The following is a 143,522-nucleotide window of genomic DNA, read 5'->3' as shown; positions in this document are numbered from 1 at the left end:
CTCCAGATGGTCAACATCCTGAGACTCCCCTTTCTCAGCCCATTTGCCCTATAAAACTGCTTCAAAATTGTGTAGTTTTAAGATGGTTCTTTAGGACACGAGTCCACCATCTTCCCCCTTGCTGGCGAGCTGTAATAAAAAGACCCTTTCTCTCTTACCACCTTGCCTTCTGACTGTTGGCTTGTCTTTCGGCCAGTAGAAGACCCCCTTTTGGCAGTTACAGGGGGACACCTGCTTTTGATTTAGTCACAGAGCACCCCGCAGTGGTCGCCATCCTGAGCTGAAATGGCCTCTTTTCCAACATGGCCAAGTGCAACCAGGTGACTGTGTACAAACCAGGAAAGGCTTTCGTGCCTCAGGCAGAGACTCTTCAGAGCAACTTCGAGAAGGAAGTCAGGGGCAAAGGGTGGGGGGCAGTTTAGAACAGCTGAGTCAGTCATCCGGCTTTTCAACACGCAGCTTTTGTGTCGGGACTCAGATCATAAAGGACCTGAGTTACTTGAGTTGGGGTGGAGGTAGGGATTCACTGTGTCTTCTTTCACTTTTCAGGGTTGTTATTGTTGTTGGTGTTTTTGTTTTTTGGTCCTCCCCTAGTTTGCTTGGCTAAGGCCACAATTTGAAAACTTAGAGATGTCTTCTCCTGACCCAATAGTGTTACCGAAACTGGAGTGGGTTCCCTCCTGGCGAGTTAAATCAGACTACACCAGAAGTAGTTGTCTCACAAAGTAAAGTATATTTGCACCAAATAGGAGACCACGGGGAATCATTTCCAAAGTCATGGTGTCCCCAAACAAAGGGAGGCAGGACATTTATTTTGGATGGGGAATAAATATTCGGAAGGGAGAAGTGGATACTCACTTCGGCAGGCACAGTTGGAAAACAAACTTCCTCATACACTGCAGGTTACGGGTAATAAGGCCTAAGTTCCTCCTGGAGAGATCTTAGCATAAAAAATGAGGCACAGGTCACAGGCATAGCTCTCTGGTGAGGCTTGGTCTCATTCTGGGTGGTTGGTGATTGCATCTCCTTAACATAACAACAGGACTAGGAACAATTTGGAGAAACAGTTGAAATATCCAAACCCACCCTTGCGTTCCACAGGGTAACTAGTCAGTGACAACAGCACAGTCCATGTTTATTTCACCTATATACACTCCTAGGACTTAAGTAAGTTCCCAAGTCCTTCCTTCCAATTTACTTCTGAAGTATCTTTCAACCCATCTCGACTTCATTTCCAAGGATTCTCTAATTTCCTGTTTCTCCTCTCCACCTCAATTCTCTATGTCATTGATCCTTCTATCAGAATCATCTAAGATCCAGATCTAATCTTGTCACATTCCAACTGAAAAAACTTCAATGTCACTCCATTTCTTAACTGATAAACCCTCAGCATAGAGGTACCATCCAGCCCTGAGAGCTCCTTCTGCCTCACCGTCCATGACTCCTCCCCTCTGACCACCCCTCATCACCTGTATCCCTCTCTTTCCATCTTCTAGGTGCAAGCGAGTTGCCGTTTCTCAATCCTGCCAAGCATTTCCTTTCTCTCTGCCCTTACTTTCATAGTTCCCTCTGCCTCTAATGCCTTCACCCCCACACCTGTACCTCCGACCGGCGCTCTACATATCCTTCAACACCAACCTTCCTCCATGAAACCATCTCGACTTTTCCAGACAAAATGAATCCTTCCCTCCAGTCTGCTCCCAAAGCTTATCTCCCCATCGCAATCCTCATTGCTTCAGTCTTTATTTAACACTGTAAACACATCATTTGTTTAAATAGTCTTTTATGAGATTATAAAATCCTGCAGGGTAGAAATGGAGTTACACACAGCATGTGACCCGTAATGAGATATTGCCTCAAACTGTCGACCATCTTCTTGCATCTTAATCCTCTCTTCCCATCTAGATCGTAAACCTCTTGAGGGATTAAATACTTTTATTCCTCCCCTCCTTCACTTTCCCAGTCCTTACTATTGTGATGAATCTAAATTATCCTCTTATCTGTAGAAGGATGGATTACATCACCTAATGGTCCCGATTCCAGGTCTAACGTTTGGTAATTCTAAGGACAAACAATAGCAACCCAAGAAATACGTCATGCTGACTTCACAAGGGCTGCCTAGGTAGTATTCATCCTTAGGAATTGAACAGCAATCACTTTTTTTAAGTAGAAAAGAGGAATAGAAGCAATGAAGATCCTCCTCCTGTACGCTTCTGTTTATTGACAACCTACCATGTACCCGACAGTGCTCTAGGCACAGGGTACACAGCAGAGAACAAAGCACACCAATGCCCTGCTCTCTGAGGAGCTTGTGATTCAGGTGGGGAGAGAGACAACACACAAAGACATACACGGCACGGTCAGGTGGCCACAATGCCAGGAACCAAAAATCCTACATTACCACTATTTACAACAATAACCACAATAACATAAAGCCAGGTAAGGAGCTAGGGAGCAGTGAGAGGTGATGATATTTAGACGTGAGTCAGGGACGCCTCTCCAAGGGGCTGCCCACATGTGCAGGAAACGCTGCCAGGTGGTCCCCAAAGCCACCCTCCCTGGTATCTCAAGAGCAAGACTCTGCAGCATGGTTAGAGCCCAGAGCTTGGCCAAAAACAGGCACACATGATTGTTTAACTCATACAGGAAAAGAGCATAAGAAGGTCAGTGAAGAAACAGATAAATGGGCAAACAAATTACAGTATAGTCACAAAATAGAATATTATATAGTCATCAAAAATGGTGGTTTAGAGAGGTTTTTTTTTAACCTGGAAAAACATTGACTCAATAAAATTCAGAGCAACTAACTATATACGCGTATGATCTCATCCAAATTAAAAATTACAATCATGTGTATGTGCACAGAAAGTATACCAGAAGGAACATGAAATCTTAACAGCAAGTGTCTCTAGTTAGTAGACTCACAGGTGAATTTTATTCTCCTTATGCTTTTTTATATTTTTAACAGTTTCTACCTCAAGCATGTATCACTTAGCTTTTTCATTTTACTTTTTTAAATTTTTATTTTATTGCAGTAAGAACAAATGAGATCTACCCTCTTAAACTAAGTGGGCAGTGCAGTATTGTTAATTATAGGTACAATGTTTCATTTTACTGGTAATTTTCATTAAAAAAATATGTGTGCATTAAAAATGACTCAAATAGTGGACAGCTAATCTCCTACAAATGTGCCAAGAACATACGATGGAGAAAAGATAGTCTCTTCAATAAATGGTGCTGGGAAAACTGGACAGCCACATGCAAAAGAATGAAGGTAGATCATTATCTCACACCATATACACAAATAAACTCAAAATGGATCAAAGACTTGAAGATAAGTCCTGAAACCATACAACTCCTGGAAGATAATATAGGCAGTACACTCTTTGACATCAAACTTAAAAGGATCTTTTCGAATACCATGGTTTCTCAGACAAGGGAAACAAAGAAATAAACAAGTGGGACTTCATCAGATTAAAGAATGTCTGCAAGGCAAAACAAACTAGGATCAAAACAAAGAGATAACCCACCAAGTGGGAGAAAATATTTGCAAATCATATATCCAACAAGGGGTTAATCTCCATAATATATAAGGAACTCACACAACTGAATAACAAAAAAAAACAAACAGCTTGATCAAAAAATGGGCAGAGGATGTGAACAGACATTTTTCTAAAGAAGATACACAGATGGCCAATAAGCACATGAAAAGATGTTCAACATCACTAAGCATCAGGGAAATGCAAATCAAAACTACACTGATACCACTTTATGCCTGTTAAAATGGCTGTAATCACTAAAACTAAAAATAACAAACATTGGAGAGGGTGTGGAGAGAAGGGAACCCTCATACACTGCTGGTGGGAATGAAAACTGGTGCAGCCACTATGGAAAACAGTATGGAGATTCCTCAAAAAACTAAAAATAGAACTACCATATGACCCAGGTATTCCGTTACTGGGTATCTACCCAAACAATTTGAAATCAACAATCCAAAGTAACATATGTACCCCTATGCTCATTGCAGCACTATTCACAATAGGTAAGACATGGAAGCAATTCAAGTACCCATCAACCAATGATTGGATAAAGAAAATGTGGTGTGTACACACACACACACACACACACACACACACACACACATATACACACACTGGAATACTACTCAGCCAGAAAAAAGATAAAATCATCCCATTTGCAACAACATGGATGGACCTGTAGGGTATTAAGCTAAGCGAAATAAGCCAGACTGGGAAAGACAAACACCATAGGATTTCACTCATTTGTGGAATATAAATAAACACACTGACAAAGAAAACAGTTCAGTAGTTACCAGGGGAAGGGGTATGGGGATGGGCACAGGAGGTGAAGGGGAGCACTTATAAGGGGACAGGCAAGAAATAATGTACCACTGAAATTTCACAATAATGTAAACTATTATGAACTCAATAAGAAACAGTCATTCAAATAGCATAGATGTGCATAAGGTGGAAAGTAAAGGCCTTCCCTGCCCTCACTCCCAGTTTCTCTCCTCCAAGTTTTCGCACTAACAGCATCTTTCAGTGGGCTTTTCTGCACTCTTAGAGAATTTTTTAATGCAGGTGCAAGCAGATATATTATTATCTCCCCGCTCCCCACCAATGGAATCAGAACATATATAACATTACATAATTTATTCTTTATTTATTTAAAAAGATTTAAATACAGTCCTGTATCAGAACACAAAGAGATACCTCATCCTTTTTTCAACCCCTGGGTAGAACTCTCATTTGATGTTCTATAATTTATCTAAACAGATTGTTTACAACTTTTTTCTATTACAAACAGGGCTGCAAAAGTAATAGCCTGCAGTTCAAAAGCACTGCAGCCAGAATAGTCATTTGATGCTCAGGGCTCTGAGAAGAAAGCAGTTCAGTAGCCGCATGTGGATCCGACTTCGCTGAGGCTGGATACTCCTAGACTGAAAGAGTCTTCACAGATCTGGCTTCTCCACTGGTTTCTAGGTTAAGAGATTATTTCTCAGAGCCCTTCGGCTGAAGAGTCATTTCTGAGATTGACCAGTGTCTGCTGTTGAAAGGAGCAACACACACATGTCCCAGGCTGTGCTCTGTGAGCTTGCACTGGGCACAGGCCCTGTATGTCTCCTCTGAGTCTCTTGATTGCCTCCTTTTTTCCTTTCTCTAAGCTGAAACCACCCACCAGGTTGGCCTCCCCTTTCAGCCTCAAAGTACCACCCTATCAAGTATGGGATCTAGCTTTTTGCATAGCCATTAAAGAGCCAGATGACCCACCCAGAAGGGGAGTCCTGATGGAGTAAACCTTAACCAGTAAGAAATGAGAGATGAGTAGCACTGGGAAGACGATCCCCTTAACATTATCTCTTCTGTGGACTACTCAGAGACCCTGTTCCTCCTTGCAACTCCTCCAGAGAAATCCTGCCTGCTGACTGAAACCACCCAGCCACCTGCTGAGTCTCCTTGCACTGCTTCACAATTTTCCTTGTTTTATTTCTCTTATTACTCTCCCTCAAGTCCTCTGACTTGCACATTCCAAATAAAGTGTCAGCACTTTATCCTTGCCTCAGGCTCTGCATTCTAGAGGGCCTAGGCTAACATATACATTAAAAGGAAAACAAGCTTTTATTTTCTTTTTCTGGGCAGTACCCAAGAATGAGTATTTTTTTTTCCTTCTTTTTAATTGAGGAAACATTTAAATCAAAGAACTGCCCTGTAAGGTGTTTTTAAGGACAAATTCTAGAAATAGAGAAGGTCTTGTGTGTGTGTGTTTTATGTGCGGGTATACATATGAGTGTGAGGCAAACTGTCATACCTCTTTTTCATCACAACAATGTAATAAATGATAATACATCATTGTTTAAGCAATAAAAGGATCAATGCTGCAAAAAAAATCCTTGTACAAACATACACGTACCTTTTCTTATGCATACATATGTGTAGTTGTGTACGTATTTAATTTTGTGTACTTTGTGAATTACCTGGAGGATAAATTTCTAAAAGTGAAAGTATTGGGTCAAGGGATATATGTTTGTGTTTGTGTGTGTGTGTGTGTGTGTGTGTGTGTGTCTGTGTGAGGAAGATTGGCCCTGAGCTAACATCTGTGCCAATCTTCCTCTATTTTATGTGGAATGCTGCCACAGCATGGCTTGATGAGCAGTGCTAGGTCCTTGCCCAGGATCTGAACCTGTGAACTCAACATCCCCAAAGTGGAGCGCAGGAATTTAACCACTACGCCACCAGGCCAGTCCCAAAATATATGTATTTTTAATAGATATTGCCAAATTGCTCTTCAAATTTTCACATAGTTAACCTTTCACCACAGTGGATACTGTTTCCTCAAATCCCTTGCCAATATAGAGTACTATCAAACTTTTTAATCAGTTGGGTGTTTTTGAAAATTCCTACTGGCATTTTCATTAGGATTTTATTACTGTGTAGATTAATTTAGAATTGGTGCTTTGACAGTTGCTATCTAAGAACAGAGTATGTACATTTTTAACATCTTCAGCAGAATTGTGAGGTTTTCTTCATACAGGACAGGTACATTTTTTGTTGTTGTTGTGAGTTCTGTTGGACTGTAAGGGATCATTCCTCCCATTACACTTTCTAAGTGGTTTGTATTTCTATATATTAATTTTGAAACCAGCTGCAATTCTGAATGTTCTATTGCTTCCAGTAAGTTTTCAGTTGATTCTTTTGGAACAAAACTATATTACCTGCAAATAATGATAATTTTGCCTCCTCTATTCCAAAATAGAGCCTCTCATTTCATCTGTCACTAATTAATTCATTCAACAAATAATTGAGTTTCTACTGTGTGCCAGGCACTAGACTAGGCTATGAATTTAAGATATTTGAGGATTGTTTTCAGAACTGGGTTCATCCTTGTTTTTTTCATTTAATTTTCATGTGAAAATTTATGCTCTTGGGTTTCATTATTAAATGTGATATGGTATTTGCTTTGAAATATACACATTTTTATCAAGTTAAGGATACATTAACCTATACCTATTTTACTACGAGAACTTTTACCAAAAATGATCTTGAATTTTGTCAAATGCCTTTTCAGCATTTATTAGGATGATCACAATATGCTTCTTAATCTATTACTATGGCTGATTATATAATATTAATCCCATTTTATAACTATTTTGGAAATTCTGCAAAGAACCTTTTTCTGTTGAAGTGTGCTGCTATTCACTGATATTTCAAATCCCAGTGAAATGTTAATGTAGTCCTTTATTCTATGTGCTAACATTTTATTCAGGATTTTAGCATATGTGAGACTTGTTTGTAGGGTTTTAAAATGATTTAGATGATAAGAAAAACATGTACTCCCTGAGACTAAAAGGCACATTAATTTTGTATTTTCGTGCCTGCAGAATCCAGAATTGAGAAGGAAACAAGAACAACGGCAGGAGATGCTCCCTTCCTCTGCTTGAAGTCTCGGCTTAACATCGCTCTGTGAGATTATCAGTGGACCTGAAAATGGGAAGAGTCCGTCCTTTGATTTGCCAAAATGTATCACCAAGAACTAACACACAAAGCTTAAAGCTTAACAGCATACGTTTGTAGTCACGTAGACTTGAGTTCAAATTGTGGCTCTGCCATCACTGGCTCCTTGACCTTAGAAAAGCCAATAACCTCTCTGTGGTCTACAAAATGGGGATTACCACTCCACCCACCTTATAGGGCTGTAATGAAGACGAAACACAATAACACGTCACAGTGGTTAACGCAGTACCCGGTATGTTAGACATGTTCAATTAATCCAGCTATTATTATTGAGTAATAGTTCCTTATTGCTACTCTACTGTAGAATCTTCTAAAGTTAAGCTTAAAGAGCTCTCAAATCCATACGCTGTAGGTGCTTCTAAACTGAAAAGTTTATGCCTCCTCCTCAGACCCGCCTTGGTTACCACATCTCAAGCAGCAGGTCACCACTTCAGTAAGGCATTCTGACTCAGAAAGTTTACACATTTAGAGATTATTGTTATCTGCTATGCTCTATTACAGCATTCTTCTCTGTCAGAAATTGAAGCACTTTTGGGCCAACGCTACTCAGAAAGAAGAAAAGTTATTAAAACGAGAAATTTAAAAAACATACACAAGCATTAGTGCCTAAATTAACTGAAAGTACATAATGCCGACAGTGGGCAAGTGATCTGGCAACGGTGGTGGCTGACATCACAGTCATTTTCAGCTAACCAAGCTGTTCTTTAAGGGACTAAGACAAAAATGGAGGCTTTCTGAATTTTCAGACACCTGTCTTTAATTATTGACCTATCTTGTTAGTGAATCCCAAAGATGGCAGTAAAGCTCAGAAACAGTATTTCTTTCTTTCCAGCTGACGCTGATAAGGACCTATCAGAGTGGCCACTTACTTATGGTTTCTAGAAACGCAATTGAAGTTCAAGGTCTGGGCTCCACTGAAGTGACCATTAGCAAAGTTCCAAAAAAGAAAGAATGTGGGGGAGATGGTGGCTGATGAGAGAGATGGTTCTCTCTTTTAATTTCCACTCCCTGAAAGCTCTAGTCTCCACCCATAGCTGCAGCCAACTGTGAAACTGAGACCACCGGGTCATCTGCTTGTATAAATATGGCCATGCAGCTAGTGATTCTGAGCATCCGACCAAATGATGATAAATTCTCTGCAAATCATTTTTAAGTCCTGCTTAGACAGCTGTTTATGTATAGGTATGCTCAAAGGAGTGGCCTCAGGTCAGGTCCAAGTCTTTTATGAAACTCATGGCTCCTGGCACGAGCCCAGATTGCTCATTTCTATCCTGCCTTGCATCAGAATAATCAAATTAGACCTTAAGCTATTAAAATGAAGACAGATGCACTAGAATACTCTAACCAGAATGGGAAAAGTGGTGTAATTTCTCCTCCTGGGCATTTGCTGTATTAATGAAACGTGGCCAAAAGTCCTGTGCTGACCAGACACAGGGCCCCTGTGTCAAGTAAATATATAACAGAGGGAAACAAGGACAACTCCACAGGTGACAAGGGTGCAAAGGGTTTGTTGTTCCAACATAAAAAACACAAAATTTGCTAAGCAAAATTGAAGTGAGAAACTAGGAACATAGACATATATATATATATATTTTTTCATTCCCAAGGTATAAATGCATAAATTGAGTCTTTATAAACTAAAGAAAAAAGACATGAAGGCAGTAAAATAAAACATTAACAGTGAGTTGTGATATGATGGGTAGTTTGGGTTATTTTCTTCAAAACTAAGTATTTTCTACACTTCAACTTTTCTACAATGAATCTATATTACTTTAACAAATAGGAGCATTTACCCAAAAAAGTGGAATTTTTTTTTTTTAACTAAACAGACTCAACGCAAACAGCTGGAACCAGAGCAGACTTAAAAGCAGAGTTAAACTCAACACTCCTTGCTAAGGAAACCCGATCATGATTCTCAGCCGAGGCCATCTCCAGCATCCTGTCTGGGACCGGGCAGAGGGTTAGCTGAGAGATGCTGGGAAGTCCGCTTTGGCTGGTGGTTCCAACAACACTTCTAGTCCTGAGACAAAAACCAGGAGAGTACAGTTGTTCCTGATTGGTGGTAAGATAACACTCAAATTGAAAACGATGATTCGTCAGCTTTATGGAGAGAACACAGGCTCACACCTCCCAATATGTCTCAGTCTGCAATTAATTGTCAATGTGCCATTAGAAGCCAGCCTCACAGTTATTAAACAAAGCAAAGATGGTGAAAACAAAACAAGTTTATGATCTACAACAAAGAAAAAGAGCCAATAGAATCGGGGACAATACTCCATGTGAAAAAATATTGTCCAACTGGAAGAGAGGAAGCAACTGATTATTATGCAAAAAAAAGAGGCAACTACAAAAAAGAATGGGGAGAGGAGGAAAAGGCACACGGATTGAAACAATCGTGGTCAGAAAGAGCAGGAGCTGATGTCATACTTGGCACTCGCTGAAGTAATACTCATTCCTCTGAGGGATGGTTGAATACGTTAAGGAAAAATAAAAAATATACTATTTGCAACCATACCAGACTTGATCAGGAATGAACTCCAGAGACATCTATGCATGTGGAAGAAGATAGACACCAACCAGTTTGCGTCACAACCTGGCTGTCACGTCCCACTTACCGAAGAACTTACCACTGACGGTTTGAAAGAAAATGCATATTTGTTTTTATCAAATAAACTCAGGAAAATAGTACTAAAAAATCTATGAGTTTCAAAAGAGGTTTGGCTAAGTGCTTACAACGTCCACTGCAGTGTTTGAAGCAGCTGCCCTCCTTAGCAAAGTTGCCTGGGAACTGACCAGCCCAAAGAAGGCCTGGACCACCGTATTTCAGTCAAAGTGTTCAGGAGCAGAAGCAAGAGATAGCCAAACTACGCACATCTCCAGTCTATAAATGCGGACTGCTATAAGTTGAAATATCCTAAATCGTCTTTGCGAGTCTCCTTTTCTTAGCTGTTCATAATCGTGGATTTCCACTCATGCATCTCACGTTATCCCCTTGGAAGGAATTCACTAAAATGTTCATGGTATATTCACTACACTTGGGTGCACACCAAGTCAACATTTATTAGATGTTTCTGAATATGATTATTTCAATAGATATTTTTGGCATTGTTTTTTAATTAAAGAAATTGTTTTTGTATCCTATCCTATTCTAACTGTCCCAGCTTGCCCCTCAAGGAGTGTAATCTCTTCCTTCTTCAGGTCTTGATGGCTTCTGTACCTCTCTTAGGAAATACTCTATTTTACCTTTATTATTGTTTGTGTTTGTATTTATTTCATGCATTAGGCCGAGAACAATTTAAGGCAGGATTTGTCTGTCTCAGCTTTGTATGATCTCTAACACTTTGCAAGTGGTAGGAACTCCGGAAATATGTTTTGAGATTAATTGGATACAATTATTTGGCATAGACGATATGAGTTATGCTGTCCTAGATAACTAGTAAAAAATATCCAAAATTGCATTCATGATATCATTCACATCCATCAATCAAAAGCCTGCTCATTGCCCTGCATTTTTAATGATTAATGCCACCAACAATCTCCCAGATACCTCCCTATCACCTTCATATATTCTTTCCTTCGTTACCCACCTAGTTCTGTTGTTGCCACTTCTACAGCAACTCTTCCCTCTTCTAATTTCTTCTGTCTTGCTATAAGTGCTTTATTTCATAATAGACTCCATGTAAGACCTTCCTAATTTGGCTTACTCCCTTCTGGTGCATCCTTCCCACCACTGCCAAGGTAACCTTCCTAACACATAAGATCTTACTTGTTTTCTTCCTCAAAAACCTCAAAACACTCTCAGTTACCCAAAACCTACATGGCTTTTCCCAAGGCCACTAATCTCATCTCAAGCCAACTCTCGGCCTCATTTCCAGCTAATTAGAGCCACAAGTCCCACACTCTGGCCACATGGGTCATTCACCAGTTCCCAACATCTTATACACTTTCATCGCTTGTCTTTAGGGAACTGCCTAGACAGTTCCCTAAAATTTTAAAAATTCTATATGAAGGTCAGATTTATATAGAATCAAGTTTAACAGAACGAGGTAAATGGGAGGTACCGGAAACTTCTTCAGCTATCAGCAGTCATGCATTTCTTTAGCAATAAGAGTACAAAAGAAGTAAAGCTAGAAGCAGAACCACTCAACATCATCCCAATGATGTATACCTCGTAGGTATCAAACTCCTGGACAGCAAAAAAGTGACTGCACATTTTGATCCTGGAAGGGGAGCAATTTTTGTCTCTTTTGTTTCCTCATCTCCCAGGTGCCTAGAACAATGCCTGCCACATAGTAGAAACTAAATAAAGACCTGTTGAAGGAGGGAAAATATCACGAGGCCTATTCTATATGGAAGAAATTGAAGTGGATGCATTCAATGGGTGCCCACTCTGCACCTGGCAGTGCATGAACACTGGGGACAGCAATAGGCATAAGGAAGCCATGCCCTGCTCCTGAGGAGCTTACAGTCCAGAGAATAAGTGGAGTGGGAAATACTTGATGCTAGGCCTTGGTTCCCTCAACCGTCAAGGGAGAAATTAGACAAAACCCTCTACAGTCTCTGGTCCCTTCTTGTCTTAAACATGCTGTTTACTTTCCCAGATGAAAGTTCCTAGAGGCCCCAGGCTGTGCTCTCCCATCTTTGGATTCCCTATGGTACCTGGTGCGGTACCTTGCAACTAATTGTTGCTTATTACCTTATTTTTTTTAACTGAACTGATTGGGATACAATTGTCTAATTTTTAAAACAGAAATAAAATTAGAGGGCGATAAAGAAGAAAACTTCTCTGGCCATTATCGTAAGAAAAGAGTGTCCTCAATAAATAGATCCTAGACTATGATGGGAGGCAGCACAGAGGAGAAGACACAGAAAACCTTCCACTTTCAGACAAGGACTCCCCACTTTGGGCAAATTGCTTAGCCACCTTAAGCCTCGACTTCCTCAAATACAATAAGAATAATCATACCTACCTCACAGGGTTGAGAGAACCTCATCAGATAACGAATGTGAAATTGCTTTCTAAGTACGAAGAAGATTCACTAACATTAGTTAATATCGTTACCACTGATTCCCATGCGTGGCTGCAGATCCACCCCGCACCTCCACTGCCTTCTTCCCTGACCCTAGTCAACTGGGTAGAGGATGGAAGGATATTTAACTCTTAACTTCCCTACATTTAAACTATTGACTGTCTCACATCTAGAATTTAAAATGTAGCTAAAATCAGGTTTCCCATTTTTGGAAATATTTGTTGATTAACTAATTTGGGAAAAGAATATAAGAAAGTCAAGAAAGTAGGTAAAAATTATGCATACATTTGGTTCATTCCATTTAGAAAGAAATAGGACATACCAAAAAACATAAGGAAATTATTCAAAGAAGGAAAATAAAAGTTCACGAAGATATTCACTGCAATCTTATTTACATCAGTGGAAAACAATGACTTTCTTATCCAGCACTGGAGGAGCATCAAAGGCCCCTACTGTCCTCGAACCTCAGGGTGACTGCCTTTGGGGAAGAAGAAATTATGGAATGGAGGTTCTTGAGCTCACCTTCAGTATTCTGGATTCAGTAGGTTTGGTTCAACAACTAGACATTTGTATTCAGCACCAATGGCCTAAGCAATGGCTGTGGTACAATCATTTAATGGACATTTTAAAAAAGATAATGTCGTGACATGGAAAAACACAATTATAATTGCTTCGGTGATTTGAAAATCTTTAAAAATAGTATAATTATAATTTCCTAGATGACTTTAATGTCTGTATTCATTCAGACCAAGCAATATGTGGATTTGGGATTTTATGAACACTTCAGAAAAAAACCCAGCCAACAGTAGTGGTTTCTGCCCTTCCCATCAAGGCTTCTAATTAGTGTAACTGAGTAAATACTTCCTGGATCTTAGGGGAATAGCTTAGATTTGTCAATAGACAATAGGACAAGACACAGTACAGCAGCATAACCATTAACCTCTGTCACAAAAAAAAACAAAACAACAACTATAGCAACTACTACCACAAATTTAGAACCCAGAAATGTTCACACTGTGACAATTCAGTGTGCAGACATTATAATCACACATATATAACACCATTGTGGCTTTTCCAGAACCATCCGAAAGCTTAAAGAACTTTGACCTTTATCCACCGCTGGTGTTGCTAAATTAAAAGGTTTAGGTATCTTTTAATCCCTTAGCACCTTCAGCTGAAATGCATTCTCTGGTACTATGGATAAGAAGAAATGAACCAAGAAGCTGGCTCATTTATAAAATAGTGATTTTTAATAGTCTTCTGTTTGGAGCCCAATCTTAACAGTTAATCTTGGGTAATAAAGCATTTAATAGATAAGTACTTCTTCCCCGTGCCTCTTCATTTCCCGGGGAGGGCAATCTATGTAAAGCTCACATTTCCCATTGAAATGGGACGTGTTGGATGCTAGAATTGTTCCTAGGTTAAGTCAAACCAATTGTTACTTAAGAGAATCAGGCCAAAGTGGATCTTCCTCTCTATTCTCTAATACCTACCTCTAAGTCCTCCTTTGTCAAGAGCAAACATAGCCACGGAATGCCTTAGATATAGTGGAGCACAGAAATTGCTTTCTTCTCAGAACTGACAAAAAGGAAGAATTTACTCACTAACTCAATTACTTGTGATAACTAGAAACATAATGCAAAGTCCCAGCCATGGTCTGGTCCTCACAATAGGAGCTAAGGATAAAGTCCCACCAAAGATACTATTTACAACAAGGTAGGATGTAGGAATTTGGATGGCGTTAAAAATATATTCCTTCATCCCATACCAGCAACAAAGCTGTAGACAACTGGTCCAGGAACTGATTTTTGATCATTGTTGCAATGGTCAGACCAGGACCTTTAATCTTAGGCCTTACAAGGATCTTTAAAAAGAAGTAAGCTACACTAAAGTATTCCAAAAACAGCAATAAATACAGATAGATAGATTAAAAAAACCTTATTTGATACAAACTTTTTAGCATCTACTATGCTTCTGATTTCATTTGGGCAGAGAATACCCCTGTATTGTTTTGCAGAGTATTAAACTCCTATTCTGGGTATATAGATCTTTCTCTAGTAAACTTGGGTTTCCCTCCTATATTTCCAGGGTCAAAGCCAGTTTCAGCCCAACTCAGGTGAAACTTTAATTCTGGAGAGAGGCATATATCATTCTGACCAGGGTGGACCTGGTGTTCTGTCCCCAGCGATGGCCATTCTTAATCTGAGGCAAGCCCAAAGAGCTGGACTGTCCTAAACTATGTGGAGGGCTGTGGGGGGCCAGGGCCCGGTGTCCAGTGTGGCTCAGACCCCTGAGAACCCACCAGCTCAGCCCTGCAACAGTTCTGGATCTTGTGTCTCCGACTGGCTTCCCTGAGCGTCAGACTAAGTTGAACAATCGGACTTGTCACCCACCATTGTCCCACCAGTTTCTCCCATACCTTTTGTCCTTGGGTCAGCGCACAGTTCCGAGCTTGGGTCAGTATTTGCCTGGCTTCCAGGTGGTTGAAAACCTCATAAATAACAGGACAATGTTGAACACGTGAAGACAATTGTTCTCTAAACGCAACATTCTCAAAGTGGTGAGGGCGCAATTTTGGAGGGTGGGTTTCTATCACTGAGGCATTAGGGAGTCCTAAGGGCTGATCCCTCTGACCATTTTATACAGAAGGGAAAGTATGTGGCACTGGTAGAAAATGTCCCTAAGCTAGAGCTGCTCTGCAGAAGCCAGGGCAGATGGGAGCATCCCATGAGCACACTGAAGAACCCCCATCCTTGTGATTAATCTTACCTGCGCCTCTCACCTCACCTGTGCCTCTCACCTCAGATTAGACAGCTCTTTCGCACATGGTATTCATTTGATCCCACAACAATTAAGGAACATCACGCTGGGCTTACTGCCAAGTTATCTCGTTACAGTAGAGAAAGCACTATCTCTAGAAGGTTCCTACTTCAGCCCCAGAGAAAACTCTTTCTAGATTAAATCCTACTGTGCATTCCCCACTCCCATCCAGACTTTTCCTCATGTGCCTTTTTATATATAATATATTCCAGCAAATCCTAAATGTGTGGGTTCATCGCCGTCTCCTACCCTCATGCCCTCCTTACAAGCAGCCTTCCTGGTGCCACAGACATTAGTGAAAGCTTCATCACAGAAACTTACTCATCCTCCCCCAGGGCTCCCAGTTGTCTAGCCCAGGGCTGTCCAATAGAAATATAACAAGAAAGCCACATACGTAATTTAAGATTTTCTAGTAGCCACATTTTTAAAAAGTAAAAGAGGATAAACAAAGTTAATTTAAAAAAATTTCTTGTGGTGAAGTGTACATAAAATTCACATTTTAACCATTTTAAGGATGCAATTCAGTGGTGTTAAGCATATTCTCAATGCTGTGCAAACACCACAACCATCCATTTCCAGAACCTTTTCATCATCCCAAATAGAAATTCTGTATCCACTAGACAATAACTTCCCATTCCCTTCTCCCCTCAACCGCTGGTTACATCTAGTCTACTTTCTGTCTCAGTGAATTTGCCTCTTCTGGTTTCCTCATATAAGTGGAATCACACAACATTTGTCCTTTTATGATTGGTTTATTTCACTTAGCAGGATGTCTTCAAAGTTCATCTAGAGCCAGCTCTGATGGCCCAGTGGTTAAAGTTTGGTGCACTGCACTTCAGTGGCCCAGGCCGGTTCCTGGGTGCAGAACCACACCACTCGACTGTCAGTAGCCATGCTGTGGCAGTGACTCACATAGAAGAACTAGATGGACTTACAACGAGAACCTACAACTATGCCCTGGGGCTTTGGGGAGAGGAAAAAAAGAGAGCAAGATGGGCAACAGACGTTAGCTAAGAGCAAATCTTAAAAAAAAAAAAAAACAAAGTTCATATATGTTGTATCATGTATCAGAATTTCATTCCTTTTAAAGGCTGAATGATGTTCCATTTTATATATACATATCACATTTTGTTTATCAATTCATCTTTCGATGGACATTTGGCTGTTGCGAACAATGTTGCTATGAACATTGGTGTACAAGTGTCTGCTTGAGTCTCTGCTCTCAATCCTTTGGGTGTACACCCAGAATTAGTGAAACTAAGTCTAAAAGTATATTTTACTTAACCTAATATATCCAAAATCTTACCATTTCAACATGTAATCATTAGGGGAAAAATGAGATGTTTGATATTCTTTTTTTTGTATGAGGTGTTCAAAATTCAGTGTATTTACAGTTCTTCCCAATTCAGATGATAAATTTTCACTGAAATTCTTGATCAGTATTTAGATTTCATAAAATTTATAGTTGAAAAAGTAGATTTACATACTCATGCTGTTCCAAACATACTTTAGAACATGTAAAAAATTAAAAATAAATACAGTTTAAAATTCAGCTCCACAGTTACATTCTAAGTGCTCAACAGCCACAGGCAGCTAGCGGCTTCCATACTGAACAGTGTAGGCCTAACCAATCAGATAGAAATGCCTCTCTCTGGCCCTCCACAGTCTGGCTCCATCTACCTTACTCAGCCTGCCTCCCACATATATTTCTCCCATATTCCTCAACATGTATTCTAGACCAAGTGATTCCAAACATTCATTCAAAAAATATTTATTGAGCACTGACAATGGGCGAAGCATTGTGCTAACCACTGCATATAATGGGAAACAAAACCATGTCTGCATGGAACCCAAAAGCAGATAGGACCACCAGACACAAAAACAAACAAGTGCACAAATATATATTATAAATTGTTATAAGCACTATAGAAACAAGAGTGAGACGATAGGACAGGCAGATATTAAGAGATAATCACACAAATAACAGTATCTTACAAATTTTGATAAGTGCCTGGAAAAAAAGAAAAGCAGGTGATGAGAGTTACAATAGTTGGCATTATTTAGAAGGGAAGTTTTTCAGAAAAAGAAGCAACTTGAAGCTGAGATGGAAGGACAGAGAGCTGGAGAAAACAGTACAGAAGGGGGACAGGTTAGTGAAGTGACCAGACAAAAGGGACAGCATGTTTAAAAGGCCTGGGGTGAGAAAGAGTTTCATCTCTGAGAATCGAAGAGATGAGTTTTACGTGCAAGTACAGACAGTGGTGCCCCGGAGGATGGGCCCGGAAGCAAGCAGAGCTTATGCAGATCTTTACATCACAGTAAGGATTAGGGAGTTGATACCAAGCACACTGGGAAAGCTGCTAAAGGGTGTTTATGGATGTTGGGTTGGCATTTCTTTTTAAAGGCCACTCTGGCTGCTTGGTGAAGAAAAATTCTGACTGCTCAGCTTGGAGCCTAAAGGAGCCTCCTCTCCTCCTTCTGCATCTTGACCTACGCTCCTCTGTCAAAGCTCACTGCACCCGCCATAACTCTTGCCTTGTACTGATCTACAGTTGCTTTATGTGCTGCCTCCCTTTGCTAGTTTTTCATACACTCGACTCACTAATGCACCTCGCTCCAACCGTAATCTTCTCCAGCAGGCAGGAAAAGCTGCTCGCCCATCTTTGTGTGCCCACAGCATGGAGCATGGAGCAGACAGACTCTGCCAATCTGTTAAATCGGATTGAGACAAAAGTCCAATCATAGTTCGCTGCTTTCTCTCCCCTAAAAGAAGCTGTGACCTAATTAACTCTGTCTTTGATCCAACTTTTCTGCACTCTCTTGCCACAAAGACTGAAATCCGCGAACAAGACCTGGGCAGCCTTCCAGCATCCAGGTTGGCAACACTTAGTTACGAAAAGGGCTTTTGTTTCAGGTCAGACTAGGGTTACGAAAGACTTCAGCCCATGTGTGACCTGGCATTTCAGAGCTTCAAGGAGCTCTTCTTCTACCCTTCAAAGTCCTGGCATGAAAGCTATGCACCCAACAGAGTTCTCAAGAAATGCAAACCCACCTCCAAGAGGTGCTTGCAGGTGCTTGATGCCCCGTCCTTAGCCAAGGACTCCGAAAGCATTGGGTTCCTTTCCACCTTCCATTTACCGTGGACTGAAATTTCATGATCTGGGGGAAAGAAGTGTGGAGAGAGCTCAAACTTTGTCACTTACAAACTGCAACCTTGGCCGGCTTAATCTCTAAGCCTGTTGTGACATCTAAAATGAGTGATGATACCTATTCCTACAGACTGGTTAGGAGGATTACAGACGAAGCGAAAAATCTAGCAACAGTTTGTGGTCAAACTGCTGTCTGTGCCTTTAAGGTTTTTTAGGGGGGTGAGCAGGTGGGAGGAAGGAAGAGGTGACCTTTGCCAAAAGAAAAGCTGCTAGGTTTCCTCTCAGCCTTCCTGGTGAATAAGACACTATGAGAGATATGCAGAAGAAAAAAAAAACGCCCACTTATGAAATATACCAAGAGAAATGTTCTCACTATCACACAGTTTATGGGGATACAAAAGTAAATATAATTCTAAGCTCAACAGGAGCAGCCTTTTGTTTCATCCTCACTCTCAGCAGCCTGGACAAGCATTAACAAAGTCTACAACGCAGGGCTAATTCGCCAATTATAAAAGAAGTCTTAAAGATGAGTAACGAGTCAAGGCTTCTCTCCACAGGCCTGCCCTAGAGTCAGAGGCGGGCTGAGCTGTCCGCAGACACACAGTTTCTTGCTGCCTCATCTCCTCTCTTCTCCCGCCCCGCGCAGTTCCACCCAGTCGCTTGTCGCGGGACAGGGAACGTCCAAAGCGCCAATCTGGATGCTCTGGGCTCCGGATCCGAGGGGCGTGGGACCACCAGAGTCAAGGCCACTCTGCATTTCTTCCCCCAAGGCCTCGGCCACCCTCGGATCCCAGGACTCCTCAATCCGGACCGCACAACTCTCCTCTCCTTGGCTCGGAGCCTCCCCCACCCCCACTCCCCGTCCCCGGCCGGGTCAGCGCGAGGACGAGGCCGGTCATTGCCCGGGAATGACCCGGCCCCGGCGCAAGCTCGGGGAGGGAAAGGGGCGAGCGCGCGCCTCGCGAGGCCCCGCCCCATCGCCAGATGCAGCGCAGACGGTGCACGGTGATTGGCGGGTGCAGCCGCGGGATGAATGGGGTGACCGCGGCGGGGGAGCGGGGCGGGGACCCGCAGGCGTCCGGCGGGGGAGGGCGACCGAGGGGCACTGGGCGGTGGCGGCCCCTCCCTGCGCCGCGGGCGAGTAACGGTCCCCACGCCTCGCGAGTGGAGGAGGGGGCCCAGTGAACGGTCTCTGGTCCCAGGGCTGGGTGTGGGGGCCCGGAAGTGATGGGGAGCCTGGGGGGGCTGCGGTCCAGACTTGGGGCGGGGCGGGGCGAGCCAAAGAAAGCTGCTCCCGCCTCTCGGGCGGGCGACAAAGGAGTCCCTTCCCCGAGGATCCCTCCTGGGTGCCCAGAGCACGATGTGCAAAGATGGCCCAGCTCTTCGGAGGAAGAGCTATGATTGGAATCCATGTCTGGACACGCAGCTTTCTTCCACCCCGACATCAGTACCCTTTTTTGACTTCATAGTTTACGTTCGGTCCTTTGACAAACATCAGTTGCGCGCGTATTTTATGCCTGGCACACCCCAGTGAACAAGGCAGACTTGTTTCTGGCATCCTGAAGTTTCAAGTCTAATTGGGAAGGCAGGGATAAAAATAAGTAAGCAAAACAATTATAGATTGTGAGAAGTGCTGCGAACTAAGTATAAAGTAGGGCCGAGGAAGGGAAAATGAAAAGAGGAGAGACTGGTTTTAGTCACGGTAATAGGAAAGACCTATCTGAAAAAGATGACTTTTAAGTTAAGACCAGGAAAAGGGGGAGGTGAGCAGTTTTAGGCAGGAGGTATGGCCTTTGGAAAGGCCTTGCTGTTTCAATTCTCTTTCCCCGTCCTCGCCAACGTCTAAATTCCCGTAGCACTTTTTTTGCATTTGTTAAGCGCAAAACATCACTTTTTACCGAGTATTGTAGTTTTATTATCTCAGTTCCTGGCACATAAGAGGTCCCCAAAGAATATTCAGTAAATATATACTTAGCATCCACTGACTTCCAGATACCCAACTAGGTGTCCAGGGTAATTTAAAAATGAATAGAGCATTCATGAATGTTTCTTGAATATTAATTGTGTCCTTTTATGCTTGTCCTATGGGTACTCACTGTGGCACCCTTTATCCCTAGTCTTTGGGAATTTTTCTTGATTATTTAGCCACAACCCAACTTTCCAGGCTTTCATAGCTTAGTTACTCCTTAATTAGCTGATGCAATAAACTAATTGGCTCTACTCATTAGTGGATGAAAGTACAATGTATTATTCTTTCCGTATAGTGTTTGTGTTTTAACAGTAACCTGTAATGCTTTAAGTCGAAATAATAAATGAAATGAAAATCTGAGCTGCTTGACTAGCCTCCTGAGTTGAGCAAATGTTTATTGATGTTGGGCTGGGAATGAGGTCCCTTCCCAGGAAGCCCTCATTCAATGAGGCAGCAGCTTAATTTATTTACGGAGTGGCCTGCCTTGTCTCTACCTCCTCCTTCTGAAATTTGGCAACCTATCCCCATATGTGTAAATGTTTTCCTGTGATATGAGAAGCCATATTGGAAAAGGCAAATTTTGTAACTGGCATGTTGACATAGTTATCAAAATACTAGGCATATCTTGATTGTTCTGACAGGTAAAGTAAATAAACTTTATTTCAATTCTTCTGTTTCTGATTCTGTTTTTAAAAGGAAAACTATTGATGTCTGTGTTAGTTATCTATTGCTTTATAACAAATTATCTCCAAACTTAGTAGCTTGAAACATTTTTTTATCCCAAAGTTTCTGTAGGTGAGAAATGGGGCATCGTTTACTTAGCTGGGTTCTCTGCTTCAGGGTTTCTCACAGACTACAATCAAGATATCTACTGGGGGGCGGGCTCCGTGGCCGAGTGGTTAAGTTCGCGAGCTCCACTGCAGCCGCCCAGGGTTCGATCCTGGGCGCGGACATGGCACTGCTCGTCATGCCACGTTGAGGCTGCGTCCCACATCCCACAACTAGAAGGACCTGAAACTAAGATATACAACTATGTACTGGGGGGTTTGGGGAGATAAAGCAGAAAAAAAATAAAAAGATATCAACTGGGCCTGTAAATCATTTCAAGGCTTTACTGGGGAGAGATCCCCTTCTGGGGTCACTCATGTGGTCATTGGCAGGATTCGGTTCTTTGTCGGCTGTGATACTGAGAACCTCAGTTCCTAACTGTCTATTGGTCAGAGGCCACCCTTAGTTTCTTATGTGAGCATCTCCACCGTGGCACTTTGCTTCATCAAATATGCAAGCCAAGAAGCTATACAGAGAGTGCCAGTAAGATAGACGTCACTTCTTTTCTAACCTGATCTTGCAAGTGTCATTTCATCATTTTTGCCATGTCCTTTCTATCTGTTAAGAGCAAATTACTAGGTCCAGCCCGTGGGCATGAATATCAGGTGCCAGAGATCACTGGGCACGCTTTCGGAAACTGCCTGCCATGTTATCAAAGCACGTTAAACTGATGGAATGAATTTGGGGCTCCAAAAGTCTTGCTTGCATATCCTGAAACATCCTACTGTGCCTTATTTGCTGTCTTTAGCATGAAGAAAGTAAATGGTCTTTTGAGAGTCCAGTTCAATAAACATTTATTGAATGACTACTATGTATCTGGCATAGCATGATGCTACAAGAACAAAGATGAATGACACATTTTCTGGCCTTGAGTTGGGGAAGAGAGGTATAGACACATAATTACAATGGTAACATTATAAGTGATAAAGGTCTTCACAGAGTGCTCTGGTTATGGGGAGAGTAGGAAAGAAACATTCTGTTCTAGGTCACATTCAGGGAAGCAGAAAGGGCAGAGGGAGGTGGAGAAAAAAATGAAAGGACTGGGTATAGATTAAGACTATGTAGACGTTATCTTATTGATCAGCAAAGTGCAAAAGTAGTAATCTATTATTGTACTTTTTATTTTCTAGATTTTGGACAGCCTACAATTGCCTCAATTTTATGCATCTAGGATATCTACCTGATAGCTTTTTAAGTTTTATACCGGAGTTCATTCTATTAAAATATATCTGATAGAGGGCAGTGTGTCATTTAATCATTCAGGATAGAAGAGAATACTGTAATGCTATTTAACCTGAAAGGGAATTGACTGAGTAAACCTGACCTTAGGGATTATGTGAATTTGAAAAAAGAAGTGTGCTTCACAATCAGGTGCCAAGCAATAGTCTGCAAAAATAATTGAACAGCAACACACACTTGTAGAATTTCATCTGAGTCTTAGGATGCCACATTCACCCCTGGCAAAAAGTGAACTTGAGGGGCCCGCCCACTGGCATAGGTTTGAGCACTCTGCTTCTGCAGCCCAGGGTTTGCAGGTTCGGATCCTGGGCATGGACCTATATACTTCTCAAGCCATGCTGTGGCAGCATCCCACATACAAAAGTAGAAGAAGACTGGCATAGATGTTAGCTCAGCAACAATCTTCCTTAAGCAAAAAGAGGAAGATTGGCAGTGGATGTTAGCTCAGGGCCAAACTTCCCCACAAAAAATACAAATGTGAACTTGAAATTGTAGAAAGAAATCGTACTACCAGTTTTTGACATATAAGAGCATGTCTAATCTTGCAGGTACACAAAAGCAAGGCCTTTTATGACACATTATGCATATAACTAAAACATCACATGACCTTGAATGACTAAATCGCTCACGGCTAATTTTGGGAGAACTTCTTTTGTAAATGATAGAATTAGGGCAGCAAAGCATAAAGTACTTGCAGAACACACAGCTTAAGCAGAACATACTCCTTAACAACAGAAACCACATCGCTAACTCTATAGTTTTTGGCTAGATGTTTGGTTATCGTCTGCTTTTGTCTACTTCCTAGAAATCTTTAACTCTTTAATATCTTATACAATGATATAAATCCGTTATGAAATTTATCTTTTGTTAACCAGCAAAGTAAAAGACGTATTGAGAATCTGTCCTGGTTTAAAATCTTATCTTTAACACAGCTAAGCATTTGAAGAAGTTGAGAACTGAGATCCGAAATCAACCTTGATTCTGTGCTAACTGGCTTTGCAGCCCTGAGTACGTCACATAACTCTTTTGTAGCTCAATTTTCTCATTTCTTTATGGTGCCAAAAGGGTAAAATGAGATGTATTGGGAAAGGCCTTAGAAACTTAGAAGTTCTAAAAAGAGAAAGAATTGGTACCAAATTTGATTCATCATTAAAATAAATATCATAACAGTTTCTATTTCAGGAAAAAGTGCTTGAAATTCAAGAGATCTGATGCATTTAGAGAAAAGTAAGATATCCCAAATTCACACTAATTTAGGACAATGGGATTTCTTTTTCAGCATGACCATAGTTATAGTCTTTCTTCCTTTATAGCCTTTTAAAAATGTTATTCTTTTGAAGCGTGTTAATTTTTCAGATTTTAAAATTTCAAAAACGTGGCAGGAAAAACCTATTATCTTTAATGGGGAACAGAAAAATAATACCCATAGATAATAATTTTTAAATTATGGTAGTTGGTATTTTCTTTTTCTTAGACTGCATTTTTGGCCAAGTGGTACCTAGTTAAAGCATCTCCCCTGTTTGCAATTCAGTTTTCCATTCATTTGTTCACTCATTTATCCATTGAGTAAATATTTAATGAGCCCCTACCAGGTACCAGGCAGTGGTCCAAGTGCTGGGGATACAGAGGTGAACAGAACAAAGTCTGTGCCCTCAATAAGCTTATGGCAGGGGGAAGAAACAAATATTAGAAGTAAACCCAGAGTGTGCCAGACAGGATAAGTGCTAAGGAGAAAAATTAAGCAGAGTAAAAGTCTTCTAGCCTATGAGAGGCAAAGAGGGAGATACTGCACATTTAGAGTGATCAAGGAGAACTCTAAGAAGAGGACATTTATCGATATCAGAATGAAACACGGGTGTAAGCCTTGGAGATGTCTGGATTAGATTATTCTAGGCATGGGGGAAGAGGAAGTGCAAAGACCCTGAGGCAGTCTAGTGCTTGGTGTGCTCAAGGAATAAGAAGGAGGCCAGTGTGGGTGGGAGACAGAGTAGCTTTGGAAGGTCAGAGAAATGGTAAGGTGCTAAGTCATGAAGCACCTTATAGGCCATTGTAAGGGTTTTGACTTTTACTGACATGAGAAATTGATAGGTGGTTTTAAGTAGACAAGCCACATGATCTGGCTTTGGTTTGAGGAGGATCCCTCAGGCTGCTGGATTGGGAATAGACTGTAGGAGGCAAAAGCTGATGTAGAGGTTGGGTTAGGAGGGTATTGCAAAATTCTGGGCAACAAGTGATAGCTGCTTAAACAAGTGGTTGTGGTAAAGGTGGTGTAAAGTTAACAGGTTCTGGAAATGTTTTCAAGATCAAGTAGGCAGGATTTTGCTGATGCATGGATGTAGGATGTGAGAGAAAGAGAAGAGCTTAACATAAGTCTAAGGTGTTTGACTTGAGAAACTAGATGAACGGAGCTGTCATTTACAAAGCTGGGGAAGACCACGGGAGAAGCAGGTTTGGGGAAAAATTAAGAGTTCATTTTTTTCTCTTTTTTGTGAGGAAGATTGGCCCTGAACGAACATCTGTGCCAATTTTCCTTTTTTTGCTTGAGGAAGATTGTCACTGAGCTAACATCTGTGCCAATCCTCCTTTATTTTGTGTGGGTCCCTGCCACAGCATGGCTTGACCAGCAATGCTAGGTCTGTGTCCAGGATCCGAACCTATGAACCCTGGGCCACCGAAGCAGAGTGCATGAACTTAGCCATTACGCCACCAGGCCAGCCCCAAGAGTTCATTTTTGATTATTCTGAGTTTGAAATGCCTTTTAGACAACTAAGGGAAGTCATTAATAGGCAGTTAAGTATATAAGTCTGGAATTCAGAGGAAAGGTCTGGGCAGAGAAATACATTCGGGAATCAGAAAAGTATAGATGGAATTCAAAGCTGTGAACGGGGTGATAATATCACCTAGGAAGTCACTGTCCATGGAGAGCACTGAGGGCACAGGCCCCTTTCATTGCCCGGTCCTCCCAGACAGAGTACTAAAGTGTAAAATGAAGTGGAAAAGAAAAGACCAGGGAATCCAGAAATAGTTTAAATCCTTTATTCATTCAGCAGGTATTTATGAGTATCGGCTCTTTGCTAGAGGTTCGGCTGGCCACTGGAAAAACAACATAGTAGGCCAAGCATGGGCAGTGCCTTCAAGTAGTTCACATCCTTCCAGACGAACACTCAAGGGCAGGAACAGATAAACCTCAGGACAGGGTGAACATCACTGAAGAGGAGTAGCCGCAAAGTCAACGATGTAAGTGTGGAACTGACTGCAAGGCCTGAGTAGGAAAGGAGCTGCTTTAATCTCTGTCTGCCTCCAACAAAGGCAAGCCAGGCCGCTGGGAACCCCTGGCAACAAGATAAGACACAAAGTAGAAGAGAAGAAAAAAGTAGGATGACAGGGAAGGGGGACAAAAAGGTAGAAACCAAAAGAGAAGGCATAGTGGCAATCTTACAGAAACTAGCTTATCCTTGGCCTATGTCTTAGTCAAATTTTAAATGTTCAGAGGCAAACATCCTATTTCAAAAGACAGGTTTCATTATGTCAAGCAGATTACAGTATTTCATCCTTAATGAAACAACAGTCTCATTAATCAGAGTGGCATGCAAATGAAACTGTCAATCACATTTCTTGATTCAACTACAGACGCTATATAACAATAGAGCAAATGTCCCAATGGGTTACATATTCTTTCTCAGGAGTGATATTGAAGTAACCTTCTAATACACTTGCAAGCGTGTGGTTGGAGGAGATTCAGGACCACTGAGGAAACTAGGAGCAGAGGGAAAAATGCTACTAGAATTTAAAAGTAAAGAAAAATAGGAGGAAGAAGAGAAGAAGAAATAAAATAGTTAACTATTTAATGAAGATAATTCAATAGTCACTCCTCGGGGGACGACCACATGAATGCTACAAAGAAACACGCAAGTTACAGTGTTTTGTTTCTGCACCACCCGGATTTACTTTTGATAGGTGGGTTATAAGGACTCGGATGGCTCCAGCGTGGTGTCTGGAACCTGGATGGCCAGGAATCTGATTTGGATGCTAACTAGAACACGTACCGTGAACCCTGGCATTGAATCCTAAGCATTCTTTTTTGTTTGTTTTTTTAGGAAGATTAGCCCTGAGCTAACATCTGCCACCAACCCTCCTCTTTTTGCTGAGGAAGACAGGCCCTGAGCTAACATCCATAGCCATCTTCCTCTGCTTTATATGTGGGATGCCTACCACAGCATGGCTTGCCAAGCGGTGCATAGGTTCACCTGGGATCCAAACCGGTGAATCCTGGGCCACCAAAGTGGAACGTGTGCACTTAACAGTCGAGCCATCAGGCCGGCCCCAATCCTAGGCATTCTTTTGATTTATTTGGAAAAAAGTACCACAGGTAAGTTGAGGAGTCATTTCAGTTCTGCTGCTTTTCTTGCCCTTTGACCATGAATGTGATGGTGCTGCAACATGGAGTAATTCATACTGAGGTCATGGTAATCAGTTTACACTGTAGGGTGTAAGATGAGTTGTGTGCGGGCAGGACATTCCCCCTTAATCATCTATGTATTGGGAACCCTAAGTCTCTGGCTGGAGGAAGAGTGGGAACATGACCTGACCAACTTTGATTTGTTAGGAGTCAAGAGTCCTGGGACGTGACTATCAGACAGATGGTTGGAATTCTGGAGCAGAAAATGGAAGCACCAGGATGAAGATGGTAGTGGTGAGTGGGAGAAGGAGTTCATTCATTCATTCAAAACGTATTTACTGAGCTCCTTTTACATACCAGGGACCTGCGGATAAATAATGAGCAAATTTCAACATGTTTCTCCCTTCAATGGAGTTTACAACCTAAAGTAGTGGACCGTAAGGTGGGGGGTTCAGGCACTCCATGGTTTGAGCAAGACAGTACAGTCAGGAAACAACCACAAGTGCAGAGTGGAAAACGCTACAATGGAAACCAAGATACACAGATTAACTAAGACCTGTCTGTCAAGGAGCATGTGGAAAGGCATCCTTTGGGGGATAGGAATAAAATATTATAACTTTATGTTTACTTTTACTTTAAAATAAGAACAAATTAATATTTAATGCACGACTTGAGAGTTATATAAATCCTTAATCAAAAATAAAAACAGATATTTTGGTAGTGTGGGCTTAAAACATTTTATTGACAGGTGAACACAAAGAAAACAATGGAGCGTGGTGTAAAACTTGAGATTTTTGGAGTATCAAGTTAAATTCGAAACTTTTAAAACCTGGAAAGACAGAACTTGGAGAGGGTGACAGAGAGCTGAACTAGCTCTGGTCTTGGGCTGCTGGCAGAAGAGTGAAGAATAAAGGAGATAACTTTGTCCCACTTACGCCTCTAGCGAATGCTTTTCACAGGCCCCTTGACAGAAAGTTCCCAGTTAATGTCTGTGTCTTGGTGTCCACTGTAGCATTTACCACTCTGCAATGGTAGTTGTTTCCTGACTGTATCATTTTACAGGCGGAGGTGGTCCTCGAAGGTTTTTATTCCTAACATCTAGCATAGTATGTGACAAACCGAAGGCATTCTGTTTGTGGAGTTGAATGGCAATTGACTTGTTACAAATCTCAATTATTTGTGTATGTTTAAATTACCTAATTTGCATATAATTTGTGCACCTGTATTCCTACTGCAGCGGCCCAATGCCTGGGACACAGCTGGCACATGATAAACATTACATTGTAAACATGTAAAACAATAAATTTGCGTACATTAAATGGTTGACTCGATGGAGTAGGAATACAGTAAGAAAGCATAAGGCCAAAGGACTTCCGGGCCTTGACAGGGAGAAAGAGTAGGATACTAGGGTGCTGAGGGCCTTAAATTATCCAAATATCAATGAAAAACAGCAAAGATCTTCTATTAGCGCCCTGAGCACACAGCACTTCGTGTTCAGTGCTTGAATCCGTCCAGCTGAAAATACCTCACTTACTCCATCACCCTTCCTCCTTTTACAAGCTTTTGGAATAATTTCTAGCGTAGAAATGGAGTTGGTAGTGACCTCTAAGGGAAAATCAGAACCCCTAAGAAAAATCACGGTAAATCTATCACAAGGGAGTTCAGCTGTCCCACGTTTCGAACGCTTTTTTGGGTTGTTGCCTGATCTTGTCCAACTGCAGGCCTTCGCTCCAGCGGTCCCCGTAGGCGTTTAACCCTTTCAGCTAAAACCAAGGGGAACTAGAACCCTTTCAGAACCGTAGAGGAGACCGTTACGAGAGTGCGCTTCTGCCGTCCCAGCGTGGCCACAGCGCCCTGCCACGCCTGGCACCGGGAGAGTCGGAGTTCAGGGCATCGGACCTTCATTGTCGCTATTGCGCAGGCTCTGCGTTCCACGCAGGCTTATTAGGAAGAAAGGGGATAAAATTGCCCAGACACACGTGAACCTGAGGGGACCAACCCCGGCCTCGGCTCCCCCACTGCATCGGATTCTGGAATTTACAATCACGAAAGTTCTATTGTCTCGCGATTGGCTCCGCGGCCGCATGACATCATAGCGCTTGATTCAGCCCTCGGGCCCCGATTGGCTGGCCGCGCCATTGTGACGTCACGGTCAGCCCACGTTCTGATTGTAGATACCCGGCGCCTTCCTCTTCCCATCGCCGCGGTGCCTCGCTGCCGGCGCCTCCCTCCAACATCCTTCCCCGCTCGGGCTGCCACGGGTGCTCCTGCTGCCGCCTCGCCGCTTCTCCGAGCTGCTGCTGCCGCCCGTGGGGCCAAGAGGTAAGCCGTTAGCTCTTGGAAACTTCTCCCGGGGCCGCTGCTCGGCCATGACACCCGGGCGAGTGCGCGGCCGGGACGTGAGGGCTGCGAACCGCCGTCAGCTCCCGAACCCGGGACCGCGGAATAGCTGCCGGCGCGGGCCGCGCTCCCCCCGAGTGGCGGAGGAGCCTGGCCGGCTCCGGGGGTCCCCAGTCCGGCCTCCTGGGCTCGGACCTCGGGCGCGAGGCTGGGCGCCTCGGGAGTTTCCAGCGTGATGCTGTCGCACCTGCTCGGCGCGTGGAAGTAGCGGGCTGGCCGTTTTGCACGCTGACAGCGCCGCGGGGACACACGCTGTGCCCAGACGAGGGGCAGGATGGATGGGCTTGTGCGCTCAAGTCCGCCCGCCCTGGCGGGATGAACTCGCGGATCGGAGGTCCAGGGCAGCTCCCGCTGAGAGGGAGAGCGCTCCTTCTTTGGGGAGAACAAAACCTGGGTGAGTTCGGAGAGCCTCTGCGGGGGCGCGGGTCGGGTGGGCACCGAGAGCCAGGGCGCGCCCGCCCTCGCCCCGCGGGGAGCTCCTGGAGCCAGCGATGCAGGGATCCTCCGACCTTTTCTTTTTTCTCTTCCTCCCTCCGTCTCTGCCTCCCGGCGGGAAGCTCTCTAGCCTGGGACCATTTCGGTTTTTATTAAAACCAGATAACCGCAGCCGCGGTCCTCGGGGATGGATGGGGCCGGTGGGAAAGCGCAGGGGCGGGGACTCGAGAGCGACCTGGGCGGCCCTTGGAGAGTCCGGGCGCCGGAGGGACGGGGGCGGCGCTGGAGCGGCTCAGGCCGGGGGAACCCCTGCGGTCGCGTCTGTAGCGAGTTGTAAGGAAAAGTGCCGTTGTACAGTTTCAACGTCAGCGACGCCCGTCCCCCCCCCCCCCCCGCCCCCCTCGCCCCCGCGTTGCTGCCGTCCCGCCCCGGGGTGGAGAGAGCCAGGACTGGAGCAAGAGTTGTTCTTTTAAACTGTCTCGCAACTGTTCCGTGCCCTTGTGTCTCAAGGGTGGTGGTTCCCCTCCTCCTGATTGCAGTTAAGCTCATCCCCCGGGTTGCTGATTGCAGATTTGCAGAATGCATTTGGCCAACTTTGGGCTTGGGGGTGGGTCCTGTATGGAAGAATCCAGTGCATGACTTATTAACTGGGCTGGGGAACCTAGGGGTGCTGGCGAGGGAATTGTGAGGATACGTCAGCCTTAATTCTTTAATAGCGGGACCCGTGGCAGGAAGTGCTTTATAGGATTGTCCTGAAGAGCTGATGTTGCTCGTTGGGTTTTGTAACTTGTGCCCCTAACCACTGGATAGATAACCTGTTGGTTTGCACTTGTTTTGCTTGCATATCTCAGCCAGCAGCATTGGTGCAGAATCTACAGAAACAGACAAGCCAGTTTTGCATTCGATGGCAGTCGACGACCACTTGAAATTTCCATCTGCGGTTAGGGGACAAGTGGATCCCTTTTTAGTCAGCTCAGACGCTGCCCGGGATTCCCCGAGAAAGCTCCGCGCTGGAAAGAGAAAAGTCACTCTTGGCCCTTTTAGAGTCATACTCCAGATTATAACTTATCATTGCCAGGAACTTTTTCTGTACTGTTTCTCTTTTTGCATTTTATTTTTTCTTCCGTTTCTAACTTAAGACAGAAGGGAAAATGTTATTGATGGTTACAGATGGCTGATTTAAAGAATATAGAACTTTGCTGAAAAGTGAAAGTAGAAAGCACGTTCAAATTTGATTCAGATTTTTCAAGAAAAGTAACTCATAACTTCAGACACTGTCCTCACCCCCTTGACTCAATTTCCCTGTCTGTAAATGGGGGTTTTGTGTTGCAGAATTGCTATAGGGATTTCAGGAGATAATAACAAATGAGAGAGCCCAGCATGGGGTATGCCAAATACTGGTTTGATCAGTGTTTCCTTCTTCCCTAATTTTTTTTCTTGGGGAAGGGGAAGTGAGGTTTAGTGGATGTGGCCAAGAACAAAGCTGTAGAATCTCAAATTACTGGGAAAGTATTCAAATAAAACTAGGTTTTCATAGCCTCGAATTCCAGTATCCCTATGAAGTCACTTTTGAAAATGAGGTAAGAGAAATGAGATTTTTTTTGTTTTGGTTAGAGACCTTAATTTTTGGATGTTTGATGTTTGCAAGGATCTTTTTTTTCAGTACCTCCTACCTTGTTCTATAATTATTGATTATCCTCCTGCTTCTAGAGGTGAGTATCAATCCTTGGGTGTCTTATTTCCAACATGAATTATACAAATCAAGGCAAAGCTGTTTACCTTCTGTTAGGGTAACTTGGATGCCTAAGTAGATGGTAGACTGTGAGTGATGGTTTTACTTCCTTGTTAGTTGGCCACATCCTTCCTCTCCCAAGAAATTTTGTCGTTATTTTGAATTCCTCCTCTGTGCCTACCAATTCTTCTGTGACTGATGGCATGATCTTTGCCTTATTACCCCATAAATAAGTCTTTCTTTGTCTGTGTTGTTTTAGGTATTATGGATGTGAGCACCTTCTTAGAACATCCCTGTAAGAGGTGTTATCCCTGACCCCTTTTTGTAAAGAATGGAGAACTAAGGCCTAAAGATGCCAAGTGACTTTTCCAAATTCACATAGCTCCGTCTCCTACGTCAAGCCTGTTCCTTGTCTGTCCTTGTACTGCTAGGATTTCTTCCGTGGGCCGTGTGCCATTTATGTAACTCTGTTACTCTGTAACTTAAAAATCTAACCTCGTGTCTAAAGGCCCATCTTCAAGCGATCTAAGATGACCGGCTTGTCATCTTTCAAATCTGCCTAAAATCTGTTCCCTTCTGTTAGCCCATACTTGATTCATTCTTTCTATTAATTCATTGCCTTGTCCGCTACTGAGTGTGTAGTGTGTGTGTGTGTTGGCGGGCAAGGTTGTCTATAAAGTGAAATGACACAGTTCCTGACTCCAAAGGGCATCTCAACTAGCTTACACTTTAATCCTTTTATACCCATGCTTAATCTACACTTTGGACCAAATGGGAGCCAGAAGCAGTTCTGGGGGCACTTGTCTCACTGTATCTAGAAAGCTGTGTGGCAGAGCTATCCGTGTGAGACATCTCAGTGCCAAGCACCGCCAAATTGGGTAGGATGCTTTCAGTGGGAGAGACAGAAAACCCAACTCAGATGGGTTTAAGTGATCACCTGACCCGAAGAGTCTTGAGGGCAGAGGGCAGAACTTTTGGTCTGCTTCTCTGAAGTCCTCTCAGATGTTGTGTCCATAGCCTCGTTTTGCAAGGTGACCGCCAGCGACAGTCCAGGTGCGCAACCTGTCCCCCCGCCCATTACCGTGTTCTCATGTGGGAACTTCCCTTCCCACCGCCTTACAAAGAGGGTCCCTGGCCTTGAGCTGATAGACTTAGGCCTTGGTTCTTGAGGTAGTAACTAAAACAGTGGAAATCTGATAACCTGGGGCCCATCCCAGAACTGATGAGGTATTGGAGGAGGCCAGGGCAGTGATGAGGCCCCACCTGGAGCCACAGCCATAAGCACAGACCGAAGAGAGCTAATTGTACGCGCTTGTTCCTGGGATAAGATCTGTGGGACGTGGAGACCAGTTGGATTTCGAGGCTGAGAAGAGGAACGGTGCTCTTAACACACTGCGAGGTAGAGGAAGCATGGTATTCTAAAGGAGAAAGAGGAAGGGTTGTAATCAGGTGGGGATATCCTAAGGGCCCAGGCACATCTCCAGACAAGCCATTTCTTCCCCACCAGTCCTAACTCCTCTGCACAGGCTCTGTCGGCCACTTTTTTTTATTGCCCTTCTGCGAGTTTGTGTTTCCACCACATTTCATCCACTTTCAGAGACAGTTTTTCATATTTTAACATAGCTCGGTAGAGTTGCAGCTTATAATCAGTGGCATCTGAGAATCACGGCAAGCACTTGTCCGCATTTTAAGATGTCTGAGGGGACTGGCCCCGTGGCTGAGCAGTTAAGTTCGAATGCTCTGCTTCGGCGGCCCAGGGTTTTGGCAGTTCGGATCCTGGGCGTGGACAAGGCACCATTCATCAGGCCATGCTGGGGCGACGTGCCACATGCCACAACTAGAAGGACCCACAACTAAAAATACACAACTGTGTACCAGGGGGCGTTGGGGAGAAAAAGGAAAAATAAAATCTTAAAAAAAGTCTGAAATCGGGATGCTTCCCACCTTTTAATGAAGTATCAGTGAGAAAAGGAAACTCCCAGTCTTGCTAAAGCTCCTGCGGCCAGTTGCTGGCAGAGCCAGGGGGTGAACACCATGGCTCCTGGGCTCCCTCAGTCAGCTGGGTTACCTCACCTCACATGCTAGGTATTAAAGTAAATGTTGCCTCCTGGTAAAGGATTATGGTAAAGCATGTGCATGTTTCTTTGTTTGTTACAAGTGAACTAATTTGAAATGGTTGGAAGGCAAAGTTGTTCAAGTCGGGTGCCTCATCCTTGGATAGAACCTGGCTGCCATGGTTTCTTGTTCTAACTTGCCACTGGCCATAGGAAAATCGACTCTGGGCGTTGGTCTCTTCTTTAAAAATGAAAGATGAAACTCTGGTGGTTTCCAGGCCCCTTTCAGAACCACTGTTTTTCATTTTCACTTTTGCTAAGAGCAAATCCTTGGTTTCTGTTTGGCCAGGCATAGCGAATGAAAGGTGAGAGCATTGAGGTCTTAGAAAGGTATGTGTCCGAGTCAGTGATGGAGGGGGCCGGCCCTGGAGAGAAGGTGCTAAGTTCGCGAGCTCCGCTTGGATGGCCCAGGGTTTCACTGGTTTGGATCCTGGGTGTGGACACGGCACCGCTCGTGAGGCCACGCTGAGGTGGCGTCCCACATGCCACAACTAGAAGGACCCACAACTAAAATATACAACTATGGGGCCGGCCGGTGGCGCAGGGGTTAAGTGCGCACGTTCCCTTCAGTGTCTCTGGGTTCGCGGGTTCGGATCCTGGGTTCGGACATGGCACCGCTTGGCACGCCATGCTGTGGCAGGCGTCGCACATATAAAGTAGAGGAAGATGGGCACGGATATTAGCTCAGAGACAGTCTTCCTCAGCAAAAAGAGGAGGATTGGCAGCAGATGTTAGCTCAGGGCTAATCTTCCTCAAATAAATAAATAAATAAAAATATTACAACTATGTACTGAGGGGGATGTGGGGCGAAAAAGCAAAAAAAAAAAAAGAAGATTGGCGACAGTTGTTAGCTCAAGTGCCAATCTTTAAAAAAAAAAAAGAATCAGTGATGGAAATACAGTTTTCTCTTCAAGAGGCTAAACAGAACTGCTGGACGTGTTCTGGTCTAGCAAAGTGAGTTGGTTAGGAAGGTAACCTGACCTAATTTTAAGCTTCTGTAATAGAACCCCCTACCCACCCACTCACACCCCTGACCCCTATTTCAACACGCAAGTGCTAGCATTACCAAACTGTTAGTTTCCCACTGGGCTCCCTCTGGTGCGTTTCCTCCACAGAAACATTTTTATTTGACTTGTATGCATTTGCTTTTAGAATTGTGTGGTCCCTGGGTTTAAAGTAGTCAGACTTGGTGAGTGTTGAGAAAGACTGAATTCCCCCCCAGCTTGCACCAGTCTTGTTTGAAGCACAGTGGTGTGGAATGTCTTAGATTCCTTATATCTTAAGTTAGACTTTTATACCTTTTGTTCGATGTCTTCTTGCTGAGCGGGATTTAGGAAGTAGTGTCTTATTTCGGATTTTTAGTGCTGGTACTGTCATGCTCTCTCTAGTTAGGAGAGTAACCATTTTCTTGAAACACACCTGCAGTTTCTAACTGTAATCCTTGTGCTAGGTTAGCCCCCTCCTGCTGGCACACGCTGGTTACAGGGTCCACCTCTGTTAAGTTCCGACTTTGCCCTTTTCTTTTCCCATTGTCAGCAATTTCTCCCTGTCAGAACTAATCTCTTAGAATCCCGTACTCAACAAAGCTAATTAAAACCGTCCTGGAGAGTTGGCCGCTCAGGTCTTTATTTTACCTGAGTTATTCTGAACCCCAGAGTTCTGTTCCCCTTCTGTCTTGGCACAGCAAATGCTACTGCGCAGTAATTATTAGGAATTTCTCCTTCCCCAAAGAATAGTTCTCATGGTACCAAATTCAATAATTGTTCATTGGCTTCCCTGGGAGTTTGGCCGTGTGGTGTCTGTCCCTCAGGGTCGTGTTCAGGGTACCTCTGCTTCCATCTTTGGCAGAAGAAATAAATTACTGTCATAGTTAGCGAAGTTGCTGACATCTCCATCTGCCCTCTTCGTGAGCTTGAGTTTGCATCTAACAGAGCTTCCAGGCAGTTCTCCCTCCTGTGGATCGGAGGTGCGTTTATAAGACCGTCTACCATGCTTTCTTTTTGAGTAAGAAAGCTCTAGGAAGCCTACTGAAGAAGGTGCCTTTCAGGTTAGCAGCCACACATCTGGACAGGGTTCCGGCCCTGCTGTTTGGGGCTGTGTTGGCTCTGGCGGGTGAGTCACTCCCTGTCTCTGAGGCTTCTGTGTAGAACTTGAGGGGGCTGATACTTGTGCCTACTTTGGAGGATGGTCAAACCACCAGTATTATACCTGAAAGTTACGTGGGGACCGACTTAATTTGATGAGCATTGTAAAAAGATCCTCTGTCGTGCAGGATGTTCATTGAAGCATTGTTTATTATTAGCAAGAGATTGACAGTCCGTACAGTAAATGTCCTTCAGAGGAATAAATTGCACCACAGCTAGGCAGTGTCATACTTTGCAGCTTATAAAAGAATGAGGCTGTTCTGAGGGTACTGAGTCTATAGCTGCTCTGTACCGTATACCAGGCACATTGCTAAAATGCTCTGCATATATTCGTTCATTTGGCCTCACCAAACCCCGTGAGTGGGTACCCCAGTTTCACAGATGAAGAAACTAAGGCACAGCAAAGTTAAGTGAGTTGTTCAAGGCTCCACACCTAGTAGGTGGCAGAGCCGGGATTCACACCTGGGCAGGCTGGTTCACTGTGCTCAAAGCTACCTGCTGTGCTGTGCATCTGTTAGTCCTAACTAGTAATCTTTGCATTTGCAGCTCTGGATACAGAGCTAGGGGAAACAAAGTAGGGTTTCTTATTCAGTACATTTTGGAAGGTTGACAGTATAACCAGTGTAGGACTGTTGACAGCAACAAAACAAAGGTTTGGACAAAGACAGCTAAAGGGGACTAATATTGAGGTTCACTCCTTGCAAGGGTGACCTTCTGTTTCTTCTCAAACTCCTTTTTTAGATATTCTGAACTTAAGCCTCTTCTTTTTGGTGTAGTCAGAAGTGCAGCACACAGCAAGAGCTGTGTAATTATCGGTCTGAGAACTCCGTGTTCGAAAGCTGGCTGGATTAGCCTGACTGGTCAAGGGTGTCTAGCGGTGGCCTCCTTACCTGGCCCTGGCTCCACCTGGGCTTCATTAACAAGGTGTATAATCAGACCTGAGAGGTGTGGCTGGCAGGGAAGGGCACCTGAATCCTCCAGGGAGCTTCTGTCTCCAGATTGTCTGGTCTCCCTTGGGTGGAGGTGGAGTCCTGTGTGTTTGAGAACATCTCCTAGGTCATTCTGACAGGCCTCGTGAAGGGCCACGTGTTCAGGCTGAGATAGATGTTCCGCACCAAGTTCTCTTGGGAGTCTTAGACTCTTAGAACTTCTTCATTTTCTTTCTGGGTGTGGGTCACTGGGGTGGACATTTTGATGGCTATAAGCACCCTAATTCCTAAAATAAGAGGATCACAAAATTCACAGAATGGCTTGTATATTAACATGGAATGTGACCAGGTGATGGAACAACTGTTGACTTTAGACACCCTTCTATAGAAGAGATGAATAAGTGATGACTAGATTGTGTTTGCTTTAAAAATACCACGTCGTAGCCGACTTACCTTTTAACTCTGCCTGTCTCTCTCCTCGTTCACCCCCACACCCAAACAACAGTTACAAAATGTGGATGTTTAGATTGAGTTTAGAAAAAGAAACGTGTTTTCCTGTCACATGCCTTATTTACGTTCCACCGGTTTGAATTTAAATCTTTTAAGACATTTTCTCTTGGGGGGGGGCATGACTCATCTTTGTTAATTACGTTTCTCCGCCCTCCTTTACTTTCACCTGAGGCTGTAACACTGCCTTTGTAGATTTTGTACAAATTAGCATATCACTTGAGAGACTGCAATCGGATAAGAATTATAAGTAGGTGCCTGTACCAGAAAAGGTTGCTTAAAAGCCTTTTAAAGGTTTGTCTCCCCATTCTTTGCAGTGCAGTCTCATTTAGATCTTAGGAATATGGTTAAAATAGAGCTCAGCCTCTTTCAGCTCAGTCTTTCAGGGAATGGTTAGAGGCCTGCGTGGGCTCTTGATGTCCATGATCTGCTTTGGCTGTTGGCTGTCTTCTCTACAGCTGTGCTTCAGCTGAGAAGGTGGTTGCCCTGTGGAACTGGTTAGAGCTTCTTCAAAGAGCCCCTTAAAGGTAGCATCCCAGGACTTCCGTGTCCCAGGAGACTGCTGTAGATACCGTGGTTGCTTCATTTGCACAGCAGCTCCTTTTTGTTTACTTTGCAAGAAGCAGTAGGTTTGGACTCGGCTCAGTGACCCCCAAAGGAAGGTGGCCATGACTGCAGTGCCTAGGGAGGTGGGTGCTTTTCATTGAGCCCCTGGTACAGTACTCCAAGCTTGACGTTGTTGTCTTTTTGAGAAATGGGACTGGCATATTTAATTGGGCTGCCCCAAACTCAAGATTTAGATGAATAGTTGCAAAGAACTGTTGGAAGACCAACTTCGATGGGTGATCTCCTTGCCCTTGGATTCAGTATCTGTCCACGCACCCATTGTGCATCTCAGATATTTATCTCTAATCTACTCCTTTGTTCTGAGCTCCAGATTCATAACTTCTCATCAGCTGCGTTCTCCTGCGTGCCCTACAAACCTCTCTCTTCTTGGCCACCATGGTCAGGAGCGCTACCATCCACCGGTTTGCCCAAGCCATCAAGCTTCTCTCTCATCTACCACGTCCCTCCCCTCCCTGCCTCCGTCCAGCTGTTAGTCAGCAAGTATTGTCCATTCAGGCTCTGCTCTGTCCCTCTCCGCTGCCCTCCCCGCCCCCATTCTCCAGCCTTCACAGCACATCAGTCCCTTCCTGGCTGACTACAGTTTCTCACTGGCTCTTTTCTGTCTCCCTGTGTTCTGGTCCCTACTGTATAGTCAGTTCTGTAATCTGTGCTAATGGCTGGGTGCAGGTGTGTATGCCTTGATAGCCTGACAATATACATACACCTCAGATGAGGAGCCCACCTGGGCTGGGGACTCTGGAGGGCCGGCTTCCTAGCTTAGCGTTGCTGTTCCCCCCTCCAGGCTGAGAGAGCAGAGCAACAACAGCCTTCAGGCCGTCCAAATTGCAAGACATCCCACCTGCCCAGGAGCAGAGGGGACAAATGCTATTATTTTAAAGGGTCTTGTTTATCTGCATATTAACCTTGTAGAGCTTTCAGGTGACTGTGCCAGTGATGGACCACACTGATGGCACAGTGTCCAAGGAAGGAATAGAGTGAACTCTGGTATCTAGGCTCCCAGCTGTCCCATGATCAAATAGTACTGGAAACTGACGCTCTTTTTTAGCCTTATTTTGCTTGGCCACAGTGTTGAGCCAAGGTTAAAGTAGACCATATGCATTGAACAGAGCCTCTCCATGTCACTAGCCACATGGTCTTTCATTCATTGATTGTTCACACTCGCTCACCATTGAGGATTTCTGTTTGCTACTCTCTGCTAAGAACACCGATTGGCAAAGAGATTATAATCCAGTAGAAGAGGTAAGCTATGTACCTGAATCAATAGGTAATTATTGGTACTGTGGGTATGGCCATGTATGTTGCAGTTAGGCTTGACTGCAAGTGACAGAGATCCAAAAATAATAATGGCTCCAATGATGGGATCTCAAATCAAGGGAGAAGTTTGTGTCTCCCATAAGGCTGGAGAGGGGGTCCAGGACTGAAATGACCAACCATAGGCTCCTACTAGCTCGCTATGCATCAGCCTTAGAGTGTGGCCCCATCTTCCAGGCAGCAGGATGGAGGAGGAGACCAAGAAAGTAAAGGGGACAGTGGAGTCATTTGTGCTTTCTCTTAGGAAGTTCCCAGAAACTGCCCCTAGACAATTTTTCTTATGTCTCCTTGGGCAGAACTTAAACATGTGGCCGCATAAATCTGCAAGAAAGGCTGGAAAATTTTGTCTTGATTCTGGGTAGCTGTGGGAGGTTAAAAGTCCTGCTACTCTACAGAATTGGGCAACAACCACCAGTCTGTACCACAGGTGGTGGATGAGATTGACAGTCACGCCCACATGGAAGTTAGAGTCTGGTGGAGGATACTGACAAATGAACAGCTATTCATACTACAGTGATGAAGAGTGAGAGAGTGTAGAGTAGGATGAACCACGGGCTTCAAGGAAGCAGAAGATAGTGCTGGAGGAGGATTTGGAAATCATGGAAGGCTTGAAAGTAAAATTAAGTGGTTTAGCCTTAATTCTTTAAACAGCAGGGAAGCAGTTAACATTTGGTATCAAAGGCCTCACATGATCTTCTTGACAGCAAAGCCTGCATCTTGTTTAACTTTTACCTGTCCTGCTGCCTCGTATCGAGCAGTTGTGGTCAGCAGAATAATGGCCCCCACAAAGATGTCTGTGTCCTACTCCATAGCACCTGTGAATATGCTCGGTTACAGGCAATGGGGCGTTAAGGTTGCAGGTGGCTTAAGGTTGCCAAACAGCTGACTGAAATAGGGAAGATAGTCTAGATTATCCAGGTGGGCCCAAGGGTGATCACAAGGGGTCTTACCTGTGCAAGAGGGAGGCAGAAGAGAACTAGAAAGATGGCGGCATGAGGAGACTTGGCTCAGTGCTGCTGGCTCTGAAGGTGGAGGAAGGGACCAGGAACCATGACATGCAGGCAGCCTCTGATGGCTGCAAAAGGCGAGGAAAAGGATGCTCCTCTTGAACCTCCAGAACGGACCGCAGCCCTGCCAACACCTTGATTTGAGTCCAGTGAGACCGTTCTGAACTTCTGATCTCCTGCACTGTAAGATAAATTTGGGTTGTTGTAAACCATTAAATTTGTGGTAAGTTGTTACAGCAGCCATACAGAACTAATACCGCGTCGGTGCTTGTTTGCTGAGTGAATGAGATCTCTGCTTTAAGAGATCAACGAGACAGATTCATGTATTAGATGCTTTGGGTAGAAGGAAGTTCTGGAGGCCAAGGAGTTTGCAGAAGGAAGTTCTGTAAAGAGGTGACGAGGATGAGACAGGAGAGGAGTAGGAGGGTGGGGGAGACGGGAGGGCTGAAATTGCAGAGTCGTGACGACGAAACCCTGGGTGGCCTGGTGTCCAGTGCAGGGCAGGGATCGAGCATGCCTGCTGGACTGGATTCCTGGGAAGGTTGCAGGGCTGTAACAGAAGTAAGGGAGTCAGAAGGAAGAGAAGGTTGTGAGGGAAGCGTGATGAGTTAAATTTGTGGCTTGTTGAGTGTGAGGTTCAGGGCACCACATGTCTGTAGGTGGAGAGAGCGAGGATGAAAACTGGTCCTGAGGCTGGGATTGGGGATACAGGATTGGGTGTCATTGGTCATGATTTATGTATACCCTTTCTTTCTTTTTTTTTTTTTTTCCGAGGAAGATTAGCCCTGAGCTAACTACTGCCAGTCCTCCTCTTTTTGCTGAGGAAGCCTGGCCCTGAGCTAACATCCATGCCCATCTTTCTCTACTTTATATGTTGGACGCCTACCACAGCATGGCGTGCCAAGCGGTGCCATGTCCGCACCCGGGATCTGAAGCGGTGAACCCTGGGCCGCCGAGAAGCAGAATGTGTGAACTTAACTGCTGCGCCACTGCGCCGGCCCCCACGTATACCCTTTCTTTACCTTTCTCCAGTGAAGAGACTCAGCAACCCTTTTGAAGAATCCAGTATGTCACATTCCTTAAAATTAAGAAATTTTTCCTGGTGTTTTGCCTAAATTATTTTTCCTGCCATTTGAATTCTGTGATCCCTTAGGTTTTTTTGGTAGATAAATTAATACTAAATAAATAAGTTTTTAAAAACTAAATAAAAATAACATAGTTCTGTAACTTTCCCTTGCATATTTTATCCTGTGCAGCATGTCATCTTCCCAGAAGTCTCTCTGGCTCTGGTTGGTCTCTTTGTCACCCAGCCAGTCACTTGGGGTCACATGCTCCTCCCCTCTGCATCCTGACACTGTCAGATCTCACCCACTGAGTCGGGGAGGATGGAGGTCTGAACAAAACTTGGCTTTGTGCTGGAAGAAGGGAAATGAGTGGTACTTGATATAACATTTCCACATCTGTTTTTAAAAATATACGCTTATTTTAGACATGGTCGCTTCCTGAAAGTTGTTGGTTTCTGAATTCCTTTGTTCTTCATCATGAACTTGGTTATAAGGATTGAAATTGCAGCCTATTTCCTGAGAAACGGGAGAGACCATTTCAGAGCAACTGTGTCGAAAGTACTGATGTGAAGGAGATTTTCTACGGCACGGCGTTGCCTTCCCACGGGTCTGCTGATGCTGTTCTGTCTCTGATCGCTGTCCTCCTCCTTGGTGGCATTTGCACCATGTAATTTAAGCTTGCAAGTGAAAAGGAAGATTTTTCAATGAAGACTGTACTGAATAGAATTTAAAAATTTTTAAAGCCTATAATGATAGGAGATATGACTAAGAAAGTAAGGACTTCCATAAGCCACACATGAAAACCACTTTAATTTCGAGTTACTTATATTTTATTCTCCAGAAAGGGAAGTAAGATTGAAACAAGAGATCCCATTACTTCTAAGTTGACCAACTAAACTTTGTTCTTTCTTTCCCTTGTCCTTTAATTTGATTAGAATCGGATTTATGTGTGCTGAGTTGTGGGCTGTCATTTACCTTAATCAGTGTCTCTTGAAGACACAGCCCCCAGAACATCCGAGTGCCACACGATGAAGCCACCTTGGGAAGGAGGAGGCGGGGAGAAGGTGTTGGTCCTGTGCTTCAGGCCCATTGTTAACATTTCAGCTGTACCATCCACTGTACACACGGTCGTGATTTTCTTTTTTCTTTCTTGAAATCTAGTTGTTCCCCCAAATGAGACAGTTTCCTTGGCTTACAGGCATTTCTCTATAATGGTTTCTAAACTAGGAGAGCAAACAGAGAAAACCTTTTGTAGAGAGAAGCGTGCAGACTTCTGCTCTGTGGCCACGACCTGAAGGTGAGTGCTCCGTGCTCTGCTTTGAAAGAGCTGAGTTTCTTTGCAGCAGATGGGGAGGGTGTGATGTCCCCTCGTAGCAAGTAAGAGTTAAGGTCCACACAGGATTGGTTCTGCCGTTGACACTGCTCTCTTTCAGAGGAATGCGCTTCTAAACGATGAAAGTCATGCTTGCTACTCTTAGGTGAAATGCTATGCCGCTCCTAGGTGCTTATTTTGGAAGAGAAGGGGGTGTCGTGTGATTTTTCCCCTCTTTTATGCATATATTTTCTGTCTGTCTCCTTTTCTTGCTTCAGCTGAGACTCTGCTTTCCTTCTGGTAATTATATTCCTGAACAACGTCAGGGCCATCCCTGCAACCGACGCTGCATTTAGAGGAGGAAGGCAGGTGGCCCCGCCAGCCCCTGGTGCTGACAGTGGCTTGTGGCCCTGCTGCAGCCTGCAGGGGAAGAGGGCTCTCCCTCTGAGGAGTGGAGTTGGAAAGTTTTAGGAAACCTCCTACTGATGCTACTGATTAGCAGAATGAGTCAAAGACACTAGGACTTGGCAAGCAGCCTGGGGTTTCACAGGTTCAGGTCTGAGGCACAGACCTAGTGCCACTCATCAGGCCATGCTGTGCCACTCATCAGGCCATGCTGAGGTGGCATCCCATATAGCAGAGCCAGAAGGACCTACAACTAGAGTATACAACTATGTACTGGGGGCTTTGGAGAGAAAAAGAAGAAGAAAAAGAAGATTGGCAACAGATGTTATCTCCTGTGCCAATCTTTTAAAAAGGAAAAAGAGAACTGGCTGTCAGATTGAAGCGTTTGGGCCTGGAGTCTTAAAAAAAAAAAAAAGAAAGAAAAGGAACTCGGACTTTGTGAAAATTGTACAACTGAGGTGATGGGCACGCAAATGAAAAGTGTCGTTTGTTTTTGGTGAGGAAGACTGGCCCTGAGCTAAGATCTATGCCCATCTTCCTCTATTTTGTATGTGGGATGCTGCCACAGCATGGCTTGATGAGTCGTGTGTATGTCCACACGCAGGATCCAAACCTGCGAACCCCAGGCCACTGAAGCGGAGCACGCAAACTTAACCACTGTGTCACCGGTCCAGCCCCAAAAGTGTGGTTCTTAAAAGGTGTTTTGTTGTGGCAAGTTGAAGTCAGGAAAATGAATTTCGACTTTAATTCTGAGCCAGCGGTCTCTCATTTGCGCTCGCGATATATACACACTCCAGCATTTCTATAGTGGTTGACGAGTGAATACGTTCTATTTGCAGAACTACCTGTTGTGATTAGCCACAGGAAATTTGCATCTCTCATTATTGATGACTTAAGCTTTTAGTTTTTGTTGATAAGAGTTTCCATGAGGAGTATCCTCGTTTGAAGGGGAGTTAGTATCATGCTTTCAGAAACTTCCGGAGTTTTTATACCCACATAGTAATGTGGAAATCAGCTTGACCTGCTTGATTGGTGTTGAGTGTCTCATAGTAGCATACCACATGTCATTTGATGACTTAGTGGGGGCTGGTGAGAATTTATTTGAGTACTTTAAATTATAATCTGTTTATTATCAGTTTATTCATTATTGTTAGCTTGCTTTCAAAATGACTATATTTTCACAAACCTCAAGTATTTAAGTGTACTCTGTTTAAACTCTGGGTCTTCCATTAAATTTAACTCCTAAAGTCAAGTATAAAGACACATTTCTTTTTGAGGTGTGTTTGGAATATTTGCCTTTAAGTTGGGAATCTAAATTTATAATGTCTTTTTGGAAATAAAACCTTATAGAGCGGAAAAAAATTCTGTACACAATTTTTCATACAGCAGCTCTCAAACTTTTTGGCGTTAGGACCTACACTTTAAAAAATTATTAAGAATCTCAGGGAGCTTTTGTCTATGTGGGTTATACCTGTTTGTATTTCCTGTCTTAGAAGTTTTTAATTATTTTTCAATAAAAATTTTAAATAATTAGTAATTCATCTAAAAATAATTAGCCCGTTACATGATAACATAATCTATATTTTCATGAAAAATATATTTCCCAAACCAAAAAAAATTAGTGAAAACAGGCCTTTTTGCCAACGTATTATATATGTGGCTTAATGAAAGACAGCTGGCTCTCTTTCCTGCTTCTGCATTCTGTCTGTTGAGATCACATATCCTGTAGCCTCAGGGACACTTTACAATGATGAGAGAGATGAGACTGAAAATGTAATCTCTTAGTAGTATTATGGATATGGTTGTGACTTCACAGAACCCCTGAAAAGGGCCCCTGGACCCTCGGAGGTGTCTGGTCTACACTTTGAGAACCTTGTTCTAAGCAGATCCTATTTACTGTATTTTTAAATAAGGACCGCCCTTCTTCTCTAAGAAAACGTCATTTTTTTTTCCTGTTTCAGCAGCTATTGCCTCTTCTGCCTCCTGCCTGAGTGAATTTCTTGCTTTGTGCCACAGGATCTCTGAGTGTCACTTTATATTTGAACTTCCTCAGGTGGCCTGGTTTTGGTCGTTTTGTCAGATGTATCTGTCGGGTACCCTATTTGGTAGGATGCTATTTAAAAGTAAATTCATGTCCTCTAACAACACTGGTTGCCTACGTGGATGCTCTTTGGGAGGACTATAGTGGTCAGTTTTTAAAATAAAAGTCCAGAGCAGAAAAAGGAGTAAATTAAGAGATTAAGGTCTCAGTGTAGTGTCAGTAGCTTTTTATTTATATTTTTTATTTTATATGTTTTTTTTTTACTCCCTAGATCCCCTCAGTATATAGTTGTATATTTTAGTTGTGGGTCCTTCTAGTTGTGGCATGTAGGATGCCACCTCACTGTGGCCTGACAAGCGGTGCCATGTCTGCGCCCAGGATCCAAACTGGCGAAACCCTGGGCTGCCGCAGCGGAGCACACGAATTTAACCACTCGGCCACGGGGCTGGCCCCCATCAGTAGCTTTTTCGATGTTCATTTAATTTTTTTCTTTACCCCATTCTCTTTGCTATCTGTGCAGTATAATATTTGGGCCTTTAGACTGGCTGTCTTTGGGAGTAGTTTTAAAAATAACTAGTTCATCTCTGTCTGATAGATACGTGACTTTTTCCTGGTGATTTTGGACAATGCTGTTGCTTTGGTAAAATTTTGCTGCATCATGTCCCACATCTCTACCTTGTGCTATTTACCATTTAGCCTTTGTGATTTGATGTGTCACCAAAAGGTTGCTCTGGCCATTTTTGTATAATGTCTCATCATGTCGAGCTCTCCGTTGGGGACTAGTAAACGCTGCATCTGCCTTCCCTTTATTTTACTCCGGGGAATTCTTTCAAGATGTTTATAACCTCAGGTTCTGTGATAATCTGAATCAGGTGCTGGTGCATATTGAGACATTCTGTTTCTAGATACTGAGATTTTTCTATGGGATATATTTTGCACTGTCCAATATGATAGTCACTGGCTACAGGTAGTTACTGAGCACTGGAAATGTGGCTAGTGCAACTAGGAAACTGAGCTTTTAGTTTAATCTAATTTTAATTTACATTGAAATAGCCACATGTGGCTTTCATTGAACAGTGTAACTCCAAGGGTTTCTGGCAGCTTCTTTTTAATGACTCGTGCCTCTCTCATTCTTGGCCTCAGAGGTTCTTGAGGCTCATCTATTCATTTCTACAAGAGTTTTGTACATTTTTTCGATTTGAGAGTGTTGTAGCAGGTGAGTTTCACTATCTGTAGCCAGGAATGGAGCTACGGGGAATATTGGAGATGAAAAAGTGGAGACAGTTGATAGTGGCTGCTTTTTATGAGATCTTGAGATGGTTCTAGATGAGATTCCAGGGGAAAGCAGGATTAAGGGAGGGATTTTTAGGTTGGGCAGACTTAACAGATTTGTCAACAGAAAAAAAGGATCCTGTAGAGAGAGGAAATAGAAGGTAAAAGGGGAAATGGGAGTTGAATAAAGTCTTGAAAGACTTGGGAAAGGATGTGGAGGGCAAGTTGGTGGATGGACGCCACTCTGAATTGGAAGGGAAAAGAGTGACTTTCTTTTCAAGTACTTGGATTTTTGTTCTTGAACTGAAAGTTGCATAAAATTAACCATTTTAAAGTGACAGATCAGAGGCATTTAGTTCATCCACACTGTTGTGCTCTGACCACCTCTCTCTAATTCCAAAACATTTTCATCTCCCCCACGGGAGACCCTGAGCCGGTTATCAGTCACACTCTATTCTCCCTTCCCCCACAGCCTCTGGGCAACCACTAATCTTTCTATCTTTATGGATGTGCCTATTCTGCCTGTTCAATATAAATAGAACCGTATAGTATGTAACCTTTTGTTTCTGGCTTCTTTCACTTAGCATAATGTTTTCGAGGTTCATCCCCATTGTAGTGTGTAAAAAGGGACATGACATTTTACAGAGAGGAAGTTTTAAGGAATTCTTATTGACAGCCTGAATCTCAGCAAAACAGTTCAGCCAGTTAGATTTACCTAGGATTTAGGCTCCATAGGGGTGGATGTGACTTCAAGAGTATTTGTGGAATGAATGACTGTGAGGTCCAGTTTGAGCAGGGAAACGCCCCCAGGGCCAGAGCTGGGAGGGTGGGGTGTCAAAGGTCTGGGTCTGGTGGTGGAGATCGCCAGGAGCAAATTTACTACCTGCGGAGGTGTGGGGAGGAGGAGTGGGTGGGTAGGAACTTGCTTTAAGAGGGGAAGGAATATCCTATTTTAAAATGGGGTAAATTTGGGGTCCACAGTTAGAGAAAACATGTGGAACCACGAGCCCATCTTAAGTGGGGTGGTCAGAGTCATCCATAAGTGCCTGCTGCAGTGAGCAGGTGGACGGACCAAGTGTCTAAGGAGGCAGGTGAGGCATAAGGCTCGGTGATCTTGTTCTGCTGCTGCTCTGAGGGCTTCTCACTTAGTTGGGAGCCGAGTGGTGGAAAGCAGACCTTGAGTTTCTTTCTGCTTCCTTTGATGAAGGTCGGTAAAGCTGAGTCAGCCATTCTGGTTGGTGCCAAGAGGGGTGATGGAGGCCGGCAGTATGGCCAGCAAGGCCGACACTGGGCCCAGCTGTCTCTCCCAACTGTCTACAGAATAAAGGTCAAAGGACTTACTGGCTTGCAGATTCTTCCCCATTTTGTCCCCAGTCTGCTGTCCAGCCTCATGACCCAGCACACCACTTATTCCACAGCTATGTAATGGGTACCTGCTGTGTGCCAAGCCTGAGCTGATGCTACATGGTGAACCCAGACAGACACAGCCCTTGTCCTCAAGGACTTAGATACTAACCAAATGTTGGTTTGTATTTGGGGTGTGATTAGAGTGTAAACAGAGGGACCTGACCTGGCCTGGGGCTTTCGGGGAGGAGTCAGGCAAGACTTCTCTGAAGTAAACATCTTGCAGCAGAAGTTTACAGCATAAATAGGAATAAGAGGGACGTGGGACAGGTACATAGGATCTGCCCAGGTAAAGGGCGTGGTGGAGAAGGTGGAAGGAAGCAGGTGTGGTCGACGCCGGTGAGCAGGAGGGGAGGGCAGAAGTTGGGCCGGGGAAGCAGGTGTGAGCCAGTGCCTAAAGGGGGTTCTGAACCAAGCAGGGATTGTAGACTCTATCGGCAGAATAAGGGAACACAGCTGAAAGGCTGCAGGCAGAAGTGGCCCGATCAGTTTTGGTGGTTTAAAGAGAACTCTGGCGCAGTGTGGAGATGGATCGGAGGGACAGGAGTGGATGTCTGGAGGCCAGCCGGGAGTCCACGTGAAAGAAAACAGTGCCCTTGTCTTGGATGGTGATGCAGAAGGGAAGATGCGGATGTTTCTGAGGTACTTGGGAGATAGCATCCACAGGCTCAGAGATGACTGAGTGGCTCTGGTACCCTGCTCCTCTGGAACCTGCTGTATCCTTTCATGCCTCTTTTCATGCTGTGACTTCAGCTTGAAATACCCATCAACATTCTGTCTCTCGGCCGTCTGCCTTGTAAAATCCTTAAAACCTGGTCACATGCCACTTGTGGGAAGGCTTCCCTCTTCCCCTGCTCAGAATCCATCCAGTTAGCAAATATTTTTGGAGCATTCCCTAGTTTTAATGTACTTTAAATCACTGCTGACTGGTTTTCTAGTGAAGGCAGAGTGTTCTCTCACGCCAGTTAGACGATTGCTTTAATAAAGTTGAGGTAGAATTTGGAAACTGTCCTCAGGCCCGCTCAGCATCTCAGTTCTTCCCAGAGCGTGGCAGCCCCACTCCTCCTGCTCCTTGGCTAACACTTTCCTTCACGTGGAATACCTTTCCTGCATTCTTTGGCCTCCCCACGCCCGCTGATGCTTTAAGGGGCAGTTCAAGCCCCACTCTTCTGGAACCCTCTCTTGCTGTCCTCTCGCACACCTCCCCCTGTTCACCACGGCCCTCACCCCGGGGCTCTCCCTCTCTTTTACTGGGTGCTATTGTGGTGTTAATTTGCTGTGCATGTGTGAGTCCAGTTATTTTGGGCAATTACAGACTCTTTCAGGTCCACTCCATCCAGAAGAGCACTTATAAATAGTTAGCACACAGAAGTATCTACAGATGGCTCACAATCGTCATGAATTCCCATAGGTGATAGATAAGATATGGGCACTTTTTAAAAAACCAGCATTTGGATGTATCATACATTTGGCTTATGACACAGTAATGGGCATCTTAGCCTAGAGTGTATGTTTTAGTTTGAAGAGTAATACCCAAATGATTCTGCTTTGCTGTATCTTTCTGGAAGTTTTCTTTTTGAATAGGACATCTCAGTGCAGGGGAGGCCGGTTGGTGGTAAAGCCGGTGTGAAACAAACGGCATTTTGGAGGATAAGTTGTCAACTGACGTTCCTGGAAGAACTGAACGGTGGGATAGGGTTTTCATGTTAGAAAGTCGGGAGACTAGAGACCTTTAACCCAGGGCTTTTCTGCGTTTTTTTCGTTCTGTGTGGAATAGGGCTATCAGTGTTCAGTAAAAGTCCTTGGCCTCACAGTAGTCTGTATTTCCAGCCATTGGATGGAGAGAATGGCTTATGTGTGCAAAACCCCACACGCCTTTCCTTGTGTTTGCACATCTTTGAAAGTTCTTCCTTATATCAAACCACAAGCTGGTACTGTTCCTTCTTTGATCCCCTTTGGAGATGGAGAAATTCTGATTTTTTTTTATGATAGCTCATTCCTCAGCTTCTTGTCTTGATCTAAGACTAATTATGGCAAACCACTTGCCAGAGGCGTGGTTTTTTTTTTTAATCTTTTAACTCTATATATCCATGTTTTTAAAATGTGTATTTAATTACATAAATTTATGTAATTAATATCTAGAGATAGGTCTACAACTGATTTTATTGTATGCTGCATATCCATTGTGTGAAGGGACACGGGAAAAACCCATTGCTCATCCTGGCTCTAGAAACAGATCAGTACAGGACATGGCGGACACATTTCTCACTCTGTATCGTGTTGTCCTCCAGAACACTCAAACCAGAAGTTTCCACTTGAGATTTTTTCAGTCATAGCCTCCCTGAAATGACATTATCACCGTTACTTGCTTTTATGTCATTTCTAAGCATGCCTGTGACCTGAGAATTAATGCAACCTCCTTTATGCTGTCTACAGGACACCAGACTCTTTCTGGTGATTCAGTTGAGTGGGGAAGGAAAACCGCCTCAAGTGTGTGCTCCATAAGCGTTGTAACCAGTTGTCACCCTTGGCTCACTGGCACACTGCCTTGTACACCGTTGTCTGGGTGTTAGGTTGCCTTGGACATAGATTATTCCTCACAAAACCTTGGTTTATTACTTGGGGCCCAGTGGTGTGTTACAGGCACTTGTGAGTTGCTAGTTTGATGCACTTTCCGATTTTCCTAGCAGACTCGGTTCTGCTCGGTGTAATTTCACAAGAGGCATTAAGAGCTCAGGTTGTGGGTCCAAGCAGGCAGGTTTGAATCCCATAAACCGGGGACAGGCTCGGGATCGTGTGCTGTGACTTCTGGTCTGTGAGCCTCCATTTCCTCCTCTGCAAAGTGGGAAAAATAATCCTTCGCAGGGTTACTGAGGAGATTAAATAGTGCACATGAAGTGTGGGGTAGTGATGCGTAGCGCACACTGTGTCCCCCGTTAGTTACTGTTCGGACTATTATCGTCGTTATGTTTTCTATTTTTAATGATGCTACCAGCCTGAAGCCACGGACTCTCCAAAGAATGAATATTATGGTTTCGTAATGAAATCCTCTTAACTCATTAGTGAGGCGTTACGAGCTATAATGATGAAGATTTGTTTGATGCTGGAACAAATGAGGCCGGAGATAATGCCATTTCATCCTTAGATCTTGGATAGCTTATCCCAGTGCCTGCCTGACGTTTTGCTGATCCAGTTTTCCTTTCCATGTGACAGTTCTTGCAGAGTGGACCACTTGTCGTCATGAGGATTTTTATGACCCGAGTAGGAGTTGGTTGATTCTAAATGGAAGCTGTTGGGTCCTCTGCCACTTAACTTATTCTGCGCGTGGTGACTGGGCTGAAAAGTCCAGGCAAGAGGGCTCTCTGGGGTTTCTCATCCATGTCCTGTGAAGTGCATACGAAATTTCTCTGTGAGCAAGTCCAAATATTTTTCTAACTGCTCACTCCGTGCCTCCACATGGGATTGGAAAAATCAAGCTGTTTTATGATGCTTTGTTGACAATAATACTAATGACATAAACTGAATTTGGCTGACTCGGCTACTGATTAGCAAAAATGGCCTATCTTCTGCAAGATGTTATGTACACAGTTGAAAAGCCAACCGGAAAAGTCATCTTACTTCAAGTTCTTAAATACATGAAACACTAGGTTTTCTTAAAGCTGGTTTTATGGGCCTCTCTTACTAGAAGCGAATTTTCTGTTGTTTTATAGGGCTCCTTTGTGTTTGGGTTCAGTTCAGTTTTTTAAACGGTCCATGACCCTAGATAAAATAGATACTTAACAAGTGCTTTAGCTGTGCTTTTGGTAATCCATACTTGTTCTCAACAAGGATCACTGCTGTTTATGTAAGACATAATGCTTCTCTCAGAGATTTTAAAAATTGGCAACCAGACTTAGATGCTTGGTTTGAGGGAGAATTTTTGTGGAATGCAGACAATTCTATTTACTAATAACCTGAGAGAGGAAAGACTCTTAACATAAGTGACCAATTAACAACTACCAGTTTATAGTAACAGACTGATCTTTTAGAAAGCAGAGGATGCACAGTTTATTATTCATTTTTCTGTTACAAGCATTAGCTGGGAATGGCTTTTATATAAATTTTCAACATATACAGTGTTTATTCAGCTTTTGGGATTTCTATATGATTTATATTTTTAATATATGCATAGGGCATTTTATATTAGACTAAATTAATGAAAAAATCTTTTTCTTTTCCTTCATGAGATTACGCAGTCCTGGCCAGGGTGGAGTTATATAGGCTTTTCACGTAATCCTGCTGGTGGGAACGTTAATAGGTAAAAGTGTTTTGGAAAGAAATTTTGCGGTATATATTAAGACTGATGTAATTGGCCCGTTTCTGGGACTCTCACTCAAATAAATAATTTTAACATACAGCTGAAGTTTTCTGTGCGAAGATGTTCATCACAACGTTATTGGAGAACAGTAAAAACTTGGAAACAGATCAAATAACTAATAATGGGGGAATAATTAAAGCATTTATATAAATATTGCTTCAGAACTCAAATTAGGGTCGTGAAGAAAGTAATTGCTACAGTGTTGAAACGCAAGATTACAAGTGTTTGTTATTTTAAAGCCGAAAAAAAAGTAGACACAACACAATTACTTATATTTTACATATTTATTATGTAATATTGGCCTAGCTGCGTGCTGAATGCCTCTGTGAAGCATCTCCACTGATTAGGTAAGTCTTTTTTTTTCCCCGTTTGGGGAGAATGTTCCAGGTGGGGACACCAGGCCTCCAGACATCAGCTTCCCTGAGATCACGCTGCTTGTAAACAATAGAAGGGTGAACAGGGTTCCTGCCACAGCCTTGGTTACTTTTTGTTTTTGCTTTAAAATGAAACAAGCTTTTCTCTGCTTTCCAGATTTTCTGCCATAAATGTCCCTTTTTTATTTTACTGTAACGTGGGGAGGCAGTGGGTGTAATGGTGCTATCGCTGTGGCCTTGGATAAATGACTGAATTGCTCTCGGCCTCAGTGGACTCGTCTCTGAGAAGGGAACCTGAGAAAGGGCTGGCATGAGGAGTAAGTGAGATGATCCTTGTAAATTTTACCAGAAAAGCTATTGGTACATAGTAAGGACTCAGTGTTAGTTGCTCCTGTTATACGTAATCATTATGCTCTTCAAAGAAAAGGACTTGAAAATAAGGAAAATCATTTGAAATGGTTGGCTGGGTTAGGTTCCAAGTGGTTGTTAGCTTCTCTTGGAAAGATGTTAATGAGATAGGAGGATGGCTTTAGAAAGCTTCTTTGGAGCAGTCAGTCATTAGCAAACCATTTAGTGGAGGGAAATAGCAATTTGCTAAATAATTCAGCCTCCTGAAGTGTGTAATTCATGTTAGAGCATAGCTGGCTTAATGTTTTCTTAGAACAACAAGAGGATATGAATCCCTGGACAAATGTGTGGCTTAGGTTCCAGCTTCAGCCTGAACTTCTTATACTTAACATTACGAACTCAGTGCGCACTTCATCTTCCAAATTTTTTCCTGGAAGAGAACATGTCAGTACAGTGAATTTCCACTAATTTGCACACTAATAATTCACAGTATATGCCCTGCCTCCTACCTCAACAGGCACTTAGGAAACTGTGTGATGGGGGCCGGCCCCGTGACCGAGTGGTTAAGTTCACACGCTCTGCTTCACCAGTTCGGATCCTGGGCGCGGACATGGCACCACTCATCAAGCCATGCTAAGGCAGCGTCCCACATGCCACAACTAGAAGGACACACAACTAAAAATATACAACTATGTACCAGGGAGCTTTGGGGAGAAAAAGGAAAAATAAAATCTTAAAAAAAAAAAGGAAGAAACTGTATGATGGATGTGTGGTTAATAAGATCAGTAGCAGAGCAGGACCTTTCTGCGTGATGGTCGGAACTCTCCCCTGTTCCCTTCTTCTGTCCTGCTTGGTCCTGTGCTCCGTAACTCATGAATAGCACCCCCATCCAGGGCGCAGAGTGAGAAGCCAGAGCTGGGGCTTCATCTTGCCCACCCAGAACATCTCTGTGGCCCCTGCGTCCCTTCCCCTGCCGTGGCCTCAGGAAGTCCTCCATCTCTCACGTGGACTCTTGCTCTGGGCTTCTCAGTTGACCTTGATCTGCCCTTCTTGCCAGCCTCCTGCACACCCCCACTCTCACCCCATCTCCCCAGTTTAAAATTAAACACTGGAGCCCTTACCTGCTTCTCCAACATTGTTTTTCACTTTCTCTCCCCTCCCCTCCATCCCCACCCCCACTGGCAAGCCTTAACCCGAAGACACCTGACCCACTCGTCCCTGTGTGAAATTGACTCCTCTTTTTTTATCCCCCTATTAACCTCCGTAGGTGCTTTGTCAAGGCACCTCGATTGCTTCATTAGTTATTTATCGCTTCTCTCTCCCCTGCCTCTCTGGAGACAGATTTACTGTCTTGTGGATTTCTGTTTTGCTGCATTAAATGCATGTTTGGTGGATGCCTGCTGATGATAATAAAAATAGCTGCTGTGAATTGAGGTGCTTGTGCTTTGTGCCAGGTGTTTCATATAATCTCATTTAATCCTCACAATAACTGCATGAGGTATAGGTATTATTATGCACATATTCATAGATCAGGAAATGGAGGTCTGTGCAGGTTTAGCAGGTTACTAAAGATCATATTACACTGTTAAGTGTCAGAGCCCAGGGGAGTGTAACTCAAATTAGACATATTACAGATTATAGTTTCTCGTACAAATAGAATCAGTAGTCCTGTAGGTGCTGTTTCATTATGAGTTAAGTAGTTTAGGGCCCATCTGGAGATCTGTCGACCTCTTACAGCTCTGGTTCTTAATTTGGGGACTGAGGACGCGTAGGATTTTAGGGACCATAAATGTCAGTTTTATCTAAACTCTCTGTCATCTGGGGATAGAGAGAAGGTCTCCTTTGTTTAATCACATTTTCACAATTGACGTGGGGTCCCCAAAAGGTTAAGAATGACTAAGGTAACATTACTTCTGTAGAAAATAGAATACAGAAAACAGAATTTTCTAAAGGCCAGATGACTGGTTTACAAATTAACATCTGGAACACAGCCCTTTAGTAAAGTAGAGATTATGTGTTTTGATAACATGAATGAATGAATGAAAATGATTCATTTTAGTGACTACGGATTTTTAAAAAGCAGCAATTTTCTTTTGACTCTGTAAACAGTCATTCATTTTACCTCTTAAATGGAAAACTACCTCTCTGTTGTGGGCTGGGTGTTTGTGTCCTCTCCCCAATTCTTATGCTGAAGCCCTAACCCCCATTGTGATGGTATATGGAGGTGGGGCCTTCAGGGAAATAGGTTTATAAGAGGTCATGAGGGTGGGGCTTCCATGATGGGATTAGCACCTTTATAAGAGGAAGGAGACCAGAGCCCGATCCCCACCACATGAGGATACAGCTAGGATGTGTCTGTCTGCAAGCCAGGGAGAGCGCGCTCACCAGGCACTGGATCTGCTGGCACCTTATCCTGGACTCTTCAGCCTTCAGAACCGTGAACCTGTTTAAACCTCCTGTCTGTGATATTTTGTTAGAGCAGCCTGAGCTAAAACGTTCTCTCTTCCCTTCTCCAACCTGGTGGCATATATTAAATTGTTCATGTGTATGAAAAAAATCATTGGAGCAAACCACAGTACATTTTAAACGTGTCACTGCTTCTGTAGTCATCTAAATTTTCTTCGAGTAATTGTTTTCATTTGGTTCTGATGAGAAAAAATGTGATCGCTTTTCCAAATTAAAGTGGGATATTGTGTATCATTTTATATCTGCTCCCCACCCACCTGGATTAAATGTTCTTGCCTTTCAGAAGGGTTTGTATGTTGAACTATTGTTAATTTGTGCTGAATTTCTGTGTTTTGAAATGAGCTAAAAATATGGATTCCAATGGGATGACAGCTAGGTTTCTGAGCTTAGGTGAAAGGCCTGTGTTCAGTAGCTCTGCCTGCTGCCATAATGTCTTAAACACATTTGGTGCTCAGTAAAGAAAGGCACGTTGTTAAACAATGATATATGCCATTTTACCACCTAAATTCTTTTTCTAAAATTTTCACCTGATTGACTTCTCCAGGAAAGAATTTTTTCAAGTTCTATACACAGATTGGGGTTTTTTCCCCCTCAACTATATCATTAATTTTTTTATTCTTTTTTTTTTAAAGATTGGCACCTGAGCTAACGTGTTGCCAATTTTCTTTTTTTTCTTCTTCTTCTCCCCAAAGCCCCCCAGTACCTAGTATATCCTAGTTGTGAGTGCCTCTGGTTGTGCTATGAGGGACGCCACCTCAGCGTGGCCTGATGAGCGGTGCCATGTGTGTGCCTGGGATCCGAACCGGCGAACCCTGGGCGACCAAAGCAGAGCACTCGAACTTGAGCTCTCAGCCACAGGGCTGGGCCCTCCTTAGTTTTCATTTTGAGACCTGTTAGTCTCTCTCATGGTGTTCTGGCTCTGGGTGGGCACCTAATTGACTTTATGTTAATTTGATCACTGGCTTCTCTTTCTTCTTTTTCTTACAGCAGAATGGCTTTTATGACAGCTTGGAGTTGAATATTGGTACTTGGGGAGAATTGAAGAGAAAATCTTATTAGCCAGTCAGAATATTCAGTTACATGAATATGACTTGCTAAAATACTTGCAGTTCCACTAAAATGTAATCACTTTACGGCCTGATTCTCAGTATTTCACCTTTAATAGTTGTTACGGGGGTTTTGAACACAGTGGCAGTTGTTGAAAGTAGTGCTTAGTGAAAAGAGAAGCATTGCTAGGAAGAGATCTAATCTTGCTGGAGAATTTCTGCAGAGGGTTACAGAAGAAGTCATCTCAGCCTTTCTTTTCTGGAAAGCCGTCTGCTGTTCTCTGGAGAGCTGTGGGGGCTGAGTGGTTCCTTCCTGTTGACAAGCAGCAGAGGGCCCCCTGCAGAGCACACGGGTGCCGCCTGCCCAGCACCCAACGCCCACTGCAGTCAGCTGTGGCGTCACAGGATGATTAGTCTCTCCTCTGCACTGTAAAAATGCTTCTTGGGGCTGGCTCCGTGACCGAGTGGTTAAGTTCGCGCGCTCCGCTGCGGTGGCCCAGGGTTCAGATCCTGGGCATGGACATGGCACCGCTCCTCAGGCCATGTTGAGGCGGCATCCCACATCCCACAACTAGAAGGACCTGCAGCTAAGAAGTACAACTATGTACGGGGGGTGGTTTGGGGAGATAAAGCAGAAAAAAAGATTGGCAACAGTTGTTAGCCCAGATGCCAATCTTTAAAAAAAAAAAAAGTGCTCCTTAACCACTTTGTGTTTTTCAGGAGATTGACAAGAAAATGATCCAAAGGATAGAAGAAAGCACAGTTTTTATTTTTCATCATGCAGTAAGCTTTTATTAATATTTTTCATTATCAAAAAACATCTAGAATCTTGACAACTCAAAACTATTGATATCTAAAGTTTTCTATGCTCTGTTTATGAGAATGGAAAGTGGTGAGGAAATAACTGATTGCAGGAACTTATCATTTAAAGCCATAGAAGCATAAAAGATTTACAGATTTATTCCGATTATCTATGCCTACTCCTCCGCAGTCCTGTAAAATGGGACTTGACGTTCGTAATTCTGACTCTGAAACACTTTAAGATCACAGAGTGCCTCTGAATCATCAAAGATTAAATTTGATTCAGGAAGGTGTTATTTGATGATTTTCTTACTTGGTCAAAACTGGCCTGTGTGAGTTGTATGGTCCCTTGAAGAGCATCAGAACGTTAGAGCAAACCAGTATTCCCCATTGCCTGAGCAGTGTGGATAAATAAGCATTTACTGGGAAGCTAAGTTAGACTGTAGTCAAAATTAAAATAGTGGAAACACCAGCATTTAGGTGAAGTGTTAAGCTTTCGTGAACAGAGTCATAGTTCACACTATCCCTCTCCAGCAAAAACCTTCCTTTACAAACAGTAGCATTTCACAAACAGTGAGAAGTCATGACTGTGTGTGATTGAGTTGGGCAGAGGGGATGGTGGTTGAATTTGTTTTAAAAATCGTATGCTTAGTCTTGTTTATTGGTTTGTTTTCCTCACTTTTGTGGGTCTTTTTTAAAAGATGTAACTTTTTGTTTTGAGATAATTATGGATTCATAAACAGTTGTAAGAAATAATAGAGATCCAGATACCCTTTGCCCAGTTTCTGCCAATGGTAACATCAGTGTCACAACCAGGATACTGACATTGGTACAGTCGAGATAGAGAATGTGTGCATCAGCACGTTGCCCTTTATAGCCACCCCTGCTCCCCTCCTGCCTGCACGCCATCTCTAACCCCTGGCGACCACTAATCTCTTCTCCATCTCTATAATTTTGTGATTTCAGAAAGGTTACATAAGTGGATTGTCTTTTTCACTCAGCATAATTCTCTGGAGCTTCTCCCAGATTGTTACGTGTATCAGTAGTGTGTTCCTTTTTATTGCTGAGTAATGTTCTGTGGTGTGGATGTACCATTGTTCGTTTAATCATCTACCTGTTGAAGAACATCTTGGTTGTTTCAGTTTGGGGCTGTTACAGATAAAGCTCCTGTGAACATTCATGTACAGGTTTTTGTGTGAACCTAAGTTTTTGTTTCTCTGGAATAATGCCCACTCCTGTCCCGTAGTTTATTTAGCAGGTTACTTTTAGTTGGATATATAAAGGTCCCCCACCCCTGTTTTCTGCCGTTACATCTCAGATGACAATCTTATAGGTAGATCTTAATGCATATCTGTTTTTATTTCCTTAGTGTAAAGATTTCTAGAAGTGGAATTGAGTATACAAAATTTTAAAGCTTTTATTTGTTTTAAGTACCTCTCCTTTTTTAAAGTTTATTTTTAATCTTTTTAAGTGCATCTAATTCTAGAGCATTTTCATTATCTGAAAAACTCCATACACATCAGCAGTTACTTTCCATTCCCCTCACCCACGGCCCCTGGCAACCACTCATGTACTTTCTGTCTATGGATTTTCCTGTTCCGGACGTTTTGCAGAAATGGACTTGTACGATATGTGGCCTTTTGTGACTGGCTTCTTTTCCTTAGCATAATGTTTTCAAGCTTCATCCATGTCATAGCATCTATCGTACTTCATTCCTTTTTATGGCCGAATAACATTCTGTTGTATGGATGTGCTCTGTTTGTTTTGTTTATTATTCATTTGGTGGTCATTTGGGGTGTTTCCATTTGGGAGCTATTATAAATCGTGCTGGTGTAAATATTTGCATGCAGGTTTTTATGTAGACATATGTGTTCATTTCTCTTGGGTATATACCTAGGAGTAGAATTGCTGGGTCATATGGTAGTTCTGTGTCTCACTTTTTGAGGACCTGCCAAAGTTTTCCACAGCAGATGCACCATTTGACAATCCCACCAGCAATGTATGAATGTTCCTGTTTCTCCATACCTTGCCAACATTTGTTATTGTCTGTCTTTATCCTCTTTGCCGTCCTAGTGGGTGTACGTGGATCGTTTTAAAAGAGAAAGGACCAGAGCTGTTTGGGCAACGCTAACTTGCTGCTGGTTGGCCCTCCTGACTTACCAGGAATGCACGCCGCTCGTGCACTGCTCAGGTTGAGTTCCCAGTGATAGCGGAAGCTGTCTCTGAGCTGTAGAAGAGGAATTACGAAGCTTCCTGACCCTGCAGCCGGAGCACTTGACTTGGTGTGCCGCTCTGTGAGGAGCCCACCCGTTCACGCCCCGCAGCCCTTGAGCCAGCTGGAGGGCCTGCGGAGGCCGGGGGAGGCCAGGGGAGGACCTGCTGGCTCTTTGGACTCTGTTGCTATTTTGAAACAGAAGTTTGCAGAAACTCTTAAGCTGAAAAGTTCCCATGCTAGTTTGTATCGTAGAACAGCAATTGTTTTACTCTTTCACAGGAAAAACAAGTCTTTCTTGGATACTGTAAGATAAAGACTAGAAAGGCTTGTGGTTTTCATTTTCATGAAAATTCATTGCAGATCATACGCTGCCAAAATGGTAGCTTTAAAATGTATTTTTTAAAAAATCCACTGTGTGGTGATTTGCAGGACCCAAGGTTTGGACATAGTGGGGTAACCAGCTCTTCCCAGGGGACCCGGGACTTTCCTAATTTTTTTGTTCTTCTAGATTTTTGCATCCCGGGAAAACCCCCAAGTTCCAATAAGCCAGGACAATGGTGCTCCCTAAACCTGCAGTAAACAAAATGGCTCTGTTTGTTGTTTGCCCAAGTTACTTAAAGTCCCTGAACTTCAGCTTCCCCATCTAGAAAATGGGGGTAATTCCTTATTGAGTCTTCGAAAAGCTGGGTATACAATAGACAGTGTTAGCCCCTTGTCTGCTAAGCTTCAAGCTAGTAATAAAAGTGTTGGATTGTTTTCAAAAACAAATTCTGTGCTTTAGATAACAAGCCTTTTTCATTTCCTTCCTAGATCCAATTAAATCGGGGCGGGGGGGGGTGGGGAGCATTTATTTTCAGCGCCATGCTTCTCGTTGGTACCTGGATTATGTGTCTTAACCAAAAGGAAAGCTAGCAAGGGGAAGAAGAGTCGACTTTTAAGAATCTCTTCCACCAACCCCACTGACCTTGTTAATTTCTAAGCCTTTTATCTATTCCTGAGTAACAAAATATTGCAAAATTTGGTCCCTTAAAACAGGAAACATTGATCTCACTGTCTCTGAGGGTCAGGACACCCAGAGAGGATTAGCTGGGGCGTTCTGGTTTAGGGTCTTTCATGAGGTTACAGTTGTGGCTGCAATCATCTGAAGCTGCCTGGGGCCAAAGGATTCGCTTCCAAGCTTCCCTCAGGGGGTCGTTGGCAGAGGGTCTCAGTTTCTTTCCACACTGGCCTCCCCAGAGGACTGCTTCCCCAGAGCTAATGATCTGAGAGGCAGAGAGAGAGAAACATACTGCCTGACCAGGGTGAAAGTCACAGTGTCTCCTATAACCTAATCCCAGAAGTCACATACCGTCCCTTTTGCTGTGTTCTGTTGGTCACACACACAACCCTGGCTCGATGCAGGAGAGGATCATTGGGGACCATCTGTGAGGCTGCCTTCCACAGGTACCAAGTTCACTCGGAGAGGCCTTGACTCTAATGCAGGTAATGCGGCTAATAGGAAGTGGCTCGGTTTAGGACTGATGATAACAGGGCCCACGTCTCAGCCAGTGTCCAGACTCTTCCCATGCCCACCTTGTCTCCGTGCAAGCAGTATATGCGGTTGGCTGTGGCCACGTATGTGACATGAGGTTTGGCAGCTGCAGCCACTCATTGGCACCCCATGCTGCTCCAGTTCAATATAATTACACAAGTAGTTCCTAAATTCCTTCTTTGTGCCAAGAACAGCTGCTGGGGATTACAGAGAGCAAGCTGGATATGTTCCCTGGCCTCAGTGAGCTTTACAAACTCGACCACCGCTGATGGCTGGCTCGGGAAGTGGGGACGCGGTTAAGGAGTGTCTTCTACTGACAGTAGTATTTTTTATGACCACATTCCAGAATAAAGAGCTTGCTCTACTTAATGTGGTGGTTCTATGTGGTGGGTCCTCTGTAACACAGTGTTTGAAAGATAGGAGAACTCATCTCCTAACTTAATGGGGTTTTATTTCAGCTTGAGAGATTGTTGGAAAAGAAATGATTTTTTTTTTCCAGCTAGTGGACTTAGAGTAAACAGGGAATTGTAACTGGGTTTGTGGGAATGAAACATACTTTGTCTTTGACCACCATCCTAGTCCAGACCCTGTCATTGTGATACAATCCGTGGATACTGTCTGGGTGACCAAACTTCGGGAGCTTCAGGGGATTTAGTTAAGAGTCCAGAAGCCTAATTTACATATACAGCAGTGAGTGGTTCCCAAGAAGATGGCTTCTCCAAGTTACCTAAGGAACTTGTCTTTTTTTTTTTAAGATTTCATTTTTTCTTTTTCTCCCCAAAGCCCCCCAGTGAATAGTTGTGTATTTTTAGTTGTGGATCCTTCTAGTTGTGGCATGTGGGACACTGCCTCAGCATGGCTTGATGAGCGGCGCCATGTCCATGCCCAGGATCTGAACCCGTGAAACCCTGGGCTGCCGAAGCAGAGGGCATGGACTTAACCATTCAGCTTCGGGCCTGGCCCCGGAATTTTTCAAAAAGACAAATTTCTCAGCCTCGAGACTGTTGAATCAGAATTTCTAGGGGTGGGTCCTAGAAATCTTTTTAAAGCTCTTGAGTGATTCTGAGATGCAGAGACATTTGAGAATCCATTGGTAAGAAACTCTAAAAGGCCTGCAGGCATTCATTCATTCACTCATTCGTTCATGGTGTCAACCAGTAATCAACAGTCTGCCAGGCATAGATCCAAGCTCTCTGAGTACAAATGGGACTATCAGAGGCGCTGCCCTTGAAGAGCTTAGAGCTTAATGGGGGTTGTGAACAAAGGAACAGATAATTACAGTATAACCAGTAATCACAACACTTAAAAAATAAGCCTATAATTTTGTCACCAAGTGAGATAGCATGGAAGTGATGATGTGCATACAAGAACGAGGCCAAGGAAGATTGTCGCTCCGTTTTCCAACATCTTCCCATCTAGGTCTGAATTACAGAGATTGCTCACGCCTTTATTACCAGGCATCATGGGTGAATACAACTGGTTTTAGTTCTTGTTTTTTTTTTTTAACTTGATAATATTATTTAAAATTAAGTTAATTCTATATCTTATTCTCATGGATAAAGTTATAAGAACTCAAACAATATTAATAACATACTGTCACCATCCTCTTAACAATAAACATGTGAAGATGCTCCCTTGAAAGGCCACATGGGGTATTTTAAGAGCAGTAGGTCATAGGGTAGAAGACCTAGGGTCAAATTTTAGCTCCACCCAAGCTCTGTGCCCTTTGGCGGCTCAGTCACTTCTCCAATTGTAGTAAGTGAATGAATTCATTGGGCATCTACTTTATGCTGGGAGTACAAAAAGGTGTCAGATCCAGATGGATTTCTGCTCTGTACTATGGGTGGTGGGAACACTGATCTTGTCTTCCACTCACAGAGAGGTCAATGACCAGCATCCCCTTAATATTCCAGAGGAATTTATCTAGAGATTCAAAAGTCCCTGGATTCACGAGTATCATTATGCCATGAGATTCCCTCCAAAGTGGAAGAAAACACAGCTGTGAAGTGTGGATATATATGAGCAGGTTTCATTGCCCATGAACTTTGCAGAAAATTCCGATTTATGGCTTAGCAAAACTCTTCATTAACATTGAATGTGAAATTGGTCAATACCAAAAGTTTTTGTAATGATGATAATGGAGATAGGTTTGCAGCACTTCCTGTGTGCCATGCACTAAGTATTTTACGTATATTAACTCATTTAATCACATGAGGAAGGGAGAGTAACTTGCCCAAGGTCACACATCTAGTAACTGGAGGAGCGGGGATTTGAACCTGGGCTGTCTGGCTCCAGAGGGTGTGCTCCTACCCACTGCTACACCAGAGTGATTGGCCCACAGGTGTCTTTGCATACTTCTTACTACTTTGATTTTTAGTAGGGCATGGGTCATGTCTGTCTTTGTCACTGTTGTTTTCTTAACAAGCAGTATACTGCTTGGCACATGGTAGGCATCCATTAAATATTTGTTAACTCAGTGAGTCAGCGCCTTTCGAATGACTGGTGGCGTGAACAGCGGTCATTTTGAGAATCACCGGGAGTGCAGAAATAAAACTGGCCATGGGGCTGACCTGAGCCCGGCACTCATGGGTCTCTTACCTTGTCTCACTGCAGCCTTTGGGGGATTAATTAGTTACTGTCAGCAAAGCTCGCTGTGAGAGCAGAGTTCTAAGTCCGTTCACAGCAATCCGGCCTTCGTCTGCCAGCAAGGAGCATTCTGTGTGTAGGTTAGTGTTGTCTTTTTCCAAATGACGGAGCGTGCTTCCACCCAGGCAGAAGTCATCACTGGCTCTTGTTCTTCCATTTTCAAGTAAAAGTTAAGTCATCATCTTTAAGGTAATAAAACTCTACAGGAGTAATTTTCTCCAGTAAACTCCTTTCCCAGTGCTTGCTGGGTAAGTGGATCGGTGTGTGGGATCCTTGTCTGTCCCACCTGAGGACTAGGGAGGAACTTTGAACTTGACGGTCCGTTCTCTTCTTTAGCTGTGAGTAGGAATTCGCCTAGAATACTGTTCTAGGATCGTGTTAGTCTCTGCTCACTGCTGGAAAAACCGTCCACATCGGCGTTTCTTCCTTCAGGAATATAGAACCTTCCTAATCTAGAAAAATAAATCTCTGTCTCTTGAGTGGGGAAGAAACTGTTGCATGTTTAAGAGGGGTGTGGGTGTGTGTGTTATCGTTTTGGTGTTTGTTTCTTTTGCACCTTGTAAAATGCCTTTGCTGATCATGTAACAGACAAGACTAGAACATTTCCATTAGAATTCCAGATCACCAGCATGGGGGAACTTTTCCCTGAGGAAATGCCTTCTGTAACTAGGTTTAGTCCTTGTTCTAGGAAGCTGCCATGGTGGGCTCTTGAGTGTCAGTGCTTAACACTGTTTTCCCTCCCTTTTGTTTTGTAATAGCAGGCAAATCTCCTCACTTGTAGTGTTACCCACAGATAATTGTTGCACGCATTGAACAAATGGGAGTACTTGCTGTTCATGAATTTGGGCTTTAACCGAAATGGTACAGAGTATGTTCCTATAATACCTGAGAACATAAGTATCCAAGTCATATGAAAATAGAAATTGCTGTGTGCTAAATGAGTTGTCCAGCCAGCAGAACTACAAGAGGCCGAAGGGGAGCCTCTAACCTGTACCCTGGGCCTGGGAGAAGGGGTTGGAAGTGAAGACAAGGAAGGGCAGGGAGGAGGCACCACAGGTAATTCACATCACAAGAAAGCCACGGTGGTGCCTTGCCCCTGCTTTAGCAAATGTCCGTCTCCAGCCATGGTTAAAAGAGTGCTTTTTAAGTAATGGGTGGCAACCAAGGAGCTGGAAGATTAGGGCTTCTCTTTTAACCTGTCTAATCTTATTTTTGTACAAATGCTGTTGCAACACGTACATTTCCCCCCAGCTTGTCCATTATACCAGAATAAGGTCGTTCGGCCTCCTTTCACCACGGAGCTACCCTGTAGCCGTGCTTCTGTGCGCATCAGTGCTCTCGTTTTCCAGTTACTTATCTAAGGTCCCGAACAGGGCTGTGTTCTTTTTCTACGCGTATGATGGATGGTGGGAGAAAATGCCTCCGTCGGGGTACACTCGGCCCTCTATATCCACGGGTCCTGCATCCATGGATTCAACCACACGCAGATTGGAAGGCCCACGATGATTGCATCTGTACTGAACGTGTACAGAATTTTTTTTCTTGTCATTCCCCAAACCATACAGTATAATAACTATTTACGTCGTGTTTACATTGTATTAGGTATTATAAGTAATCTAGAGATGATTTAAAGTATACGGGAGGATGTGTGTAAGTTATATTCAAATACCACGCCATTGTCTATAAGGGGCTCGAGCATCTGTGAATTTCTTATCCTGGGGGATCCTGGAACCAATCCCCTCGGATTCTGAGGGATGACTGTATTAACAAGAGTTTGTTATGCCTTTGGAATGGAGGTTAGAAAGTAGGGGAACTCTCCGAGGAAAAAAGAGTAAGCATGGGTTCCTGGGCTGTCAGAATGACGGTACCGCTGTCGATGTGGCAGATAATTTCTCTTGAGCCAAGATTTAATCTGAGTTACATTATTTAGATGCTGACATTCGAAAAGGATTCTGTTGTCGATTCACTTTCATATGTGAAAGCTTGTTAGTACTTAGATGTTCTTTCCTTTGTGGTCTCTATGACAGTGTTTTCTGTCTTAAAATTTCTGAGCAAAGTGTGGTTGTTTTCCTCTCATTCCAGAGCTGATTTTCTCCAACCTAGAAAAACCTTCCAAGAAACAGCGTTGTGACTACCAAATTAACACACCATATAACTTTTTGTGTCACCGGCCGCCAACCTGGAGACTGTTCCCGTGCCCGCTTAGCACAAATTGACTGTTAAAAGGGAGGACTGGGTAGGAGAGAAGAGCAGATGGCGGGAAATTTCCTCCCGACCGCTTGTAGCTGGTCAGCTCAGCTCAACTGACTTATTTTCAGATGAACTGTGAGAATTCAAAAAATAAATAAGACAGGATGCGATGAGGAAGTTATGCTAACCAGAAGGTAAATGTCTGCAATAAACATCTTTTTAAGCCAAAAGCAGGGTAACTTGACTGATTTCCTAGGAAATGGGCTTTCAGAGCAAGCTGCCTGCTCCCTGCCACCATTGCCTCAGTGGCAAGAAGAACCAAACCTGGGCTCTAGAGAGCTTTCCTGCGAAGCTTTAGAGTGAGCGGACTGGTTCTGGGTTTAGGAAATTAACTTTCTTTACTATACTAAGTTTCTTTTTTTAATCTTGATGTCTTTTGAAACAGGTTTACTCTAAGATCCCAGTCCTTTTCATTTGCTGAGCAGCCTTCACACTTTCTCCTGCTCCAGATAGAGATGGCCGTGGTGACTAGCATTTGCATTTGGGATAGATAACTTCATCCTGAGAATTGTGATGGAGGCTGCTTACTGTGCCATCTCTCGTTCACGCCCCCACCTTGTTCCATTGCCCCCCCCCACACACCTGTTCCCCATTCTCTCCCATTTTATTGTCCCTCCTGGGAGCCAAATGGAAGGGAAGAGGGACTGCTTTGCCGTAGAGCTTATTGTAGTGTCTTTGTTCAAACACGCCTTCAGCGGACTCTCTTTGATCTTAGATCAGAGTGAACACTGATGCCTGTTTAACCTCCCGCGGACCATCCACCTGGGCACACTGCTCCTGGAGAGAGCTGGCTGACAGATGGATTTTTCCACGTGAGCAGGGCTCTCTATGGAGGATGCGGGTTTGCCCTTTTGTGCTTTGCTTGCGTCAGTCTTCCAGGTTTCTGTAGTTCGTGTGTGGTAGTTCTGACCTTTCTCCTGAGTTGAGCCTGAGGCTCATCTCTATCCTGGAGCCCTGAGGACGTGTACCAGCCACTTGCCCCGGGATACAGAACTCATCCTTCACTCAAGTGAGGGTGTGCTGACTCTCACATCCTCTTTTAATCTAGGGTAATTTAGAGAGAATGACCAGCTCCAATTAATTTTTTTAATGAGCTACTTATGATGAGGGACAATTATCATACAGCTGGGTGGTTACCAGAAACACACCAGAATTTCATAGTGGGAAGTGGCTTTCAACTAAGAGTGTCTTTTGGAAAATGTGCATGAAAGAGGAATTCTTTAAAATCTCTTGTAATTTCCCTGCCTTTCTTTTCCAGCCCTGTTCTGTTTTCATTGTCATCATTTTCTGTGTGTGGCCTTGAATTAGTGAATAGCTTTTGGATACTGTTATGGTTGGCTTTTTTTTTTTTTTTTTTTAACAGATCCTTTTAGTCCCTGTCAGGACCTGTATGTCTGGGAAGTCCCGTAGATGGAGTGGGTGTCACAGACTCCTGGTTAGAGAGGCTGGGGAAGCGATGCTTGGCTTGGTGTGAGCATGAAGCTGGTTCCTGGGAGGTGCCGACCATCCCCAGCCATGTCCCTTTTCCTGTCTGCCTGTGGGGAATCAGCCAGATCAAAGAATGGCTTATTCTTTTGCTGCATTTAGGACCAGAGCTCCCCTTCCATGGGCCCAGCGCCTGGGCTTGGTCCCTGCTAGTACAATTGTACAGAGGCAGCTGTGTTCCCACTTGGCCCAGCTCGCCCAGGCTGCCTGGAGGGTGACTCAGGTTGTTAGGAAGTGAGATCACTGGCCACACGCAGCTGGGAAGGTGGAGGAACCGTAGCGGCCAGGCAGGCTGCAGGCTGGCAGTGCGGGTAGACCACTTACACAAAGTAGGTCATGCCGTTCCCACGGTTCCAGATCACTAGGCAAAGTGTCCGGTTGTGCAGAGCCCTGTGCCCTTTAGAAAAGTACAGAAGAGTGTAGCTCGGCCCACAGGCCACTCAACAAGTGCCAGTTCACCAGCCTGGCAGGTAAGACGTCATTGCCGAGACCTCCTGTATGTTACCGGTCACAGCAGATAGGCTCTGCCGGGCGGTGGGGGAGAAGAACAGGGTGCCGCAGCAGGCTGCAGCCGGGAGATGGGGCACGGTGCAGCAAGGGCAGTTCACGATCGGCACCTTCCTCTCTTCCCAGCCTGGTGGCCGCTTGCTCTCTGCAGGTTGTGCTGTGTGATTGGTTTTTACGGACCACTACAGAGCGAGGTCTGGGCCGCCACGCAGCACGTGGAAGGCAGGCAACCCGCCTCACTGCCCACCCACCATTCCAGCCCTGCCTGTGGTCCTGGAGCCTGCCCAGTCGCCTGGCCTCGGGGCCATAGCACCCACCTACGCCTCTAACTGGAGTGCCCTTTCTCTTGATGGACAGGTAGCTTGCTCTCTCATGCAGGTCTCTGCTCTGGTGTCACCTTCTCAGGGTGGCCTTTTCTAACAGCATCTTTCAAAGTAAGCTTCTGTGCCGTGACCCCATTAGCCTGCTTTATTTTTTCTTGCTTAACAGTTACTTTACATACGTACTATGTGTGTGTGTGTATTTCTCCCCCAGCCTGCAGTATCCCTCAGGGCCTTAGTAATGGGCACCTGGCAAGGGTGTGGTATGAATGAAGAAGCGAACACGTGGTGTCGAGGGGCCTAGGTACATGGCTGGCCAGACAGAAACGTGACATCGTGCTGAGTGAACGACGAGAGTAAACCTTTGAAGATGTCTCTTAGTAACCGGTGTGGAAACAAACAGCCCTGTCTGAGAACATTACGGTCCATGTCCAGTGGGGGCGTAGTAGGGAGAGTTTGGGGAAAACACTTAGCCTGTCTGAGTCCAGCCCAGAATCAGGCCTGTGATTCACAGGTCAGGACTGTGCTGATTGCCCTGTGTTCCAGGGGCCTCCCCTCTACCCGTCCTTTCCTCCTTTTCAACATAGGCATTTCAGGAATCACGAGCAGCCTCTTTGAAAATTATTATTTTCCACGTATGTTCTTTTAGAGAATGTTTTGCTAGCTATTTCCTATGTTCCTAAGTTTGGTTATGAAAAGTTCTGTGAACCTCAGAGAAGAATTCTCAAGCTGAGAAGAAGTGCTGAGAACAGATGTGCTGTTATTGACAAGATCCCCTCCCACTTGCTTCTGCAGAGAACGCGTTCCGTCTCGGAAGATGCAGGAGTGCTCCTGTGCCTGCCAGCTTCCGAGGGCCTCAATTCCAGATTACTCAGGACAGATGGCTTGTAACAGAATTCTCCGATATCTCAAAATACTGCATTCCACACTCTCTTTGGTCGCCTGGTGCTGGGCCCAGCACTCTTGGACTGAAATTTTCCTTCTGTTCCGTCAAGCTGCTTTTCTGGTGCCGTGATGTTAGCCTGGGTTCTCAGGCTGAGCTCTGTCCCAGGCATGGTTGTCCTTGTAATAACAGGTCATTTATAGCGATTCCTGGGCCTCATTTTTTTTTTCCAAGTCCATGGATGATCTTCCCCCCAGTTCCACCCCACAGGTCTGTTTCCCATCATTTTTAAACATCTCTTTACTCTTGTTTCAGCTTTTCTATATCCTCCTTACATAGAAACCAAAACTGGTTCCGGCCCTCTGAAAGGCCTCCTAGTTAAAAACTAGAATGATTACCTTACTGCTTTTGCCGGGTATTTTCCTGATGTTAGAGCCCAGGATACGGTGACTTGCGTGTTGTTTTCACAGCTTGGTATTGACTGTGTAAATACGGTTTGTTGCAGTGTGCATCAGTCCAGCACCTGCTCACTTGCAGACTGGATTTTGGTTTTGGTTGACCGCGCCCAGCTGCTTCCCCATCGTGAGTGTCTAGTTTGTTCTGGGTCTCCAGGTATGGTCCTTTGTGTTCCTCTCTGTTTGCCAATCCTTTGTTCACAGCAAATGCTTGCTATTTGTGTATTTAATTAGTACGTCCATCTTAGCCTTGTCTTTCTGGTTTAGATAATGTCTCATACCAACAAGTCCTCTCTCTCCCGAGATGGTATCAGCTCCCCCATCCTCCACTGCTGTCCCCCAGGGATGTTAGGACTTGAGGCGGACACTGTGGGTTGTCATGACGACTGGGGGCTCACTGATGGCATTTAGTGGACAGGCGCCAGGGACGGAATGCCAGCGGTGTCCCAGCTGGGAAGCACGGGCAGCCGCAGATGGTTGGCACTGTTCATTATGGAGTTGGACCTCTGGCAAACATACTGTAGGAAACAGTAAGGGCTTACTCTGCATACCAGCCACCGCTCTTGAGGACCTGTGTGTATTGAATCGTGTGATCTTCTGAACAACCTAAGAGGCAGTTTCTTTACTGTTTACCCCCATTTTACAGATAGGAGGTTAAATAATTTGTCCAAAGTCACATTTCTAGTAAGTGGAAAAAATATTTCAAAGCCACATTGTCTGTTAGGGAGCTCAGCATTGAACCACTCAGTCACCTGCCAGCCTGTTCTGCCTCACACCTGCTCTCAGCCCCTTTGTGCTTAATACCTGATTATTCTACGTTTAACGTGACCATTAATAAACTGTGTACTCCTCTGTAATAGCAGGATCTAGATTTAAAGTGTCTTCGAAGAATCTGTCCGCAGTGGGCAGCTTGTCCATCAGTAATTCAGTCCAGTAGTCATGGTGTTCATGACTTTGTATGTCCGTGAGCTGTGTCTTTATTCACTTTTTATTGGGGTTCAGAGGACCCTGTGCCCTCCATATATACTCATGCGACAGGGACGCATTCTGAGAAACGCGTCGTTAGGTGCTTTTGTCGTTGTGTGATCACAGAGTGCACTTACACACACCTAGCTGATATAGCCTACTACATGCCTAGGCTCTCTGGGACTAATCTTATGAGACCGCCGTCATTTACGTGGTCAGTCGTCGACCAGAACGTCATTACGCAGTGCATGGCTGTGCATGGCCTACTGTCCATCACGGATGAAGTTAAATTGTGTTAGAGTGATTTCAATTCCATAAAAACATGACTATTGTTTTCCAAAACTTGCATTTGCCAGATGATTTTCAATAGATGATGAAAAAATTAGATACCATTAAGTTATTTTTTAACTGCAGGACTTCTCATAGCCTGTGATAGATGCAGCATTTCTTATTTAAGGGTTGGGTTCTTCTTAAGAGGAATTCTGTTGAGGAAATGCAACGCTAACCAATTCTCTTCTAGATGTTCTAGAATTTCTGTCCCCTCAAGAGGTGTCAAGTCCCTGGAGGAGAAAAATGGCTCAAGACCAGAGTGGCCTTCAGAGTACAATTTGTCTAAAAGATGTTTAATTTTTGAATATCAGAAGTGATCTAGTGCTGTGGTTGTGTAACTATGGAGGGACAGAGGTGACATACCTAATTGTTGGCACTTGGATGTGTGGGTGCTGGTGGCTTCCTGGTTTCCAGCCATGGGTTGAGGGAGTCGTACCCTCCTCTGTTCTGTCCTGGGGCTGGACAGATGTCAGGACAGAACCCTACTACCTCCTGCTCTCAGAGTATCTTTGATGGCCTTACCATCTCTGTCTCACAACTGGCTGGATTGGCTCAGTTGTGACTACTGCAACCCTTTGGGTAATTTCCTGGATAAAGTAGTTTATCCTAAATTAGCCAAAGAATGCGAACACTTCAGTGTTGCAAGCCAAGGAAGAGGAGTAGCATTAAATGATTAACAGCTTAGTTAATAAAACCGATTTTACCATTGCTCTTGGGACGTAAAATACTTGTGGTTATTTCTATGAGAGTAATGACCAGGAAAGTTGAAAATATATGCCTCCCAACTTTAATGTAGGGAATGTCATCAGTATACAGATGCAAAATGCTGCGCTCCCCTCTAACTGTAATTCTTAAACTGGGGGGAAATGTAGGGAGCTATAAAATCCTAGAGCCAGCCCTGGTGGTCTAGCGGTTAAGATCTAGCGCTCTCACTGCCATGGCCCGCTTTTGTTTCCCATCAGGGAACCACACCATCCATCTGTCGGTTGTCCTGCTGTGGTGGCTGTGTGTCGCTCTTGCTGAAAGCTATGCCACCGGGATTTCAGACACCAGCAGGGTCACCCATGGTGGACAGGTTTCAGCGGAGCTTCCAGACTCAGACAGACTAGGAAGAAAGACCTGGCCGCCCACTTCCAAAAAAATTGGCCATGAAAACCCTGTGAATAGCAGCAGAGCATTGTCTGAAATAGTGCTGGAAGGTGAGAGGATGGCCCAAAAAGACCGTGCAGGGTTCCGCTCTGCTGTACTCGGGCGCTAGGAGTTGGAATCCACTTCACAGCACAAACAACAAATAAAATCTTAGAAGGCAGAGATAGATCTATAGCTACTAATATGAGACCGTTTCTAAGACGTTTTATTAAGATACACACTTCTCAATATCACAGTGTTTTTTCTAAGTTTCTTTTTCCTGTGACCTCTCACAGTAAGAATATATTTTATATCACAGCTGAGTACATCATACTTATAAATATGTTCACTAAAGATTTATGAAACAATATTTATTCGTTCTCACTAAGGGTAGGGCGCTCTGATCAGGATCAGTTTGTTATTATTTGTAATGCTAAGTTCACTCGATCATCTCCTAATGGACTGTAGTCCACAACTGTAAAAAACACCCATTAGGCATGACCTCTTTTGTGCCCAAAAAGAAAAATCTCTAGAAGTGGACCCAAGAAATGTCACCATCAGGTTCCTTCTGACTGAGGCCCTTAGGGAGTGTGGTTGGAGGGAAGTGATCAGATTTTTTTACCGCTTCTTTTTATTGTTAATATGTGAATTTTTTACTGTGGACGTTAAGTATTTAAAAACAATAATTAATAAAAGTAACAGGCAGAGGAAACCAACTTTCTCTGTGGCATTCCTCTCTCCGAGGAGGTTGTCTGTCTCTGTTGTCTTACCTCAAGCTCTGGTTCTTCCCAGAGGGGCCCCTCCCCGCTCTGCCCCTGTCAATCCAGTTCTCTTCTCCCCACTGAAATTTCAGCTTCGACGAAGGAGTTTTTATGGAGCTGAGAAAAGAAGTTCAGAAAACTGGCGCTTCATTTATAAAGTGAATTCACGGGTTTGTGTCTTTCCTTTTGATTTTCAAATTAGAACTAGCGCGTACGTTACTTCTGTGAGTTAAAAACAAAAATCGTTTGAACATGAGGAACTTAATCTTGTCCATAGCATATTATTTGAAAACAATTCGTTTTTGTTCTTTTGTGAAAAAATACTGTATAAAAAGCATTTTGAGTAGAGACTAATCAGTGTCTTTTTTTCTTAATAGGTTTTAAAATGGAAAATTTTGATGCATCACTGAGTCCCTATTTCAGGGCTTTGCTGGGCCCCCGAGGTAAGGCGTTTTTCGGTTTTGCTCACCTCTTCACCCACCAATTACAGCTACTTGTAAATATTGCATGAAGAGAGTCTAGAAAACATTAGCATTTTCTATGATGAAAGTAACACTTTGTCCTGGATACCATGGGGCTTGGAGAAGTCCTCTGGTGGTCACTGAAGGGGCGATGTCCCCTAGCTGTTGGAGCAGAGCACAGCTGCTGTGTCACTCTGCTGACTTTAGCTGGAGATCAGTCCGTAAATCTGGAGGCTGGGAATGCCGCAGGGTCATCCTTACCCGTGGGATGTTTTCCTCAGTCCTGTGTGTCTCCAGAATGCACTGCGACAGCAGGAGTTGAAAACTCTGCCCCTTTTACATTTTAAGGGCTTTTTAAAGTCCTTTCACGTTTTGTCACATCAACAGGTAAATATATACACCTGAACTCACTTTTTATACTTCTCTTAGTCTTTTATTATCTTTTAGGAAGTAAACCAGCTCCATTTTTGCCTTCTTTTAATGTCATGTATAATGTCTCATCTATAAAGAAGGAGCGTTTTAGGTTCACAGAAAGTTTCATAGAAAAACTACAAGAGGCTTTTAAGGAGATGAAAAGACTCTCAGTTTCACCCATGATTTTTAAAATACAAAAGAAAACAACAAAAGGAACTTCAGCTATTAGTACGGCACAGATGAAATAATATGTTCGATACCGTCTGTGCTAATAGGATGTGGAGAAAGAGTCTAAACTGATGCAGCCTTTCTGGAGGGTGTTGTGTCTCTTGTTGAAATTAAGATGCTCATGCCCTTTGACTCAGCTATTCGATGACTCCAGCTGATCTGGATCAGTTATGCAAAGCTGTGTGTAAGGATGCTCCCTGTAGCCTTGTCACATAGCTGCCTGATTCATCACTAATCATTTTCCTTTGTTTTCCAGATACCAGAGTAAAAGGATGGTTTCTTCTGGACAATTATATACCTACTTTTATCTGCACTGCCATATACCTACTAGTTGTATGGCTGGGACCAAAATACATGAGGACGAGGCAGCCGTTCTCTTGCCGGGGAATTTTAGTGGTGTATAACCTTGGACTCACATTGCTGTCTCTCTTTATGTTCTATGAGGTAGGTCAGGGGTTAGCACAGGCTTCCTCTCACTTAAATGTCCTCAGATCGCTATCCTGAATTGTGTTCCTAAATGAAGAAAGGCGGGTGCTTGGGGTCGGGAGAGAACTGGGAGAAGCGAGTACATTAATGCATTTTGAATGTGTTTTGAAATTGATTTTTCAAAATGCCAGAGTTGTTTGTAGAAATATGCCTTCTACAATATCTAAAAGAGAAGGCTTTACTATTGATGCTTCTGTTATTTACATTTCTTATTATATTCAGAATTAAAATAAATATTTCAGAAATACTCTGATGCAGGTAAAATGCGGAGTGGCAAGTGAACAGTGTGAAAAACAGATCTATGAGCATTTTATTATTAAGCATTTAATAAATGCCTGGTTCTCATTTGGCAGTGGGGGAGGAAGGAAGTGGGTGGTACGTGTGTTGGGGGTATGTTTGTGGTAAGTGAGCCCTCTATCCTGATCCGATAACTGTCAATAGCTTTGAGATTTGACAAGTTATTTTTTAAAAGCTAAGAAGAGTGGATAGAGAGATGCACGTTTAGGGTTTGAATGGTCTGTGTAAGTTCAGGCCAGATTATCTCGTCTGTGTAACTGGGATGTTGAGAACCAAATGTGATGATCTCAAGGGCAAACGTTGTAGCTTGCCTAAGAACGAAAGACAGTTGGAATCTACGCTTCTGTCCTGCCTGTTTTGCGCGGTACAGTGATAGAGCCTGTAAAGCTGAAGCAGGAGGAAAGCTGCCTCCGGTGGTAAGCTCCATCTGTGTACGTTTTTAGGGGAAGGATTGCACCTCTCAGGCTTATGACGCAGAACTGTTGCTAACTCTCTGGGGTGGAGAACTAAGCCATACGTAAAGTGAACACTTTCAAATACTCCTATTTAGATGTTTAACCTTTTATTGTGGCTTTAATTCTCCGAGGAGTAGTAAAGATGATAAGGGGAGGAGGGGAAGGCGAGAAATCAACATCAGTCTTCCAATTAGTGTTTAAAGAATGAGTTCTCCATCAGCCTCAGGCTGTCTCCTGTCTGCATGTGGTTGTGTGCGGGCATGCACGGGGGTATGTAAGCGAGTGGAAGACACCCTGTGTGTCTGCCCGAGAGCTGCGTCTTATTGTCTTATTCTCCCATATGTGTTTCATAAGCCCAGGTAGAGATTGTATGATTAGAATGATAGATACTGCTACTATCACTCTTTGATGCTTGACATCCTGTGAAATGCTTACAACTCCTTTTTTGCTTTTTTCTGTCCTGTTCTAGATTGAAGGCAGTTTAAATTAGCCTCCAGCATGGATATGGCAGGACTGGAGGCAGGGGCGGTACACAGGAGTGACTCCTGGGCCCGGCACTGTGCACGTCTCTCTGTGTTCAAGGGACGGAACCGCAGCCAGCTGTCAGGTTTTCAGAGCGAACTGTTTCCTTTCCCATAATTGATAGATGATAGAGTCATTTGCCTAAGAAGGCTTTTATAGAAGTTATGATTAAGCATAGCAATAGTCTAAAGAAAAAAATATTTAAGATTGTTAAATCTTATAGAACTTAAGATTCTGCCTTATATGTTTCTCAAGCCCTGGAGATCCAGCTGTAACTTCATAATTTAGCCTCTGTAAAGAAGAGAAGGAAATTGCTGTATAAATTGCTGCTATGTGCACAGGAGCGAATTTGGGGGTTCCAAACACATCGTAATAGATAGTTCAGATTTTCCTCTGACAGCTTGGTGAGAACAATAGAAGATGTTGAGCCGTGTCTGAGCACTGAGTACGGAGACTTAAGAAATACACAGAAGAGGAAACGACATTTCTGCTTCACAATCATTCCTTGAATTAAATCAGGTTTATAAAAATAGACGCACATCAGATAACCCTGAGTTGAAAATGAGCCCTAGGACTCCAAGTTAGATGATATTTACATTTGATTTTTGTCTTTTTTTCCTGTACTCTCATAAACTTGTCAGTAATACTGTTAAGCATATCCTTTCTCAAGCTTTAAATTTCTTTTTAGCTACCGATTTTTCTTTTTCTTTTATTTTTTTAAAGATTGGCACCTGAGCTAACAACTGTCGCCAATCTTTTTTTTTTTTTTTTTTATTCTTCTCCCCAAAGCCCCCCAGTGCATAGTTGTAGGTTCTCGTTCTGAGTGCCTGTGGTTGTGCTGTGTGAGATGCCACCTCGGCGTGGCCTGGTGAGCAGTACCATGTCTGCACCCAGGATCCAAACCTGCAAAACCCTGGGCTGCCAAAGCGGGGCGCACGAACTTAACCACTCAGCCACGGGGCCGGCCCCTGAGTTTTCTTTTTAAACTTAGTATTTATATTCCATTGAATGGTAAAGCCTAGGAAAGCAGTCACTGAGTTTTCCAACAAAACAAACTGAGGTGACCGTGGAGCCCCATTGGGCCCCTCATTTCACAGAAATGTCCCAAGAGTTGGAGCCGTTTGCCTGTGGTCACACTATTGGCATGGTCATGGTTATTAGTCTTTTTACTCTCCTGCTTATCTACATACCTGAGTCTGTAAAGAATTTTAAGAATAAATATGTAGTCATTGATATTTTTGTTTATTTAATCCTGTGTCATGAATTCACAGCTGCCTTGGCGAGTTGTAGGTTAATAATACAAATAAAATTAACTGTCACTTAAAGGAGACGAGGAGAAATCTTGAAAGAAGGGAGAGAAAGAGGAAATGAAAAGAAAGTCATTGAAACGTAAAAGTTCCTAGAAGAAGGAAAATAAGTAAATGACAGTTTTAAAACTGTGAAACGGAGTTTAAATTATAAAAAAAATGTAGACTTGTTCATGGTTTATGCACTTGGTAGAAAGGAAATGAAAAGACGTGGCGTTACTTGTAATTCTCGTGAACCTAGTGCTTATTTCCAGGAAGAAGACCAAAAAATCCCTGATGAGAAGTGTACTTGAATGGTGGGATGTTTTAGACTGAAAGTACAGGACTCTGCGGCAGGCCTTTTAGCTTTTACTTGTTACATCAGGTGTTGTCTGAGATCACAGTCAATGCTGAAGGCTCAGAAATAAAAGTGAAGTTACAGAAGAGAAACAACTCAGTTTGCATTCGTTACTCAGCTTTGGAAAACTGTGTCCTCAGAGCAAACACAAAAATCTTGTGTGCCTTTCTGCCCCCTGAGATTCAGGGTGTATTTTATTTGAGTAGAAGCCCCATGGTTTTTTCAAACTGTCCACATGTCTTTCCCCTTGTCCCCAGCCCCAGACTGAGAATCCCCACCTACCTGATGCCGCATTGTGGCTTTTCCTCGTCAGGTAGTATGAACCCAGGCTGGGCTCCTCTTTCCCCTGGCCCACCCAGCCAGCTGTCGGAGCCTCTTCCAGCTCCTTTGTGACCAGGTCACACGTGGGGTTCCCACACAGCTAGCTGCTCTGGCCTGATGTGGAACTGTCGTGTCTGCCCTTCCCTCCGCGCCTCTGGCCTCTTGTCCCCCTAAGCAGAGAGGATCTAAGTGCTTGGTTTGCTGGGGTCCAAAGGGGACTGTGTCTGTTGACCCGCCTGAGGGCCGTGCCCTGACCCCGGGCTCATCGGTAGCTGCTGGGAGGCCAGGGCAGTTCTGCATGGCACACACGGCTTTAAGGGAGAGTACTGCTAGCTCTGCCCTCGGAGGGGACGCTGAGCCGTCCTCGCCTGCCATTATGCCCAGCTCTGCCCAGACCCCCTCAACACCAGGTTCTTTGCTCCTCTGGACCTTTCTCTACCCCGTATAAACTCCACCTTCCTTCCAGACCTCAGCCCGCCTGGGTTTGACCATCTGCATCTCATTTTTGAGGACTCTGCTCCAGCGTCAGTCCCTCTGGGAAGTCAGGAGAGCACCGAGGACTCAGCACTGAAGCTCCAGAGCAGAGACTTGTCAGCCCCTTGGCCTGCCCATTGTTCCTGGCTGCCCGGGAATGTGCCCTCCAGCCTTCACCTCCACACACAGGTGGCTGGCTCACAGGATGGCTGTGATTAAAATGCCGCTTCCACACCTCTTTCTTCCCATTGTTAGTATGGCTCCACAGACGTATCCTGAACAGTAGCATAGAAAAAGCAGCTGCCAGAACCACCGCTGGACTTGAACAAAGGGAAATCGCAGGTTACAAACAAGATTGTTTTTTGAGTATTTGTATATATTCCCCCGCAGTTAGAACTGTATGACGTGACTAGTGTGAGAGAGGGATCTCTCCCTCAAACATTCAGAATGTTGAAAATGTGATTTAAAACAGCGATTGAGAGCTAACTGGATGAGTGGATGTGGATTGGCATAGGTCCAAAACACATTCTTTCTTTCCCTTTGCAATTTTTATTTTAAATTTTGATTTCGGAACTACTTCAAAATATGGAAAATAAAATCATAAAAATAGTGACTACGTACCTAACAAATGTTGACACTTATTATTGGCTTGAACTTTTTGTTTAAAAAAGAAACATTACTTAAGTGCATCTATAGTACAGCCCCATTCCAGGCATAACTTTCTTCGAAAGTTCATCTGTTTCTGCTCTGGATATGTTTTTATACTTCTTACTATACATGTATGTATATGTGACAGTATATGGTATATTCTGAGGCAGGTTTTTTTGGTACATAAATGGTATATTGTTTCTCCTCTTTCAAATAGCTTTTTATAGTCAGCAGTATATTTTGAGATGAATCCATATTGAATCTTAGAAATTTAACTCGTTAGTTTTAACTTTTCTGTATTTCAGTGTTAGAATTTATTATACCATTTTATCCATTTTTTTTTGGGTGGACATGTAGGTTGTTAGCAATTAACAATGTTGTGTTGAATTTTCTTAGATGTGTCCCATTGTGCATGTCTGACACGTATTTTTTTGCCAGGTATACACATAGGAATTTAATGACTGAATCTGGGCAGTCTCTGGTCTTTTAGTGGGGAAATTTAATCTGTTTTAATATAGCATAATAACTGTTATTTTGGAATAATTTATATCACCTTTTTGTGTGTGTATATGTTTTCTTTGCCCTTTTCCCCCTCCTTTCCTGCTTTCTGTTGAATTTTTATATTATTTCCTTTTTTTCATTTTACTGACTTAAAAGTTACTCATTCTGTTATTTTAGTAGTTACCCCTAAGTTTTTAAGACGCATCCTTGACTGAATAAAGTCTAAAGTGAATTATTATTTCTATTCTCCTGAACGATACAAGGACCTTAGATATTTCAGCTCTGATCCCCATCTTCCATATTATTGTTGGCAAATATTTAGTTCCACCTTCTTCCAAGGTCCTAAACAATCATGATAATCAATACTGATTTTCTTTGCTCATCATTGATCTGTGAAATCCATTGTTTGCTTTGGAGGGTCATTTCTTCTTCCGACAGTTCTTTTCAGTGAAGGGTGAACGCGGCCTCTCTGTGAGCATCGGTTTATTTGTCTCTGTGCTTGAATAGTATTTTAGGACGTGACATTCTAGATTGACAGTTATTTTTCCTTAGCACTTTGAAAATTTATTCCAGAGAAGTCTGCTGCAGTCCCATTTTTGTTCCTTTGTAAGTAATTTTTTTCTTTCTAGGTACTTTTAAAATTGTGTTTAAAAATAAAATAATAGTGTGCCTAGGTGGTCATCTATTTTTGTTTATCTTGTTCTGGACTTGCGTGCCTTCAATGTGAGAATTGATTTGTTTCATTAATTCGGAAAATACTCAGGCATTGTCTCCGTGGCTGGGGGCTCTCTTCCTCTCTCTCCATTGTCTCCGTCTGGAGCTCCTATTAGACCTGTGTTGGACGTTCTCAGACTTTACATATCCTCTCTCACTTATTTTCCATCTTGATGTCTCTCTTCCGCATTCTTCTAATTCACTCATTCTTTCAGTTGTGTCTAATCTGTTTCATCCATTTCATTCATGTTTAGTTCCAATAACTGTGTACCTTTTATTTCTAAAAATTCACTGCTCATTCTTTTTTTCATTCCATGACATGGAAACATTGGTTTTTTTCTCCTTCATGATATAGATATGTGCCAGTGCTCTCCAAACTTAACCATTTGCTTGTATTGCTTTTTAAAATCTTCTTTAGGGCCAGCCCAGTGGCACAGCAGTTAAGTTCTCACATTTTGCTTCAGTGGCCCAGGGTTCGCTGGTTTGGATCCCAGGTGTGGACATGACACTGCTTGTCAAGCCATGCTGTGGCAGGCATCCCACATGTAAAGTAGAGGAAGATGGGCAGGGATGCTACCTCAGGGCCAGTCTTCCTCAGCAAAAAGAGGAGGATTGGCAGCAGATGTTAGCTCAAGGCTAATCTTCCTCAAAGGACAAGATAAAATAAAATGTTCTTTAAAAAGTTTTCTTTCAGGTACATCTGTGAGGTCATGTCTCTGGGAATAATTATGAAACCTGTGTTAAATTTCTTTATCTCTTTAAAAACAAAAACAGCACAGTTGTCGGGGGTCCTGTGTAAGCATGCCAGATGGTATTGCTGGGGTCATCTCAGGTAAATGTGTCTTCCCCAAACAAAAGAAAGATATTTAAAGAACTTGAATGTAAGCTAACTTCCTCTTCTCTGAATAATTTTTTTGGGGGGAAAAAAACCTCACCTTATAGTTAGGCATCAGTGATGATGTTTTTTTGACGTGTTGGGCGTAGGATTTCTGTATGTGTTAATAGTGGGGGAGTTGGCTCTGCTTTTGTTCACTTTGCTGCATTGCCGGAACCAGAAGTCAGTATTTTTTCTTTGAATATTCTTTTGAAGATTTCTGATGGTTCTTTATTTGGAAGATGAAAGAAAGTGAGCATTTGATGGGCGGGGTGTTGAGCTCATGCTTTCTGACCTCTCTGCAGTTGTGGGCTCCATGCTGCGGGAGCATGGCCCTCCCCAGGCACCTGGCAGGCGGTCCCTCCCAGGGCTCTGGCTTTGCACATCTCGATAGAACCTCAGAGCAGTTGCTTTGGAAACATTCTATTCTAAAGTGTCTTGTTTTCCTTTGCCTTTAGGCTTTCCTAAAATAGATATGTTATGGTGGGAAAATAGGATTTGGAAAAATACTTAAAAGACCTGGCAATCAATTATTGAATTTGATTAAAAAATTATTTTGCTTACCAAAATACTTTGAAAAAGATATTTTCTATTCTGCTTTTTCCCATTTAACAGAAGTATAGAGGAGTTGAGACATCTGGTGAGATTCATACTTGTAAGAAAGGCCTGAGCATTGCCTAAAATACTCCTCACTCTTAATTCCTTACAACTGGAATTCCTTGCCCAGAAAGAAACTTCTCTTGGGGAGTGGAAGCACCCCACTCAGCTACTCGCCTCTCTGTTTCTCTGGCATTGCCCGAGAGAATGCCTCACAGTGGGGCGACTGGAGAGAAGGATGCAGCCCAGACAGCCTCCCCTCCCCCTCACCCCAGGGGGAGGGGCAGGGATGCCTTCCAAAAGAGTGGAGGCTTTGGGATAGGTCCAAAGCCAGGCCTGACTCCTCTGAACTGACTCTGCAAACCTTTGGTAACTTGGCCATGCAGCTGGTGTGACAAGGAACATGTCACTCTACAAATCCTTAACTAAAGCAGACCTAGTCTGCCAAGCAAGCCTGAGTAAGTCGGCTGCAGATGTCTCTTTCAATTATGCAGAGGATGCTCTGGCTGGGGCTCCATCCACAGTAGGAGCAATATCGCTTGAGACCTAGTCATGGGCCTTCGAGCTTTGCAAGCAGAGCTGGTGAACATTTGGCTAGAATCATAACAAAGACTTATATAGTGCCTACCTTATTTAATATTCATTGCACTATTGCTCTCCCCTTTCTACAGAGGGAAGGTTCTAGGGTGGACCAGGGAGTCAAGTCTGTGCTTCTAACCATTGTACAGTACTGCCTCAAAATGCTAAGTCTTAGCTTGAGGTTTTCCCTCCCAGCCACTAACACCCCCATGAAGGAGAAATTGAGTGTTTCTCGTGGGGTACATGGAAGCAGCCTACCAGAAGCCACCTCTCAGGGAGAGAAAGGGACTGCCAGCGTCAGAGGGCAGGGCCTAGGTTCGGGGAAGGATGCCAGACATACCTGCCTCAGGTTGGGCTGAGGACAAGCTGTTTCTTTGTGCTTTGTTCTAAAGACTTCTCTAGTGTATAGAGCCTCTCCTTATGACTTAACCAAGATCAGCCATTCAGCTCTAACCCAAGAGTGTTCCTGGTCCTAAGGGGGAAAAAACACTCCTGGAGGTCACAAGTGTGACATTATCTTAATGGGCATCCTCATGCTCTGGCCATGAGAGATTTGAAATTCAAAACCACATGCATTGACCTGACCCTATTTCATAATGGCACTGGCAAGGTTGGCCAGGTAAATCCTAGAGGAAATGGGTGCTTTTAATTTTGGAGTAGCCGATGGTTAATTTTATTTATTTATTTATTTATTTTTTTAAAATATTTTATTTTTTCCTTTTTCTCCCCAAAGCCCCCTCGTACATAGTTGTATATTCTTCGTTGTGGGTCCTTCTAGTTGTGGCATGTGGGACGCTGCCTCAGCGTGGTTTGATGAGCAGTGCCATGTCCGCGCCCAGGATTCGAACCAACGAAACACTGGGCCGCCTGCAGCGGAGCGCGCGAACTTAACCACTCGGCCACGGGGCCAGCCCCCCGATGGTTAATTTTAAACCAAACATCTGCTGAAGAGAAAGACACAGCTCAAGGTCTAGTTTTCACAGAATTCTTCATGGATAGAGGATTCTCAATGTGATCTTACTAAGGATTCAAAAACAAGCAAAGAAGGTCAAGGGAGCTTGGAAATGCTGTTTGAAATTGCATTTGGACTGAGCGTCCGGATTCCTGGGTGCTCGTCCCAGCGGTGGCACCAAGAAGCTGTGGGACTTTGGGCTGCCTATGTCACTGCTCATCTGTTTCTTTATTAAGAACATGAGCTTGTCCCAGGCCTAAAAAGTACACACTTGGGGATTCACATAGAAACAGTCAAAGCTGTGAAAACGTCAACCCCACACGCTTCTAGTGGTGATGCTTAGCAGTGTTCCTCGGTCCTGTGGTACGGTTGAGTTCCAGTGTAGACAGTCTGTGTTCTCATTGCCTCATTCCATTTCTGCCTAGAGAGTAATAACACCACAGTTCTTCAGTTCTTTCACTAAAAGCAGCCAGCCCCTTCTGCAAAGGGGCTATCTTGTCGCTCTGACATCTTGGGATGTTGGGGTGAATGACTGATAAAGGCCACCCAGGATGACATTATTCTGGTTATGACCTTGTTTCTTGAGATGTTGTGATAGCATTCCAGAAAGTGCCACGTGAATGGTGATCATGCTAAAGGTTGTACCTCATTTGTGGTGAAATGTGGTGTTAGATGAGAAAGCCAGCTCTTGCCATTAGAAATGATCCGTTCTGTGAACTGTGTCATGCAGACCTGGTGATGCTCACCTGAATTTTCTGTAAATGAAAAGATGCATATTACCTTTGCTTATTGAATTTGCCTCATGATGAGAGAAGAAAGCTGCTGGCGAGGCTTTAATTATGGTTCCTCTTGTGCTTTGCTCCTAATTAAAGTTTGCTTTCCTCCAAGGAAGGAGGAAGCACATGTGGTTTGCAGTGCTGTTCTTTGTATCTTGGTTACTTGGAAAAGCCAGGTGGGGTGCATAAGGCTCCCTCGGTTGCTCCTGGAGTAGTTGGTGGTATCAGGAACTGCGTAGTTAGTGGCAGGCTCTTCCCTGTGGCCTGCTTTTTCACTGGAGTACCGTCCTGTCCTCCTCCAAGCTGGTGGCTCCCAGAAGCCTGAGGCAGAGACCTGCCCTTGCTTTCAGTGCCTCTCCTTGATCCAGCCTCCTGGGCCCTCAGCCTGCGGTCTGCAGTGGCCACAGGACCCTGATACTGGCCAGTGTATGGAGGATTACTGAGAGTCTTTGATGAATAAACTTGAACTCAGATACTTGGTCCTCATGTGTTAAATTATTCTGTCCCTTCTGAAGCCAAGGATATTTGAGAATTGAACTTTCCATGTCACCAGGATGACCTTTGGTGAGGGCTGGTTTTAGTCTTGTGAATAGAATGCAGATGAGTATCGTCCACGTTCAAGCCTCATGAAAATGCTTTTTTGTATTTCAGTTTCGACATTTGCCAAGCAGAAATGAAGTGGGGTTTTTTTTGGCTGCAAATAAAACGTTAGGCCTAGATTCCGGGGACAAAAGCAGAGCCTTGAATTCTTTGTCATTAATTTAGCAAATATTTGTTCGGTGCCTCTTGTGTACAAGTCCCCGGGCTGGATTTTGTGGACACTGGGGCCACAGTCACCACCTCTAATTGTTGACAGAAGAGCTTAAAACAGACCCATTAACAAAGGGCTTACAGGGAGCATATGAGCAAATACCTACGAGTCATGGCAGGGTGAGCTTACGGGGGGAGAACAGACTTCAGGCTGGAGCGTTCAAGGAAGCAGTCATGAAGAAAATAGAATTTCAACTGAACTTTGAAGGATGGGATTGTAAGAGCTGCAATTGGGGGTGCATGGGTGCAGAGAGCATTTCAGGTGAAAAGAGTAGAGTAATGGTCGTTGCTCACGTTTATCGTGCTTATCCTAGGGACCGGGTTGGGGATGATAAGCATTGCACACTTTATCTTGTTAACTGCTCTCGGCAGCCTCAACAGGCAAGCATACTGTTTTCATCCTGTTGGAGTGAGGAAACTGAGGCCTAAAGAAATGGAGATACCTTGCCCAAGGTCCCCTAGCTAAACGCGGGGAAGCTAGGATTCAAACCCCCTTCTAGCTGGTGCCTGGCCCTGTGCTGGCCCCTTGGCCACTGTGTGGTGAGTAAGGAAAGGCACGCTTGTCTGACTGTAGGTGAGGGAGGAAGGGAAGATAGGGATCAGCTTGGAGCTGCAGTGTAAAAGAATGTGAACACCCGAGTACTGTGCCTAGGGCTCGGGGTTTCATTCTGAAGGCCCTGAGAGACACTGCAGAGTTTTGACACAGAGGTCAATGGCTTGAAGAAGCTCGAGGCCCCAGCGGAAGTGAAGTGCCGAGTGGCAGCAGTATCCAGGGTGTGTGGCAGAGCTCCCGTGGGGAGCCTGTCCAGGGAGAAGACGGATGGTGGCCTCGGGGCCGGGAAGTGGTGCTGACTGAGTGGCTTCTGGATCGGGTACCTGCTTTCTGCTTCAGTGTTGGGAAGTTCACCACCCAGCTCCTGGGTTCGAGTGCTTTAGCCTCCAAAGACAGTGGGTGGTGTATACAGGAATTTTTCTTTCCATTTATGAGGGGAGGGGCAAAGAGAATTTTAGGTTAATTAGCTTAAAGAGTCAAGGCAATCCTGCCTGGATTCCTTCTGAAAGACATTTTCAAAGAAAGGAGGCGTGTGTCAGAGAGTCCTAGAATTTTAGATTCATAAGGTGATAAAAAGCATCCCTAAGAAGGACAATCATGTTAGTCAATTTTTAATTTTGCCGAGTAAGGCTGTTGTTTTAAATAAAGGTATATTTTAAATTGCACAGATTTATCTTCATGAAAACTTTGCAGTGTCGTCCTTATTATTCTCATTTGCGGTCGTCCTGTGAGAATTTCATCAAGAACCATCAGTTCCCTCTCTGTGCCCTCCAGCCACAGAACGTAATTCATCCGGTCCCTCGAGGGGTAGAAGAAAGGGCAGCGCTTCCTTCTTTCCTTCTCTCCACCCCGGTCTCCTGAGCACGCACAGGCCAGCATGTGCTCCCCGCCAACTCCACCTGGGACTTGGGCTGTGGACCTTAATGCTCGGCACTTCTGAGGGCTGCCTGTGTGTGCTTTCCTGGCTGTGACTTTAGAGAGTCGTGTAAGACCAGACACCTAACATACCTTCTAATGAATGTCCTGTGGGTTCTGGTCTTTCAAAGACAGTGTAGTACAGTTTGTGTGTTTTCAGAAAGTCTTAACCTAGAAATTGTAGCAAATGAGAACTGAATCTTTCAAGGTAATTGAGTCCAACCTCATGCTCTTAGAGTAAAAACCACCAAGGCCTAGGGAATCAGCTGGCTTGTCTCAGGTGCTGGACCCTGATGGAGATGGTTGTCTGTCTAGCCCCGGCCCCCCATCTTGTGCTCCCTGATCCAGGGTTCTTTTCCTCATAAGCTGATGCCCCACCTCCGGTGTAGTCTGGATCCCTCTGCTGGTCTTGGGCCGTGAAAACCTGTTAACTCTTAATGCTTTTTTAATGTGTAGAAGGTAACAAAGCAGAAGGAAAAGAAAAGGAAGTTAATAGAAGAGGAATCAGATTCTGAGTAGGGTGTTGAGTGTGAGTGTGGGGGCCGCACCTGTTACTGAAACCCAAGTGGGTTCCCTCCGGGCGAGTTAAATCAGACTCTCCACCCAGCCGTCTCACAAAGTAAAGTATATTTGCAGCAAATAGGAGAGCACGCGGAATCATTTCCAAAGTTATGGCAACCCCGAACAAGGGGAAGCAGGGGCATTTATTTCGGATGGAGAATGAATATTCAGAAGGGAGAGGTGGTATTCACTTTCGCAGGCTCAGTTGGAAAACATGCTTCCACGACACGTACCCTGCAGGTGATGGTAATGAGGCCGAACCTCCTGGAGAGATCTTAGCATAAAAAATAAGGAAAAGGTCATAGGCCTAGCTCTCTGGCGAGGCTTGGTCTGGTTCAGGGTGGTTGGTGATTGCATCTCCTTAACATAACAAAAGGAAAAAGAATAATCTGGAGAAACAGTTAAAATATCCAAACCCACCTTTGAGTTCCTTGGGTGACTAGTTGGTGACACACCCACTGTGGCATCGATTTTTGAGTGAGTCTGGGTGGAAGTGTTGTGATCCCCTGATGCTCCCTGAGGGCATCTGTGTCGCTCCCCCAACTAAACTGTGGTCAAGGACAGTGGCGCAGCCGGAGGCTCTTGAGGCCTGAGGCTCAGTGCCATCTTCCTGGCGGCACTGGTAGGCCAACTGTTGATTTGAGCTGAGAGCCTGAAGCCAGTGGTTCCCACTCCTGGGTGCACATTAGAGCTGGGTGAAAGGCCCCTGAAGACTCGGGTTTGATCGTCTGGGGGAAGGCAAGCTTTAGTAAGTTTTAAAAGCTCCCCAGGTGATCCTCTTGTCCAGCTGGAATGAGAACCACAGCTTAAAGCCGTGATTCTCAAACTTCAGCTGCGTCACACTCACCTGTGAAACGACCTGTTTCACACCACTAGACTTCACGCCCAGAAATTTCTCATTCATTGGGTCTGGGGTAGAGCCCGAGGTTTTGTATTTCTGACAAATTCCTGGGTGCTCCTGATGCTGCTGCCTCGAGGACCACACTTTGTAAACCACAGTGTTAGATTCTCAAAGGATCTGTGATCCTGGACTCTGAGGCCCTGCCTTGACGGTCCACTCTTAGTTTTGATTCTGGCTCAAGAGTTTGCATGTCTTACAAGTTTCCACATGATGCTAATGCAGCTGGGCTGGGGAACACTTTGAGAACCACATTTTGAGACCCAGTGGCCAGGTCCTTGTGTCGGGTAGCCAGATGAGATCAGGCACAAGGCGGGCCACCTCAGATTTCTCCCCATGTGCCACCACTTGACCACCAGCAGGGAAGTCGCCAGGAAAACTCAAGGTCACCCCAGGCATCAGGGGGAATCAGCTGCAGTTGACAGTACATGCACAAAGAGCAGCATCCTGTAGGTGTTGGCCGGAACATGGTGCACAGCGTGGACATGCACAGGATGGTCAAATTCAGCCTTCTCCCTGCACTGTGAGAGCGGGCCTTAGGTCTCCGGTGGCCAGGTGTCCTCACTGTGTGCATGGGAGGAAACTGAGACCATCACAGCGAGCTGGTGACTGCAGGTCTGTAACCTAGAGCCTGCACTCGGTACTGGGGTCCTTCCTGTCACCCCACAGTGCTTACTCTGCTGCAGGTGAATTCTAAGGCATGGGCACGATTCCTTCAGCCTGCAGAGGTCAAATTCATGGATCCCGGGGTTGACACAGCAATAGGAAATAATGATGATGAGGTGGGACTACATTATCTCCAGGTTTACAGCCGCGGTTCTCCAAGTGCCATCTCTAGACCAGCAGTGCCACCCGGGAACTTGTTAGAGGTGGGCATTCTGGGACCCCACCCCAGACCTCCTAGATCTGAAACGCGCCAGTGACGCGTGTTTTAAGGTGCTTTTGAGGTGATTCTGGTGCTGCACGCTCACGTTTGAGAAGCGCTGGCCCAGGGAAAGCCTGACTGTGACGTGTGATTCCCCCAGTGAGACCGCTGGGGGCAGGATGGGGGCCTGTGATGGAGTGGGCCAGGGCCCTGGAATTGACAGGGCAGTGGTGATAGCCGAGGGACTTGAGGGTCTTGGGGAGAGGCAGCTTGTAAAAGAGTGACCCCTTCATCTGTAAGCACGCCCATCCCTGTGAAATTGAGGCTCACGTCACTAAACTCCCCTTCATCCACCTCCCCAGCATTGTGTTTCTTCCTCAGAGCAAACGGCCTCAGCACAGCCCCAGGGCGGTTTGCACGGATTCTGCGCTAATGCATAGGGTTTGACTGCATAGGGCTTTGCTGGTTCTGATATTGTTGGTGATTGGCTTTCTCCTTTTTCCTGTTTTCCTTTTTTAGTTAGTGACAGGAGTATGGGAAAACAATTACAACTTCTTCTGTCAAGGCACACGCAGCGCGGGAGAAGCAGATATGAAGGTATTGTCTTTTTTTAAGTAGTTTTTCTTTTTTTTTTAATAAATTGTACAAAAGATGAAATGGCTCATCACCTCACTGTCCAGATGATCCGTGTTAACAGTTTTAAAAGAATTTAAGAAAGCAGTATGCGTGCATGGTCTGAAAATTGGAACAACATGAAAAGTACAAAATGGGAAACTAAAATTTCCCTCTCTGCAAAAGTCAGTCCTGTTAAGTTTCCAGGAAAAACAGTTGCATGCTTGTATCAGTGTTAATGCTGTATTATATGAACAGGATTTAAGAATGATCTCTTAAAGGTGTCCTTCCTGTCTCTGAGCGCCCCCGAGTAGTGGTCTGTAGGTTCCGACCTCCACTCTTGAGTGTTTTGTATTTTTTAAATAAAAGCCTCCTGGTCTAGGCTCAGCACGGACAGTCGTTTCCTTAGAGCGCCATTTGACATATTCCCTTGGGCGGGGACCTGACGCTGGGAGTTCTTGTTCCTTTTCTTCTTTGCCCCGTGTCCTGTCACCTGCCCCACGCCCGCACCTGAGATCGGAGGCGCCTCTCTGGCGGTTCTTCTGTGTGATGCTCTGCAGACTCCTTCCGAGGGAAATCGGCAGACTTCAGGGTTTTGAACTCTGAGCCTCCTGTTCTCCGTCTTGAAGGATGGCAGTGGCCCTTTTAAAACCTTCCCTCTTGTCATTTCCACCCTCCCTGCTGTCCCGCGTCCTGCTCTTCGGTCAGAGGCCCTCACGGAGTGACCACAGCTCCCCACTGCTGCAGGACTTGAGGAGCTGGGCGCCACTCGGGCTTCTCCGAGTGGACATGGGGTATTGTGGGATGTCAGTGAAGCGCGTGCGAGGTGGTCCTTCAGAGACACTGACGATGCCTTCCCCTCAGATCGTCGAAGTCCTCTGGTGGTACTACTTCTCCAAACTCATCGAGTTCATGGACACCTTCTTCTTCATCTTGCGCAAGAACAACCACCAGATCACGGTCCTGCACGTGTACCACCACGCCACCATGCTGAACATCTGGTGGTTTGTCATGAACTGGGTCCCCTGTGGCCACTGTAAGCCCTCGGCGGGGTGGGGTGGGGGGGATTGGGGATGAGGTGTGGGGCTCTGATGAATCGAAACAAAAGCTTTGAGAAGCGGTGCTGTTTCTGTCGCCTTCTGGGTCAAGCCTTGAACCTTGTGTCCCAGTGGCTGTAGTGATAGTTTGTGTGGCCTGTGCACTCAGTGAGGTGACAAAACCCTTTTCTAGTTTAGTAACTAACTATCCTGTTACTAAACTGTCCTGTTGCTGATGTGGCAAGATGAGGGAAGTACCAGATTCCCAACCTGGGGCCTATTAAGAAATAGGGGTGTCACCGTCCCTCATCGAGGGCAGCTGTTCCAGATTATTTCTCATTCTTGTTTCTCCGCAATTTGGAAGGTGTTTGACTGACAGGGACAGGCCAGGAAGAGGGAATGACACCACTGAGTGAGCCCCAGAGAACAAGGCAGATGACAGTGCAGCAGTCGCTGAGGGGTGCCTTAGGAAGGCCGCTCGTATCTAACATAGTGACCCTCTGTGGTCCGCGAAGCACACTTAGCAGGCTGTCTTCCATGACAGGCACCACAATTTGAAGTGAATTCTCTAAGGACGTGTGTGGTTTTTCTAAAGCTCATGCTCTGAAGTCTCTTAAAAATTTCAGAGATTGTCATTACCTTCACATTCAGCTTGGGAGTTCTAACAACTGTCGCAAAGTTCCTGCCGTCTGACCCACACGAGTTTGACTGAGAACCTTTGGGTCTGGTCACTTATGTTTTTTCCTAGGGTAGCTAGCACGCCCTTGGTAACTCGGCCCACCGGGATGCACACAGTCACAGCATTTTAGAACTAGAAAGCACTTGCCATACACAGCCCCTCTCAGTTTGGGAGAAAACTGAGCCAGTAGAAGTGTGGGCAGGGCTGGGGCCTCCAGGACCCTCCCTCCCTCCCTCTCTCCCTCTCTCCCTGGTGATTTTCCTCCAGCATCACACCTCATGGCTGAGGATTAACTGACCTAACCTTCTAATAGAAACAGCGCCGCCTCCCATTTGAAGAGTGCTTCACATTTTCAAAGAACCTGTAGGATGACAGATTTTAACTAGCCCCCCCCCCCCCCCCCAGCCCTTGAGAAACAACCAGAGAATGGCTGTCACTTATCTGGGGTTGCACAGCCACTGATGGTCACAGCCCAGAGTAGAAACTCCGTCTTCATCCCCAGCCATGTGTACATCTGACTGCACGTGGAAAAGCCACATAGCTTTGTTTGCTTGCCTGCTGTTGGAGGGGCGGCCAGAGAGTCTAAAAAAAGAACTGGTGGTCCTACTAGAAATTAAAAATCATTTGATAAAAGAGGAGCCTTTTGTCTCTAAGGAACTGGACTCTGGACTGTATTATTAATAAAAATAGATGGCCTCAGGCCTGCAGTCCTGGGGATTAATTAGGAGGTGACCTCAAAGACCTCTCCAAACCTCAGCAAATGTGTAGACACAGCCGGCTTTGAGCATCTTATCCATTGGCTGTCTTCCCTGAGCCATCCACGCAGTGGCCTGAGGCCCTAGGGCATGTAAAGAAAAGCGGGTGGCTCTGACAGCAAAGCCTTCAGTGCCACAGTGGGGCAGGTGGTCCCCTGACTCCTGTGTTAGATGGCTGCCTGCCCAGCGGGAATTGAATTCTGACTACAGGTCCATGCAGTGCTTGCCAGTACTGCAGGGTTTCCAGCCTCTGTTCAAAATCATCTTTTTATTGGATTTAAAAAGAGTCGTGGTTTTTTTTTTTTTTTTTACCTGTTATGTATAAAACACTGATGCATCGTGCCCCCAATCCCATCTGTTCCTGCAGCTTATTTTGGTGCCACACTGAACAGCTTCATCCATGTCCTCATGTACTCGTACTATGGTCTGTCGTCCATCCCTTCCATGCGTCCGTACCTTTGGTGGAAGAAGTACATCACTCAGGGGCAGCTGGTGAGTGACTCAGCCTCTTCCCCCAGGACTTGGAGCCTGGGGGGCACAGACTTCTTCCTGGGATGCTCCGCTGCCTTCCCGGCTTTATTGTTGTTGCTTAATAGCGTCTAATGTGCCTTTCCCACCCTTTCCCATTGATCTAATTAACCTTCTTGAAGTGGGCAGAGCAGGGAATTCTCCTAATGTTAACTGATGGAGAATCTGTGCCCATGGGTGTACAGCTAGTTGAGGTGCAGACGGCGGGCTAGAATCTAATTTCATGACTTCAAGTTCAGTCCTTTGTTCTTAGTTTGTGCTCGAAGCACGTGTGTGCAGGTTTTTAAATTATAGTCAAAGTCCAAAGAGGAGACTGTGTTCCCAGGGGCTTCAGCAGGAGCTGGAGGGTGGCGAGTCCAGGCGCTCATAGCTTATTAGTAAGGATGTCTGCTAAGGCAGGCGCTGCGCGAGCCTTCCACCCCCGTGTAGCAGAGCGCCTGTGGGTGAGAATGGCACCTGTGCTTCAGGTGACAGCCCCTTCTCAAGGCCCGCCAAGGCCTGCCCAGCAACTATTGGCACTCGGTGGTTATTTCTCACCCCACTTCTCTTAAGCTTTCCCCAGATGTGAGGACATTATAGATCCCTGTTGCTCTCACTCATGAATCCTTTCATGACCTAATCATTAACACTGTTCTGAGTAACATTAAACACTGACATTTGTTGAGTTGACTGTGCCGGGTGCTCACGCTGAGTAAACGGTTTTGCATGAATTGTCCCAATAGCCTGATTTCGTGGTATCATCCCCATCTTATAGAGGAGGCCACTGAGGCAGTAGGCCAAAGGCAGCCAACTGGGGCGTTCAGACATTAAACCTTTAGCCTCGGCCTTGCCTTATGAATACATTTTTCCAAAGAAACCCAGCTGATTCAGATCCTCTTAGTCAGTTGTGAGTTTTCAGTATTTAAAAATAGCAATCTAGAGAAAAAACCTGAGAAGCTCTTCTAAGCTACTTACGGGTTTGACATTTCATTATCGCCTCTCGCCAGCTGCTGTACTGTCCTTGTTAACTTTTCTCAAGCCACCTGCGAGGAAGGATAATGTCTCTGACCTCCTCATTCACTTGAGAAGAGGCGATGCACAGATGGGGTGAGCACACCGCCATGGCTCTGCCGAGGCGGGATGGAGCAGAACAGACTGGGCAGGTCAGGCTTCCATCGGGCTCTGCCCTTGAGGTGGAAGATTCCACCAGTTTGCGTAGATTTCTCTTAAGCATCACTCCTAATCATTTCTCAGCCTAAAGGACTTACCTGAAAAGAGAGAAGAAAAAGAAAAGCCCAGTTCTCTATGTAGAAATACTGGGAGCTGGGCAGAACCCAGCCCTCTGCTGTTAGTCCTCTTCAAGATGCACCCTCCAGTAGCCACACCCTACTTTAACACCTTTTCCCCGTTTCTCCAAGCAGTTCCACCTGCTTTTCAAGATTTACTCGGCAGAAATTGTCTATGGACTTAGCGTTGTATCCCAGTAAGAGTTTAAATCTGTTCACCAGCCTTAACCAAACCAGAAAGATACATGGATAAGGAATAGTAACAATGTCCAGCAGAACTGAGCATCCCACAGCGACATCACGGTTCCCTGTAACATAAGACCCCACACCCTTCCTTCCTCCCTTAAAAAAAATTAAAAAAAAAAAAAAAAACAACTTGCCTCTATATACTGTCCCTGAAGTTTTTGTGTGTCTTTTGTTCTCGCAAGTTTTCTTTTTCCCCCCGCTTCATTGAGATATAATTGACACATAGCATTGTGTAAGTTTAAAGTGTATAACATAAGGATTTGATATATGTGTATACTGCAAGATGATTAGGACAGTAAGTTTAGTTAACATCCGTCACCATACACCGTTACAACGTTTTTTTCTTGTGATGAGAACCTGTAAGATCCACACTCTTAGCAACTTTCAAATCTACCATACAGTGTTGTTGATTGTTCCCTGAAATTTAGAGATGGTTTAAGTAGCTCGAAAGAGGAGGAAGAGAATATAAGATAAACACAGACGTATATGTAGTTCAGAATAAATTTAGTGTATGCATCGTGTTCATGAAATGGCTTCTGCACCTAGAGAGGTTCATAAGTGAATTCAGACTCGGGGGATGCTGGGTAGGGAGCCTGCCGGGCAGGGCATCTCGTCTCGGCTGTGGGCTGTGACTGCGCTGCTCAGCTGTGTCCCCTCTCTCCACCAGCTTCAGTTTGTGCTGACAATCATCCAGACCAGCTGTGGGGTCATCTGGTCGTGTACGTTCCCTCTCGGTTGGTTGTATTTCCAGATTGGATACATGATTTCTCTGATTGCTCTCTTCACAAACTTCTACATTCAGGTAAATCTCCTTCTTCTATGGCAATTGGGATTTTGGAACTTTTCAGCAAAGGCCCCATCCCTTCCCTTAAGGGGGATGTGTGGGGCCCCCGCGGTGTGCTAGGCTCTAATTCAGTCACAGGGCAGCCCTGCTTTCGGGAGGGGGCCGGGTTACTGCCAGCAGAGGAGATGCTCCGCCTGTCCTAGACCCTCAGAGTTCTAGATCTTTAGCACGGGAAGCTTGGATTCGTGTAGGAAAAGCAGAACTGTTCCACGGGCTCCCGCGTTGCTTCTCTCTGGCTTCTGCAGATGTGCGACAGGAGATTTCAATCCAAAGTCTCACAGCTGCGCTGCCCTGAACTTCGTGGCTAAATTAAATGTCGGAAGAAATTTCCATCACGGTCCTCTGCTGTAGGGAGAAATCCGCCTGTTGGTCCCACTTTCCTTACACATCCGTTGCTCAGGTCTGGGGGCTCCGTTCATTCCCAAGTGGGTGATGGACGATAGGTTTCTCCTCCCAGAAAGGTCCATTTAGGGCAGATTATCTCCGGTGGATCCTGACCACTGTGTGGCCACTGCTGATTCCCCTCCCTCCTGTCCCCCTTGGATGACATGTGTTCCTGCAGTGCCTGGCTCCAGAGCAGGCACACTGAGTCAGGAACAAGGGTGGGCAGACGGAGGCAGACGCAGGGAAGCCTGGTCGTGTCGAGCAGCCACCTGGGGCTCAGCCATGTTTCCCTCTGCCCGCCTGCGCCATTCATCACCCACCCCTGGGCCTGGCATGTTTGAGTTGAGTTCATATACTGCTGGGCTCATGGTTTATGCCACACTTGGCATTCACCAGGTGTAGGGGAGGTTACAGGATAGGCCATGACGAAACTGAAATCACACTTGTTTTAACTGCTCAGATAGCAGCAGAGCACTTGGTACGCAGGGTCGAGATAGTTGCTGCAGTGACGAGCTAATTTTGCAGACAAGCAATGTTGAGTGATGGGAGAGGTGGCACCAAGTGGGAGAAACCAGTTTGGCCACATAACCCCTGTCCTCTGCCATCCAGACACTGAAAGGGCAAAGCCACGTAAAGCGTCATTGGATTTTCTATGTAATTTTTAAAATAGCATTTATGTTTGCAGCCCATGACTCAGTGAACTTACCCCAGGCTAAGCCTCAAAAAGTGGAAGAGGGAAACCAGTGGCAAGAATCATTTTCTTGGTTGCTTGACTACGGCAGTCACTCGTTGAGAGTTTGCTTCTTGAGTTAGGGATGCGGTCCCCACAGAGCTCCCGGGTCACGTGGCTCCCCTGTCCCCTCGTGCGTTTCAGACCTACAACAAGAAGAGCGCCTCTCGGAGGAAAGAGCGCCTCAGGGAGCACCAGAACGGGTCGGTGGCCGCCGTGAATGGACACACCACCAGCTTTTCCTCCCTGGAGAACAATGTGAAGCTGAGGAAGCAGCGGAAGGATTGAAGTTGCAGAGTTGCAAACCTCCAAATCACTTCGTCTGATTGTAAGCACAATATGAGTTGTGCCCGACGCTCGTGAACAGCTGCTGTAACTAGGCCTACAGTGAGATTCGTGTGGGGCCTCTTTCATCAGTTCAAACCCTTAGAAAACGTACACCAATTATACAAGTAGGCATAAGATTTTTAACATTTCTGGACTCTCTCCGACCCCTGCGCTAGACTCTGGAGGGAGCGTTATTGTAGTATACGACACTGCTGTTGCCTTATTAGTTATAACATGATAGGTGCTGAATTGTGATTCACAATTTAAAAACACTGTACTCCAAACTTTTTTTTTTTACTGTAGATCATGCATGTGATTGTAAATTTGTACAACGTTGTTACAGTAGAGAAACACACATGCCTTAAAATTTAAAAAGCAGGGCCCAAAGCTTTTTAGTTTAAATTAGGGTATGTTTCAAGTTTCTATTCGTTTTTAATAGCTCTGTTTAGAAAAGTCAAAGACGGCGATTTGTGAAACGAACGTGTGACACGTAATTTCAAGTGACTTGTACGTGTGAAGTCAGAAACGGCACCTTCGGTTTTGTAATATTGGCTTTAAATCAGGCAAGCCTCAAATGTAGTGGAACAGTCAGTTTAACTTTTTAACAGATCTTATTTTTTTATTTTGAGTGCCACTATTAATAATGTACAAAAAAAAAAAGTACGGGGGGCTCTAAAGCAGTCTTGAAACTTAAATATATATTCTTTGTCTTCAAGATTTTAGGAAGTGTATAGGATGAGTAGGTCATTTTTAATTTGTAAAGTACTAAGTGTTTTTATACGGAAAGCAAAGCCCACTTTGCTTTCCACTCCTGAGAGAGAGGATGTGTACTTTTCAAGAGAGATGACTGAATATTTACCGTTTGACAGAGTCCCATAGATGAGCAATGGGGAACTGGTGGCCAGGGTCTAAATTTGGATTGATTACTGCTATCTGTTTTGACGCAAACTTCCTTTTAAAATGTGCCTAGCTTACCAAAATTAACAAAGGGGGGAGGGGAAGGACCTTAAAAAAAATTTAAGGTAAAGTTAAACAGATAGCTACAGCATAAGAAATTGGATGGAGATCATTTATTTAACGTCAGTCTAATAGCACCTGTCATCTTTTCTGCTTAGAATCTGAAGATTTGTTTAGAACCGCTTATCTCAAAACGATAGACTGCTTATCTTAAAATCATGTCTTGCACCCTTGAGGGCAGTGGTCAAACAGATGAAGACTATTTTGTGTGTCATTTTAAAGTGTTGGAGTTTAGTCTCTGAATACCTTCTCCATTGTGGGGGGGACACATTCATTGAACCACTCATGGCACATCTTAGAAGGTCATTGACAATGTATAAACTAATTGTTTTGATATTTATGTAAATACCAGTTTATCATGCTTTAATTTTGCACATTCATATCATAGGGAGCCGACTGGTTCTCTTATTAGTCTTTTGTGGATTGTCTGTGTGGAAGGAGTCACAGCATCTGTTTACATTTACCTTATCAAATCTAGAATGTGTATGTTTGTAAATGTATGTCCTTCTAGGTACTAGTTTGCGAATGTCTTCGCATATTTCAATACAAAAACTAGAACATTCAATAGTGTACTATCAGAGTGTGCTTTCGCTCATCTGGATATACCCACACTGTTAAATAATGTCTAAACATTAATCATTAAAACATTTTTGATGACCTGTGCGTGCGTTTTACAGTGTCTATGTGCTGCCAATTCTGAAAGATGGGAGGGAAATCCACATTCCTCACTGTCTAGGAACTCACCCAAACAGATGTAAATAATTCAGTTTGAAAGGTTGTATTGTAGCTCAGCTCACATGAGGAGTAAGGCATAGTGGTGGGTCCCCCCTAATTCTCTCCTTCCTGCCTTTTCCAGATTGCCCCACTAAAGCCCTCAGCTCTAAGCACACTCCTTTATTTTCCTCCCTTCCCCTGGTCCTTTCCCCCACTCCCACACTCCCGGAGGCTGTTAGAGCTACTTTCCTAGGTCTAGACCAGAGCTCTGCACATTTTTTCTGTAAAGAGCCAGATAGTATATATTTTAGGCTTTGCAGGCCATATGGTCTACTTGCAACTGTGCCGACTGTGCTGTGGAGTGCAAAAGCAGCCATAGACGATGTGTAAATGGATGGGCGTCGCTGGGTTCCAGTAAAACTTGATGCAGAACAGAAGGCCTATGGCCATGCTTGCTGACCTCGACTCTAGAGTAATGGGGTCCTACCTTGCTTCCAAAGCCTTATCACTTTCTTTGCCAAAGACCATTTCATGTCCTAGATCCTGGCTCCCCCTAGTCTGCCTTACAGGTCCATCCACACCCACAGTGGGAACAGTGACATGAATGGCCCCTCTTCCTTCCATCAACTTCATACCACCCGGTTCCCAGTGTAGGCTTGATCATCCCAGCTTTTGAGTGCCTTCTGGTTTGTCAGTATCATCTTAAAAATGTCATCTGAAACTGCATTTAGTATTTGGGATACTATCTGAAAAGTGTAGCAGCCTGTTGGGGGTTTGGTGGTGATCTTCATATCCTTGTCTTTCCCCACTAAGTCCAGAACAATTGAAAAAAACAAGACATAGAAATCAGACTAATGGAAATCAAAATAGGTCCTCTCTTCCTGAAAACCTGGATTGGCGAAGCTGAGACCACTGTAGGGCTCTGTAACTACCCTGGCTAATAACCCTGTTGAGGTAAACTTACCAGGGCTGGCACTAGCACACCAGGGATTCATGGCTGCCTCCGCCCTGGTTGTTGGTCTGGTGATGAACTGGTTATTAAAATATTTTGAATATCAGTCCTGGAATTTACCCACTTAAACTACAAGCTCCCCTTGAAGCGCAGATTCTGCCCTGATGACCTTTCCAGGCCCAAAAAGTGTGCTCAGTTGCATCTCCCAGTCTTGGCAATCAGAAAGTCAACCTCTCGCCCTCAGAGAAGGGAGTGGGTCACGGGGTGGAGCAAGGCCAGCTGTGTTCCCATGCTACTTTCCCTCTCCTGCCCAGAAGTGGACAAGTGGGCAAGCTCGCTCACCTGTATGGCAAAGGGAGCCTTCCCATTTCCCCTCTGGCAACATTGCCATTCCTGGAAAGGCACACTTGGCGGCCACGTTGCCTGGTTGTCATCCTCCCTGCATGACCTTTAGTCAAATTGCTTTAACTCTGCCTCAGTTTTCTCAGCTGCCCAAGTGGGCATGATAGTACCTATATTCTGGGGTCATTATGAGGATTAAATAGATTAAATATGTACAAAGCCCTCAGCACCAGGTCTAGCACAGAATAAACTATGCAAGTGTTAGCTGTTATCTTCAAGGTGGTGTTGTGCTCAGTCCACCCCCCTGGTCACTTTAAACTATCAACTATTGTTTTACTATTTCCTGGGTTGGTTGATCCAGTAAGCCTATCAAAAAAGGAAAGGAAGTTAGTTTGGTATGACACTGCATTGAATCAAGAGTTGAAAAGAAACCAGCCATTGTTAGGGGTCAAAATGGTTACCATCTATATTATTACAGATTTTGCCAGAGTTTTACAGTAAACTCAGCATTCTGGAGTTTCTAGAATCTACTTTACTTCGCCTTTGGGAAATAGGGCAGTGTCTTCAGTCTCTGGTCTTCTGTCGCTCCTGATTTCTCCAGAGTTCTGACAGCAGTGCTGCACTCACACCCACAGGTTGTTTCAGTACCTGCGTAGGTTTTGTGTGAACTCCTTTAAACAGGTGCCTCCCCCTCTCCCCACATCAGTCTTGGAAGACGGCTTGGGCTCCGGGCTGGAGGTTGTAGAACGAGCAGAGGAACCCAGTAACTGATGATACAGTGGTGGCAGAGATGCAATCGTGTGGTTGCCCCCATCTCAGATCATCCAGGCTCACTTGAAGGGAGCTTACTGTCCCCTCTGTTGCCCATTTTTGTTCTTGTGTTGACCAGACCTTTGAAGAATGTTACCTGGTTCACTGGGAGAGCGCTTGGTCCAGAGGACCGAGCCAGGTGTATAGAGCAGACAGGGATCTATGAGAGAGGATTTTAATCCCCAAAGGAGCCTTTGCTCCATTGACGTCAGACATGCATGCGGATGACTTCAGCGCAGGGTGGTTGTGCCGAGGGCCGTGAGACTGACATAAACCAACTACTCTGAGAGTCTGGGTTGGGGGAGAACTCTTCTAGCAAGGTGATTATGAAGAGCTCTGTGAAGGAGTGGGCTTGATCTGAGCTTTCAAAGATGCTCTGCATTTTAGTAGGTGGTGACTGAAGGTTGCCTGGGAGACACCCTTCCAAGTACAGGAAACGGCACAAGCGAATGAGTAGAAGGCTGAGCCAGTGAGACACAACATATTTCACTCAACGACCGGATGTGTGAGAGAACTGCTTATTTTTTAAATGAGGTAAAGTGGGAAGTGGGTGGAATTTGGGTGTCCTCCTTGATGAAATATGTAGAACGTTGCTCAAGATTCCCAAGGGGAAGTAGTAATTACGCCTTAAAAGAATCATCACCAGCGGAGCCTCCTGCCCAGATGCCCTCCCTCTGCCCTCCCTTAGCGGCAGTGCTAGCGAGGAGCGGGAGGGTGATGCAGCAGGCAGTGGGACTCGTGTCTTAGTTATAAACTGATAGGAGTCATCTGTCAGATGGTGCTGATGGAAGGGGGCCTCAGTCCTTCTCCAGAAAATTCCTCCTAACCAAAGACTTGGCATCTGAAGTCTCAAAACTTGGGGCACCTGAAGGAATGGGTCATGGGTGGGATTCCATGTTAGCCTGTAAACAAATTCCTCAAGTGATTATGTCAACACGTTACTGCCATCACTCTGTGCAAAATAAAGGGCTCACACAGAGTTCAGCCCTTTGTTTTAGGAGTACTGGGTGAAAGGTGTTTTCAGACCAAGGCCCAAAGTCATGCCATGCCCTTACAAGGGAGCAGTTGGAATCCAAATCTTAAGCTTTCTTAAGGGCTTCAGAAGAGGGAATTTGTGATGGCCTCATGCTAGACCCCAAATTTTACAATTATTTTAGAACTGAGTGCAATAGGATACGCATCTTAGAGCACAGAAGCACTGCTGTCTGTGCTGGAAGGGGTCGTGTATGTTTGGAGGTGGCATAACGTACATGTTACAATAAAGACTGGTGTTTACTGTGGGACCACAGCAGGTTACCTCACTTTTCTGAACCTCAGTTTCCTCATCTGTAGAGACAGATATGGATGCTTAACTCTGATGACTGAGGTTGACTACAGAGGTGAAATATGAAGTGCTGAGCACAAGGCTTTATGGTAACAGTCACTTATTTATTTATCAAGGAAGAAAGACCAGATAGGTAAGTAAACAAGGAAGAAAGTGCACGTTGATCAATTTGCATCAGATTTTAAATTCTATTGCTCAACACAAATTCTTTCCATCAAGTTATCCTTAGTTGAAGCTCAGTGAATACTAGCTTTTGGTAAGGGTACTCAGATTTCTAAAAGAAAATAAATTGGATGAATTGGATGTCTTGAATTTAGTTGCCTTGCACAATGGTTCTAAATAGAATTGTCTAATCCTAAGCAGTCACCCAAAAACAAAAATTGTCTGTTACAAATGAACAATAAAAAAGCAAAGAACTCAATCAAAAAGTGGGCAGAGGAGATGAACATTTTTCCAAAGAAGATACACAGATGGCCAATAAACACATGAAAAGATGTTCAACATCACTAAGCTTCAGGCAAATGCAAATCAAAACTACACTAAGATACCTTACACCTGTTAAAATGGCTATAATCACTAAGACTAAAAACAACAAATGTTGGAGAGGGTGTGGAGAGAAGGGAACCCTCACACACTGCTGGTGGGAATGCAAACTGGTGCAGCCACTGTGGAAAACAGTATGGAGATTCCTCAAAAAACTAAAAAATAGACCTACCATATGACCCAGCTATCCCACTACTGGGTATCTACCCAAACAATTTGAAATCAACAATCCGAAGTAACATATGCACCTCTATGTTCATTGCAGCACTATTCACAACAGCCAAGACATGGAAACAATCCAAGTGCCCATCGACCGATGATTGGATAAAGATGTGGTATATATGTAGAATGGAATACTACTCAGCCAGAAAAAAAGACAAATTCATCCCATTTGCAATAACATGGAAGGACCTAGAGAGAATTATGCTAAGCGAAATAAGCCAGTCTGAGAAAGACAAACACCAGATGATTTCACTCATATGTGGAATATAAACAATGAAAACAGTTCAGTGGTTACCAGGGGAAGTGGGGTGGGGCAGGGGCACCAGGGGTGAAGGGGAGCACTTATATGGTGGCAGTCAGGAAATAATGTACAACTGAAATCTCACATTGATGTAAACTATTATGAACTCAATAAAAAAAAATTGCCTGTTACAGCACTTATTGGCATGTAATTCTGGTAGGGCACATCATGATTATCTGGGTCTCTCATTTGTAAATGAGGGAGTTGTAGGAGTGTTCTAGTGCCTTCCATCTTGAACATTCTCTCATTCCAAAGTAGGACTCTGACATAGCCCTAATGTGCTTCTAGGTCCTTGCCTTTCCAGGACATTGACGTAAGGCAGAACATGCTTCCTGTACTTCTCTAAGGTGAGACTTTGAACGCACAGCATATAATACAAAGAATCCTGTACAGCGAGCCCCTTCGGCTCTGTGGGACCATAGATGATCTGACCTTCCACTGTGTGTCTCCACATTGCTTGGGAAAGAGGCCCTAAAGGTGAATACCCAACGTGTGGAGTTAAGCGAGACCGTCATCGTGCTGATTGAATCTAGCATAATTTCATTTGGCCTTGTTTAAGTGGGTCCCTAATGTTTGGAGAACATGTTTGAGGAAGAACTTTATATTTTTTACAGCATGTTTTGAATTTACCCCGATACGGAAAAGAATTGATGGGAGGTGACTTAAACGTGGCCCTTTATGAAATGAGGTCCAAGGGTTCAGCAACCTCTCAAGTGTCCGCGGTGGCCCAAGATCCAAGTGAGCGTGGACTGTGTCCTAAGGGGTGACGTTGGGAAGGAGGTTTCTGAAGAAGCAGAGGCAGGAAACAGTAGACAAAAGTACAAAGTGTGGAGAAAAGGAAAAAGAGGGAAACGTTGATGGAATAAAAGCCCCGGAGGAGGAGCGCTGTTCTAGAGATGATGCGAGTGAAATAGCGGTGGTGCTCTCGCCAGCCTTGCAAATTGCTGAAGGGGTTCGCCACTGGTTCAGGTGTTCCAGAAGGGAGTCAGGAGGGAGTGCTGCTACGGTCTGCACACGTTGGTACCCCACCCCCTCCAAATTCTTGTGTGGAAACCTGAGGCCCAATGTGACGGTGTTGGGAGGTGGGGCCCTTGGGAGGTGATTAGGTCATGAGAGCAGAGCCCTCGTGTTTGGGATTTGTGCCCTTATAAAGGAGACCCCAGAGAGCTAGCTGCTCCCTTCTGCCACGTGAGGTCAGAGTGAGAAGATGACCCTCTGTGAGGAAGGGGGCTCTCACCAGACACTCAATCTGCCAGGCCTTGATCTTGGGCTTGCCAGCCTCCAGAACTGTAAGCAATTAATGTGTGTTGTTCAGAAGCCACCCAGTGGACGGTGTTCTGTTCCAGCAGCCCGAGTGGACCAAGACAAGGGCCGTGTACGGCGGGCGCCACTGAGTGTGAGACCTGCGGGTTCCTCCTGGTGTCTGGGGATTGGCAGTTCTCTTCCCCACTCCACAGACGAGGAAGCTGAAACCCAGAGAGGACACATCACCTGCCCAAGGTAAGCGTGACATCACCGTTCAAAAAGGCTCTCCTATTCCAAAGCCGATGCCACCCACAGAGCTCACGATGCAGGGAGCCGCCCAGAGAGGACCCCCTCGGACCAGCTCCTTTCAGTACAATTACAGCACATTTGCTCGCATCTTCCTTTCCAGCCACAGTGATGATTTGCCTACAAGCCCTATCAAGGTGATTTCAAATTATTTGGAAAGTACACATTATCTAATGAGAGTTTTTTGTTAATGGGTTAGAGATGTTGGGAGAGTCGTTTGAAGAGATTCCCAAATATTACAATCTCTGATTTAAAGCTTTAAAATATTTAAAGGTCTTTTACTCTTGTTATACTGTTTCCTTCATTCTGTGATGCCACTGAGTAAGAGAAACTGCCAAGTCATAAAAATTAACACCAAATAGTATCTGTAAAGCTAATAAAATTTTTTTCAGAAAAAAAAAATCACGTCTTCATAACTCTGTGTTCTAAAAAACTCACAGTAGCGTATATTTATTTAGACAACAACATAGCACTTATTTTTTTCAGCGTCACAATAAAACTTTTGAGACCAAGCTTCTCCCAGACACTAAAGAAAGAGTTGTAAATCGTCCTGGCCACGGTGGGTATACAGCATCTCAGAAGCTTCTGCTTCCCGCAACCCGACTCTGCTTGAGGCATTTTGCCATGTGCTGGAGAAACAACAATGAAAAGATAACCTCATCGCGAAACAAAGACAAGCAAATAAAGTAACTTCAAATTATGGGAACTATAGCAAAGGAAACGACCAGGGTACTGACGCTGAGAATAATCTCTTAGGCACTGTTGTGATGGAGATCATTTTGAGACATTTCACCGATGTGGTTAAACTTGTAGTTCATATATTCCCGAGCTGAATAAGATACCACTGGAAGTATCACACCTTCTCTAGAAAGTCGTCTGGAAGCTTCTGATAGAGCTGTGTGTTCTCCACCTGAATGCTCGTCCTTCAAATGCCTGAGTGAGTCCTGGGCTTGGCTCTGACACTGCTGGGAGAGCTCAGAGACGTGGCAGTTCCTGCTGCCCTTCGGCTGCATCGCCGACGTGTGACGGCCAGGCTTCTACAGTGACGTCTTACCATTTTAGCCCTGCAACATAGGGTGATCTTTTTGAAGATTTTTTAAAGTGACAATTAAGATCCAAATTTAAGTGAAATCCAACTGTGAACAATAGTACCAATGTCAACCAAGGCCAGATGGGTCAACGCATGCTTTTCACGCTTGGCAGTGGCCCATCCTGCCTGGCAGCTGGCAAGTTTCTTTAATGAGAAGAATAAGACAAATGTCTGTGTGAGAAAGTCCAAAACGGGGTGTGTGTGTGTGTGTGTGTGAGTGTGAGTGTGTGTGTGTGTGTGGTGGTGGAGCTGTGTTATAATCCCACTCCATGCTGGGGATGTATTATAGACTAGACGGCTCACTTGATTCTAGGATGCGTGAGGGCAGGAACTGTCTCTTATTTGTGTCTCCGTCCCTCGGGGATGCTCAGCACAGCACCAAACACACGGCAGATGTTCACTAAATATTTTGATCAATGAACAGAAGTGCTCAGGAAGGATTAGGCAACGTGATGTAAGAAAAGCAGACTTTCCAGTCAATTAGATCTGCATTTAAATCCCACCCTCACTCAATAACCAAGTGTCATGGACTGAATGTTTGTGTCCCCCCAAATTCCTGTGTTGAAACCCTACCCCTCAACGTGATGGTATTAGGAGACGGGCTTTGGGAGGTAATTAGGATTAGATGAGGTCGTGAGGGTGGAACCCTCACGAGTGGGATTAGTGCCCTTAGAAGAGTCACAAGAGAGCTTGCCACTTCTTTCTGTTCTCCTCCATATGAGGATTCAGTGAGAAGCTGGCAGTCTGCAACCCGAAGCGGGTCCCACCGACACCTGTGCTGGCACCGTGATCTCAGACTTCCAGCCTCCAGAGCGACCAAGAAACAGATTTTATAAGCCACCTGGTCTGTGGTACTTTGTTATAGCAACCTGAACTGACTAAGGCACAATGTGACCTTGTCCCTAACCTCCTGAAACTCAGCCTCCTTCTCTAGGATGGGGGGAAATACATACAGATCACATGGTCTACAGGAGGACTCAGGAACTGTGATCCCCACACAGCAGTCGATGGTTAAGTGAGGTGGTGGTATAGCAGCAGACCTAGGCTGTAGGAGCAGCTCATCTGAATTGTAAAACCACCAAAAGGGTGGGCCTGGCAGCCGCAGTGACCACTTTACAGGACCCAGAGCTTTCCCAGGAATCCCTAAGGGCTTCCAGCTTGCCGGGACCCAAGGTGGTCACCGCTGGATTCAGGGACCGTGAGAGTCTGCAGTGAATTGGCACTTGGGAGAGAGCATGGTGGAGCAGACCAAGGTCCGTGGCTGACAGGCTCTCGTTGAGCTGGCTCCTGGCCCCCTCAGCTCTCCCTCTCCCTGCCTCGCTGCGTTCAGCTACCCTCACCTCTTCGCTGCTCCCCTTCTCTCGTGGAGCCTTTCCCATCTCGAGGGCTTTGGCCTTGCTCCTCCTGATAGTTATTTCCATGCCTCGTTCCTGCACTTAAATGCCACCTCCCCAAAGAGGCCTTCCCTAACTACCAGATCTAAAGTACCACCCCCATCCCCCCACACACTCCATTCTCTTACTTGGCTTTATTTATTTATTTTTTTGTAACATTTTCATTATGTTACAAATTTGCTTATTTGTCTCCCCCTTGGAAGACAAGGGCTTTTTCTCTTGCTTGGCACATGGGAAAATCTCAAATATTTGACTAAATGAAGTTGTGAATGGATAAACGTGAGATGATTCGTGTTGATGTTGCCCACACCCTCCCTTGGGTGGGAGGGGCGTGTAACCTTGTCTCATACGTGAAGGGCACCGTGTTCTTAACAGCCGCAAGGTTATCAATAAGACACTTTAATCATCTCAGAAAAGCAGACCCAGACATATTTCGGAATGGAGCATACGATGGCAAACAGTCAAATCCCACCAACGTTAAGAATTAATGAGCTGTCTGTTCTCTTATGAACTTAAATGTATAAATTCTGCTGCTCTGTGCCATTCAGATTTAGAACTGAAGACAAAAATAATTGTGAAGGTGGAGGACAGCATTGGGAACTATTTTAAGAACCTGCAACAAATGAGATGGTTTTTTTTTTTCCTAAAGGCACTCTGCTGAGCCTTATTCGATTTTATGACTCTCTTAGATGTTTCTCAAATTGTAGCTTGGGAATAACGATTGTCCCCATTTTTCTAGTTGTTATTAGAGCTGACACACTGATAGTGCCTGATGGGAAGGGAATGGAGGGGCAGTTGCTTAGTCCAGTGGAGAAATTAGACAAGTCCAGAGGTCACACCACTGTTGCTTGTCTTTGGGCCCGGTCAGTTGCAGCCGCATTGTGGGCTGTACCCAACGGGTGGAACGATGCAGTGATTTGCCGAAGAGCTTTATGGGCATGACTTCGTACACTGTGCCGGGATCCTTCACTTGCTGCTCTTAGAAATAACTTCTCAGGCACTGAGTCGAGACACAGAAAACCTTCATCAACAGCGGGCAAGACCAGGGAGGCCCTGAGGAGAGCCCCCAGAGTGTGACGAGGGCAAACAGAGATTGTGACAGGGTGGCGAGAAGGCGAGGAGCTGTGGGGAGACGGAGATGGTAAAGCGCACAGGAGGCAAGTCAGACGAACAGAATTAAGAGCCCGGGGGACGGAAACGACCTTTACAGAGGGGACACTTGAGATGGCTGCCCTTCCTTCTCTCCCTTCTTCGCCAGACAAAAATCAAACTAATGTCTATTAACCTTCTCTGTTCTTCCATTTTCAGTTTTTCTCAAACCAAAGCCCATACAAATGGCCGGGTGGAAACATCACTAAATATTTATAAGACCAAGCAAGCCTGTTGTGGTGGTGTTTATAATAAAAAAAATGGTAACAGGCTAAAAGTCTCAATAGGTGGAGTAAATGAAGTACAACATCCGTAGGATAGAGTGTGTGCAATGGATCAAAGACGCTTGGAAAGAAACTGATGTGAGAAAACGCTCATGGAAGTATCATTCATCAGTTTATAGCACATTTTTTCCAATTTGTTAAAATATGGTCACATGTGTATGAAAAAAGGAAGGATACATATTAAAATTTTTGTCGTTTGTGCCGTGGAATGGATTCCGACTCCTAGCGGCCCTGCGTACAGCAGAGCGGAACCCTGCCGGGTGTTTCTGCGCCATCCTCTCACCTTCCGGCACTGCATCAGACAATGCTCTGCTGCTATTCACAGGGTTTTCATGGTCAAAATTTTTGGAAGTGCCTGGCCAGCTCCTTCTTCCTAGTCTGTCAGAGTCTGGAAGCTCTACTGAAGCCTGTCCACCATGGGTGACCCTGCTGGTATTTGAAATCCCGGTGGCAGAGCTTTCAGCAACACACAGCTGCCGCAGTGTGACAACGACTGATGGGTGGTGTGGTCCCTGATGGGAGACAAACCTGGGCCGTGCAGTGAGAGCGCCACATCTTAACCCAGACCACCAGGGCTGGCCACACATCAAAATAACAACAATTATATCTAACTAGGAGAATGACGGGTGATTTTTATTTTTCCCTTTGTTTTTTTCTAACTTTTCCAAAGTTTCTGCAATAAACGTTTCTTATTTGTATAATGGAGGGGTCATTAAATTCTTTTGAAAGAATCAACCAGTCCATCACCCAGGGATTCATTATCTGAAATGAATGTTTTTCAAAACATGGGGGGAAACAACTTCTCCCTTGTAGATTCTGCTCTTGGTTTCTAAACCATGATTTTATAGAAAAAGAACGTTTCAGTTTCAGAGGGCAGCAAGTAGTTATGCAATCTTGCACACGTCATTAAGGAATCTTCAAATGGACTCACCACCCTCAGTGTGATAGAAAAGACTCGGGCGTTCAAGTGCACCCGCCAGCACTCGGAACCTGGGCAAGCCCGTCTTCTCACAATGTTTCCCCTCTATAACATGGAGAGCAATATTGCTTTTCTGTGTGTTATTGGGTCCAGAAAACCCCACATTCCCCGGAAGCAAGGTAGGGCCGTTCTCACAGAAGTACAGTCAAGGCTCCGTTTTCGACACAGGATATCTTTTACTAGAAGGCGGGAGAGGAAGCTGGTTCAGCTGGCTAAATCCCTGCCAGGGATGAACCACCAGAGCCCAGCCTGAGTCACTCAGTGAGTCACTCAGTGAGCCACTCAGTGAGTCACCGAAGCGGCCGGCTGAGGAGGCAGGCAGCACCCACAGACGGGAGCCCACCAGGGTCTGCGGCAGGAAGGTGAGTTCAGCCTCTTCCCGAACACAGTGTGGGCTTCACAGCTAAATATTTTGACTGCTCTGCCATCTGGCAGTATCGGTTCGCAGCCGGCCTGGCTCTGAATCTCTCTTCCACGACAGACTCTTGGTCATCTCCACACCGAGAGTGGGGAGAACTGGTTTGCAGTTCTGCTCAGCCAACGCTCAGCTTCAGGGTCACAGCAAGGCAAATTGGTCAAGCTTGGCATTAGCGCCCTCAAATTTCCCTTTTTTATTCTTTTCCCACCTTCCCTTGACCTGTGCTATACGCTCTTCCCTTCCTCACTTTCAAAACACTTTCTAATAGTCATTTACACACTAGTGAGAATTTGAGTCCCTAAATCTCTTCTCCCAGTAGCATTTTAAGTTCATTTCTTATGGTACGATGACTGTCTAGCACTAGGAAAACTGCAGACAATAGTGAATGCGGTGAAAAGAGAGAGGGGAGGTCAGGTAAATTTAGGTGAGACACCCAGGGCAGGGACACCTAGTCTCCCATTCTAAAGTCTGGCCTTAAAGCAAGGTCAGTGGCACCTGCTTCGGGAAACACAATACTAAACTGGAATATTCATGGAAATGAAGAATTGCAGTGTGAGGGTGTTCCCTAAAATTCTACTGATCGGGATAAAACGCAAACTCTTCCTAGCGGGCCTGCCTCTGTGGGGTCATCTCTACCATCGTCTCCCTGCCTCCCTCTATTCCAGCCACACTGGAACAAGAGCCAAGCCCATTTCTGCCTGGCAATCTTTGGGCTGACTGTTTCTCTCCCCACCTCGTTCCTGGGGGCCCCAGGGCAGTAGAGGTGCAAGATAAAATGCAGGACACCCAGTTACATTTGAATTTCAGACAAATGGCAATTTTTAGTTACATGTATGTCCCAAATATTGCACGGGGCACACTTATCCTGAGAGAGTATTCACTGTTTATCTGAAACTCAAATGCGACTAGGTGCCCCGTGTTCTTCTTTGCTAGACCTGGCAACCCTACAAAGGATGCCCTTCCTCACCAGCTCAGCCAGACACTGCGGGCCCCTCAGCTGCCTTCGGGCTCCATCGCTCCCTTATCTCCTTACCCTGCTTTCTTGTTTCAAAACATCCACATGAAGTTCTGTTTGTTAGCCTCCCCTGCTAGCCGGACAGAAAGTTCCGTGGTTCCATGCATAGATCTGACATATCTTCTTCCTGGCTCTCTCTCTGGTATCTGGAACACAGGAAATACCATTTCATTGGAATGGATGAATGAATGAAAGTATAGAGTGAGCTTTATATACACACTCGGTTTTCTTAAATCTTTTACTTTAAGGAAAAGCGGGTAACTCCCAAAGGGAGTTTAGACTTCAAGGTTTTCTGCTCTCTGCCTCCTTAGCTCCTTCATCTGCTGCTGGACTCTCTCTCTCTCTTTTTTTTTTTTTTTAAGATTTTATTTTTCCTTTTTCTCCCAAAGCCTCCCAGCACATACTTGTATATTTTTAGTTGTGGGTCCTTCTAGTTGTGGCATGTGGGACACCATCTCAGCGTGGCCTGATGAGCAGTGCCATGTCTCCGCCCAGGATTCCAACCTGGGAACCCCTGGGCCGCTGAAGCGAAGCGCCCAAACTTAGCCACTCCACCCGGGGCCGGGCCCAGGACTCCTTTCTTTTATTCCCCGTCCCCGAGGAAGATTAGCCCTGAGCTAACTACTGCCAATTCTCCTCTTTTTGCTGAGGAAGCCTGGCCCTGAGCTAACATCCGTGCCCATCTTTCTCTGCTTTATAGGCGGGGCGCCTACCACAGCATGGCTTGCCAAGCAGCGCTGTCTCCAAACCCGGGCTCCGAACCTGCGAACCCCTGGCCGCTGAGAAGCAGAACGTGCGCACTTAACAGCTGCGCCACCGGCCGGCCCCTGGACTCTTCTGATGACTTCTGCCTGCCTTTCTGAAAATGCCCGTCCTGCCTTCCCCCGACTTTCCAGCCCCAGGCCCCCCAACACTCCCTGCCCCCAGAGCAGATCCCACCCCTCCGACCTGACTTCTCGGATACCTGAAACTGCCCAGAGACCCATTATTTTTCCGGGACGCTCCCAGGAAGATAAATTTGTCCGTTCTCCTTGATGCGGATGAATTTCTCGTCTTCTTTCCCAGCGGGTTTTGGTTGAGAGACGTGAGAGAAGAGGGAAGCCCTAGGGCCCGGGCCCAGTGACGGCGCGCTGCAGACCTGGACAGGAGAAGGGGTTCAGAAAGGCGGGATCAGCGTAGACTTTCGTTGCATCAGGCCACACCTTCTGTCTGCGCTCACGCGTGTCTGCCCCTTAAGGACTCTGTCCTTCCCCTCCCGTCAGCCCTCAGGAGAAAGCCCCCGGCCCTGGCTTCAAACCCCTATTAACTGCTGTTGGTCAGCACAGCACAAAGCCACCTTTGTGAGAGAGGTTAGGTTAGCTTCTCTTTACTGCTCTAGAAATCTGGCTGCAGACAGAACTAGCGACCTGGGGCCGGTCCCTGGCACAGTCTCCGGGCGGTGTCCTAACTGGAACGCTGAACGAGTCCCCAGTGCCGGAGCCTTGCGGTGGCTGAAAAATGACGCTTGCATTCCCGTCATCAACCAGATGGCTCATGTCGAGTGTCCTGATTGTTTTGGGTATTCTTTGTGTGCAACTTTGAGTCCCTGTCTCGTATTTGGGTCAGAGCAACGGGAAGGACACATGACTTGCTTTAAAATTAGCCTCAAACTCATTGCATAACCGGTCTCGTTTTCACTAAATGGAATGGTTTCTTGAGAGGACAGCATGGCATTTGTAGTTAAGTCTGTCTGGTTGAGTTACCTTGGAGAACATCGTTTCCATCCACCAGGACTCAGTGTTTCCACCTGTGAAATGGGGTAGCTTTTGTTTGAAAGAAAATAAATGAAGGGTAACAACATAAAAGTAACCACCTCATCCAGACCCCCTTCCCCCAGCCACACCACACACACACTCACACTCACACACTCACACACACACACACACAGTTTTGGGGCTTGTCAGCAGATGGACAACAATCTCTTCTAGTCCCCAAAAGACAGGGCAAACATAGAGCGGAAAGAAATGCTTACTCCCTAAATCACGCCATCGTCAGAGCCCAGTGGCATGTTCTGATGGCTTAGTGAGCTCAGAGAATATATTTTAAGTCTTAAGAAAACAAACTTTTCTGTCTGTTTTCTCCTGGGACCGGGACATAGTCTTCATACAAATTCAAAATCAACAAAAAGAAACTAACAAAAAACCCTCCTGACTGCTGTCCTTCTCCAAGAACAAATGGTTTCTCCAGATTTCTGATTCATCTTGGCAATGTGTGCGAATAAACCCGAATGACCCCGAGGATAAATAGATGCAAAGAACTAGGCGTGATTGTGTACGCCTAGAATGTTTCTTTGTAACAGCAAACAGTGTTCCCATGATCGGTTGAGTTAGAAGAATGGTCTGTTGTAATTTATATCTCACTTCTGAGGTGGTGGTAAATTGCCGAGGGTTAGAGCAGAGAGTGCTAAAAGATGTGGGCCTCTTTTAAGTAGGGGGACAAAGAGGAGGTGACATTCAGCTAGAAGCCACCAAGCACAGGGTAAATCCATCTTACAGCCGGCTGTGTCACCAGGCGAGGAGGCTTCCGGGTGCTCTAAGATCTTTGCAGCAGACGGACCTGGGTTCAGATCCCAGCTTCCTGGCCACGTGGCCTCGGGCCAGCTTCCTGCCTTTTAGAACCTCTCTCCGCTCCTCTGTAAAGTGAGGGTGAGAACAGTGCCTTGTGAGGCTTAAGTGAGATGATGCTTGTAGAGAGGGCTCAGCAGAGTGCCTGGTACACAATCAGCCCTGACAAATGCTGGACATTGTGGGAAATTGTACTTAGCCCTCATCTCCTAGGGCTGCCATGACGAATTACCGCAAATTTGGTAACTTAACACAACAGAAATTTATTCTCTTGCAGCTCTAGGGACCAGGAGTCTGAAAGCAAGGTATTGGCAGCTCGGTGCTCCCCTGAGGGCTCTGGGGAGTATCCTTCCCCACCTCTAGCAGCTTCCAGCGGCTGTGGGCATTCCTTGGCTTGGGGCTGCATGCATCGCTCCAGTCTCTGCCTCCAAGTTCATGCAGCCTTCTCCCCTTCTCCCTCTGTCTCTCTTCTATTTGTCTCTTAGAAGGACACATTATTGTATTTAGGGCCTACCTAGATAATCCAGAATGATCTTATCTCGAGACCCCTAATTTAACACATCTGCAAAAATAAGGTCACATTCACGGGTTCTAGGGACTAGGATGTGGGTATATCTGTTCGGGGACCACCATTCAATCCACTACAGTAATATTTATATGGTTATTTAGCAAGCAGTGCAGTACTGGCCATCACCCTGGGTGGGCGGGGTCCTGGGCCCATCACTTTAGAAGGCCCTCTGTCACATGGCACGGGCTCAGTGTAACCCCCAATGCTGAACATCTGCAGGTGACTGACACCCTCCAGGCCCCAAGGTATCCCCTACATCTTTTGCCCCGTGTTCTCCAAGCAGAAGGTAACCACGCCCAAAGCTGCAAAGGTTTGTAGAGTGTGCCACTGCTGACCTCAGATCTGACGCTGCCTCGGAGAGCGAGGAAGATGCTGGTGGTAGAAGCTCCTGGGAGAGAGGGAAGATGACGTAGCTGTGCCATCCTCCTCTCCAAGTGGCCCGCCTGCAACAGTCTCTGGTTTCTCTTCATGTTCCAACGGATGGTTCTGGAATTATTCGTGAATTAGCACAATATCCACAACAGTTCACGGTACACTTAAATGCAGATGTATGTAGGTGCACCAATAATATGTGTGAAGCATGATATCAACTCTTTACAACACTATATGGATCTGTATATTTTTAAATATTGTTTTAAGAGATTTTGAAAATCATGAAATAAATGATGGTGATTTATAGGATGAAATTAAAACATTTGTAACAGTGTCTGTGATCATGAATATATCAGATGCAACCCAATTACAATGTTGGTATATAAAACTCATGATCCATTTCCAAATCAAAGTATTGCTTTAAGAATTTTATTGACGATTTCAATTGCTGCTGCCTCTGCAGAGCAAAATTTCTCCACATTGAAAATTTAAAAAAACCCAAAGATTCGAGAAAGGTCATCTAGTGTGCATTACTTTTAATAGGACACAAATGATGTGAAAATATTGATTATAACAACATAATTAGTGGTTTTGCTGAAATGAAAACCAGGAAGATTAATTTTATGGATAAATATATAACCATACATGAATTGTGTGTCTTTATTGTATTGCTCATTTAGACATATCAGCCCTTGAGGCCAGCCCCGTGGCCGAGTGGTTAAGTTTTCACGCTCCGCTTCAGCGGCCCAGGGTTCTCCAGCTTGGATCCTGGGTGTGGGTGTACACACCACTCGTCAAGCCATGCTGAGGTGGCGTCCCATGTAGAAGAAGTAGAAGGACCTATGACTGGGGTATACAATTGGGTGCTGGGGCTTTGGGGAGAAAAAATAAAAAGTTTAAGCATATCAGCTCATTGATTGAACACCCACAAGTGTGCAATGATAATGGAATAGTCATTTAAAATTTTTTGCCAATTTGACATCATAAAAAAACATAAATTTCACTTTTTTCCCCAATTTTGTTGCTATGAGGATATATTTATCCAAATACAAGGCTCAAGCAAGTTTTATTTAAATAGACGTTAGAAGTGTGGGCCTCCATTCATGCTCTCGCCTCAGGCCCTGCAGTTGTTAGGGGCTGGCCCGACTCTGCTTCAGGGTCTCCATCCATAACCTGTAATCTGCACTTGGTGAGAGTTTTCTGACTTTAGAATCTCTTGTCCATCCCTTTGGCAGGATGACACCTTGCCCAACCAGGAAGGAGGTTAACAAGGCTGGTCCTCCGGGGTCATCAAAGCCAGTTCACAGGAGTGACACAGCACACCATGATCTGCTCTGGGGAGTGGCATCTCCTGATCAGAGGCCTGGGGCGGTTGGTGTTTGAAACAGGAGGCATTCGGAGGTCTGCCTCACTCGCCAAGCGCAGCTCTCTTGTGAATCTCTGCGTCCCCCTCATCACCTCGGTCCTAAGTCTCTAAATGAATAGGCTCCTCTGGCCACACACACAGGCAACTGGGTACCACCTGTCCTAGCTGTCCATTTTGGCTTTTCCTCCCTTAGATGATTTCTAAACTACTTTGCCCTCATTCCTACAGAATAGATTGCCTTTGTTTCTGACCATGTGTTGTATCAAAATTCTAATTTTGCTGTAAGAAAGTTTAGGACCTCTCAGAGTTTGGGGCTCCCCAGTATTGTGCCTGATTCCCAAGGTTTCCGTGTATGAACCTCTGTCTCCGGTGACAGGTACGACACAGTGTGGGTGACAGAGCTTGGCCTCCCCAGGGGCGGAGCGGGTGCTCACTGTGCAGGGTGCCATGTGGAGTGGGGCCAGGGCTGCACATGTGCCACCTGCTCTCCTAGCCCTGCTCCTGACCCTCCCAGAGGGACATCCTTTTCTAATTCATCCACGAGGGGTGCACTTTTTCCACTTTGCATAACATCATCGGTCTAATGCGGCTTGAGGTGGCCCTGCTTGCATGCCAGTCCCTCCACAGTCCCCCTTTTCTCCCTACTCAGTGAATCGGGTCAGAAGAACTGGCAGTTAACCTAGATGAAGGAAAACAAGAGAATAGGTCCCAAGCTGTTTAGATTGCAAACAAGCATGTCACCTGCCCAGGTGACATGCCTTCTAAAGCCTATGCTTGCATAACAAATGGACAATAGCCAGAGTGTGATCCCTGAACCAATTGTACTTGAGCTCTCTCGACCTGGAGGCTGCCACAGCCAATTCAGAGACCAATATGCAAACCAGCTGGGCGCTCTGGTGGCTCCCTGCCAGCCCAGGAGCTCCAGCAAAAGTTCCTGTACAAGGATCCCTCGGTTCCTGCCCTTGCAGCCAGAGACTCTCTCCAGGCTCTCAGGCTCTGCAGGCTGGCTTGCTGCTGCCCCTCACCTGTTCTCTCAGTTTCTACCAGGGGTTCTCAGCTGGGGCGACTTTGCCTCCCAAGGGACATTGGGCAATGCCTGGAGACATCTTTGTTGTCACAACCTGGGGAAGGGTGCTACTGGCCTCAGGTGCACAGGATCCAAGGATACTGCTAACCTTCCTACGATGCACAGGATGGCCTCCCACCACAAAGAATTATCTGGTCCAAAATGGCAACGGTGCAGAGGCTGAGAAAGCATGGGTGTACCCTCCACGTGGGTCCCTTGAATTTGGTTCTTACTGTCTTATTGACCCTAGGACTGTTGCTTCTGCCACCCTCGGCCCCAAGCCCACTCTCACCTTGGATGTAAATGCCACGTTCCTTTTTGTTCCACATCCTGAAGCTGCTAAACAAAGGCTGCCCTCATGTCACCAGGTTTCTATAAATCCTTCCAAACACTGTCGGGGCTCTGCGATGATTTCAGGCCATCCTTGGGGCTTCCCCCAACCTTCCACCCCTGGAGGACCTCCTGCAGGACGAACTTAGTTTACAGCTAACACAATCTAGCTGTTTAAATAGTGCAATTTTTAGTTCTGTTTTGTGAAGGTATGATAAAACAGCAAAAAACAATCCCAAACTAAGCCTCTGCTCTTTGCTCTGTTTTTCTCACAAAGGATTAATGTACTTCTAACACTGTTAACTAGTGTTGTCCTATTTTTGTTCATGTTGTAACTTATCTCCTTTCTTGGACTTTTTTTTTTATTCAACCCTCTCTACCTCTTTTTGCCTCACAAATTATTAAGCCTAACTTCAATTTTTCGTGATGTCTGTTAGTTTCTCAACACCTAAACTTCTTTAAACAGATTTCATCCACATGGTAGGCAGAATAATGCCTCCCACCCCCAAAGATGCCCACCTCCTGACATCTGGAACTTGTAAATATGCTACCTTACATGGCAAAGGGGACTCTGACAACGTGACGAAGCACGTTAAAAGAAGGAGTGATCCTGGATTCTCTGGGTGAGCCCAACACAATCACATGGTTCCTTAAAGGGGAGGACCCTTCCTGGCTGTGGCCAGAGAGGCAGATGTGACAGGGGAGAAGGATCAGTGAGATGCAATATTGCTGGTTTGGAGGAAGGGAGCCTTGAGCCAAGGAAGGTGGGCAGCCTTTAGAAACTGGAAGATGTGCAGAAGTGGATTCTCCCCTAGGGCCTTCTGGAGAAGGAATGTGACCTTGCTGACATCTTAGCTGAGCCCAGTGAGATCCATGTGGGACTTCTAGCCTCTAGACCGCAAGATAATACATTGGGTGTTTTTTCAAGCCACCAAATTTGTGGTAATTTGTTAAGGCAGCCACAGGAAACTAATGCAATCCCTCATTTTTCCATCTTTTATATTCATTAAGGTATTTTTTCCCTTAAAATGATTCCTGACTTCTGAAAGACTTTTTAATCTTAGACATTTTTCTTTAGTTCTCCTGTCACCCATTAGCAAAGATTTATCCAGACATCACTTCTTGATGTTTCTAGGAGCTGTGAAGTTGCAGAATTTTGGTTTGTTGCATGCAACCTGGTCATCTGCTATAGATCTTGTTTCGCAGATAAGAACCGGAGACTTCTGAGATGGCAAGGGGGTTGTCAAGCTCACACAGTTACCAGACAGCAGACCAGCACCACACCCCGTGTCCTGACTCACTAGCTGTTCCTATTTTCACTTCCTTCCCCTTAAAAAAATAGGCTAGTCTATTGATTCAAGAAGAGCATGCTAGCTTTTTCCATGTACGGGGGTTCTGAAAACATACTGATAGTCGACGCTGTGTACATCAAGGTTTCTTGGCAAACGTCCTGTGGACCTTAGTTTGGAGAGATGCTCCAGGAAAATTTTTTAAAAGCTTCTGTGGTCAGATACACTTGGGAAATGCAGCATGTTTGTCCCTATCTTGGAAAGTCATTACATACCTCAGCCTAATAAAACTTCTCAGTCCTATAGAAACAAGTTCTGACCCAGAATTTGCCCTTTTCACGTAACATCCATTATCATGCGACAAGAAATGCTAGTGTAGACAATGTCTCCATGTCCTGTCTTCGGCCCCTCACCCGTGGTATGGTGGGTTTAGCACTGTACATAGACTTGGCCAGAGTCAGCCGTCTGGGTCCTTTGGGAGCTGAGCAGGTGAGTGCTGACACAGAGGCTGCTGGTTACCACCCATTCTCCCTTTCTTCCTCAGTAACAGAACCCCTTTTTATTTGGGTCAACAAGGGCTGAGCTAAAACTACCTGAATTCTCAGGCTCCTTTGAAGCTAGGTGGGGCCAACTGACATGGTTCTGGCCAATGAGAAGGGAACAGAAGTCTATAGAAGGGCTTTCAGAAAAGCTCACATGTGCATTTCCTCTTCATCTTTCATCTTCTTCCTACCTGGAGTGCAGAGGCAATACCTGCAGATGTGGCAGCCATCTTGTGACCATGAGGGCAATAACAATTTACCGGATGGCGGTGAAGAAAGTTAGCAAGAGCCTGAGCCCCTGATCACATGGCATCATCTCACCAGCCTTAGACAGCCCCTGGTCTTCTTGAGAATGGGAGGAAAAATAATAAACTGCTATCTGGTTAAGCTCCTATGGTCAAGTTTCAGTTCCATGTAATCAAATATCTTTATAACTGAAATCATGTTTCAGTATTTATTTCTCAGCATCATAGAGTTTTGCTCTGTGAGTGATGTCTTGGTTTTCTCTATGAAAGGCAATGTTTAGGAAGAATATAAGGAGTTTACGAAGCAGTCCTGCACCAGCATCAGGTGACCCAGAGTGTAGCCCCAAACCAGCATCAGCACTACCTGGGAACTTACTAGAAATGCACATTCTCAGGCTCCACCCTAGACCTATTGAATCTGGCACTCTGGGGGTGGGGCCTGGCAATCTGTGTTTTAGCAAGCCCTCCTATCAGTCAGCCTGAACACTAAAGTTTGAGAACCACTGACCTAAGGTAAACACGTCAACCTCAGTTAAAACCCAAGGGAGGTGAAACACTTTGAACAAAAGCCTTGAGTCTGAACAGTAAGGCCCGTACCCACAGCTAGAAAAACACAGGCTCTCTGGGCAGAGGTATCTTGTCATGGCTCGGCAATTCAAACTGAGATGGAAGCAAAGGGACTGAGAGCACAGATGGGAGCCACCACCACATAGAGAGTGCGGTTGACTGTGGACCACATCAGGCTCCCAAGGAACCAGGGTTGCAATTTCATAGGAAGCTTGCACTTTAGCTTTTCTTAATTAATCACGTACTGTTCTTTTGCCTCCAGCTCTGGTCATCGGGCAACTCGATCAGAGTAGAGATAGGATTTGCATAAATCTCAGCAATTTAGAATTTGTGTATGCGTGTAAGAGCAGGGGTGGGGAGAGGGTGCGATTAGAAATGATCAGTGTGTCTAGAAATGTTATGAGAATGCTTCAGGATCTAAGACTCAATCCCCCTCACCTTGAGATCTCTAAACCCACTGTACGCCATTCCAAGGTGACTGCTTTCTTCCTTCTGTTCAATAACCAACAACTCCTGATCACTATGTTTTCCGAAGGCTCATATACTCCTGTTGAATCCTCATGAGAATCCCAGGAGACTGGAATTTCTAGTGGACATTAGCTGAATTCTTGGAAGCAGAAGGGGCCACACTCTCCCGTCGCCATGCTCCCCATGCTGTGGAACCTTAAGGGCAGAGGGAGCTGCTGTGACAGTTACTCACAGCAGAGAAATTCAGCTTTGGCGACAACAGCCAGTGGCCAGTGGGGGTAGTGTCAACACCAGTGTCCCAACTGGAACAATCCTGAGGCTTCAACCTTGCACATCTTTACTTGCTCCCTGGGCTCCTTTCATTTCTGCACATCTATAAGGTTATATAGCCTCCGTGGTGTGCTTTGCCCCAAATTCATCCAATAAATCCATCTTTTGCATAGGTGAGCCAGAGTCATTTTCTGTTGTTTGCAACCAAGAAGTCTGGCTAACACAACATTGGCTCTATTTTTAGCAGATGAAGAAACTGACACTTGGAGGTTGCATAACTTATCAAATGTGTGGTAACCAGCCTGCAGGTGACTGCCAGTGCTCCTCACCTCTTAGATGTTCACACTCTTGTGTCATCTCCTCCCACTGAATCAGGGCTGGTCTGTGTGGAGTATGGCAGAGGTGATAGTATGTGACTTCTGAATCTGGATCATAAAGGGCACTGCAGCTTCTGCCTGGCTCTCTTGGATTGCTCACTGCAGGCAGAGCCAGCCACCATACTGTGAGGATGTATTAACCACGTCTATTCTTTCTGTATTTTGCTACTTTGACCTCTGGGGTCTTGCTGACCCTGGAGGGACTGCACCTCCTAGGGTTAGCCAATTCCTAGAGAAAATAAGCAGCTTGTCTGTGAGCACACCTCTCAAATGCAATGCAACCAGTCCAGAGCCCACATCCACAACCACCTCCTTCATGCAGCTCTCACACTCTGGACCACTATCCGCCTGCCCTAATCATCCCAGGGCTGGGTACTAGACAAGCAGGGACAGCAACTGTGCCCCAAAGTCTGCTGAAATAATTCAAATGAGCCAATCCTAAGACTGCTCAGCCTGCCTAGCCTGTTCTTCTCTGTGAAAACCACAGGAAAGGCTCTTGCTCACATTTTCCCTCCACTCCCTGCTCTGCCTCCTGGCTGACCCCGCTGCTTCCCCGTGGAGTGGACGTGACCCCTCTTCTTGAGATCCGTGAGTACAACCAACTCTCTTTTCATTGGCAGTGATCTCCTGATCTCTTGGCCTTGCCATGCCTAAATAATGATAAAACCTATATTTTAAAACAGACAACCTTCAAGAGTCCTGTGGAGAAGCCGAGATGAGGAGGAACTAAGGCATCCGTCCCACCAGCCTTGTGAGTGAGCCACCTAAGAAGCAGAGCCGCCAGCCCCAGTCAAGCCTTCAGAAGGCTGCAGCCCCAACCCATATCTGTTCACGATCTCACGGGAGGAGAGAATTTAAGCCAGAGTTGCCTGCCCAAGCCCCTCCCAAATTTGCAACCCACAGACACTGAGCAATAATATATGCTTATTGTTTTTCTAAGTTGCTAAGTTTTGAAGTAATTTGTTGCCCAGCGACAACTTTTTAGTGGAGGAACTGATATTTGAGCCCAGGTCCATGTTAATTCTAAAGCCCAGGGGTTTCCACATTGCCTCTCCAGTATGCTAGCCTGGGCTGCATTAAGATGCTTTTGGCTTCTGACTCAAAGAGTAAGAAAAAAATTGTTATGTCGCATAACCAGAATTCGAGAGGTAGAGGGGCTCCAGGGTGGCTGAGTTAGGCAGCTCAGCTTTAGTACCAAGGACGCAGCTGATTCTTGCTGGTGCTCTCCTCAGCCTGGCAACTTAACTTTCTCATTTTCAAAAGACAGCCATGGTACTCCAGGCACAGCATGTAGGCATGACAATATATGTTTTCCTAGAAGCTTGAACCAGAACACACCACATTGGTATTGGCCAGAACCACACCACAGTATATAGCCATTCCTAAACCAGTCACTCGTGAGGACAGTAGAATGGGAGCGCGGTGAGCGCTCACCCCATTCAGGGTTTGCCCCTGGGATTGAGACTTTAAGACCTTCCCTTCCCCCCCTGGGGCTGGGGGCACCCTTGAACATAACCAGACTTCTGGCAACAAGGAAGACATGTGCAGAAGGGTTGGGGGGGTGGTGAATTACTTATATTATCTTCTGTATGAGCCCGCAGGAGCCAGCTACACCAGTCAGAACGGAAATAGAGACCCAGAGAAGGTGTGGGGAAAGCAGAAGGAGGAGGCACCGGCCTTGCAGGTGGGTTGAGGCCAGGTGAAGGGCCTTGGGCTGGACACACAGATCAAATCACCTGAGTGAGTCTTGCCCTAGAACCAGTGTTCCCTCACCCCATTCTCCCTCCTGAGGATGGGTGATGTAACTCCTGGCACATCTGCCTCTCTCCTACCTGGCCGGTTTTGGTCAGGGGGTGTAACCCAACTGCCTCCACAAGCATCCCAACCAGTGGACCCATTGGAACAGGCTGTGGGCACATTGGTCAGCTGATGGCTGCTGAGTGGAAGGCAGGGCATGCCTAACCTCTGCCCCAACTAAGACGAGGGAAGGCTGTTTTTTCCATGGTAGGTAGTGTTGCCAAAAACATTTGGCCTCCTTTATCCAGATGTGGGATAACCCCACACATCGTCAGAGATGCAAGGAGACGAAAAGTCCACTCCTTCATTTCGTGGCTGTGGAAGTCCAAGTTCACTTTGAAGTGACTTGGCCAGGGTCGCACAGGCAAAACCAGAGCTAAAACTGAGTCTTAAGTCTCTTACTTCAGTGTTCTTTCTTATTACACCTTGTAGAAAAAGAGTCTATGTCATATTCTATGCCAGACCTATAACCTCGTTTTTCCGAAACACGGAATTGCTGGCTGAACTGTTCTGACAGTCCTTCGTGTCCATTTGAAAATACAGACTTGACATCAAGACATTTGTTTTCAGTGTTGTGTAATTAGACTTTTAAACCCCACCCTTAAAACGTTTTATCTGGTATTTACCAAAACAGACCAAAAGTCCAGCTAATAATGTTGTCAGCCACTTTTGCTGCTCTCTAATAAATTACGTAGAAAATTACTGAGTGATGTTTTCCAAGTGACAGCAAAAATTAGGGACTTCAACTCTCCAGTTCAAGAGTTCATTGGACTCATCACTTCAGAGAGAGTATAAATAAGCTTCCCAAGATGATCATTCTAAAATAACTCTTCTTTCTACCAGGTGACTTGTAGAACTGACTTTGTACTTGACACAGAGCCACATGACTGGTGCGATGGGCTGAGCGGTGCTGGGAGAATATCCCAAGTCTTGCTTTCTTTTTTTTTTTTAAAGATTTTACTTTTCCTTTTTCTCCCAAACCCCCCAGTACATAGTTGTGTATTTTTTGTTGTGGGTCCTTCTAGTTGTGGCATGTGGGATGCCGCTTCAGTGTGGTTTGACAAGCGGTGCCATGTCCGCGCCCAGGATTTGAACCAGTGAAACCCTGGGCCGCCGAAGCAGAGCACTCAAACTTAACCACTCCTCCACGGGGCTGGCCCCTCAAGTTTTGCTTTCTTAGATGACTTTTGCTCTTGATTTCTTGGTTTGTTTGAAGAGGTCAAAGGGGAGCCTCTTATGCCAACTGAGTGGGTCTCTTTATCATCATTTTCTACAGCTTTCCTTTATAAGATCCATTATGACTTTGGAAATGTAGTGACATTGTCTTAGGGACTCTAATAAAGACAAAATCTGGTAAGGTGGCTCTAGGGGAGTGTGTGTGTGTGTCTGTGTGTGTGTGTTGGGGGTGAGCAGGGTTGGGGGAAGAAGACAAATTCTGGAGTTGCAATTGCAGCCCTCGGAACAATAAAAGGATGTTTGGCATATATCCATAATAACTGTGGTCTTCATTATTTTTAGTTATTATTGTTATCTCCAGCATTCATAGATTGAATAAGTGAAGATAATCAAAGGCCGTCTGTTCAGAAACTATCACTACCTCCCCCACTAATTTTCAAGTTGCCAAATCACTCTGAGGAAAATATTTTTTGTCAAGCAGACCATTTAAGATTTATCATCCTCACCCACTTAGGCCCACAAGTGAACCAGCTAACATGAGCTAGAAACAAGATTAGAAACACCCTCTGATTGAACCACTCATTCATCAAAAGTACAGTAGACTCTCACTGTGGGACAGGTTTTGTGCTATAATACAAGAAACAGTCAATAGGAAAAGACCAAGGGTTTCAAATTGGTGGGATGCTGTGGTAGAGGCATGGACAGCATGTGTGGGAACAGACCGGCCAGGTACCAATCCTGATATGAGCAAGGAGATAGTCCAGCAAAGTTTTCAGGGCAAGGTGACATGGGAGCTCATTGTGGAAGGTCAGATCAGAGACAGGCAGCCATGGAGGTGAAGGGAGCAGGAAAAATAGGCTTGGAGGTGTGAGAAGGGAGAGTGGCAGGTTCAAGAACCTCAAAGTCAATATGGTGTAGGGATGGAGGGAGGGAGGAGATGGATGGGTGCAGAGGGTGCAGGGGCCAGCTCCTGCGGGGCTGCACCTGCCGCACCAGATCAGACTACATCCTGAGAGCAGTGGGAGCTGTGAAAGCAATCGTTCCAAGCAGATCAGATTTATTTGGGGCTTACTGGAGGAGTGGGGAGGTTGGTGTTTACATCTCCGCGTGTGTGTGATTCATCTTGTTTGGACAAGCTTTAAGCTTAGTAAAGGACAATACAAGGTACTTAAGAAGGAAAGAACAAATACATTCTGTCACACGCGGTTGCAACACCTCTTCGTTCATCTAGCACATTAGGATGACTGTATTCTCAACAAATATTTCCTCCTTCTTTAACATGTGAGCAGAGATGCCGTTTGGTGGGAGAGAGAGCAAATAAAAGAGATGGCAGGGTTTGAGGACCTTTTTTATATGTCTCAAAGTCTCACCGCTGACGTTTCATCTGAGTATTTCACTCTGGCTTCCTCAAGCTTTTTTTCATCAAAGTCGTAACAGCCATCGTGTTAACATGTGACCTTAAAAATTGCACACAAGGCACCTTTTTGGGACGATGTGTTCATGGGAGAGAAATCTCTCCTTCTGTCTCCCCTCTCCTCGCCCATCTGTGCCTCTGCCTAAAGTCATTTGTATTTCAGAGTTTAACACTGTGTTCTTTACATCTTTGATGCCAATTTTTATTTGCATGAGCCATACCAAAGAAACAGAAATTCCTTCTGTGGCTTAACTACTTGGAACTTTGCAAAGAATGAATAGCAAGATTTCCTGTTGGATTCAGGCTTTATTTAAAACTTGCTTTAGAGAATTAAAGGATAAATTACATTTATTTAAAATTCTAATCATTGTATCTCAAGAACCACTATAACCAGACTCAGTACAACTTTAAAACACATCCCCTGATTTTGGCAGGGTCACCAAATGAATCCATTTATTACTGCAAGTTCATATTAACTTAAAAGTTTCCATTTAATCACAAGCATCTTTTTTGGCTCCTTTACTGGTCACCATAGTCACATCTTTTAAAAAAAGAAATAAGGCCGGCCCCGTGGCACAGCAGTTAAGCGCGCACGTTCAGCTTCTGGGCGGCCCAGGGTTTGCCGGTTCGGATCCTAGGTGTGGACATGGCACCACTTGGCAAAAAAAAAGGCCATGCTATGGTAGGTGTCCCACATATAAATTAGAGGAAGATGGGCATGGATGTTAGCTCAGGGGGAAGATGGGCATGGATGTTAGCTCAGGGCCAGTCTTCCTCAGCAAAGGGACGAGGATTGGTGGCAGATGTTAGCTCAGGGCTAATCTTCCTCAAAAATAAATAAATAAATAAATAAATAAATAATACATTGAATCTGATAAGTCATTATTAGGGTTTACTCCCTATTCACATAGAGCCTGTTCTTCAGTTTTAGGCACAAATATTCCCAAAGCGTAACTATTTGTGTGTATTTTTCTCTTAAGAAAATTTATCTGAAAGATACTTATAGACTTTGAACTGAGTGAAAGGAAATTATAATTTTCTCCCTGAGACTTTTTTTCAGATTTGTAAAAAGATAATTTGGCAAAAACAAACCACTGAATAAGTTACATTTCTAAAGTATTTTGTAGATTTATAAGTGAAGAGTGGCTTCATCTGCCTACTCTATGAAAGACCATGGAAGTGTTCAACAAACTCCCCAAATGCTGAGCTGTGTGCTTCCTTCTCCCTTTATCCCAACCTCAGTTGTTGTTGTTGTTGTTTTTTTACGAGGAAGATTGGCCCTGAACTAACAGCTGTGACCATCTTCCTCTTTTTTTTTTCTGTATGTGGGATACCACCATAGCATAGCTTGATGAGCAGTGTATAGGTCTGTGCCCAGGATCCGAACCCAGGAACCCTGGGCCAGCCTCTCTATTTTAATGACATAAATCAAGTAAAGCTATCATCCACTTGGAGATCCAATGATGTTGCCCTGTCTAGACACCAGAAGAATTAAACTGCACTTTAAACATTTTCTAAGGTTTATCTCGCAGGGTTACCACCTCCCAAACAAGCCGCCGTTATCCTGGAGCCCAGGTGGAGATGATTTTAATAGGAGGAGATGGGGGATGGGGGCAGAAGATGGAGAGGTGAGGTTGCAGGGGAAGAGGCAGATTAAAAATGATTTTAAAAAAAAAACCTCTGGTCTCTGCCTGAGTTGAAAGTACACTTGCTTCCCCAGGAGCAACTGCAGAGGAAACATGAGTTAATATTAAGAGAGAGACGCTAGGAGTTAATCATTCAGGGTACAGGATGAAAGCAAGAAGGAATTCTAAAAATAATGCCTTCTTCAAAACTGAGTCTGCAAGAAGCAGAACTGGAGAGCTTATTAACTTGACTCCTCTGCCCTCTGCAGCTGAGGCTCCCAGTTTAAATTCTGGCACAATCCTCAAATGGGAGTTCAGTCTGCAAAGGTCAAAAGAATTGAGGACACCAAAGAACACATATGAGGTGAGTTTGGTGGCACAAAACTAAGTCGCAATTCCACATTTGTCTTAGGGGCTCCTCCAATCTTTCTATTCTTGTTGCTACCCGCAAAGGTAACTGAAAAGGAAGCAGCCAGATAAGATGTCGTTGACAGCCGTCCTCTTGTTTCACCACTTTGTCATTTTGTGGTATCAGTTGCTTTGGGAGGAGCAGGGGAAAGATGCCAAGGCATTAGATTGTATGTACCCGTCAATTCCATTTTCTGTGCCTTTATGCAAAAGAGGGCTTTGCTACAGCTCCCATTTCCTCCTAAAAGCTTGCCACCCAGATTGATCTCATGACTTTCCACAAACCCTGCAAGTCGTTTAAATTCGCATCACTGACCCCATGACTGGTGTTACATGATAAATTCCTTCCTTCTTTCTTTTCCTCCTTCCTATTTCTTTCCACCTTCCAAGGTTCTCGGGCCCTGACCCAGAGGCTAGAGATACAGGGTAGACCAAAGCGTTCCCTGCCCTGGACTTTTTCTCAGCTCAGTGAAGGAGACAGAAACTGAGGTCTGAAAATTTTGAATAATAAAGCAATTTGTCACAGAGTTCCAGCTCATATGAAAAGTAGAACTTACATCTTCTGACTCATAATGAAGACCTCTGTGCTCAACGCCACATACACAACATGGGCTATTTATAAACAGATGAATTCTGTTAATAAATAGATGTATAATTTCAAAAAAGCCCATTTGTGCCAAGACAGCAGAATTTCAAGTACTATCTTGTCTTTGTCACATCCCCTAAACAAAGACCTTCTCTGAAAGGATACGTGTGCCCACTGCTAGACAGGCTGCCTGAAGGACTCAGCCTTTCTTCCTGAACGGCTTGAAGCACATGTAGGGAGGTCCCTGCCCTCTTCAAAGGGCATGCTCCCAGCACTCTCACTTACTAGCAGTGTAAATGTGGACAAGGTGCTTACATTTTCTGAGCTTCAGGTCCCACCTCTATGACGTAGGGATAACACTTCCTTCTTCATGAGCTAGCTGTGATATTTAAAATCTACCGGGTCACAGTCATGTGCAAGAAGTGGAAGGCGTTCTCACTAGCACAGAGACTCTGCCCTCTCCTCTCATTTTAAGCCCATTCCCGGGGAAGATGGAGAGAGAAGGTCTGGCTAGCAAGCGTTGCTTTCTGGAAGGATCTGGGTCTTGCAGGTGCTGTGGCTGGTGATGCAGCGGAAGCAGAGGTTCGAGTCTTCCAGGAAATTCTTCCTGGAACAGCAAAGTGTCCCACTGCAGCAGGGCTTTGGCGGTAGACACATGGCAGCACCAGGAAATTCAAGCTAAACGGATGGATGCCAGAGACCAGGAGAGGTACCAGAGGGATGAGAAAGTTCTAAGTTTATAGATAGGCTGGTGACGCAAAATCTGAGAAAGCATTGGGATGTGTTTATTTATTCTTTTATGAGCAACTCGCAAATCGTTTTGATTTCAGATGCTACAAATCCATCCCGCCACCCCTGCCCCACCAGTCTCAGAGAAAGTGAGTCCCCACTGGCTGAGGGAATACTGCTTGATCTATTGCCTCTCATCCTGACCCTACTGTGAACGGTCAGCCCTTCCTTGTTCCCCAGTCTTCCTTGGGATCCAAAAATAGTTCTATAAAGTACAATTTGAAAACCACTGCCACGGTGCAGTGTTGGGAATCTTGTTCATGTGTTAAAGCCCAAACATCACTTCTATTTTGGTCAAAGATCACTTCCTCAATATTCCAGTTAGCTATAGCTGTGTAACTACCCAAACATAGTGCCTCAAAATAGCAATGATTTTATTTGCTTATGATCCTATGAGACAGGAATTCAGGCACAGCTCAGCTGGGTACTTCTGCTCTCTGTGGGATCAGCTGGGGTCATTAACTCAGCTGCATTCATCTGGTAGCGGGCTGGGAGGGGCTGGAAAGCCCAAGAAGGTTTCACTCACGTGGCTGGTGCCTGGGTGCTCGTCCACGTGGCCTCTCTTTGTCCACATGCCTAACTTGAGCTTCCTCATCACATGATGGTCAAATTTCTTATACGACAACTGGCTTCCAGGGAAAAAGGTTCCAAGCAACAAAGGCAAGCATTGTAGATCTCTTAGGGCCCAGCCTCACTTCCACTGCACTTGCTTGGTCAAAACAAGTCACAGGACCAGCTTAGAATCAGAGGGAGGGTAAATGCACCCGACCTCTCCATCAGGGGAAGGGCAAAGAATTTGCAGCCCTCTTGATTCTACCACAATCAGGGCAGCCTTCCCTGAACTCCAGTTTAGGCCTCAGACTCTGTTACGTTCTCTCCTTGCCTCTTGAATTTCTGTTTCATGACATTGATCACAAGTCAGTTATGTGATGAGCTGTCTCCCTTACAGGAACCTATGGCCAACGAGGGCAGGAAATGAGCTGAATCTGTTGGATTCATCACTGTATACCCACTGCCCAGGGCAGCGCCTCATGCATTGCAAGCTCTCCACAAATGTTTGTTTAGAGAATAAGATGAAACGTTATCAGGATAATAGAAAAACACACTTAGGGAAAGTTGGAACAATATAACATAGTTCACGTGATATAGTTTTTTGGAAGCAAAAAGATGAAATAGTGTGTCAAGCCTTTAAAATCTGTCTTTTTTGATACCAAATCTCTCATTAACCACCTAGAAATCTCAAACTTCCTGTCTTTTCCACCATGGAGGAAGACATCTGGTATGTTCCCTTAACCACCTCTGTTTTTGAATTTTCGGAAGTATCTATATATTTTTTTAAATTTAATTGTAGTAAACACACAGACATAAAATTTACCATCTTAACCCTTTCTAAGTGTACTGTTCCGTAGTGTTAATTATATTCATGTTGTTGGGTAACCAATCTCCAGAACTCTTTTTGTCTTGCAAAACAGAAACTCTGTACCCATTAAACACCAACTCTGCATTTCCCCATCCCCCAGGCCCTGGCAGCCACCATTCCACTTTCTGTCTCTGTGGGTTTAAGTACTCTAGATACTTCAGATCAGTGGACTCAGACAGCATTTGTCCTTTTGTGACTGGCTTAGTAGTGTGATGCCTTCAAAGTTCCTCCATTTTGTAGTATGTGTGAGAATTTCCTTCCTTTTTAAGGCTGAACAATATTCAGATATATCAATATTTTTAAACTAGTTTTTTTTTTCCTTTTAATTGTGAAATTAAGAAGATCTGGTCTAAGTAGGCCTAAGGGAATGGTGATGCCTTCAAACACTAAGCTTATCTACTCATCCACACTGTATCGCATTATGCTTGACACAACCACCAACATACAGATATCGTCTTCTTTAATCCACTCAAGGACCCTAATGTGTCACAATTGATCTGTATTTGGCAGCAACACGCCTGCCCTAGAGACAAATGCTAACCTACACTCTAGGTAATAATTTGTGGAGCTCAGTGTAAAATGAAAATGCAGGATAGCTTGTTAAAAAATTATTAGGAATTTTAAGATACCAACAGCAAAGCATGAAAACAAATGTATAGCCCTGTGCAAGGGCAAAGATCGCAGACCCACGAGCTGGCCCTGCCTACACAAAAAGTGTTCTCCCAGAAAAATACTCCTTACAATTTCTGCCTCTGTCTCAAACCCTGACTTTCTTTTCTTTTCTTTTATTTAACCCCTACGTTGATCATCGTTGAAATTTATTGAAGGGGTGGCCTAATACTATTAGGAAATTCTTTCTGAGGCTAGTTCTTGTGAGTTCGATCTCACTCAAGTGTGGCGAAATATCACGAAGTTAGTGCCTGGACCCTAGCTCCGGGGGAACTTGGGACAATTCTCCAAACATTTTCTGAGGGAGCTGCAGCCTGGGGAAAATTGGACGAAATACTGGGAGAAATGTAAATGAGAAGAGCCTGAGTCTAAGTAGTCCGAGGAAATTATTTTCACGCATATTTTTACGGAAACACAAATAAATATATACTTGGCCACAAGACCCTCCCCTAGACACACCCACACACGGCCGCCACTCAAGCTCACACGACATCCCTGACCTTGTCTCTCACCACTCTTTCCTCGCTCACTCTGCTGTAATCAAGACAGGCTTGACCTTCATTCAAGGCTTTGTTCTGTCTGTTCTCTCTGCCTGGAGAACTCTTCCCCCACAGATCCTTGGGGCGAACCCCCTCTCTTTGAGTCTGTGTTCAAATATCGTGTTCCTAACGAGGCCTACCTGATGATTATATTTAAAACTGCAATTTACCCCTGTACAGCAGTGGCTTCCAGAATATATCAGAGAAACAACCTATTAATAAGACAAAGCTGAGTTTATTCTTACCACAATAAGAGAGAAAGAGTGCACGGCCACCATGACAGAGTCTTGGAGCTCGGGCATGATGTTGGGATACTTATCAGCTCTGGGAATTGAGTGGAAGGCAAGGCTTTCCCTGGAGAGGCTTGATTAGGGTTGTGCAAAGGTTATGATGTATTTTAGAAGTGGTGGACCCAGCAAGAAGAGGATTTGAGTTGAATATTTCAGAGTCTTGGGGAGTAAGCAGTCATTTGATTAGACTGTTCAAATGGGTTTCTAGAAGAACAAACAGGAGATCAGAAAGTTTGTGATAATATTCGTTTATGTAAGTGTGAGTGGTCTCTCTGTCTTCTTCATGGCCACAAAACTCCCCTGGAGAGGAGATTTATGAGAGGTTTACTCTTGAGCTCCTTCCTGGGAGTAGATTAGAATAGTCCCTCGTGTATAGTAAGTCCTTCATAAATAATGGTTTAATGGAAGAATAGAGTGATGACAACATTTTTATTACCCAAACTGAAAATTGTCATTCCAATAAATAATTTTTGCTTGCTAGCATGGAAAAATGATTTTAGTTTTACCATCTTGTAGTCAATTCTCTTATCTGATATTTAAAGATTTTATTTTTCTTTTTTCTCCCCAAAGCCCCCTGGTATATAGTTGTATATTTTTAGTTGTGGGTCCTTCTAGTTGTGGCATGTGGGACACTGCCTCAGCATGGCTTGTTGAGCAGTGCCATGTCAGCGCCCAGGATCTGAACTGGTGAAACCCTGGGCTGCAGAAGCAGAGCATGAAAACAACCACTCGGCCACAGGGCCGGCCCCGTCTTATCTGATATTTAAATACAGCAAAACTCACATTCCTTCTCCAACCAAAAGAACCCACAAATAATTTCTGCTTTAAAAGTTAGTGAATGGAAGCTAGCCTTGATGGCCTAGAGGTTAAAGTGCAGTGCTCACCGCTTCAGGGGCCCAGGTTCACTTCCGGGTTGTGGAACCACACCACCTGTCTGTCAGCTGCCATGCTGTGGTGGCGGCTCACAAAAAAGAACGAGAACAACTTACAACTAAGTTATACAACCATGCACTGGGGCTTTGGGGAGGAAAAAAGAAAAGTTAGTGAATGGAGAAAACATTTGCAAAAGGCATATCTATTAAGGGATTTATATTAAAAATATACAAAGAACTCTTAAAACTCAACAATAAGAAAATGAACAACTCAATTTAAAAATGAGCAGGGGCCAGCATAGTGGTGTAGTGATTAAGTTTGCATGCTCCACTTTGGTGGCCGGGGTTTGCTGGTTCGGATCCTGGGTGTGGACCTACACACTGCTCGTCAAGCCATGCTGTGGCAGTGTCCCACATAGAAGAAATGAGAACTAGAAGGACTTACAACTAGGATATATAACTATGTACTGGAGCTTTGAGGAGGAAAAAAAAGGAAGAAAAATTGGCAACAGATGTTAGCTCAGGGCCAATCTTCCTCACAAAAAATTTTAAAAAGCCTCTCTCTTTTTTTTCAAAGATTTTCTTTTTCCTTTCTGTCACCAAAATCCCCCTGGTACATAGTCATGTGTTTTTAGTTGTTGGTCCTTCTAGTTGTGGCATGTGGGATGCCGCCTCAGGATGGCTTGATGAGTAATGCCAAGTCTGCACCCAGGATTTGAACCCACAAAACCTGGGCCGCTGAAGCGGAGCATGCAAACTTAACCACTCGGCCACAGGGCTGGCCCCTGATTTCTTTTTAATGTTGAACAATATTCCATTGTCTGGATGTACCACAGTTTATTTATGCATTCACCTAGTGAAGAACATCTTGGTTGCTTCCAAGTTTTAGCAAGTATGAATAAAACTGCTGTAAACATCTGTGTGTAGGTTTTTGTGTGAACATGTTTTCAACTCATCCAGGTAAATACCAGATAAATACAAAAATTAGCTGTGTTTCTGTACATAAGCAATGAACTATCAGAGAGTGAAATTAAGAAAACAAGCTCATTTACAATAGCATTCAAATGAATAAAATAGCTAGGAATAAATTTAACCAAGGAGGTGAAAGATCTGAACACTGAAAACTATAACACATTAGTGAAAGAAATTGAAAAAGACACAAATAAATGAAAAGATACTCCATGTTCAAAGATCAGAAGAATTAATATTGTTAAAATTTCCATAATGCCTAAAGTGATCTACAGATTTAATATAATTTCTATCAAAATTCCAATGACATTTTTCACAGAAATGGAGAAAACAATCCTAAAATTTATGTGGAACCACAAAGACTCCAAAGCAATCATGAAAAAGAAGAACAAAGCTGGAAGCATCAAATTTTCTTATTTAAAACCGTATCACAAAATAACTAGTAATCAAAACAGTAAGGTATTTGTATAAAAACAGACATATAGGGGCCAGCCCAGTGAAGTAGGAGTTGGGCTCTTGCACTCCACTTCGGTGGCCTGGGGTTCACAGGTTCAGATCTCAGGAATGGACCTACACACTGCTCATTAAGCCATGCTGTGGTGGCAACCCATACACAAAATAGAGGAAGATGGGCATGAGTGTTAGCTCAGGGCCAATCTTCCTAACCAAAACAAACAAACAAAAAAACTCCTGACATATAGATCAATGGAACAGAATAGAAAGCAAAAACAATCCCATGCATGTAAAGTTAATTAACTTACAACAAGGGATCCAAGAATACACAATGGGGGAAGGACAGTCTCTTCAATAAACGGTGCTGAGAAAAGTGGACAGCCACATACAGAAGAAGGAAACTGGACTCCTTTCTTACCCCATACACAAAAATCAACTCAAAATGGGTTAAGAACTGGAAGCATAAAACTCCTAGAGGAAGATATGGTGAGCAAGCTCCTTGATATTGCTTTTTGCAATGACTTTTGACTATGACACCAAAAGTAAAGGCAACAAAAGCAAAAATAAACAAGTGGGACTACATCAAACTAAAAAGCATCAGCACAACAAAGGAAATCATCAACAAAACAGAAAGGCAGCCTATGGAATGAGAGAAAATATTTGCAAATCATATATCTGATAAGACGCTAATATTCAAAATATACAAAGAACTCATTCAACTCAATAATAGCAAAAAAAAAAAAAAATAATAACCCAATTTGAAAATGGACAAAACACCTGAATAGGCATTTTTCCAAAGAAAGCCTACAAATGGCCAGTGGGTACATAAAAAGACACTGGGCATCACTAAACATCAGGGAAATGCAAATCAAAACCACAGTGAGATATCACCACACACCTGGTAGAACAGCTGTCATCAAAAAGATAAGAGATAACAAATGCTGTCTAGGATATGGAGAAAAGGGAACGCTTGTGCACTGTTGGTGAGAATACCAATTGGTGCAGCTACTATGGAAAACAATATGGAGGTTCCTCAAAAAATTAAAAATAGAACTACTATATGATCCAGCAATCCTACTTCTGGGCATATATCCAAAGAAAATGAAATGACTATCTTAAAGAGACACCTGTACACTCATGTTCATTGAAGCTTTGTTCACAATTGCCAAGGTATGGAAACAACCTAAGTGCCCATTAACAGATAAATGGATAAAGAAAATGTAACATATAAATATAATGGAATATTATTCAGCCTTGAAAAAGAAGGAGATCCTGTCATTGTGACATCATGGATGAACCTAGAGAGCATTATGCTAAGTGAAATAAGACTGACAGAGAAAGACAAATACTGCATGGTATCATTTACATGTGGACTCTAAACAAAGAAAAAAGTCAAAATCAAAGAAACAGAGAGTAGAAAAGTGGTTGCCAGGGACTGAGGGTGGGGGAAAAAAATGAACTATCAAGCCATGAAAAGACATGGAAGAACTTTAAATGCATACTACTTAGGGAAAGAAGCCAATTTGAAAAGGCTAAAAACTGAATGATTCCAACTTTTCCAACTTTCTGGAAAAGATAGTAAAAAAAAAAAAATCATTGGTTGCCAGGGGATGGAGGGAGGGATGAATAAACAGAACACAGGAGACTTTTAAGGCTGTGAAACTATTCACTATGACACTATAATGGTGAGTACATATCCTTATACCTTTGTCAAAACCCATAGAATGTACCACACCAAGAGTAAACCCTAATGTAAACTACAGACTTTGGGTAATAATGATGTGTCAGTGTAGGTTCATCAACTATAACAAATGTACCACTGTGGTTGTGGAATGTTGACAGTAGTGGAGGTTGTGCCCGTGTGTGGGCAGGGGTCATCTGAGACTCTGTACTTTGAATTTTGCTGTGAACCAAAAACTGCTCTAAAAAATAAAGTCTATTTAAAAGGAAAAAAAAGTCAATGAATTTGGGAGAACATTTGACTTCTGATGATAAACATTACTAGCTTATCTCAAGATAGCATAAAATCAAAATCAGACCTTATTCCATAGTCAAGAATCAAATAAACTGAGTCTGTAAAGGTGTTCTGGTTAATATCATTCAAACAGAATCGTGAACTTTTGCGAACCTGGGCATAGATAGGAGAGGGGAGTTAGACAGCTCATAGATGTAGGTATTTTTAAACACTGGGAATCTTAGGTAAGAAACCCTCTAGGAACCTAGAAATAACAGGGAAAGATTGCCATCGTAGAGTTAGCCTGTTAGTACTCATACAGATATGCAAAATGAGCTGAAGAAGGGAGACTGTCTTCCAGGCTGGAAAGATTATGCTTCCGAGGAAAATAGATACATAATTTAAGAAGGAAAAGTGTCAATCAGACAGTGAACTGTCAGCTAGAGAAATATCATCATCCTCGTCATCATCATTATCTTCATTGTTAAAACCACAAGTACTCTTGTTGAGTTCAGACTGTAGGATAAATATTCTTAATTATCATTGCAATCTCTTGAGGGAGTTGTCATTATGTCCATTTGCTTAGAAAGAAATTCAGGCTCCAGGTAACTCATTGTCTCCAAAACCCACACTCCTAACAATTATGATATGTTATGGGAGTTGGCAAACTTTCTCTGTAAAGGGTCAAATAGTGAGTATTTTAGCTTTGTAGATTATGTTGGTCTCTGTTGAAATTTCTCAATGGTGCTATAAATGAAGATTGTGGCTGTGTTCCAATAAAACTCTATGGACACTGAAATTTGAATTTCATATTTTTCATGTGTCATGAAATATTCTTATTTTTTCCAAAAAAATGTAAACACTGGGGCTGGCCCAGTGGCGTAGTGGTTACATTCATGCGCTCTGCTTTAGTGGCCTGGGGTTCGAGGGTCAGGATCCCAGGTGCGGACCTACACACTGCTCGTTAACCCAGGCTGTGGCAGCGTCCCGACATATAAAATAGAGGAAGACTGGCTCAGACACAGCTCAGTGAGTGACAGTCTTCCTCAAGCAAAAAGAGGAGGATTGGCAACGGATGTTAGCTCAGGGCCAATCTTCCTCACCAAAAACAAAACATAAAAAATTTTTTTAAAAAGTGTAAACACTATTTTTAACTCAATGATTTACAAAAACAGCCATCAGGAGAAGTTTGGCCCAAGAGCCATAATTTGCAGACCTCTGACGTATTATGACTCAACTTTGAAAAAGTAGCCATAGACTCCTAAATTGGCAGTGTCCTTCCACGTGCAGTCCCAAGGAGAGGAAATCTTACCCACGGGACGAGAGTTTATATGGAGATGGCCACATTCATACTAATATCCAACATTTATTGAGGACTAACCATGTGCCTCGGCATGGTGCATTGTTTAGACTATCTCATGCAATCTTCATAGAAACTCCATGAAATAGCGTCCTATAATTTCCCCCTCTTTATGGATGAAGAACTGAGTGGTGGAGAAGTTAAGTAGCACGTCGACCGTCACACAGCTGGTTTGTGGCTGAGTGGGGATTTGAATTCAGGGCGTATAACTCTACAGTCTGTGCCCCTTCATTCTTTTCTCCGACCCTGCAGGCTTTCACCTTTTCCTCTAAAAGGCCCACGGTGGTCTGCCTTTGCTCCGGCGTTGCCCAACACTGCCTCCCTTGCTTACCCCCAGATCTTTTCCTGGATCCTCTTCATCCCTTGGGGCTTAACTCAAATGTCACCTCTTTCAAGAGGCCTTCCCTGATCACCCAGTAAAAAGAAGCAACATCTTCTGCCCCCATGCACCCCCCACACATATACCACACACATACCACACACACGCACTGACTTTCTCCTCCTTCTAGACCACATTCTGTTTTTATAGTAGCTATTTCTATGAAAATTTGAAATTGCCTTATATATTTATTTGTCAAGCTATTTTATTGGGTCTCCCCATTAGACTGCAAGTCCTTGACCTTATCCATCCTTTGCCATTGTCTGCCCAGTGTCTACAGGGCCTGACGCATACCAGGTGGTCAATAAGTTATTCGTTTTAAATCCACGTTCTGATATACTTCATTTAGCAAGTAACTGTTAAATTCTGCTTTAATCACATTTATTGGGAGAGACCAGTGTTGAAAGATAAACTGAGGGGTATTAAAAATTTTAAGAGTTTATTTGAGCTAAAACCGATCCTGATCCTGCAGAGCCAGGCTGGAAGTGGTTAGGAGCGCTCCAGGGACAGGAGGGGGAGGGGCTTTAAAGAGAAGAGCTGCAAGCAAAGCGAGGAAAGTATTTGATTGGCTACAGCTTAAGCGGTGGCCTTATTCGGAAAAGTTTGGTTGGCTGTTTGTGATTGGTTGCCTTTCGGTTTCCATTTCTTAACCTTGACGCATTGCAGGCTTGCGTTTTGGTTTGCTGACGTAGGCTGCTAAGGCCTTGAAGCCCCCTCGGTCTAAGGCCCTCCTTGTTGAATTAAGTTAACCTGGTCCTCATATGAAAACTAGTGGTCCCTGCGTAAGGTGAATTATTTCAGTGGATCAAAAAATAATGATTCTGCTTATGTTGTGACTTCCAAGGCATCTTGACCGCAGCGTGGGAATCTCTGATCTTTACCACATCGGTGCTTCTGGTCTGCGAGTTACATTTTGCGCTCTGCGTTAATACATCAGCATTCTATTGTCCAATCCAGTCTCATACGTGTTTTAGTTATTCCTCATCTTCTTCTAAAGGTGTCCTTGGTCCTTGAAAATCGAAGGTCATATCTGGCCATTAGGCAATTAGGTGATAGATTTTCATTCCTACTAGGGTCACCCAGACAAAGCTGTGCTTAGCAAATTTAGGGAATGGTGCCCAACATTCTCCCATCTGCCTTTTCAATCTCTCTTTTCCTCTTGTTACGACCTCCTTACACCACTCCCTTCCCCTTCTCCCATCTTCCAATACTGACCTGTTCCAAGACATCTCTCCACTTCTCACCCCATCAGACTTGCCTGCCATGTCTCTTATATCCCAGGGACCTCCTCCCAGAGACTCTCCCCAGTAAACACTCAAGTGTGAATGGGATCACAGGTGATATTTGCAAGCGCAAGGTTTATAGCAGTTTTGTTTGTTTTTCTTTCTCTATTTCCCGAACTTTCACTAACTTGATTGCATTATTTTATAATTTAAAATTAATTTTTAAAAGTTAAGCTAAGCTATTACTAAATCGGGGATGGCATAATTCTATGCTCAGTCATTTGCACACAGCCTTCCTGATTTTTGCCATTATTGAGTACTAATCCGTGTTGAGTACCATTGAGTACTATTTTTTTTTTTTTTTTGAGGAAGATTAGCCCTGAGCTAACCTCTGCTGCCAATCCTCCTCTTTTTGCTGACGAAGACTGGCCCTGAGGTAACATCCCTGCCCATCTTCCTCCACTTTATTTGTGGGAAGCCTACGACAGCATGGCTTCCCAGAGGTGCCATGTCTGCACCCACCATCAGAACCAGGGAACCCTGGGCCGCCGAAGTGGAACGTGCGAGCTTAACCACTGCCCCACCGGCCGGCCCACATTGAGGACTATTATTTACTTAGTTATTTACTTAATAACATGTATTCACTTTTTAAAAGTTAAATAAATGTATCTTAAAAGAAAATTTCATGTGACATCATAGAATGGAAAACACATTTGCCACAAATATAAAGCAACTGTCAAAATAAATACAGCAGAAATAAAAGACTCTCAAATCTACTTTAATACCTTTGCCTGCGGAAAGGATGATTAGCAAGTGTTAGGGCTCTTCTCCTAGACTTAATCAGAATGACTGCAGGAGCACTGAGTCATGTTAATTAGTACAATGGGTCTCTTATCTCTTTCAGGGTCTATTTGCACTTTAATGAAGTCGTTGTGGAGACGACACCTTGGCTTAAGGGACAGAGTTCTCTCAGAGTTGTCTTTCAGGTGAAGGAGCTGGTGGGGGTGGGAGGGGGTGTGTGTGCACGTTAGGGTTAGGTTTGGGGGAACAGGCAGCTTTTTCCTGAAAGGTACACATCCTAGCCACACTAAATCGTCTGGCTTTGTGCGCAGGCCGCATAGGCGGGATCAGGTACGGGGGATAGAGTGCTCATCCCCAGGCCCACGTCACTCAGTCGTCTGCAAGGGCCTGACCGCAGCTCCGGAGCTGCTCATACAGATAGTCAAGCAGGGGAAAGTATGCTTTTCTCTTTCTTTCTACTGGAAACATTTACCACAGAGAGGCGGAAGCAAAAATACAGCAAAACTGAGAGCAAACGCAGGACTGCAGAAGGGATTGCCTGCAAAACTGGCCTTGAGTTTTTCTCCCTTTCCATTGAGGATTTGCTCATTGCCACAGCTACTGTCACTAACTGCAGCTGAAGATCTAAAGAGCGGGGGTGGGCCCCGTGGCCAGGTGGTTCAGTTCCTCCTGCTCCCCTTTGGCGGCCCTGGGGTTGGCAGGTTCGGATCCCCGGCGCGGACCTACTCCACTCGTCAGCCATGCTGTGGAGGCATCCCACATATAAAGTAGAGGAAGATGGGCACAGCTGTTAGCTCAGGGCCAGGCTTCCTCACACATGCTCCCAAAGATCTAAAGAGCAGATAAATCTGTTAACGTTATGATGTAGGAGGAAGAGCTCTAGATTTGGAAGCAGGAAACCTGAAATAAATCTGACCCTCTTTGAACACTTATCTGTATGATTACCATGAGCGACTTACCCCATTGCCATACCATTTCTCATCCTCCACTAGATCTTCAATTCTCGCCCCCTTGTGTGATTGGATTAGCTGCTGAGGGCCACAATTAGCTATTCTGTAAGAAGAGGACAACAACGTCATGTCCCCTCGTGAAGGCCAGGGACTGGACCTGATAATCTCTTCAGTTTGAGGATCATAGAATCCTGTAAATTAGAGAAAACCAACAGTACACTGGTACCTCGTTGCTGAGCATGAAGCAATTATGAGATACAGCAATGTGTGAGGAAGTGGCAGCCCACGGGACAAACAGTTATTTGTAGGTAGCCCACTGTGCACAGTAACGATGAAGATAAGCGATTTTTATTGAGTATTCGCTCCTCGCAACAACCTCTTGAGTCAGTTTCTGTTACTATCCCCACTTTAAAGATGTAGAAACCAAGGCACAGAGAAGCCAAGTCGTTTGTCCACAGCACACGGTCAACAAGAGTAGAGACGGTTTTGAACAGGGGCAGTCTGACTCCAGAGCTGTGCCCTGAGCGATAACATCATACCGCTTAGGAAAGTCGGGATGAGGAGACACAGGAACCACTGCCCGGCCCTGGAAACCTTGCACCTAAAAGGGGTGGGTGCAAATAAGCCAGACAGAATGCAGTCAGAGCCAAGTAGAGCTGTTAGGAGAGAGAGTTCCTTCCGCAGGGGGATGTGTGGGCAAGAGTGAGGAACAGAGGGCCCAGGCTTCCACATTCATGACAGGGATTCCCTGGAAGGGAACGGGGAGAGTCAAGCAAATACAGCAGCCTGACTTTTAAAGATGCCTTGACGGTCCCTTTCATGACTGACCTGCCATGCGTGTTCTGACATTGATCGAATTTAACATCACTAATAGGGGCAGCAGACATGGAGCTCCTGATGTAATGGAACATGAAGCTCATTGCCCCACCCATAAAGGAGTCTCACCCATGACGAATTAACTAAATAAGGAGGTCATTAGACTGAGGCGGCCTTTCTAACCAAACCAAAATCCAAGCCTACTGTACGTGCCTCAAGGTTACCAAATGTAAATCTAAGGACAACCAATCACAAACAGCTGACTAGGCTTTAAGCTATGGCCAATCAGTAATTTCCTTATTTTAATTCCACCTTTTCTGTATAAAAGTCTCTCCCAAGCTCCAGTGGTGGAGCCCTCCCAAACACCTCTGGTTTGGAATTGATTTTTCTCAAATAAACTCTTAAAAATTTTTAATTTGCCTCAGTTTATCTTTTCTTTTTGAGGAAGATTAGCCCTGAGCTAACTGCCGCCCATCTTCCTCTTTTTTTTTGCTGAGGAAGACTGGCCCTGAGCTAACACCCGTGCTCATCTTCCTCTACTTTATACGTGGGATGCCTGCCACAGCATGGCTTGCCAAGAGGTGCCATGTCCACACCTGGGATCCCAACCGGTGAACCCTGGGCCACCAAAGTGGACTGTGCGAACTTAACCTCTGTGCCACGGGGTCGGCCCCTCAGTTTATCTTTTAACACTCCCAACAAAGTAATCATATCCTCAGGGCTAACTTACATGAAATGCAGGAAATAGAGGAGATGGTTACATGATGCCACAAGAAAGCAAAGAGACAAATCCAGGATGGGGAACATTCTATAGGAAAACAGACCTGTTTTCTGTAGGTCAATGACATGGGGGCCAAAGGAGAGGGGGCTACTTTAGATGAAAACACCAAAGAGACTTAACAACCTCGTGTAATGTGGACTCTAATTCAAGGAAACCAATGGCAAGAAAACACTTTTGAGATGATGAAAGAAGTCTTATTAAGGGCAATATGGTAGATAATACCAAGAAAAAGCAACTTAGTTAGGCGTGATAGTGGTCCTGAGGTTGTACAAGAAAACATCACGCTTTAGAGATCTGTTGTGCTTTTAGAGATTCGATATGATTTCAAGCATCTTTAAAATATTTTAGCAAAAAACTGAAAAAGGGACGGATATAGAAGATATGGCCCAATGTTGATACTATTGCATTTCAGCGATGGCTGTGTGCAGGGTCACTGTACTGTCTCTCTCCACTTTTATGTATGTTTGAATATTTATAACAAACTAAGGAGTACGCAGAAACCTGTCTGCCAATGTTTATAACAGCCTTATCCATAATCGCCCCAAACTGGAAACAACCCAAATATCCATCAACAGGTGAAGGGATAAACTAACAACCATACAATGGAATAGTTACTCAGCAATAAAAAGGAATAAACTACTGATATACGCAACAACATGGATGAATTACGAAAGCATTATGCTGACTGGAAGAGGCCGGACTCAAAAGGCTATATACTCTATGATTCCATTTGTACCACATTCTGAAAAAGATTAAAGAGACAGAAAATGGATCAGGTTGACAGGGCCCAGGCTGGGAGGATGTGATGGATCACAAAGAGGCGAGGGGAGTTTTGGGGGGTGATGGAAAGGGTCTATGTCTCGGTGGTTGCATAACTGTATACATTTGTCAGAATTCATAGAACTAATCACCAAAAAAGGGGGTATTTTACTCGATGTAAATTATACTTTAATAAACCTGATTTTAAAAATAAAAACTGGGGCTGGACCAGTGGTACAGTGGTTAAATGTGCACGTTCTGCTTTGGTGGCCCGGGGTTCTCTGGTTCGGATCCCAGGTGTGGACATGGTACCGCTTGGCAAGCTGTGCTGTGGTAGGCGTCCCACATATAAAGTGGAGGAAGATGGGCACGGATGTTAGCTCAGGGCCAATCTTCCTCAGCAAAGGGAGGAGGATTGGCAGCAGATGTTAGCTCAGGGCTGATCTTCCCCCCAAAAAAATAAATAAATAAAAATAAGAAATAAATAAATAAAAACAGAATAAAACCAACAGTTAAGGAAGAGTAGCAGGAGAAAGGCAGGAAAACAAAGACAGGAGGAAGGAAGGATGCTCTGAGGAGCAGACTTGGAGCCTAGAGACCAAGGAAAATTTGCAAACACTGACCAGTGCAAGGTCATGTCATCCTGAGAACCCCTGTCCCCGCTGTGTCTGTTTCCACAGCCTCGGGGAGAAAAACAAAAAGGTAAATTCTGCTTCTCTTTTTCTGTCACATGTGCTCTGCTGTGCTTCTGAGGGCAGTAGCTGTGTGCTCTGCCGTGGCCCCTTCCTCCACCTCTTCCACACTCCCTCTTATGAGGGCAGTCTCGCCTCTCCTTGTGGACTCAGTGCTGGCTGCGGAAAGCTGGGGCTGAAGCATTCGATATCACATTGGTTTAACCAGAACATCCTGTCCTGCGACGGAACAAGCAGTGACTCAGAGGTTTTGTTAAAGAATCTTCTTGTATTGATCCAAGCACATGAAAGAGTAGACAAGTATTTTTGCTGCCAGCAGTCTGGCTAAAAGTTGATGGCAAAGCATTCTGGAAGAGTTAAATAGACAACAATAGTGTTCCCTCGCCAGCATCCTTCCCAGCCGGTGGAGAATTCTTTTCGGATTCCCATTTCGGCAAATGTGTCTCATATTCCACTGGGCTGGAGCCCCCGGCCCTCCCAGGACAGTCCTCAGACAAGGAGAGCTGCCCAGTCACAACCTGTTTATTTCGTCCTAAATTACACTCCTAAATCCTTTGCTGACCTGTCATCTTTATGAGTACATTTGTTAAAGACTGAAAGTTGATCGATTCGCAAAATAATAAACCATCTTTTTAGCAAAATAATTAGCAAAATGATAAAACACCTTTCTGTGTGCATCCTCAATTTCCATAGCTGGTTGCTCATTTGTTGATGGACTATTGGCTCTTGTAACAAGAATTTTGGTGACCACCAAGAAAACAACTCTTAGAATTTTAGAAGAGTGTTATTTTTGATTCATATCTTATAATTTTATTTTTGCTTAGTTTTTAAAGATTTTATTATTATTATTTTCCTTTTTCTCCCCAAAGCCCCCTCATCCCCCCGTACATAGTTGTGGGTCCCTTTTTTTTTTTTTGAGGAAGATTAGCCCTGAGCTAACATCTGCTGCCAATCTTCCTCTTTTTGTTGAGGAAGACTGGCCCTGAGCTAACATCCATGCCCATCTTCGCCCACGTTATACGTGGGACGCCTACCACAGCATGGCTTGCCAAGGGGGGCCATGTCCACACCCGGGATCTGAACCGGCGAACCCCAGGCCACCGAAGTGGAACGTGCAAACTTAACCACTGTGCCACCGAGC

General features: G+C 44.6%; 1 protein-coding gene and 5 long non-coding RNA genes across 18 annotated transcripts in view; 4 read left to right on the top strand and 2 right to left on the bottom strand.

Moving 5' to 3' along the window:
* LOC103553255 (uncharacterized) overlaps positions 1-10,780 on the top strand; it is an 18,426-nt gene extending 7,646 nt beyond the window's left edge. Inside the window, exons 2-3 of the long non-coding RNA XR_545431.2 lie at positions 7,400-7,764; positions 9,362-10,780. This is a non-coding gene — a long non-coding RNA (uncharacterized lncRNA). The remainder of the gene's footprint in view (positions 1-7,399; positions 7,765-9,361) is intronic.
* A 17,963-nt stretch (positions 10,781-28,743) lies between these two features.
* On the top strand, positions 28,744-97,165 carry ELOVL5 (ELOVL fatty acid elongase 5). 10 transcript variants are annotated; one of them, XM_070586229.1, is made up of 9 exons: positions 29,127-29,288; positions 56,982-57,044; positions 72,917-72,982; positions 73,899-74,086; positions 88,604-88,681; positions 89,561-89,732; positions 91,535-91,659; positions 93,874-94,008; positions 95,309-97,165. In XM_070586229.1, exons 3-9 carry the CDS (start codon positions 72,925-72,927, stop codon positions 95,450-95,452), a joined length of 900 nt encoding a protein of 299 aa, XP_070442330.1. In that variant the 5' UTR covers positions 29,127-29,288; positions 56,982-57,044; positions 72,917-72,924; the 3' UTR covers positions 95,453-97,165. The 10 variants fall into 10 exon arrangements, with proteins under 10 accessions (XP_070442329.1, XP_070442330.1, XP_070442327.1 ...); XM_070586232.1 differs by lacking the exons at positions 29,127-29,288; positions 56,982-57,044 and adding exons at positions 67,445-67,659; positions 67,823-68,053; XM_070586228.1 differs by lacking the exon at positions 56,982-57,044 and having other exon boundaries at positions 28,744-29,288.
* LOC139077518 (uncharacterized) lies at positions 78,821-82,831 on the top strand. The gene is made up of 2 exons (XR_011530126.1): positions 78,821-82,410; positions 82,666-82,831. It is a non-coding gene; the product is annotated as an uncharacterized lncRNA (long non-coding RNA).
* A 2,548-nt stretch (positions 97,166-99,713) lies between the features above and the next one.
* LOC139077517 (uncharacterized) lies at positions 99,714-110,631 on the top strand. Its single transcript, XR_011530125.1, has 5 exons — positions 99,714-99,860; positions 100,659-102,063; positions 103,063-103,216; positions 108,347-108,525; positions 110,297-110,631. It is a non-coding gene; the product is annotated as an uncharacterized lncRNA (long non-coding RNA).
* LOC139077519 (uncharacterized) lies at positions 103,689-104,128 on the bottom strand. Its single transcript, XR_011530127.1, has 2 exons — positions 104,005-104,128; positions 103,689-103,896 (listed from the first exon to the last, which is right to left on the bottom strand). It is a non-coding gene; the product is annotated as an uncharacterized lncRNA (long non-coding RNA).
* LOC103553253 (uncharacterized) lies at positions 108,316-116,163 on the bottom strand. 4 transcript variants are annotated; one of them, XR_011530123.1, is made up of 7 exons: positions 115,864-116,163; positions 113,103-113,253; positions 112,129-112,267; positions 111,339-111,382; positions 110,561-110,734; positions 109,615-109,742; positions 108,316-108,711 (listed from the first exon to the last, which is right to left on the bottom strand). It is a non-coding gene; the product is annotated as an uncharacterized lncRNA (long non-coding RNA). The 4 variants fall into 4 exon arrangements; XR_011530121.1 differs by lacking the exons at positions 111,339-111,382; positions 112,129-112,267; positions 113,103-113,253; positions 115,864-116,163 and adding an exon at positions 111,003-111,142; XR_011530122.1 differs by lacking the exons at positions 111,339-111,382; positions 112,129-112,267; positions 113,103-113,253; positions 115,864-116,163 and adding an exon at positions 110,933-111,058.
* Between the last annotated feature and the right edge of the window lie 27,359 nt (positions 116,164-143,522).

This window comes from Equus przewalskii, chromosome 19 (assembly GCF_037783145.1).
Source record: "Equus przewalskii isolate Varuska chromosome 19, EquPr2, whole genome shotgun sequence".
Taxonomy (NCBI): Eukaryota; Metazoa; Chordata; class Mammalia; order Perissodactyla; family Equidae; genus Equus; species Equus przewalskii.
The sequence above is the reverse complement of the archived record's forward strand: the minus strand, read 5'-3'. Positions and strand labels throughout refer to the sequence as shown.

Excerpts from the sequence above, each read along its gene's own strand:
- ELOVL5 (XM_070586226.1), top strand. The coding sequence starts at position 29,682 with ATGAACTCGCGGATCGGAGGTCCAGGGCAGCTCCCGCTGAGAGGGAGA. Across the intron at positions 88,682-89,560 it reads CGGGAGAAGCAGATATGAAG|ATCGTCGAAGTCCTCTGGTG; the intron begins GTATTGTCTTTT and ends CCTTCCCCTCAG. Across the intron at positions 94,009-95,308 it reads TCACAAACTTCTACATTCAG|ACCTACAACAAGAAGAGCGC; the intron begins GTAAATCTCCTT and ends CGTGCGTTTCAG.